Source organism: Xenopus laevis, chromosome 5S (genome assembly GCF_017654675.1).
Source record: "Xenopus laevis strain J_2021 chromosome 5S, Xenopus_laevis_v10.1, whole genome shotgun sequence".
In the NCBI taxonomy this organism is placed as follows: Eukaryota; Metazoa; Chordata; class Amphibia; order Anura; family Pipidae; genus Xenopus; species Xenopus laevis.
This window is the reverse complement of record NC_054380.1, coordinates 114,522,273-114,666,451: the sequence shown is the minus strand read 5'-3', so window position 1 is coordinate 114,666,451 and position 144,179 is coordinate 114,522,273. Positions and strand designations below refer to the sequence as shown.

The window sequence follows — 144,179 nt, the reverse complement described above, 5'->3', positions numbered from 1 at the left end:
AATGACATAATAAATACCTTGCCAGTCTAGAACATTATAAATTTTATTTATTAAATAAGCTACCAATAAGGATTAACTTTATCTTAGTTGGGATCAAGTACAAGGTACTGTTTTATTATTACAGAGAAAAAGGGAATCATTTTTAAATATTTGGATTATTTGGATAAAATGGAGTCTATGGGAGATGGCCATTCCATAATTCGGAATTTTCTGGATAACGGGTTACCGGATAACAGATCCCATACCTGTATTGGAGTTTTTTGTGTGTTTAATTTAGCTATTTGTTCAGCAGCTCTCCAGTTTGGAATTATTGCAGTTATTGCTTGCTAGGGTCCAAGTTACTGGAAAATGAATAGGAAGAGAGAAAGATCAGTAAAACAATGTTACAATGAAATTGTAGCTGACCCCCATGTGAAAGCTGGTAGATAGGTAAGCCTTCTGGTTCACCTTTATTCTTCTCGTATTCCTTAGTGGGTAAAATGAAGCAACATGTGTGGAAGCGTTTAAACAATTTTAATAAACAGCTAAGATTACACTCACAAAAGTTTCTTCTTTAAAAGCGCATCTGTCTGGTGATCCGAGTCCTTTAGCGTCTTTTTTATTCTCGGGTCTCTGGCTGCTGCTTCCACACCCCTGTGTCACCCAGGGTGTTCTTTTAAGGGTGGAGGAGAGCCCTTTTTGATTGCCGGAGTGGGGAGATACTATTCGTTTTAGAGGATTAATCATTTATATCCAATTGTAACAGAACATGGTCAGGCAAGGCTTAAAACCTCCCAGAAATTACCAGTGATATGTCGGCTTCCTTGCAGCATATTTGTGAGGCTCGCTGGCAAGTCTGGTGAGGCCTAAGTGGCTTTTTCACTGAATAACTGGCATTACACTCCATTTTACTTTTTTTCTGTTGATGATTGTCTTTCATATTTCAAAATTATACTTTTGCACCCCAATTGTTCTGGCTCCAGTGTGATTTTTTTTTTGGGGGGGGGTGTAAATAACCTAACCTGTGATGTTGCTAATGACATCTATAGAAATAAGTCAAATCAACTGGACTTGCGGTGTTTTTTTTCCCTTGAAGACGTTTCACCAGTCATCCAACTGGCTTTCTCAATTCAGAATAACTTGTAAATCTTCCTTCGAGAATATATATCCGCTGGAATGTTGCTCCAATCAGCAAAATCTGTTTATCATAATCCACAATGATGTCATTTAATTAGGTGTTGATTGTATTAGAAAGATTGGAGCTTTGATGTGTTATTAAACCTTCCAGGGAGAGGTGCCAAAACAGCATTGTATGTGGCAGACAATAGATGTCGCACTTTGTGGGTGAATTTGACCTATTTCATTTCACAAAAAATTTGCCGCTAATTTGTCGCTAATTTTTTTTTTGACTCACATCGCCATACAAATCTATGGGCGTCATTTCCGTGGCGAAACAAGGCACAAAAAAATCGCCATCCCTTCTCCCCACCTCTATTCAGGCTTGGTTTTTAAGTTTTTACATATATGGCTTCTTTAACTCCTCTTTTAAACCAGTCGCTCTCCCGGTCTAGAATCTGGACTTGGCAGTCTTCAAACGTGTATCCTTTTTCTGATAAAACTTATTATGATTACGTTAAACAGATTATGCTGATTGGAGCAACATTCCAGAGGATATATATTCTCGAAGGAAGATTTACATTGAGAAAGCCAGTTGGATGATTGGTGAAACGTCTTCAAAAGAAAAAAACACAGCAGTTGATTTGACTTATTTCTATAGATATACCATGACCTGGATGAATGAGAATCTTCACAAACATGTCGTTAATGATGTTTAAAGCTGATAGACTTGGACTATGCTACATATGGCTGAAAACACAAAGAGAAACCCTGCGTAAGATCAGTGACATACAAACCTGCAAGTGTGTCACATATACAGTAATTATAAACTACAGTACTAAAATATCCCCAGAAACTAAACATGCACAAACTGTACACATACACACATTTTATTAAGTAAACACTCAGTATTTATTGTTATACTGTATCTGCTTCAAACTGGTTCTTCAAACTATACAATACATTAATTTATATCTGTAAGGAGACATTGCCAAGAACTGACCTTCACTTGTGCAGCAGTAATTAAAGTAGATCTATCCTGCATCACTAGTTCCACTACTGATACACACGACTCTCACTATCATTTAATTTATAATGCTCTTCTTTTGGACTGACCACAGGTAGAAATGGTGCAAGTGATGCTCCCCAAATACACAGAACAAACAATGACATAAGGTTGCAGCACCGTTTACAAGTGTCTGATCACTTTCAGCAAACACATACAGGTTTGACATCCTGGCTTTACAGTATCAACTTTTTACATCTTTAATAGAAAAACAAATATTTCCACTTTAAAAAAAATAATTTTAGAAAAGGAGAACGTTTCGTTACAAGCATGCTCTATTTGTCAGCCAATGGGTTACGCATAAGCCTTGGAAGCCACCGATGTTTCTTTTCTCTCCTTGAACTGTTTGAAATCACTGTCTGGATCATTATAGTTGTACTTATAGGCTCTACAAAGACAACAAATAACCGTTACCTTCAATATACACATTTACATGTGCTTCTTCAATGAGTTTCACATTCATGACATTTATAGAGAATAGTGTACCCCCTATTGGAAAGCATAATGATATTAGAATTCACAGAGGAGTTCCATGATTCATAAAGGCACCTGCAGACGGATCACCCTATGTATTGGACCAAATTGTACTTTTGTGGTCTTTATTATGGACATTATGCAGGCAGTGCTTTTCTTACATGCCCTCCAGTGTGCTGGTGCAGCAAGGAAAAGGGAGTCCTGGATTTATAACATCACTGATGTGTAAAGTACATTTGCACATAAAGCACTGCATGCTGCACCCTGGGTTACATGCTTTCTGTATTGCGTTTTCACATGAATGCTTTTTATACCTAGAGTGCTTCAGCTCTCTGTGAGACCCATAAACTGGAACCTGCTGCTATCCAGGTTGAAAACTACACTATAGAGCCACAGATCTTAAAAGAGAAGGAAAGGCAGAATCACTAGTGATGCCAATATATTAGGCCTGGGGTTCTCTTCTAGTGGCACTGCACCATCATCTTCTTTCCCAGGAGCCCCTTGCAGCTTGTTTAGGGATGTGCAAAATCAGAACTTTAAGAAAAAAAAGAATCCAAATTTTTACTCTACTTTGCATTCACAGAAGCCAGGCCCAGAACAATAAAAGATGTTGGAATGGCTCGCGCTAGATTACTACCTGCGCTAAGGTCAGTGATTATAAACACTAGGGGGCAGATTCTCTAAAGAGCGAGGTGACTAACGCTAGCGAAAATTCTGCAGCGTGGCGTCATTTTGGAACTTCGCCGATTCAATAACGTGCCCAGGCGTCACCTCGCTAGGTTCCGTCATTCGCCAGACTTGCCTTCGCCAGCTCAGACCTGGTGAAGTGCAATGGAGTACATAGGACGTCCTCAATTTTTAGTGCAATATCCCAAAAAACGCTGGCGTCTTTTCCTTCTTTCAGAGTGATTGCCTGCAAAGCTCCCCCATACGTTTTCTAACATATGGAACATAAACTATACACTGGACTCATGTGTAGGGCATTGTGACAACTCTAATTTATTTATTACGGTTTCCTGGACTTGTGTAATGAAATGTATTTGCTGCAACATATACGTCCATGTAACAAACTATAATTTCCCGCCGTATGCAAATTAGGCAACGCTAGCGCATCTTCGATTTGATTGCCAAAGTAACGCTAGCAAAAATTCGCCAGCGTTTGTCGCCCTGGACGCAACTTCACACTTTAGGAAATTGGCATTGTCCTAGCGAATCTACGCCTGGCAAAGTGTTGTGATGGCTGTGAAGCCGTCGCTGGCGACCGGTTAGGGAATTTGTCCCTAGGGGTTACCTAACAAATAAGCACATGCCCTCATAATTAACCTTTTTCATTGTTCTTAATACTAGGCATTTCAATGACCTGTGTAGTCATTGTATTAAAGACAGGGGCCTATGTATGCTGTATAAGCAATCTGTATGCTAGGTACCTAATAAATATATATATATATATATATATATATATATATATATATATATATATATATACACACACACATACACTTATACTGTATGTCCCTCTTCACCAATTTGAGTCAGCATTGGTAATTAGTGCCAATCCGCAATATATTACTTAGCAGGCACCCACAAATAAGTCTGGAGAAAATGCATTGTGGGTAAAGAAAATGACAATTTCGCATTTCACTAGCATTTATAACTGAGCCCTTGTGTGATGGAAACTTAAATTTCACTTCTGCCCATGTATTGGGCCTACTATCTATATGTTCTATGAGAATGTTATAAAGAGAAGTCTAGGGACCCTAGACCAGACTTGGGACCATATAAAGTCCACAGTGGTCCATTCCACACTGACAATCAAGCATTTAAGCAAATGATAGAATAACACATCCTACACAGCATCCCTTTATTTGAACAGCCGTTACACCCATAATCATTTACCCTGTTTTGGCTGCTGGTTTCTTTTTCTTGAATGAACAGCACAGGAAGGATCCACCGAGTACGGCAAGCAGAGATCCAGCCCATCCAATGTAAAGTGCAGATCCAAGCTCATACCTGAAATTGCAAAGACAGGCATCTCATATTCTCATTGCTACGAAGCACAAAGGCCACTGCATGTACAGGGTAACAAAGGTAAATTAGATGTGACCTACAACCACTGAATTGGGAGAAGAGGTTCCATGAACAATAAGCCTTTGATACAATACTATTTGCCACCTCGGCAGGACTGAGTACACAGAGCAGACATTGTCCATCCATCATCACATGGCCACAAGCACTGGCTATTATACACCTTAGGTCATACTGTGATTTCAGCCAAACGCCTAGCACATATAATAAACAGATCTTTGTTTTATAAGTTTCTTACATGAAAAATCAGCTGTTTATTGAGCAGCTTTGGCTTCCAACAGCCGGGTATTAACATAACACCTTACATACGCCAATTGCATCATCATAGCAGACTCTGTACTTCATTGTGCAACGTGTGCCCTACACATATAGCCCTGACACAAATTTAAATGCAGCATACTAAATACATGCATGAAACACAAGTGGTGATGCATGTAAAGGGCTCCTGTCACCCAATAGGTGCACTCGAACTGGGAAAAAAACTGTAATGGGAAAAAAAATTTTTTTTCAAAAAGCTTAAGTTAATAGTGCTGCTCCAGCAGAATTCTGCACTGAAATCCATTTCTCAAAAGAGCAAACTGATTTTTTTTTATATTTAATTTTAAAATCTGACATGGGGCTAGACATATTGTCAGTTTCCCAGCTGACCCCAGTCATGTAACTTGTGCTGTGATAAACTTCAGTCACTCTTTACTGCTGTACTGCAAGTTGCAGTGATATCACCCCCCTCCCTTTCTCCCCAGCAGCCTAACAACAGAACAATGGGAAGGTAACCAGATAGCAAATCCCTAACACAAGATAACAGCTGCCTGGTAGATCTAAGAACAGCATTCAATTATAAAATCCAGGTCTCACTGTGACACATTCAGTTACATTGAGTAGGAGAAACAACAGCCTGCCAGAAAGCAGTTTCATCCTAAAGTGCCGGCTCTTTCTGAAATCACATGACCAGGCAAAATGATATGAGATGGCTGCCTACACTCTAATACTATTATAACTAAAAAAATACACTTGCTGGTTCAGGAATGACATTTTATATTGTAGAGTGAATTATTTGCAGTGTAAACAGTGTAATTTAGAAATAAAAACTACATCATAAAAATCATGACAGAATCCCTTTAAGGGTTGGGCATTGACTTTAAACACTGATACTGTACATTGTGCCAGAGCAAAGATCTGGTGCTGAATTTAGTGAACAACACTGTCAGGCACAAGGGAGCCCTGTTCTTTTCGACTGTCATAATTCGACATACTAGCATCTTTGCATTCTATTCAACAGTTTTGTGACCACAGTCTTCTGAGATCCAATCCGAAACCCACTGGTTATGTATATGTATATTTTTATTTATATAACGCTACTTATGTACACAGCACAGTAGAGCAGAACAGCAACAGGGAGTCATTCAAATAATAAATAAAAATCAATGTAATGTGCAGTTGTAGTAAAGATTAAGAGCTAAGTGTCAATTAGACAAAAGGAAGGAGGTTCCTGGTTTATACTGCTACAGCCTACACCCCAAATCCAATTGACCAACCAAAGCACTGGGAACTGGTGGCAATTCCACTGTGATGCAGTTATGCCACTGATGTTAAATTAATGGATTACATGTATGGTTGCCACTTGGCCGTATTTGTTTGGCACAGCTGGTAACCACCAGCTGGGGGTTAGGACCGGAATTAAGAATTTACCAGCAATGTAATAGCCAGTATATTTATAATGCCCTGTAAATCTTCCCTTCCCTGACCCTCTCCACCAGAGGTCCCCAACCTTTTTCTTCCGCGATGTAAAAAGAGCTGGGGAGCAACACAAGCATCAAACATGTTCGTGGCTTATAAATAAGGGCTGCGATTGGCTATTTCGTAGCACCTATGTGGACTGGCAGCCTATGGGAGGTTGTGTTTGGCAGTACTTCTGGTTTAACTCTTGCCTCCAAGCCTTGAATTCAAAAATAAGCCCCTCCATTGAGGCCACTGGGAGCAACATTCCAGGGGTTGGGGAGCAACATGTTGCTCACGAGCTACTGGTTGGGGATCACTGTCTCCACTGACAAATAATCTCTTATATGGTTAGACCCACCAATTCCCTGCTCATTTCCCTGCCCATCCACTCTACCCTGTTACCTGCCCAGTCATGTTATCACCCCACCCCATGTTACATGACCGCCAACTCTTCAACCCGAAGGCTAGTTTTATTCCTGCAAAAAGCTGGCAGCCCTTATTACATGGTAGCCTGGCAAAATGTGGAATGGTGTCTCAGAAAGCATGGTCATCCCTTGAGCCAAATTAATTGGCCATAGTGTTAAAAGAACAAAAGCAACATTTTACACCATAGGACCTCCCTCTGCAGGGACCCACAAACTCTCCTGGAAAAAGGCAGCTCAGTAAATGTAATTCTGTCACATAGGTTCTACTCCCTGGCTCTCTCTTACTGGTTGCTGACCAGGACCATGGCCACTGGAAACCAGATCAGGAGTGTGGATGGAGCAGTTGGGAGTGGGACCTCTGCATGTCTTAAAGAAAGTCTAGACTAATAAAACAGCATCATTTAGTATTTGCTATTTTGTAGGCATATGGCCTGGCAGTTAGAAACTGAATTTTCCTGGAGTGATGAGCATGAAGTCAGGCCAGAGAGCAACCATCACTGACAGTTTGTTTAAAGCATCTCCGATCATGAGATAAACAAAATGTCAATCTGCTGGAAAAGCAGCCAGAAATGTTGATAACTGATCTGCTTGAGAGGGGTGGGGGTCGACCTGATCCATATCCCATTGAGACATTTAGAGGGAGCACATGGAAAGAGAAAGAAAGACCTAGTCCTACAACCTGGGGTAAGCAGATTCTATGCGAGTTTTCAGTACAACAGATTTCTTGTGATTCGTTCCTACAAAACCCTGGAAGAAGACCAAAGAGTGTCAAGTGCGGATAATGGGCAAAGTCAAAGAAAGCTGCTGTGGACCAGATAATTATTTAGATGTTTTTTTCCAATGTCATGCTTCTCCAGGTAATAAAAATGACCTGTGTCTTCTAATGTCCAAAGGAGACCCATTTAAATTCAACCCTCTCAGTTACACAAATGTAAAATTCAAGTGCACAACAATACATTAGCTCCAGCAATAATTCTCATTTTCAAACACTAACTTACTTTGTCCCAAGATACAGAGGATTAAAGAACTGTGCGGTGATCATGGCTGCGTACCACGAGACTGCCACTAAACATAAAAGTCCTGTGTGTAGAAATAAAGTCAGAGAGCAGTGGGTCAGAAAAGTGATCCAGTCATAACAAGCAAACAGCTGGGTGATCTAATAGGATCAGATCAGCAGATGAAGACCTACTAGTATCATAGTCTACTATTTGCTCTTTCCTAACACTTTACTTTGTGTTATGTGCTGCCACTTTCTACTGCTTCAAATTTCGGGTTACAATTTGGTGGTTTTTAAGAGGGTGTTATGCTCACAAGAAGCATGACCTTGGTCCCATTGCATGAAATACCTCAAGGGCTCTGTACAAGAAAGATATTTTAATCTACACTTGGATCTTGAGAGATCAATGCAAATACAAATACATAGTCTGCCCTAAAGATAGATTTGGATTTCTTAATCCACTCGTTATTGTTCATATCAGCTATAACTGAGTGCTTATGGGTCTATAAGTAGTCACTGTATGTGGGTGATCTGGAACTGGGTGCTGATGTGTCTATAGGTGGCCATGGACGTAACAATTATGATCTTTCTTGGAAAAGATCTTTCCAAGAAAGATTGTTTCAATACACACATGTAGAGCTGAATCATCAGATATACAGTACAGGTAGACACAATAAAATTCTACCTATACCTGACGATTCAGCACTAACAATGGACGATGTTTGGGTGCCTTCAAAGGCACCCGATCAAAATTTTCCATCAAGCCCGATCAACGAGTCGATATCCAAGTCTTCTGACGATATTGGTCAGCTCTTTTCAAAAATTTGTTTTGTACGATATTATCTGTGCGTCTATGGCCACCTTAAGTGAATGTTTACTAGTCTGACAGTGGAGCCTTTGCAGCTCTAAATAAATGGGCTCCGTTGTGCAAGATATATATATATATATATATAGTATTTTAGGCAAAATCCAGTGTAAATGAATGCGATCCGTGGAGGCCTATTTATTAGAGGTGAAATTTTTGTTTCTGGAACTATATTACACTATCCCTCTAAAACTATGAATGCCATGGAATTTATTAAAAGTTCAGATTATAAAAAGTATGAACTGGAAAAAATGCTGAACAATGAACTAAATTATATGAAAACCACTAAAACATCAAGTGTCTCAGACAATTACTAGTGACGAAAAAAAGTAGAAAACCATTGAGAGTTGATCTGGAATTGATTAAAATTGGTCCAATTGGATCAGCTCAGCTCCCATTGACTTATATGGGACATCTTTTACTTGGTACAGTTTTGTATTAGAGGTTTTCATGGTTTTACACTTAAATTTTGAGAGTTGTAGAGAAAAACAAAAAGACCAATTTTTTAGAGATAAAATACGATTGGTAAAAAAAAATTTTAGTAAATCGTCCCCTTATTGGAGGAGCCTGTATCTTTGATTTGCAGTTGGAATGGCCATAAGGAAGTAATGCAGTACCTGCTAAAATGAAGAGGAGTCCTCCACCGAGGGCAATCTTCCCTTTCTTGTGCTCATCACTGGTTCCAAATTTGGTGCACTTCAGGCCAAACAATGACAGTATACAGGACAGTAGCCCCAGAATGAGTGAAATGATCATCAAAGCTCGGCAAACTTGGATGTGAACTGCATGGGAGACAGAGACGCAGAGCATAAGAACTGGCACTTTATCCGGCTGGGCACACTGGTCTGGAAAGCTTGGCGCGGCAGTGCAAAGGCAGTGAATTGCAGCAGGCCATAAAGCAAAGTATGGTTGCACATATCACCTGTGTCATTGAGCATTTTCTAGAAACACACTGGGCAGTAGTACTCTTCCTTTATCAGTGCTCACTTTATTACAGGTATGGGATACGTTATTCAGAAACCCATTATCCAGAAAGCTGTCTCCAATAGACTCCATTTTTTTTTCCAACTGATCCAAATTTTTAAAAATAAATTGTTTAATTTTTTTTTATAATTATAAAACAGAATCCAAACTATTTATTAATTAATCCTTATTGGAAGCAAAACCAGCCTATTGGAGTTATTTCATGTTTATGTGATTTTCTAGTAGACTTAAGGTATGAAGATCCAAATTGAGGAAAGATCCATTATCCGGAAACCCCCAGGTCCCGAGCATTCTGGATAATGGGTCCCATACCTGCATTTCTTTGTAGTTGAGTGACAGGAGACGCAGAGCAGCTTTTTTTGTTCTGCAGCATGTAAAGGAAATTTTTTTCCAAAAGTACATTTTCTCCCATAAGAACAACCATATACAGTGTGTACTGCACAAGAATACCATCAATCTTCATCTAGGTTCTGCTGTTTAATAAGCTATAGACATTTTTTGCAACATAGTAAAGCCCATTATTTCCATGAAGAATACTACAACATCCCTCTTAGGCTTATACACAGTTAGTTGCAATACTAGGTTCAAAAATGGGCAAAAAATGGTGCCAAGCAAAAAGCTATTCACAAACCTCTTTGTGCCTGTATGTGTCCAGAACCTACTTGCAGGCCTGGGCCTAGACACATTTTTAGGGGCAACATGCTTTCCAGTCACATAGTTCACACCCAGAGACACCTGGAGCAGGGAGCAGAGGAGCCAACTGAAACGATGAGATTGCATGCGTGTGTTGGGGCGAGGAGCACAGGAGCTAGCCGGCGAGGGCCCATCATTTGGAAAGTTGCACCTACTTTGTAGTATATGGTGATTATCACAAGATCTAAGACACACAGGTGAGTAACAGAAAGCCCATCTGCCTTGAAAAGTTATGTTTTTGGTGCAGGGTAATTTAAAATATATTGCATTATATATAACCCCTTTTTTTGACTGATTTACTCTCGGTAATACATTGGACAAATAATAAATTGGACAAATACAGTTGCAAATAGCAACCAATCAGTAATTAATTTTTAAAACATTTATTTTCTATTGACAACTTAACTTGTGCAAGTTCACCCTAGAATGTCTTAAAGGGCATGTAAAGGCAAAAAAATAAAGTCCCATTTTTACTTTCTTTAATGAAAAAGAAACCTATCTCCGATATACTTTAATTAAAAAATGTGTACCGTTTTTATAAGAAACCTGACTGTATGCAGTGAAATTCTCCCTTCATTTACTGCTGTGGATAGGAATTGTCAGATGGTCCCTAACTGCTGAGCAGGGAAACAATCATACTTATGAACAGCGGGGGAGCCCCCGCCTTACTTCCCAGCCATGCAGAACTCAAGCAGCTTTGTTTATGACGATCCCTAAGCAGCCCAGACCACACTGAGCATGTGCACAGTCTTAGTCTTGCAAAGATGTTTAACAAAGTTACAAGATGGTGACCCCCTGTAGCCAACGTTGAAAGCATAAATTATTTGTTTGATTAGGCTTGTGGTGCAGTAAGTTCATGTTTATATTTAGTATACACAATACAGCATTTCTAGCCTTATTCTATTTTAGACTTTACATGCCCTTTAAAGGGGTTGTTCACCTTTGAGATAACTGTCAAGTATGGTACCCCAAACCCAGAACAAACCCCAAGGCCCCTGCCTCAGCTCACACTTTTGTCTACAGCTTTCGCCTTTGAGGGAGAAGCCCTCTGCTACTCAGATGCCACCAGGTCTTAAAGTAAGAGGACCAGGGAGAAAGTTCTGGGCAAGAGAACCGTAACATATACAGGAGGAATGGGGAACAGAGAGTGAAGTTGTGGAACAGGCAGTGCCAGTACCAAACAGAATCAGGAGCCAGGAGCGTAGTCATGATAAACAGGCATGAACAGTACTAGTCAGACAGTGCAGTACAGAATCAGGATGAAGGGTCAGTAACATGGTACAAAGTCAGGATTAAGAAGAGTGGTCAAACAGGCAAGGGTCATTTCAGGCAGCTATACAGCAAGGTCAAAACAAAGGTCAGGAACAGATAATCAGACAAGAATCACACCCAGGAAATAGACCTACGTTGGGCAATGAGTATGTGCAGTGTAGGGGGTTTAATAGCCATCCTAATGGCTTACACAGATCACCTGTGGTCATATGGACAACCCTTACGCCAGGCAAAGTTGCATTATGGCGAAGGGACGTAACTACGTTAATTCACTAACTTGCGCATTTGACTGAACGTTACCTCTTGTGCCAGACTTGCCTTCGCCACCTCAGACCAGGCGAAGTGCAATAGAGTAGATAGGGCTTGCTTCAAAAAAAGTTGAAATTTCCCCAAAAAGTCCCAAAAAACGCTGGCGTCTTTAACTTTTTTAAAGGTGATAGGCTGAAATAGATCGTAATTTCTTTGGGGGGTACCCTCCTTCCCCCCTACATTTCCTAACATATGGCACCTAAACTATACAGTGGGCACATGAATAGGGCAAAATAACAACTCTATTTTATTTTATGAAGCTTTCCCAGGCTTGTGTAGTGTAATGCTACATATACGTCCATTGTACTTTAACTTGGTGCTGTATGCAAATTAGGCATCGCTATCGTAACTTAGCTTTGTTTGACGAAGTAACACTAGCGCAACTTTGCTACCTTTCGCCTCCCTGAGTGCAACTTCGGATTTTAGTGAATTACCGGCGTCCTGGCGAAACTTCGCCTGGCGAAGTGCGGCGAAGCCAACGCTGGTGCAACTTTGATGGTAAATAAATTTGCTCCAGAGTGTGTAGCTGAGAGTGCATGGGGATCTGGCTGGTAGCACATTGGCTCAACAGTTACTACTGCTACCCTGCAGCACTCGGGCCCTGAGTGCATTTTTTTACATGTGTGGCTTTCCTCTGGATTGTGCTCTGGCTTCCAACCTCAGCCTGAATTCTAATTAAAGGGATACTGTCATGGGAAAATTTTATTTTCCAAAATGAATCAGTTAATAGTGCTGCTCCAGCAGAATTCTGCACTGAAATCCATTTCTCAAAAGAGCAAATAGATTTTTTTATATTCAATCAAATCTGACATGGGGCAAGACATTTTGTCAATTTCCCAGCTGCCCCTGGTCATGTGACTTGTGCCTGCACTTTAGGAGAGAAATGCTTTCTGGCAGGCTGCTGTTTTTCCTTCTCAATGTAACTGAATGTGTCTCAGTGGGACATGGGTTTTTACTATTGAGTGTTGTGCTGAGATCTACCAGGCGTTATCTTGTGTTAGGGAGCTGTTATCTGGTTACCTTCCCATTGTTCTTTTGTGTGGCTGCTGGGGGGGAGGGAGGGGGGTGATATCACTCCAACTTGCAGTACAGCAGTAAAGAGTGATTGAAGTTTATCAGAGCACAAGTCACATGACTTGGGGCAGCTGGGAAATTGACAATATGTCTAGCCCAATGTCAGATTTCAAAATTTAATATAAAAAAATCTGTTTGCTCTTTTGAGAAATGGATTTCAGTGCAGAATTCTGCTGGAACAGCACTATTAACTGATTCATTTTGAAAAAAACATTTTTTCCCATGACAATATCCCTTTAAGTTATCCCTAGCACAGGCTAATATGATGGAGTACTTGTAAGCTCCACTGGGGCAGGGAATGATGTCAAGTGGGAGCAATTTCTGTAAAGCATTGTGATCGCTTCTCGGCCTTTTGGCTAAGATCAAGTGTAGTACCTTTGGAACCACTTGGTCCTCTGGCTGGCAAGACCAAAGAGGAGTATCTGTTCTAATGATCCTATCTGAAGAACGGAGAAACCATTGGTCCTCTGGACTAGGCTGACAAGCAGAAGCTTGATGAAAGCTGGGTCGCTGTGCTCCCATGAGGGTGGCCCCTGACTTGCATTTTGAGTCAGGGGAGATGCACATGCACCCATGCTTAATCAAAGCTTCACTTCCTTTGCCCTTGCCATTAGGTGGGCGGGAAGTCTTTTCTTTTTCTGGCTGCCAACCAGAGCCTTGCAAAAGGCAACCAATGGCCTTGCACCGCCCACTCCAGCACCCTTTTTGTGTCTGGTTTGAGCACCCTGGATGGGGTCACGGTCTTTTGGCTGGACTCGCAGGCCATGACACGCCCTGGGGGAAGCTTCGGCAGAACCCAGGGTAGACGGGACTCCCCCTAGCTTCGGCGAAGGGGAGTCCAAACGTCCCCAAACCCCCTTCGGGGGGGCGGGGTGGTGGGCCCTCCCTAGCTTCGGCGAAGGGGGACCCACCCGTTCGAGCTGTTGGGCAACGGAGCCCATGCCTTCGGGTAGGACTCGGAAGGATGATTCAATATCATTGTGTAAACATACTGGCACCATTTCATTAAAAGGGTAAGTAAAGATACAAGGAAAGTATTGTATAGTCAGAGACACTACAATTTGTGATGCACTAGGAAAGTATTGTATAGTCAGAGACACTACAATTTGTGATGCACTAGCCTATCTGTGAATTCATTTTACTGAAATGACTCCCAAACAAGTGAATGCTGTTACTTTTGGACACACTCAAAGCAAATTAACTTTAGACAGCAGCCCTGTTTAAATTACCAAATGAATACACTTCCTTAGCCTGTACAGTTAGGGGGTTTTTTTTTTTTAAAGTCCGAATGCCAAAAACTTGAAAAATTCAGGTTTTTTTTACTATTAAATCCAAAATTTTAGTGGATTTATTTATTATACCTCAAGAATGCAAAAAGTCAGAATCCGAAATCTCAGACCTGCCAAGCTTATATAAAATTCAATGGGAGAGTTTCAGTGGTTTATGCGGGAAAAAGCCAGAAAGAATTGAGTGATTCAGGAAAACCCTCAGAAAAAGTTGTATGATTACGGTTTTCACTCGATTTTATCAAGTTTTTCCCAGTTTTGATTAAATCTTGTTTTTTTTATTAATAAATAAGGTCAAATCTGGGATTTTAGTTTGGTCTGACTTTTGTATTTTGATAGGGCAGTGGCACACGCTGTTACTGGGGGAGATTAGTCACCCAGCGACAAATCGCCTCTTTTTCGGGTGACTAATCTCCCCTTGAAACCTTCCCACCGGCTAGAATATAAATTGCAGGCAAGATGGCAGTCGGAGTGCTTCATTTTCCAAAGTTGACCAAAGTTGTCTCACGAGGAAACTTCGGGCGACTTCGGAAAGCAGAAGCGACCCAAGTGCCATCCCACCGGTGATTTACATTCTAGCTGACGGGAAGGCATTTAGGGGAGATTAGTCGCCCGAAGAAGTGCCCAACATTAATTTCTAATCAGCTGCTATTGGTGACTTCACACTACTGGTGTGCCTATATTAATACATTGTAAGCGATCCTCTTTGACAATTTCTTCTCACTTAACTATCATTATCATCATTAATTTGTATAGTGCCAGGAAGTTACACCGCACTTTATATTCATTTATAACAAACAGGTGTCTTACAATACTAGAGTTGCAGAAAAAAATAGGAACAGAGGCCCCGGTATATTCAAATGTGAGTGTGAGTGCACTATGTTCTAGATTACTATACTATATGACAAGGTTCCATAAAACTCTAGGGAGAAAAATTGAGCAGAGATAAGCAAAATGGCAACTTCTAATCATATGCAAAGATATGATTAAAGCACAGGATAATGTATGCTCTAATGCCTAATCATCTGTACAATAATCTGTTTAATTCAGAATAAATAATCTTTCAATTAGCACAGATGTCAGTATTTCCGAATGAATTGTTTGAGTAGAAACCAGGCTCCGACATCTGTGTGTATGAACATCAAAAAGACTGTGTACATTTTTACATTTTCTGCACAAATGTAAATTAGCATTCTGTGCAGGATTCAGCCAAATCCATAGTGAAACTGTTTCCAGGAATCAGAAAAAGCATTCCAGTTGGTGTTTGTTCCATGGTGGCCCAAAGCCCCCCAAGGGACGTCTATGGCCTTCAGCCTTGATTAATATGAGGTTCCTCTGGAATCAGGCCCAGATTTGCGGCAAGGCCGCATAGGCCCGGGCCTAGGGCGGCAAAAAATAGGGGCGGCATGCCGCCCAGCCGCATTATGGGGACATGTGCGTCCCCATTCAATTACACCAGCTGCTGCGTTTTTTCGCCGGCGCGCTGGGAAGGGGAGGTGTAAGCGGGCGCTAGGACCACGCGGCTGCCTGGTCGGACTGCGCGGCCTAGGGGCGGCCGGCAATGAAATCCGGCGCTGTCTGGAACACATACAGTTGGACATCACTGTCTTAGTCAATCAAACGGCTACCATCAGACTGTATGGAGCTACTGACGGATCCATTAGAAGTGTGATTAAAACACACTTTAATTAAAGCAACCTCATGCTCTTAAATTATTAAATCCATCAAGTCTTATGGTGGTGGACGTACCTGGTAATGACAACATGGAATCAAATTTCTTGCAGTTGCTCACACCAGTGCTGTCGGCTGCACAACTTTTCCATAGGTTCTCATACACAATAGATGTGGTGATCACACTGCCGTGTACAGTAGAGGTTTTCCAATGGTCGCTTGACAACGTAACTCCAGTTATTAAATTCCCCACCAAGCTCATTAAAAACCCAACGATCTCCAGAGCTCCGGCCATTGTCAGGGGTGGGTTATTTTACGGAAGAAAATTAAGTCGAATCAAACTGAGCCTGAGAATTCTTCCAGTACAGAGAAATTACTTCCCATCATGGATTTCCTTGTTAGATAAAAACCTTCCACCTTTGCTCTTTGCTCAGAGACACCACTGAGATGATAAGGATTTCCATATATATCACTGTACTTGAGACTTGAGTAATAGCCAGATGAGAATATCCACGTACTATATCACTATATCATTTTCACTTTGTTGCTTTGTAAAAAATATCACAAAGTTGTTTTTGGGTCAGAACTGCACCACACAGGGCGTTTTGGGGAGATTTGGTCACACGCGGCAGTTCGTTTTCCGAAGTTGCCTCACGAGGAAACTTCGGAAAACGAATCGCCGTGTGTGATTAGTGTCGGCGTTTTTTCATTTTAAGCCGACGCAGAGTCAGGGAAGGCGTTTGGGGAGATTGGTCGCCGCAAAAACGAGTCGATTAGTCGCCAGGCGACCAAATCTCCCCAAAACGCCCAGTGTGGACTTACCCTTAAACAGGGAAGTGATGTACTTTGCAGAACCATTATTTTATAAATATATAAAAACGTAACCAGGAAAAGGTCAGTGATGGTATCTAGGGAGCCAAGCCCAGAGGCTGGGCCTCTCAGAATGGAATTGCTGAGTTTATGTGTGATAGTATGATGGAGAGATAAGCAGGACTCTCATTTATACAAAGCAACAGACTAGCATCAAAGTCAGAGTTCTGTATGTCTAAAAAAAACCACACATTCAATTTATGTATTGATCAAGAACTGGTTTGTGGTTCTGGTTGACGCAGCTCTGACTGCAGAAGATCTGAATATAAAAAGTATGAAATAAAAAAAATGCTGAATAATACAAATATCTCTAAAAGCTCTAAAAACACTTACAAAATCTGAAAACCTCAAAAATTCTTCGTGGTTAAAAAAAAAGTCCAATAGGATCATTGCAGTTCCCATTGACTACTGTTACTTGTATTAACGTTTTTTTGTGGTTTTAGAGAAACTGAATAAAAACCAGGAGTAAAAATAAGATTTGTGAAAAAAAAATAGAAATCTGAATTTTACCCCAAAATCTGCTACTGCTCCAAGATATGGAATTTCATTTGGAAAGAGTTGAAGAAGTTTCCTAATGGATGGAATTACAGAGGTAAGGTACAGCAGTGAACAATGGATCTGAGAAGATGAGACACAAATGAAGAGATATAATACTAAAGTAATGTAATTAAAGGGGCAGTTCACCTTTTAGTTCGTTTTTAGTATGATGTAGAGAGTGAGATTTTGAAACTATTTGCAGATGGTTTTCACTTTCTATTATTTGTGCTTTCTGTGTTATTTAGCTTTTTATTCAGCAGCTCTCCAGTTTGCGATTTCAGCAGTCTGGTTGCTAGGGTCATAAATTACCTTAGCAACCATGCATGGATTTACATAAAAGACTGGGATATAAATATGGGAGGGTCTGAATAGAAAGATGAGTTATTAATAGTAGCAATAACAATACATGTGTAGCCTTACGGAGCATTTGGTTTTAGATGGGGTCAATGACCACTATTTGAAAGCTGGAAAGAATCAGAAGAAAAAGGCAAATAATTAAAAAACTATAACAAATAAATAATAAAGACCGAATTAAAAAGTTGTTTAGAATTGGCCAATCTATAACATACTAAAAATTAATTTAAAGGTTTAGTAACCCATAGCAACCAATCTTTCAAACAGGCTAATAAATACGACCTGCTGATGGGATGCTTTAATTTTCTTGACCACTAGCAAATTTGCACCTTGTTTTACTTTTATCTCTGTAATGGGATAGGCCAGAGACATAGGAGAGATAGGCAGACCTTGTCTATATTGCAATAGAATAAGTATAAATATAATTACAAAGTTAAAGAAAAGAGCCATAGATAACCCAAGAAGCTTGCTGAACCAAAACAGTTAATAAGCATGCATGTCATCTATAGTAATGAGCACATTTTTCACCAGACATGTATTTGGGGCAAATTTCTGCATTTTGCCATCTGCGAATGTTTTTGTGAAACTCTGCCAAAGATCCACCTTGAAAAAAGTCACCGAAACAAAATTGTCACAGAGACAAAACATTTTCCGTAAAAAAAATGCCCATTGACTTTTATGCATTTGGACAGAAAAGTTGCCACACAGAAGTGAAGAAAAAATTGTTGTGCGCATAAAAAATTTTTTGACGCCCATTGACTTTGATGCGTTTCACATTTCGCAACTTTTGTTTTACAGTCTCTCTACAGAATCGGGACAGAATCGCTCATCGCTAGTCATCTTTAATAACCGTAAACTCAAAAATTCGAAAAAAAAGGACCTATCGAAATTTATTAATTTTTTAAAACAGGTGAATAGGATCGAGCTGCAAATTCGAATCAAACTTGAATCAAATTTGATCGAATTCAATTCGAGTTTTTTCACACCAAAAAAAAATATATTTTTTTCAAAGTCCAGCAAATGGCTCCTAAATGGTTGTAGGAGGTTCGCCATAGGCTAAAACACAAATTCGGCAGGTTTTAGATGGCAGATAGTCTAATTTGATTTCTTAAAGTGACAGTACATGAAAAATTTCGAAATTCTATTTTTTTTTAATTCAAATCAAATTTGGACTATTCCCCAGTCGAATTACACTAAAATAAACTCAAAATTCTAATTCGAAAATCCAAATAAATCGATAAATCTGCCCCTTTGTATGCAAACAATGAAAGGAATTTATGCTTGAAAAAAAAATCTAACAAATACTCTGTGTGCTTGCCCAGAGAGTCTTATGGCATGCATGGGAGAAGGAATGATAATGTCAGTGAGTCACTTTACTTGAAAATATATTTCCCCCCTAGTGATTATGGATTTCCTTCTCCTTTAAAGGGCATGTAAAGGCAAAAAAAAATAAAGTCCCATTTTTACTTTCTTTATTGAAAAAGAAACCTATCTCCAATATACTTTAATTAAAAAATGTGTACCGTTTTTATAAGAAACCTGACTGTATGCAGTGAAATTCTCCCTTCATTTACTGCTGTGGATAGGAATTGTCAGATGGTCCCTAACTGCTGAGCAGGGAAACAATCATACTTATGAACAGCAGGGGGAGCCCCCGCCTTACTTCCCAGCCATGCAGAACTCAAGCAGCTATGTTTATGACGATCCCTAAGCAGCCCAGACCACACTGAGCATGTGCACAGTCTTAGTCTTGCAAAGATGTTTAACAAAGTTACAAGATGGTGACCCCCTGTAGCCAACTTTGAAAGCATAAGTTATTTGTTTGATTAGGCTTGTGGTGCAGCAAGTTCATGTTTATATTTGGTATACAAAATACAGCATTTCTAGCTTTATTCTATTTTAGATTTTACATGCCCTTTAAGCACTGGATGGATAAGTTACTGTCACACGTGCAGTATATAGAAGCAAAGAATGGTCACCAAAGAAGAAAGGTGAGGGTATTTGGGAGCCCCTTAGCTGCTCTTTGGAGTTATACATTTTTTTAAAAAAATGGATGTAAGGGAATGGGTCTTCTGAAAGAATTGTTTTGGTAACCGGTGAGAGGAGCCCCAAAGAAATATTTATATAGAAATTAGATATCACCCTGTCGGCACTGTCCTCAGTGGAATCCTCGAGGGTTATCCTGGTGGGCACATATAGTGACGTGTTTAGCAATTGTGATGATCCCTGCACCACCATAATATATCAGGATTTTGTTTTTGTTCTCATCCCCTTTTGAATTGGTACTGATATAAATATTCATACATTTATAGAAATTCACCCCAAATATGCTTTAATTCCAGATCATAAAAGTTCACAGATCACAAACTGAGTTATGTTACAGAATGTTGGTGGCTGGTGTGATAACTAAAGTGCACACGCTATCTCCCATCACTCATCAACCGCACAGAAACCATTAATGTTTGACAGAACAGTGATATTTATTAGAACTCAGCTAATCCCAAAGCAAACATTCAGTCATGTGACTCAGGCAACTTCGAAACTGGCCAAAGGTTATACACGACCCGGCAATTCATTCTGTGCTCCGCCAAAGTGCCAATGTCTGTGTGTCTTGTGCCAGGAATACTTTTATTTCATATTGCTTATTTTTTTGCTAAATAAATAAACTAGAACCATCCTGGTGAACCCCAGCAGTGTCTCCCACTATTTCACACGCTTATTTAGGAACTAGGGGGCGAAGAGACAGGTGTGTTAAAATGAGGGAGATAACAGTGAGGCATCAGAGAAGGATGGGTGAAAGGTATAAGAAAACAGGTTACATGACATTTGCTGACAATTTCGTATAAGAAATTAGCTATTTCTACAGTTCCATTGGGGGAGAGCGATAGATATATCAATTCATTGCTAACATTTTCTTATTATAATGTCTGTTTTCATACAATGGACAGGCCCTCTCTCCCGATTTAGATATAATCACTAGCAATACTTTCATAGTCCAGTTTGCTTAACAAATGAGCAAAATAAAAAGCAGCATAGGGCAGTACCCCCCAGAATATACATAACATGCCAGCTTGGCATAATTGTTCCATTTTTATTGCATTTTGAGTACCCAGTGCTATTAACTAGGCTTATATAAAGAGCTATATCATAATGTACCCCCTGTTGTAAAACATAAGGATATTAGAAGCCACCAAGCAGTTTCATGGCCATATAATGGCACTAGGCTGAAGTTTCAGTAGTTTTAGTGAGAAACAAATGACATTACTAAAAACCAATGACAGGTATGGGACCTGTTATCCAGAATGCTGAGGATCTATCAGATAAGGTTTTTTATTTTTTAGTAATTTGGATCGCAATACCTTGCCTACTAAAAGATTGAAACATTAAAAAACCCAAATATTGTTGTTTTACCTCCAGTAAGGATTGATTAAATCTTTGTTAGGATCAAGTACAAGGTACTGTTTTATTATTACAGAGAAAAGGGTAATCATAATGACCAAAGGTATCAAAAGTCACCATATAGCAGCACAAGGATACAGGCAGGTAGTTTAATACAAGGAGCACACTACAGCACTAATACAGTGCCCCTATATAGAGTACAGTGCTGTTGCTGTAGGTGCCTGGGTGAATTCAGGTGAAAAGTCTGGATACTGTACATGCGTGCTCTCCAGAGTGTTCAGTTAGTGTAGGTGGCTGATAAACAGATTAGATAATGCTGAATCGATAATTGGTAGGCTGAATGGATATCACTGCTAGAATGCTATAACTTTACTGGTACACAGACTGCCCTTTGCTTGTTCAGTGCTATTAGACAGCTGTATATAGTTTGTCCAGTAGACAGACAATAGCTGGTGGCCTTATTTGGTATTAGGGAGATTGGAGTCAGTAATAATCTGGTACAGTGCAATGGGATGAATGGTAGGCAGATTGCATATTGCTGGTGCAGGTATATGACCTGTTATCCAGAATGCTCGGGACCTGGGGTTTTTCCAGTTAACGGATCTTTCAGTAATTTGGATCTTCATGCCTTAAGTCTACTTGAAAATCATGCAAGCATTAAATAAACCCAATAGGTTGGTTTTGCTTCCAATGCATATCTTAGTTGGGAACAAGTATTTTTTGACTATTACAGAGAAAAGGGGAATTATTTTGAAATCATTTGGATTATTTGGATAAAATGGAGTCTATGGGAAATGGACTTCCCGTAATTCAGAGCTTTTTGGATAATGGGTTTTTAGATAATGGATCCCATACCTGTACACTGAAATTGTGTGGCTGGCTCTTTGTTTGCTGATGCAGTGCCTTTATATAGCTGTATATTTCTGGTCCATTATGTTGAAGTAGACAGGCTCGTAGACAGTCAATAGGAAAAAGAGGGTCACATTTAATACAGGGGCGTAACTACAGATCTGCTTTGGGTTTAGTTCAATAATCCGAATATTTTGTGGTTTTCAATCATCAAATCCTATAAAAGTTGCAGGTTTCAGGTGTCAATTCCTAAAATGTCACAGATCCAAAAAAAATTGTACGATTCAGATTTTTTCACGATTTTATCATTTTTTTCCCTACACAAGAAATTTTCGTAAAAATGTATTGATAAATAGAGGGTAAAAGACCATGTAGATTTGAGTGGATTCAGAGTGGTTTCCAGAAAATAGTGAGAACTTTTCAAATTTTGATGAATAACCCTCTTGTTGTCATATGCACAAGTGAATGTAGCGTCTGATGCTTTGCGCATGCAAATCTTTTTTCTTGACTCCATTGCGATTCTTTGGTAGGCTTTCTAAATGGTTTGGAAGGCAAATATTTATGCCCCTGATGAAGTCTGAATCAAGACAAACAAGTTGAGCTATTGATCTGGACTGTATCAGCTGATATGTTGATTGTATCACTGAAATCTGTAAGTGCAACACTTTTTTATCATTCATTTTATACTGGGAGCCCCTCTCTTTCCTTTTGATTGTCCGCAGAATCTATTGGTCTGACCAGCTGTACTGAGGAAGCAGCACCCTAGATTGGCAACACTACTTTGGATTCAACCATTGAATAACTATACTAAAGATTTTGCTGACAATTTCTGCTTTAGCACCCTTTTTTGGATTATCTTTTTAGGCTTGTAGACAAGCTGTATAGGGCTGACAGGGCGTCATTAGAAGTCTGGTAGGCAGACAGCACAGATGGCTTAAATACACCTTTATCTTGTTGGTACACTTCCAATAGATAGTAAGTTGGCAGATAATTAAACAGACATGTGAGAAGCTGGATAGGTAAAGGAAGAGTACGGAAGGTGAGGTCATTAGGCCTCCAGTGAGAAGATTTTGGAAAGATTTTGGAAGTTAGTCACTTACTGACCAGACTGAACATGGAGGAGAACTAACGTTAGCGAAAAATCACCAGCGTGACGTAATTTCGGAACTTCGCCGATTTACTAACAGTCGCTGGCGTAACTTCGCTAGCGAAGGAGATAGACTCTAGCGGTACTTCCCACCATAACGCCAGACAAAGTTGCGCTCTGGCGAATGGACGTAACTACACAAATTCGCTAAGATTGAGATTTGTCTGAACGTTACCTCTTGCACCAGACTTGCATTTGCCACCTCAGACCAGGTGAAGTGCAGTAGAGTAGGACTTGGTCAAAACATTTTTGAATTTTTTTCTAAGTCCCAAAAAACGCTAGTGGCTTTTACTTTTTACAGGCTGATAGGCTGAAAAAGATCGTAAATTTTTTTTGGGGTACCTGGCTTCCCCCATACATTTCCTAACATCTGGCACCTAAACTATACACTGGGCTCATGTGTAGGGCAATATAACAACTTTATTTTATTTTATTAAGGTTCCCTGGCCTTGTGTAGTGCAATGTATTTGCTTCAACATATACCTGTACAATTATTCAACTTTCACTTCCCACCGTAGGCATCGGATTCGCTAGCTTAACTTCGAACTGCTGATCGTATTATCGCTAGTGCAACTTCGCAAGCGTCCGGTACCCTGGACACAACTTGCTGGTGCAATTTCGGAGGTAAGTAAATTTGCCCCCTAGTGCCATACTAATCTCACACAGACCTGCCTACCTTAACCTGTCTAAAACACTTTTAAAACATTACAATTTCCAACATTCAAAACACATAACAGGCATTTTCACATTTACACCTTCATGCACTTTTCACATGACATCATTTTCATCCACCTTTCACATTGGTTTTCTGGGCCTCATAGGCCTGTGTCTCCATTTCAGCAGAGTTTGAAACAGGGAGCCGGTGAAGTGGAGAGAGGCATATGAGGTTCAGCAAGCTGGTGGTTAAACAGATTAGGTGAAAGCATCAATTGTCAGGTCCAAGCAAAGTCTTACAGGAGACCTGTCACCTTCACTTAAAAAGCTCTGTGATAGAAGCCGTTTGCAAATTAAACATGGAACCCAAGTTCTTTTTTTCATTAAAGCATCCATACCTCATCTGTTATAAAGGTGTTTAAATATCTGAGCTGTCAATCAAATATTACCTGCCTTGTCTCTATGGCAGCCAATTACTTTCACTTTCCATTCAGCACTTTTTGCATGTCACTGCTCTCCCCACATTGCCCCTCCCTCGTAACACTTTATAATTGTGTAGGGCACTGTGTATGGGCTTCAGGTCCCCCACTGTGGTGCATACACAACTTAATTACATTGTACACAACATGGCCGCTGCCTGCATGCTGTAATCGTGTAATTCCAAGACTGAAGGAAACAAAATGTAAATAACAAATGTAATGTAAGAATATTTGATTTAGCTCAACTAAAATGATATAAACTGATTTGGAATTATTTCTTAGAGTGACAGGTCCCCTTTAACAGAAAGTACATTTTGAAGGAGGATGCCAGGACACAATCGGAAACTTTGATAACCAAGAACCTGCTTGGAGTCTTTAAAGTGGAAGTAAAGTGTAAAATAGAATAAGCCTAGAAATGCTGTATTTTTTATACTAAACATAAACAATCAACTTACTGCACCCCAAGCCTAATCAAACAAATGATTTATGCTTTCAAAGTTGGCCACAGGGGGTCATCATCTTGTAACTTTGTTAAACATCTTTGCAAGACCAAGACTCTAGGCTGCTTAGGGATCGTCATAAATGATAAAAATCAGTCAAATAATATCTGCCAGAAGCCGATACAGCAAGAATGATTAATAATCAGAACATTCAGACTGCACTGGGTCCTGTGTTATCATGTAATCTAATGTAGATTTATAGTTTTTGTATTGTTTAATACAAACTTTCTCCAACTCTGCAGAACCAGTGGCTGCAGAAAAATAATCCTCCAAATAGAATCCCAGTTTATCTGTTTAAAGGGGATGCAAAGGCAAAAATAAAATCCAATACAACTCTCTACACAGTCGCCGACTGTTCTACAGGGAAACAAACAAAGCTGCTTGAGTTCTGCACGCTGGGAATTGTTTCTCTGCAGAGCAGTTGGGGACCGTCTGACAATTCCTATCCACAGCAGTCAGAGAAAGTAAATGAAGGGAGAATTTCACTGCATACAGTCAGGTTTCTTATAAAAGCGATACGCCTTTTTTTAATTAAAGTATATCGGAGATAGGTTTCTTTTTCATTAAAGAAATTAAAAATGGGGTTTTATTTTTTTGCCTTTACATGCCCTTTAAACAGCCGATGCGGTAAAGGAACGAAAACACAACATTGACATACACAAACGCATGCTGGGAGTGGGTTCCCATATCAAATAGTACACCGAAGATCAAGTATGAGTTTGGTACAGTGTCTCTGCTCCTTGGCAGCATGGATATCATTGTTAACCTTGGTTAAAGTAGGGCCACCATAATTTTCACCCTTTATGGAAGTAGCTACACAGGAATGGCAAACACCATAACCTCTGTGACACAAACAATTTGCTCTCCTAGAGAAACCATCGTTCATATATCAAATATGCATTAGTGTTCTGCTACTGCCGCTATTTGTCTACTGTTATAAATCACTGATGGATGACCTAGTTCCTAATACAGTAATGTTCCATTTATCATAGACCCTTCACTGATAAAGACGGGAAGGAATCGTCTATTTGATTCCATTATGGAACAGGAACCAATGTATTCATCATGCCTGCAATGTTACTATATTCAGATGAGACAATTGGGGCTATTAGCCAGTGTTACTCTGTGTTAGCTGAGCACTCCCGTGTGGGTACCCATACTTTTCTCTTTACCCAGCTGCTAGGGAAGACAGATGGACAACAACTGCCAGATGTGGCCCTGAAAAAGATTTTTATGGCCCCTAAGGGTGAGGTCACACGTGTAGTTTTTACGTTGCGTTTTTATGTACAGCCAGGCATAAATATGCACAAAATGAAGCCCTATTGAAAATAATGGAATACGCACTATAGCAATTCCCACAGGGCGCTTGCGAGTCAACATCCGCCACCAGACGCCAGTATTTGCGTTTTTTAGCAGAAATGCCAATAGGCCAAGGAAACACCATAAAATATTGAACTGTATGGGATCTGCAGTTTTGGAAATACACTTTGCTGAAATACGCTGCGTATTTTCAAAATGGTGGCCAAACTCTTGCGAGATGGATTTCGCATATACGTTTTTACAGCGTTGTATGCTGGTGACATAATGATGTTGCCTATTGACAAGCAGTATGGCTACATTCTGCATGTAAAGTGTTCTCCTCTTGCAAAATTCAAAAATAAGTTAAGGCATTCCTCTACCAGGAGGTATGAAACCATGTGGTCTGTATGCCTTATATCTTTTTAACATGATTTTTGAATAAAGATATTTTAATATAATATAGAGTTTGGGATAACTTTTTTAGTTTTGGATGCTCTTTGTAAAGGACAAGGAAACCCCAAAAAATCCAACCTAACATCCAACTATCAGTATATAGTTCGCACCTGCTCATCACCAACTGTGTTAAAAACGGATCCATATTCATAACCAAGCTTTTTATATTGGACCACAAAACTTGCTCCATGGCTTGAATTATTTGGCTGCTAATAAATGAGAATTATTCTAATCTGGGCTATATTCTAGCAATCCCAATTGCCTTTAAAAAAAAATCCTAACTTTGCATTAATTGTTGTACACAGCTACCCTGTATGATAATAATGCTATATTAGGTCTTTTTATAGTTTCATCAGATATTTTTGATAATGTAACCTGTCCTCAGCAACCCAACTCTCCTCATTGGTGCCCCCTGCTATTCCAGACAGAACTTTCACGATGGCCAAAGTCCCATAGCCCTCTCTTCTACTATCCAGTTTCCTATCACTTCGTCCCTAACTGACAGAGAATCTACCGGAAGGCTAGTTCCACTTACTCCTGGTTGGGGCTCTTAACTGCCCTTACTATCTTTTCCTAACTGTATTGTACACCTAGTGCACACTATAACAGAACTTTCCTAACTCAGGCTAAGCCTACTACTTACTTCAGGGCTGGGCTCTTCTTTCCTCTAGCAGGTGTTCTTCACTGGATCACCCCCACCTACCAACTGCCACACCCGTGGTTTCATGCCCCAATTTATACTGTTTTTCCTCCCATTAGTGGACAGATTATAAATTACATTATTACATAACTAATAAGACATCATTACATAACTAATAAGAACCCCTGTCAATACACTTTTAAAACATTACAATTTTTAACATTCAAAACCCATATATACATATAACAGGCATTTCCACATTTCCACTTTTCACACAAAATATTTTTTATCCACCTTACAAGTTATTTAGCTTTCTATTCATCAGCTCTCCAGTTTGCAGTTTCAGAAATCTGGTTACCAGGGTCCACATTCCCCTACCAACTATGCACTGATTTCAATAAAAGACTGGAATATGAATAGGAGAGGGTCTGAATAAAAGATGAGTAATAAAAAGTAACAATAATAATACATTTGCAGCCGTACAGAGAATGTGTTATTTAGATGGGGAGAGTGACCCCCCATTTGAAAGCTGGAGAGTCAGAAGAAGGCAAATAATTAAAAAAAAAATGAAGACCTAGTGAAAAGTTGCTTAGAATTAGCCTCATTTATTAAGAATCGTATTCTTTAGAATTTGTGTGCTCCTCTAAGCACAAAAATGAGCTTTTACCAGATCACCTATGCCATTTTATACAGGAGCACGACATACCTGTACTGATTGAATCGATGCAGCAATCTGAATCACATTTGTGCTCATGAGCTGGAAATCAGAGAGTCAGCAAGTCCTATACACATGTCCTGGACCCTAAGGAGGAGAATTTGGTGGTCGGTCAGCACAAACTCATGGCCTCAGGACAAGGAGAAAGGCCAGCAATGCATGTTTCTGCCATGCCAATAAGCTCAATGTGTAGTAAAAAGAATTGCCTGCATTTCTAGGTAGGACCCAGAGCTTCTCATTTTGAGAACCTACAGTTCCATCACATGACTATACAGTGGATACTTCCTTTACAACAACTGTACTGCCACATCAACAAACAACACAAACGGCTGCTATTAGAGACATCTGATCCATCAGTCTCCGGGTAGTTTTACTGTATTTAGTATTGCATTAACCAAGTATTAGTAGTTACTAAGTCCCTCACTAGGTGCCAAAAATGTACCAATTTACAGTTGCAAGCCTCCAGTGCACTTTCCTTCCAATACTCAAAGAAGGATCATCACTTGCTATAGTACCTTGGTCGGCTGTCCTTATGTGGAGCATAGATGGTTTTACAGATTTAAATCTGCCTTCAGCTACTGTTACCATGTAACTGGTAAAGAAATCTTGCTGCTGTAAAGCTACTTTATAAAAAGTTGTTTTTATACAGGAAAACAGCAACACATAAGTGATATTAGCAGTAAATAAATGGCACTTAATCAGAGGGAGACACATTATGTGCACATTTGCAAAATTAAATGTGCACTTTAGAGCAGTTCTAGAAGTAAAACTCCCAAATGGTTAAGATTAATTGGTACAATATTCTGGCAGTCTCACAGCAGTGCAGTGTCGGGAGCTGCTTTATTTTCATATTCTCCAAAACCTACATCGAAATGTGCAACAGGAGGACCCCCAACAATTCAGGGCAACAAAGTTACCCCTAGATCTTTTCTGTGGTCTGCCATATTTGGAAAACTATGGGGCAAATTTATCAAATTTTTTTTATTCGATTAAGGAGTTATTCAAATTCGATTCAAGTTTTATAAAAAATTTCGAATTCGATTTTTGAGATTTATCATATTCTGGCAATTTAAGAACTCAAATTTCACTATTCGCCACCTAAAACCCGCCGAATTGCTGTTTAAGTCAATGGGAGAGGTCCAGGTATCAATTTGGAGTTGTTTGCAGCCTTCCTGACATTCAAGGTGTTTTCGAAGAAAAAAACTCGAATCGATTTTTTAAAATTCAAATTGAATTTGATTCCAATTTGATTCGAGTTTTCGGGTCGATTCCATTCATCCAAGTTTGTGTTTAAAATATTTTATTTGATTTTCATATTAAACAAATGAAATCAAAATGACAACAAATGTTATGCAGATGAAGAAAATATGTTGCAAAGGAGACAATGGCATGATAGTATCAAAACTATATCATTCATGAAAAATAACAAAAAACGAACTAAAAATTAACTAAGCCAGTGGATGCACAAGTAATAAAAGAAAGAAAAAGCCCATTTATCATCTGGAGTGTCAGATAGGTCATCTAACTATTGAAGAAAGCGCATTATTTGATCGCCAGTATTGGAGTTACAGATTTCAAAATAAGGAGACCAAACCAGCCTAAAAGAATCTTTGGAAATACTACCTTTAGTTTTAGTTATTAAGGCTTCTTGCCAACTAAGCTGATTCATATAAGATATGATGTCCGATAATGAGGGGGGTTCCTTTTGTAACCAGAAATTAAATAAAGCTTTCCTAGAAGCAGCTAGAAAAAAGGAAGTCAATAATTTACTCTCATGGGAGATAATATTTGATTTAGGATTTGCAGAAAGCATATTAATATCTAGATGCAGTAAAGCAATACACGGAGATAGTTTAATTTTTATCTTCAGTCTAGAATTCAAAAAATTAGTAACTTCCCTCCAAAAAAGGTTAATTTTTGGACAGGACCATAAATAATGAAAAATTGACACATTAGTCTCGTCACATTTAGGACAAAATGATATAGGACTATTAGAGGTACTTTTAGCAAACATTTTCCCATATCCTAAATGAATAAGCTTAAAGTGTTGTATTCTCCAACTCTCTGCCAAAATTAATTTATTATAAGTATTAATAGATTTCACCAAATCTGAGGGAGACACTTGACATTGTAAAAACTCAGTCCATTTAATGGACGATTTAGATAATGGATGTGAGTCTGTACCATAAATATTCCAAAATTTTTTAGATAAAGAGTTAATTGAAATCAAACAGGGGAGTTCCAAAAATTCTGCCAAATCATCTGCTAGCTTGTGGTCAGCTAAAATCAAATTGTTTTTATCATGCAGTAGAGAAAGACCGCATTGACAAGCTAAGTAATAATATCTATCAGATTCATTAAGCTTGTACTCATTTTTGAGTTTTGACCAAGACAGTAAAGTTTTCTTATGTGGATCAAATAAGTCTTTAACTAAGACTAGTAAATTTCTCTTAGCAGAAAATAGAAAGGAATCAGACTTTTGATAATCTGAGGGTTTAAGTAAGAGCTTTGCTGGCATGAAAGGGGTTTCTGTATAACTATACCCATGTTGAGAGAATAAATGTTTCCACACAAAAATAGAATCACGATAAAGAGGATTCCTTTTAAAGTCACAAGGAACATTTCCCCATTTGCTATGTTAAACAGATAAAATATCAAAGAAGGGTTCTTGAAAGATCTCGATGTCAGGGTTTGTAAATTTATTGCCTTGAGAGATCCACTCAATACAGTATCTAGTGAGGGCTGATAAATTAAAAGCTCTAAAGTTAGGAAGATTTAACCCTCCTAGTTTAACTGGAGCTCTTAATTTATGAAGTGCAATTTTTGCCTTTTTACCATTCCAAATAAATTTCTTAATATCAAAATGTTTTATAAGCAAGGGGAGATTAATTAATGGATATATTAACTTGGGAAATATCAAAGATTTAAAAAAAGAGTGCTCGTCCCTTTATATTAAGGGGAGAATTAGCCCATTTTTCACACATGGAAAAAACCTTTTGACAGGCTGGAGTGATATTCAAAGAATATAAATTATTTAGATCTGATGAAATTATTAATCCTAAATATTTGATCTGATTCTTTGGGTTTTTAAGTTGGAATTTCTTAAGTAAAGATTTAGAAAAAGAACCATAAATATTCATTACTTCCGATTTCTCAACATTAATTTTATAACCAGAGAAGGACTGAAAGTCTCGGAATAAATCAAAAACAACCTTAAGTGAGGACTCAGGATTTTTTAAAATTAGTAATAAGTCGTCGGCAAAGGCTAATACCTTGAGATGTCTTTTATTAATGGTAATTCCCGAAATTGACTTGGATTGATCAAGGAAACGAATTAGCGGTTCTAGAGCAATATTAAATAAAAGGGGCGACAAAGGACAGCCCTGTCTTGTCCCTTTAAATATTTCAAAAGGTGGCGACCTAGCTCCCCCCAAAATTATTTGTGTTCTGGGATTTTTGTAAAGATATTTGATATATTGGAAAAAGGGGCCTGTGATACCAAATTTCTTAAGGCAAACAAAAAGGTGATCCCAGGTAATATTATCAAACGCCTTTTCAGCATCAATATTAAAAATAGAACTGGGGATTTTATGTTTTTTGGCGAAGTATAAGATATGGATCAGAGCCCTAATATTCTTTACTCCTGACCTATTCTTAATAAAACCATTTTGGGCCTCGGATATTATAGAGGGAAGAATTAAAGAAAGCCTATCGGCAAGGACCTTGGATAGTATCTTGATATCTTGATTTAACAAGGAAATAGGCCTATAGGAGGAGGGAAGGGATAAGTCTTTGTCTTTTTTTGGGATAACTCTAAGATTTGATATTTCACTAGAAGGTAGGCTCTTTCCAAAGAATAATATATCATTGAATAGGTTTGTTAAAAAGGGTGAGATTTTATCTTTCATAATTTTGTAGAAAGAAGGAGTTAGGCCATCAGGGCCCATCCAAGTTTGTAAAATTCTATTTTATTAATACATTTCGATTGGTCGAATTTCGGATTTATGGGAGTTTAGGGGAGTTTTTAAAAACTCACATGAATTCTAAATTCGACCTTTGATAAATGTGCCTCCCCAAGTCACTGTTCGTAACTACACCCTTCAGTTGTCACAGTCTGTACCTATTTTATAAGGATGGCCTGATGCTCCAATAACATTTCTAATGTCCTGATCTGGGGGGAGTATTAGTAGTGCCTACCTTGTTCCTGAATACTGAAGATTTAAAGGGATTGTTCAGTATAAAAATAAAAACTGTGCAAAATAAAAAATATTTCTAATATAGTTAGTTAGCCAAAAATGTAATGTATAAAGGCTGCAGTGACTGGTGGTCTAACATAATAGCCAGAACACTTTTTCCTGCTTTTCAGCTCTCTTGGTTTCCTTTCCACTGAATGGTTACAGTGAAAAGTTGCAACCCTACAGTAGGGATGCACTGAATCCAGGATTCGGTTTGAGATTCGGCCTTTTTCAGCAGGATTCAGGTTCGGCCGAATCCTTCTGCCCGGCCAAACCTACAGTAATCTGCAAATGCAAATTAGGGGCAGGGAGGGAATCGCGTGACTTTTGTCACAAAACAAGGAAGTAAAAAATGTTTTCCCCTTCCCACCCCTAATTTGTATATGCAAATTAGGATTCGGTTTGGCATTCGGCTGAATCTTTCCTGGGGATTCAGGGGTTTGGCCGAATCCAAAATAGTGGGTTCGGTGCATCCCTAGTTACCTAGTTACCACTGAACCAATCAGTGACTTGGGGGGGGGGACATGGGTCATAACTGTTGCTTTTGAATCTGAGCTGAATGCTAAGGATCAATTGCAAACTCACTGAACAGTTATGTCCCATGTGGCCCCCCTTAAAGTCCCTGACTAACTCAGAGTTAGAGAGCTGCAAAGCAGGAAGTTGGGTTCTGTTAGATTAGACATCCGTTCACGCCAGCCTTTATACATTAAATTTTTGGCTAACTAACTATATTAGAAACATTTTTTAATTTGCTCATTCTATTTACCCAGTACACTGTACTGTTTTAACACATGTATTTACAGCAGAAGGGAGTTAGAATATGACGTTCACACTATACATTATGGAGGAATCGAACAGTAATAGTTGCATGTATAATGAGACGCACACAGCTTGGGTTAACTAAAGGGATTTGGGTTTAATTCACTTTGGCCTAGCTTTGCAATAGCTATGCATGCAGGAAAATACAATACAGATCTGCATGCACACATAACAAATACATAGTTACAGTTTCTCTCTTACACACCGTTATTTACAAAAGAAAATAAGGAGAAGGAGTGCAGGTAATTATAAGACATGTTGCATTTCATCTCTCAGTGAGGATGCCTGAGCCTTGGGATCCTCCATCTGGCAGGTGACACTAGACTGATTACAGTTTACTGGCTACAGTCGGTATAAAATCCAAGGATTGCTCAGTCAGAACATTTCATTGTGCCACTTTCACATCATCATTTCAAGGGCTGCTCATCCTCCATAGTTAATGAGGCCATGTGTTTGTTAGTGAGGAAGTCGAATAAAGGAATATTACAAATGGTTTGGTGGATATTTGATACTATGATCTCTTGTGGAGCTCTTGATAACAAAATAAAATGTGAATTTAAAAAAAAAAAGCTTCTAGAATTATTGAGTTGACCAGGGTTGCCAGGTCTAATTTTCAAAACCAGCCAATGTCCGCTACAAAACCAGCCCAAAACTAGCCAAAAGGCACCTCATAAGCAGCCCAAAAATAGCAAAATATGTGCAGTGAAAAGAAGTCTAAAAAATAAACAAATATATGAAAATATGCCTTTTTTCAAGTTTTTTCATTAAGCAAAATGGAACAGATTTGCCCATCATCAGGGGTGTAACTACAGAGGGGGGTATAAGGACCCCATAAATACAATTTAAATAAATATTGCTAAGACATTTTGCTGGCCAGCATATTTTCGCCCCAAAATTGTCTGAAATTGAGGAAAGTCACCGGAAAATGTGTGAATGTGACGGGAGACTGGGGTATAGAGCCTAAAATATGGTAACTCCGATTTCTACACAAGCTAGTCCCATTGCATGCTGGGTATTGTAGTCTTACCTTAATCTTTGCAGTTGGCAAACTGTTAAACAAAAACTACATTGCCCAACATGCATTGGGAGACTAGACACATTAGGGCAAGAAAAAACTTTGGCTAGTTTCCAAAGTACAAACCAGCCAAAGTCCCAAAAAGTAGCCCAAATCCATACCTTGGCTAGTTTGTACTTTCAAAAGCCTCCTGGGCTTTAAATTAGTAGCCCAATTTAGATGGGAAAACCGCCAAACTGGAAACCCTGGAGCTGACCCATAATAGAAAAATAAATAAGCGACTTCAAAATATTTGTAAGAGGATGACTTACCTATTGTGGGAGGTCATCTGATAGGCCACCGCTAAAGCATCCGTAAGGACATCACTAACAATAGTGATGGGCGAATTTGCGGCGTTTTGCTTTGCCGGAAAATTCACGAATTTCACGCTAAATTTTTTCAGGCAAATTTTCGCGGGCGTTTCGCAAATTTATTCGCTGGCGGCGAATCGCGCAAATTCCCTGCGAATTCGAGAAAAGGTGAATACATTCGCCCATCACTACTAACAAAATGTACGGAAGCCTAAAAAAAAACAAACGGAAATACCAATAGGTTATTATAATAGACAAGAGGAATGATACAGACCTCTAGTCTCCAAAAAATGATCTTGAAAAACGCATATGGGTGTCCAGCAGTACAACGTTTTGCACAGTTCAGTTGTCAATCTCAACAGGGAAGTACTGAATGCACAGATTAAAAAAAATGTCTCATCATCTTCTATTGAGTTTTCAAAAAGCAACTTCAGAAGAGGTTGGTTTGGGGCTGGAATGAAGGATAGGTCTTCAGTCCTGTTGCACCAGCTCACTTGATGTCTGATCATGTGACTAAATTGGTAGATTGTAGATGTGCTACAACCTGTATGTGTGCGGAGGACTGTGCGTTGCTTTAAAGGGAAGGAGAACGTTTTGAAGGGTCCAGCTGCACGACTTGTATATATAACTCTGGGTTCACTTTACTCATATCTTCCCTACGCCTTAATGTATATACAGTTGTGCTCAGAATCATAGCAGTGTCTTTAAAAAACAAAAATGAATAAAGCGCAAAATCCTTATAATAGCTTTTATTTCCATACACACAAATGCATTGGGAACACTGCACATTATATTATAAATCAAAACATGAAGAAAATCATCAAATTGGTGTTATTCCTCTACAGAATGTGAAGAAAAGGGAATATGAAGCTGTTCCAAAAAATAGCAGTCTGCATTCTTCTTTCCAAACTCAAACATTCACTGTATGAACTGAAAAATGTTTCAAGCTTTTGCTTTCCTTTGAATCACTGAACTAATATTTAGTTGTATAATCAGTGTTTCTGAGAACTGCTGCACATCTGTGTTACATGGAGTCCACCAACTTCTGTGACCTGTTACATTCCACAATTCTTCTGCATTTCTTGCTTTTGCCCCAGAAACAGCATTTTTAAGTCACCCCACAAGTTTTCTATTGGATTAAGGTCTGGGCATTGGGCTGGTCACTCCATAACATCAATCTTGTTGGTCTGGAATCAAAATGTTGCTCATTTACTGGTGTGTTTGGGGTCGTGCCTCTTTGGCATGAGACAACATGACCTCTTCAAGTATTTTGATGTAGTCAAACTGATCCATGATCCATGGTGTGTGATAAATAGGCCCAACACCATAGTATGAGAAACATCCCCATATCATGATGCTTGTGCCACCATGTTTCACTGTCTTCACTCTGTACTGAAGCTTGAATTCAGTGTTTGGGGGTCGTCTGACAAACTGTCTGGGGCCCTTAGATCTAAAAAGATCAATCTTGCTTTCACCAGTCCACAAAATGTTGCGCCGTTTCTCTTTAGGCCACTCAATGTGTTCTTTGGCAAATTGTAAGCTCTTCAGCACGTCTTTTTTTCAATAGTGGGACTTTGTGGGGGTTTCTTGCCAATAGCAAGGTAGTTTTCCATTTTCTTCTGTGTCTTTCAGGTTTTGGTTCAATTTCCAAAACCCACCAGCACTCCCTGGCCTCTCAGATTAAAGCTGGTCCGGTGCACAGTCGAAAGGGGCACGCCCCCGAAACGTAACGTTGCATTAAACACGCAGGGCTTTGCCCGCATGCATGGAGTCCTGAGTGCCGGTTTTTCTCTGTTAGTGTTTCAGGTTTTGGTTGCCATTTTAAAGCATTTGAGATCATTTTAGCTGAGCAGCCTATAGTTATCTGCACTTATTTATATGTTTTTCCATCTCCAATCAACTTTTTAATCAAAGTACATTTTTCTGGAACGAGCCATTTTACTCAGATTTTCAGAGAGAAATGCACTTTAACCAGAAGAACAACATTTGCTCCTTTCTTCCTTAAATAAGGGCTGCAATTGACACCTGTTTTATCACAGAATGAATGAGCTCACTAATTGAACTCCAAACTGCTATTATTTGGAACAAGCGATTATTATTTTGATCACTGCTATTACTTGGAACAAGCCTCAGTTAAAGATTCAATTACACAGAATCAGCAGCATGTCACGACTGTTGGGTCTGTTGTTATTACTTTATTACACCTACTAGTAAATTATTTGCCACATTGAAATTTAATTTCTACCAAAAACAGTGATTTATCAGGTTAGTGATATCTGACTGCTATGATTCTGAACACAACTGTATTTACCAACTGTGGCAATGGCACCTGCTCAGTAAATAAGAAGAAGGATTGATACAGGTGCCAGAAAACACTGCATCTGTTTGCACACTTTTAATGGAGATGAGGGGAGCTAAAATCATACAGTACGTGTCCTGCCACCTAGTGGTGAGAGCTACACATCTTGGTTTCCAGTTTTCCATAAGGGAAACATTCCACATTATTTATATACCGGTATGCAAAAAATAAAACACACTTACTCTTAACATCATTTCTTCAACAGCAGAAGAATAAATATTTTCTTGCACTTCTACTGTTTGTAATGAAATGCCAATCTATAAACAGACAAAACAATGGATAAAATACTTGCTTATACCAGGGATTTCCTTCACTTGGATATTAAGAGTGCATATATCAGAAAATCACCTTGATGTTCTACCAACTCCCATTAACTAACTTCACTAATACAACTATGAAGATGTTGTTAAGCTAGAGCTCTCTGGGAGTTACAGTGCAGTGACATGATGGACAGCCTTGATTTTGAATATTAAAAGATAAGATAACAGAGTATCCAAGACAACCAAAGACCAACACACCAGTCTGTATATGCAGAAAGGATGTTACTCTCTCAGTTACCTCTGCTTTAAAAAGGTGGATGGAAGGTATTTCCCCAGGACAAGAATGGGATCATCACATCTATGTAGAGAAGCAAATTTGATTCTGTGGATGCAGAGGCCACTGAATTAGGCCTTGTACAATGTCCCCTCTAAGCTGTGCCCTTGTGCACTCACACATATATTTTGAGGCCAGCACATACAACATTTTGTATTAATTCTGACGTGACCACATATTATAGAATGAGCTCACAAAATAATTATTTTCCATACATAGCTGAGAAGGAATTATAGGGAACATTGACCTTACCTCCTATGCTTTATCTTTGATGAACTCACAAGCAGGATTGTTAACCATGTACTTCTTTACACCTTTCTCTGCCTCGCTCTCTTTCTTAATGGGCAGTCTCTGTTTTTCATTGGCACTCAGCACATCTACCTCCTCATCCGGCGCAATTTCTATTTTATACATTTTCTCTAGTTCCTCCATTTTTTGCAAGAGAATGTCAGGATTAGAGTAGGAGGTCTGTAAAGCTAAAAAAAAGAAGCCCCAATTCTTTAATCGATATGCTTATAAGCTTATATATAACAATTTAGACATATTATTATTGGTCAAAGTGCAGAAAAGGCTGAATACAATGAATGAAAATCCTCCATATAAATGTACCTGCCTCATTGTCTATACGAGGCAGCATATCTTCCATGGATTCCTTGTCACTATCCATACTTTGAGGCAGGGTGTATCCTTGTATGCGGCACCAGTGGACAATCTGTTTGGTTTGTAGCGGAGTTGTGTTACTGAACTTTGGCTGCTTTTTGATGATAAATAAATGGTTGAGCTAACAATACTAAGAATAAGCAGGAGGATAACATATAGACTTCAAGGTCAAACAGGTTCAACTCCCAGCACATATCTTGACACACACTTGATAAAGGGCATAGCCCGAAACATGTTGTGTAACTCTGCTTCCCAATAAAGAATATTGCAGCCAAGCTTGCTGCCCTGGATTTGTTCCACAACTAATTGCATTACTGATACATTGATTTGGGATATCGTACACAGGATAACCCGTGGAATTAAACCAACAAGGACTTTTGGTGAGCCACACTTATTCCCTTATTTGCATCAACTCCCAGCACTCTTAAAGGAACAGTAACACCAAAAAAAATGAAAGTATTTTCAAAGAATGAAAATATAATGTACTGTTACCCTGCACTGGTAAAACTGGGGTCTTTGCTTCAGAAACTCTACTATAGTTTACATAAACAAGCTGCTGTGTAGCCCTGGGAGCAGCCATTCAAGCACTGTTCTGTTCTGTTACTGTTCCTTTAAAGGGGTTGTTCACCTTTGAGATAACGTTTAGTATGATATAGAGATAGTGATATTCTGAGACAATTTGCAATTGGTTTTAATTTTTTACTATTGAAGGTTTTTGGGTTATTCAGATTTTTATTCAGCAGCTCTTCAATTTGCATTTTAAGCAATCTGGTAACTAGGGTCCAAATGACCCCAGCAACCAGGCATTGATTTGAATAAAAGACTGGCATATGAATAGGAGAGGCCTGAATAGAAGGATCAGTAATAAAAAGTAACAATAACAATACATTTGTAACCTTTCAGAGCATTTTTTTAGAAGGGAGTCAGTGACGGCCATTTGAAAGCTGCAAAGTGTCAGAAGAAAAAGGCAAATAATTCTAAAACTATAAAAAAAAAATAATGAAAACCATCTGAAAAGTTGCTTAGAATCGGCTGTTCCATAACATAATAAAAGTTACCTTAGAGGTGAACCACCCCTTTAATAGCCTTCAGCTGTTAGAAGGAAGCTGGGAATTGCAGTTTAGCAATATCTGGAGCACCACTGGTTGACTATTCCCCTACATAGTTTACTGTGTTGACAGTGAATCGTATTATTGCTGGTAGTAGTTATTTGAAGATTATAAAGCGCAGCACTTTACAGCAGTGGCGGAACTACCGGGGGAGCAGGGGGTGTGAGCGGGCCAGGGCTCACACCCCCTCAGGCCCCCCCGGCAACTGAAAATGCAGGCCGTACAGAGGTGGGCGGGGCCCGGCTGCGCGTCATGCACCAGGGCCCGCCCTCCTCTAGTTATGCTACTGCTTTACAGGCAATGTTTAATTATTCCTATGACTCTCTGCCCTAAAGGAGCTTACAATCAAATATCCGAAGCACAAACACACCAAAGCACAAAGCACTAATCTTGTGGAGGCAATACACACAGTGAAGCATACATCAGCATTGTTAGTGTTCATAAATATATTGCTATATTGATACTAAAAGGCTAAGGAGAATCCCCAGAGACAGGCAATATTGTAGGCCTAGCATACATAGATATTTACAAATTTACTCACTAAACACATAGCTTTACAGGGGAATCTGTAACCTCTTAGTCATGAGATAAGATCTGTTAACATTGCACAAAATATGGCTGCCCAAGTGCTCTGTATATGTATTTGCGCAATGTCATAATTCATTAGTATTCGAATAGAAGCTCCGCTCGCACTCCCTGGCCTACGTGTTGATTGCCCGGAGCACGGTGACGAAGGGATCGGCACCCTCCATCTGCAAGTAGGTAAGAAATCACTGGCACTCAAAGGGCAGGTGCAAGCAGGGACAGTCCCATCTGTTTTATTAGCAGAAAATGTGACGTTTCTGGGTCAGGCCCCTTTATCAGGGCCTGACCCCGAAACGTCGCATTTTCTGCTAATAAAACGCAAGGGACTGTCCCTGCTTGCACCTGCCATTTGAGTTCCAGTGATTTCTTACATAATTCATTTGTATCCTGCCCATGAGTATGTGGTATATCAGATAACCAGCACACTTTCATTGAAAAGCACTGGCATACAGTCATAAGGCCCAGACACATAAAAGTTGATTTTCTAGTGCAGGAAATTGGAGCAGATTCTCTACTATCTTAATTCTTTCCATCAAGCAGCCTCCAAGCTCTGGCAGCATGCAGAAGAATTAAGATGGCAGACTCACAATAGGAAACAGAGTTATTGTCAACAAGCAAGTGTTACCTCAGATGCTCTTCTCTTTCCAATGTTCCAGCTGTAATAGTGTTCAACTGACGTTGCACAAAATGCGTGACCATCTTCACAGTAGGTAGAACAAAATAGTATCATTTGTGTTAACTGAACTAAAAATCCAGTTTTTTTTTATGGCAACCTATTTGTTGCAAGCACTTCAACCTTTAAGTTAACTTTTAGTATGTTATAGGATGTCTAATTCTAAGCAACTTTTAAATTGGCCACCACTTCTTTTTTTATAGCTTGAATTGTTTGCGTTCTTCTTATTCTTTCCGGCTTTCAAATGGAGGCTACTCACCCCCTAAAAAACAAATGCTCTGTAAGGCTACACATTTATTTTTATTGCTACTTTTTATTACTCATCTTTCTAGTCAGACCTTCCCATATTCATATTCCAGTCTCTTGTTCAAATCAATGCATGGTTGCTAGGGTAACATGGACTCTAGCAACCCGATTGCTCAAACTGCAAACTGAAGAGCTGCTGAATAAAAACCTAAATAATTTAAAAACTACAAATAATAAATGAAAACCAATTACAATTTGTCTCAGAATATAACACTCTACAACATACTAAGTGTATATATATAAAGGTGAACAAGCCCCTTTAACAGTGTTTGCTTTTTACAGTGCCAACTAAAAAGCTGTAAAATGTCATACAATTATTTCATGGACTTATTGTACATTGGGAACCATGTGTTTTTTGCACAGATTTTTAGGGGTGGTCCAATTAAATAGACACTTTTTAACAAGTTTGTATAGTGGATATACATCATTTATCTACAACATATTTTTGTTGTGATAGGAAGGAGGAGTCAGGCATACGATAAAGCCCAAAGGCTACAAGGAACCACCGGTGCAAGTCCACACAGCAATGTTTTGTGGCATAACCAGAAAAAGAAACACAAGCTGGTTACCATTAGAAGCAAGCCTGCACAGGTCTATGCATTCATCATCACTATAGCTACATTGTTTTAGTTCTCACTTTCTGCCATCATCTGTTTAGTGACCCTAATCTTGCAAATTCAATTTCGAGAGCTACGTGGTAGCAGTGTATTTTTACCCTTACTTTTCTCAGCTAGAAGAAAGACCTTCTTTAGAATTGCAGTTAAAAGCTGCTTCAAGTTCTGCAGATCTTCAGTCCTCCAATAAAGCCAATAAATAAAGTCAGATACTGTCCCATGACAACTGTGTCCTATAGTCGGTGCTGTTCTTGTTGAAGAACTGCTGAATTGAGCTGAATTGGCAGGTACTTGACGTGAGCAATCCTAGCCATGACCTGCTGTGGTATAGTTTTGTTTGTTGCACTCACTTGGGTTATAGAGGTGCTGGACCTATCCACTGCCTGTGGAAAAGGGGAACATGGGAATAAACAAAGTCAAAGGTACATGTGAAGCTATAGCAAATTTTAAAGGAAATTCTGCACACCAGAAAGACAACTGTAAAAGTGTAATCCCAGTCCAAACCAAAAAAATTAATAAGGAACAATAAAACATGGGAAATATCTTAAAGATGAAAGCCAAATGTAATGATCAGTAGTTATTTAGAAAGTAATGTTGCGTAGCACAGTTTTATGTTCCAGTATTGCATGTACTAAGCAGGCTGCACAGTTATGGGAAAAGTATAAATATATTATAATTCTTAGAAGAAACAGCTGCACCCCAGTGGTACATGAGAGGGAAAGTGTCAGTTCCCTTGTTAATTGCTGTTGGGCCAAATCTGTTTTTTCTTTGCCATATTGTAATTATAGAACTTGTTTTGACACAGCAACGCTGTTAAACAGGAGGCCCGTGCACTGGTGAGGTTTCTGAAAATATTCTGAGAGCATCATTGATTTTGAATGATTTGACAGCAAAGTAAAAAGGATAATGTACATGATAAAATTATGAAACAGAAATGCAAGATTAATGAAAGAGTAAAGATCAAACCCTAGACTACCAACTGGAATAATTTCCAAAGTGATAAAGCACATTGGAACCAAACAGGGCATAAAGCATTGGCCTGTTGTATGTTGACGGTTAATGCTTCAATGCGTCCTGTCTGACTGTCATAGACAGTCACATGCTCAGCTTGTTGTCAGTACTTGTTGTGCAGGAACATTAGCAAAAATAGGTGGTAAGGAGGATGCACTGAAGGCTGTAATGACTCCGCCTGCAACCCTTAGCAAAGTAGTACCAGCTTCTGGGTCTGAGATTGTACCGATGTTACTGTACCGTCAGTAATTTTTGCAACTGTTCTTGATGCACTGTAGGTCTAACAGGAAAACACAAAAAAATATAACCATTCACTGGGGGTCATTTATAAAGTTCACGCAGCACATATTTAATTGCAAATGGTTATATGGCCCATGTTATTTCCTGAAAGATAAAATATTGCACTGCTGTGCCCGTCTTTCCAGGTATAAATTTTCGCAAATGGCTCGCAAGTGAGACGGGTGTGTGCGTGATTGCGCCCAATTTGCGAGGTTGTTGTGAGCGAAAATAGCGTTGACAGTAACTTAAATTCTCCGCCACCAAAGTTGTGGCGTAATTCAAACGCTGAGTGTGCACATAATATTCGCAATTTGCGATTTTTGCGATATTTAAAAAGCTCTTATAGACATTTGCAGTGTGAACATTTTTTTTCACAATTCTGTTTGCACACTCTTATTCAGCTTTATAAATGTAACCCTTTGATATATATATATCATATATTCACTGTGCGAACCAATCTGCCCTGCGCAAAGTTTATAAATGAGCCCCACTATCTGTATTTTCTTACCCTCATTTAAAAATGCTACTCAGCCAGCAAACTGTGCTCTGCCCCAAACGCTTGCTTTCATCTACTCACATAATAATCCTGAACAATAACACTTAGAGCTGGATCTTAACCCAAAAGCTAGTCCCATGACGTTCCATTTCTCCTTCACAGTCCAACTCAGACCTCTAGCCAAAAAGACCTCTAGCCAAAAAAATGCCCTAACATTTAAGATTAGCTTCCTTTCCATCCAAACTATAGAACACCTATGGGGACTCAAAGGATGGGTGATGACCATGAGAAATAGGTTGAATGCTTACGTCTTGGACACCCTTGGGAACATAGATGGAGATATTTTTTTTGGTATTCAAGGTTAAGTAATTTTTGAATTACATATAGGTGCTAATGCTAAACAAATGCAATGCCATTATGTGAGGGACATAAATATAGTTTAAAAACAACTGTTGCCTTTTGATAAACCTTACTAGGGATGTAGCGAACGTCGGAAAAAATGTTCGCGAACATATTCGCGAACTTGCGTCAAAAATGCGAACGGTTCGCGAACGTCGCGAACCCCATAGACTTCAATGGGAAGGCGAATTTTAAAAGCTAGAAAAGACATTTCTGGCCAGAAAAATGATTTTAAAGTTGTTTAAAGGGTGCAACGACCTGGACAGTGGCATGCCAGAGGGGGATCAAGGGCAAAAATGTATCTGAAAAATACATTGTTGACACAGCGCTGCGTTTTGTGCTGTAAAGGGCAGAAATCACACTACGTCACTCAGGTGATGTTTCTTGACACGGAATGTGAAAAAGCTCACACAGCTAGGTGGCACTTGGTTAAAGACTGGGCAAACAATGCCTGCAAGGGCAACGTATACAGTAGTGGATACGGAATATATTATTGCTGCTGTAAAAACATCACTCAGGTGATGTTTACGGACACGGAATTATTATTGTTATTTAGACAGAATGTGAAAAAGCTCACACAGCTAGGTGGCACTTGCATACCTCCCAACTGTCCCTCTTTTGACCACTCAACCCCCTGTCCCTCTTTTGTACTGGAAAGTCCCTCTTTTCTCTGCACTGAACAGCCAGAAAAAAAAACAGTTTCTAACTTAATTAGCTTTTGGCAGAGAGCTCAGAACAGCTAACAGGTGCAAATAAGATACTTTGTAACAATTTTGACTCTGGTTGGTGCTGGTAGTGGTGAACTACTAGGAGGAGCAGCACACCAGTCCCACTCCCCAACACAGCTAGACTAATAGCACTGGGCTCTTACAGTAGCAAAGTAAAAAAACAAAAAAGAAAATAAAAGCAGTCCTTACAAGGACTATTGGGTTACAGGCAGCAGTCAGCAGATGAGAGATCAGCAGCAGGACAGCTGCCCACAGCAGCTACATACAGAGCACTGCAGTAGAAGGTAGATTACTAGTCAGCAAAGCTAACTAACCTAAACTCACTGTCCCTCAAATCCCTGCAGAGTTCTGTCCCTACAATACAGAGCAGTATCAAGTAGATTACTAGCCAGCAAAGTTACTATCAACTGTCCCTCAAATCACTAAACAGCTCTCTCCCTACACTAGCTCTTCCAAGCACACACAGGCAGAATGAAAAAACGCTGCAGGGCTTCAGTTTATATATGGAAGGGGAGTGGTCCAGGGGGTGTGGGGGTGGTCCAGGAGGGAGAGCTTCCTGATTGGCTGCCATGTATCTGCTGGTCTGGGGTGAGAGTTAAAAAATAAGCGCCAGCTAAGGCGAACCCAATTGGCGAACGTCGCGCGACGTTCGCGAACATTCGGCGGACGCGAACGGTCGATGTTCGCGCGAATTAGTTCGCGGGCGAACAGTCCGCGACATCCCTAAACCTTACCCATGCAATGTTTCTGTAGATAATTATCCTAAATAGGTTATTTATCTACATATCCCACCTATATATAAAAAAAACATAAAAAGAGTCCAAGAGGTTTAGCTAGTAGTCTTACAAAGATAAGGGATACTTTTAAAGATAAGTATTATTTTATATTATGTTGTAGTCTTAAATTGAGAATTTTGTATCTCCAAATGTCCATAAATTAATATAAATGTATGGTGGTGTATATTTTAAAGGATAACTAAATCCTAAACATGAATATGGCTAAAAATGGCAGATTTTATATTCCATATTTGCTGCACAGCCTAAAGGTTCAACATCTCTATAACAGCAATGAACCAGGCCTTCAGAGTTTCGCACAGACGCTTGGATTTTTGCACATGCTCAATGTGCTCTGTGCAACTTTTGAGAAGCTAAGCTTAGGGGTTGTCACAAATCATCAACCAAAAAATGTGGTTGGCCTATCATAGAACGCTAATTAAATTAGCTTCTCAGCTGCCATGTAATGTGAATCTGAATGAATTAATATTCAGCCTTTTCTTTAGGACTTTTATATTGTCAGTTAAAGGGATTGTTCACCTTCCAAACACTTTTTGAGTTCAGTAGTTTTCAGATTGTTCCCCAGAAATAAAGAATTTTTTAAAATTACTTTCCATTATTTATTTTTTCTGTTTTTCCAAAATCTAAGTTTAAAGTTGAATGTTCGTGTCTTTGGTGTTTCAGTCTGGCAGACAGGTGGTGTCGAAGGCCCCCGCCTCTGTTCAGGGATGGTTTCTCCACCTTGACAGGAATCGCCTCTTTCACGCCAGTTCAAACCAGTGGTCTTCTTTATCCAAGATTTGTACCTTGATATCTTCAAAGGATAAAGAGGACCGCTGGTTTGAACGAGGCGTGAAATAGACGATTCATATCAAGGTGGAGAAACCATCCCTGAACAGAGGCGGGGGCCTTCGATGGGGGAGGGGTTTTGCGGCGAAAGGGATTCCTTCTCCTTTAAAGGAGAACTAAAGCTTACGTAGGCTAGAAATGTTGTACATTATGTTTTGGGTTTCTGTACCAGCCCAAGGAAACCAAAGCCTTTTAGCAGGGAATATATGTGCCTCCAAAGATGCCCCAGTAGCACCCCATCTTCTTTTCTGATGATTCACTGCACATGTTTTGTGCTGCTGTCATTATTGAGCTTAGAAACCAACTCAAAATATAAAGTTCATATCGAATATATCACAATATAAGGCTGATTAGTACTAAATACAGATAATTACTCATGGCAGCTCAGAAACCAGTACAATCAGCATCAGAAATTAATAATCAGCCCTGTAGCATCAGCTTATATTAGAGGCCAACCTCATTTTCTGCTTGATAATTAGCGATGACCCCTATGTTCAGTTTCTCAACAGCTGCTCAGAGCCCACTGAGCATGTGAGTGTCCCAGGCACTTTCCAATACAAGATGGTGACCCCCTGTGACAAGTTTGAAGTCCTGGATCATTGCTGCTATTGACAAGCTGAAACTTTAGGCTGGTGCAATAAGTTCAGTATATAAAATATGGCATTTTTAGCCATATTCATTTTTAGGGTTTAGTTGTCTTTTAAGAGAAGCACAAGGAGATCACATCCTGCTCCTATAAAAAGTACAGTAGATGTAACTTGTGGCTTTGACACATTTTGTGAGGACTGGGCTACCACATTACCATTTCCACTGCTCACAACAGCTTTATCCACTCCATGTGCAACTATCTGCTTTGATCCCACTGCTTTGACTATAGAGGAGCTGGATTTAGCCACCACTAATCATCACAGATGAGTTATTGGCTGCCTGGACTGTGGATCCAACTGGAATACCAACAACCTGAAAAGGAAAAACATCAACACACATTTACAGTATACTTTATGGAATCCAGTTTTCATACTCAAACTCAAAGTCCTGTCCATACTGCAATCAAATGATAGACGATTCTATGAATTGTCCTATGGGGAGGTGGTTTTGGATCCCCACCAACACCCCTCTTGTCAGGAGGGGTAATAATGAGCAAGTATCAAAAATTCTAATAGGGCTAAATTGGATATATACATTTCATGGATTCCTGCTATGATCTGATTAGGTCTAATTTACTCCCTCATGCCGTCTATAACTACAGCCTTTGAGAGAACAAATGGTTATGTTGGTTGTGTTACCTTAGAACCTTCAGGTGTGGCCAAATTCTCACTGCAGCCATGTGATTGCCTTTCATGATCTGCTGGAGTGGAGGCTGAGATGTGGAAGGGACTTCTTGCAGCTGCTGAGATGGTTCAGTGGGCTGTTGCTCTATAATCACCTGAAAAAAATATTTATCTGTATTTAACCTTTTCTATTATCCTATTATCGAATCTCTTTTCTAATCAGAGCAGAGCAACACCAGAACAGTTCTTGATTTTCCTTCTTAACACATTCTCCCAGATTGTCAGAAAACTGACCAGCAGATTTAAAAAACGTACCTATGAAGTACACAACTGCAAGTTTTGCCGGTTCAGTTTGCTGCTTCAAACCATGATACCTAACTGGTATATTTCCCCCTCATAAATACATTACCTTGGTAAAAGCTCCAAGTCCTCCTTGGGCTCTGTGCCTTGGGTTGACTACCTATTGGATACAGAGGAGGCATGGCAGCAAACATAGAATCCTGCTGCTGAAAGAGAAGGCAAAACAGATGATGTTTAACTAAATAACTAGAGTAGGGATCTCAGCCTGTGATTTGCCAGCATCTTTGGATACCCAGGGCTTGTTATGAAACATAAAAGTTATAGCTCAGAAACAGATAAAAAAAGAATTTAAGAACTAAAGAAGTTTTTTATGAAACTGAAACAAAGAGCCCAGTCGGCAACCAACACTGATATGGTTCTTGGTGGAGTGCCCACACATATATGTGATCATTTACCTTCATATTCTGTGGTGTCAAACTGGTTCCATGAAGCTTTGGGACAGGAGACTTTGCCCCAGAAGTACCTTGAGATGTACTGGAGTGTTTGATGGTGGGGATTCCTGTGGAGTACAAATAATTATCGAGTAAACACTCATGTAAAAGTGTATAAAAAGAACAGAGGCGCCAAAAGAATAAAAGGATATAAACGAGTTTAAAAACCAAAACTTGGTAATCAGAGGAGGCAGTAGTGGACTTACCTCCTCCAAGCAGACACAAAACGACTGTAATTAAGCAGTCAAAATTTATTAACGAACTCCAATCAGTGCAACGTGTTTCACGGGCTCAGACCTGCTTCTTCAGGCAATAAACATAGGAGTTACAGCTGTTAATTTCAGAGACCAAAGTGACAAATAGTATGCTGTATGCTTATTCATCAAAACAAAAGCTTTTTTAGTATTACAAAAATATGTATGGTAGTCATTATTCTGGGATAAAGGTATGGTGCAGGGATTGGTTAGCTATTAAAAAAATGGGGGGGGGGGGGTTTGGGATATACTATCCTATACTATAGTATTGAACCTTTTGCCTTAACCCCGCCCCCCTATGATGCACTTCCTGTTTGTAAGATGCTGGTTCCCCTTCAAACTCTCACTATAAAAGACACTCAGGCGTCCTTCGCCGGCACAGAGGCGCTAAGTGTGTATACTACTGCCAGATGGTGAGTCTTGTTATTTATTACCACACACCACTCTATGCCTTCTCTGTTTTGTTAGTTATGACTTTATATTAACTTTGCAGCCCCACTACGTTTTTGCTCACTGCACTTCCTTTTTACCCTATTTACTGCACTTCACCTGTATAATTGTTGTATCCTCTAATACCTATCAACCTTTACTTTGGTATATCCCAAAACCCCCCCATTTTTTTAATAGCTAACCAATCCCTGCACCATACCTTTATCCCAGAATAATGACCATACATATTTTTGTAATACTAAAAAACTACCCTTTTTCTATCTACAGAGAGCGACTTCTTAATCCTGAGTGGGGTCAGGACAATCTCCCCACCTGCCTTTACAGTGGTTGCCTATTGGTAACCTTGGTTTGTGAGTATATGTTATCTACTCTTATTTCATTATCCCTTACCAATACATATTACACTATTGGGGCTCTTTGTGTTCCTTTTGTTTATTTCTTTGCAAACTCATGTAAAAGTACACTGTTACTCAATTATGTAAAGGAATAATACTCTTACCATACAGTACTTGTGTACAGTTAACTGCCATTATAGTAGAGCCAAAAGGTTACATTTGTACTCATGCTGTGTTATAATCTACCTTTTGAATGGTATGTCCAATACCACCAGCTTTTCCATAAACAGTGCAAGAAACATTTAAACCCCCTCTGTAAACAGACCTTTTTAAAGCATGAAAAATAGTCTATAAAAGGAACCGAATGAAATGACCTGTACCAGAGACAATCTTGCAGCTCATGGTTATTGGCTGGAATGACTTTCCAGGGGACTTTGCTAAGGAGGCAGCCTGACCCTGTGGGACAATCGTACAGGTGGCAGTGATGGGCTGGAAAGCAGTGCTCCCAGGAATCCCAAAGGACAATCTCTGTGCCACTTTGGTCGGGGTGCATTCAAGTGATGATGGCTGAGGGTAATATGAAGGCTCAGAGGCCACAGTAGATCCTATAATATAAAACAAAATGAAAAACAAGGGGAAGTAAAAATGACTGTATATAACCTTTGATAACGTTATTTTTACAGTTGCTTCTGTCCACTGCAGCTGTGCAGTGAATGAACAGACCTCCAATTCATTTCTATGGCACACTGTCCAAGTCTGATTGGATGTAAACATTAAAACTACATTGTAATTGATTCAGAGTAAAAATCCTGTAAGACTACAGCACCATCTTGTGTCCATTAGGGAAACTGCACCACATTTAGGCTTAGCTACTCTTTCCCACCTGTCTGTATGCTGCTTTCCTTTATCGTTATACAAAGCTAATATGGGCTTTTTTGAACTGTAGACAATTGATCTTGGACTAATATAGTACATGAACTATACTCATATATATACACTTTTCTAGGATTTATGAACTATCTGTACTTCACAGTCATATTCTAACTACAATTGTTTTAGTTATGTGCACATACAGTAGCAATACATCAGATAGTATTATCTATGTTTGTACAACAGAATATAGAACCACAACTTTTTTTGTTAGCTAAACAATTACTTGACATAGGGCTTTGTTTGGCTGTAAACATTGTATATTGGCTGCGTCTGCGGCACCTTACAAAATGGAAATCAGTTGTTGAGAGAAAGAATGCATTGTCTTTTGCTCAAAAATAAATCATAATCACACACCTTTATCTGATGATTTATGTGCTGCTTTGTATTTTTTTTTTTTGCATTAAAAAAATGATTGCGGGTCACCTCAGTACTGGTCACCATGAAGTCTCTATTCCATGCATATGACGTTAAATATAATCCAGTGATCCTACAATAAAAGTTAATATTTCATAACCTCTGTGGGCTGGTTTACTAAGTATTAACAGGTCCCAAAACAGACCAACATTTACCAAAATATCTTATATGTTGTAAAAGTTATTATATTATTCTTCAATCCTGCATATGCTTGCATAAGGAGGAAAACAGGATTATGACAATTTTAATTATATAAAGGGAAAATTATATAACTTAACAATTCCCTAGCACCCATGTTGAATTATTAACACATCATGAAATAAAATTAAGTATAGACAGAGTTATGAGGGTGGACAATATTTTGCCCAGGTGCTCAATAAACAGTCCTTATCTACTAGAAAGAAGACCAGCAACACCAGGACTTTTCTTTCAAATTATATATTGAATTTATAGCTGCTGTTTTTTTTAATACACATATTATTTTGTGCTTCTGCCTTGTAAAGTACAGTAACAAAAGACTGGTTTAGCATGCACCTCTTTGGGATTTATATAATATAGGAAACAGTTTGTAAGTTGCCCTTTTAACCACAACGAACAACATGAAAACAGAAAAAACACATGAATGAACAAATTAGGGATGCACCGAATCCAGGGTTCAGTTTGGGATTCAGCCAGGATTCTGCCTTTTTCAACAGGATTCGGCCGAATCCTTCTGCCCGGCCGAACTGAATCGGAATCCTCATTTGCATATGCAAATTATGGGCAGGGAGGGAAATTGTGTGACTTTTTAGAAGTAAAAAAGTTTCCCCCTTCTTATCCCTAATTTGCATATGCAAATTAGGATTTGGTTCGCTATTCGGCTGAATCTTTTGTGAAAGAGTTTCAGCGCCAAGACTCTGCAGCCAAGGGCAGAGATGAGGCATTGGTCTGCTTCTTCACCCCCCCCCCCCACAATTTTTTTGTGCATTTACCAGAGATATATTTTCCCCAATTTCTCAAAAAAAAAATTGTGGAGGTGGCTCCCGAAGTAATGCCATGAACACAAGCATACACACTATAAAGACAGGGGAATGAACAGACTGATTATGCTTTATCTGAAAACCCAACATACAGAAGGCTTCACATTACAGGAAAATTACAGTAAGGCCATCTTCCACATAGTTCCTTTAATATCAAATATTTCTTTATTTTCTTTTACTGTGTAATAATAAAACAGTAGATTTTACTTGATGGTAAGTTAAATGAATCCATATTGTCGGCAAAACAATCCTATTGGGTGCATTAGATATTTAAGTGTTTTAGCAGCTTTACGCCCCCCTATAAATTGCAGACTAACTCAGAGTTAGAGAGCTGGAAACAGGAAGTTTCTATGTTAGACATATGCTCACTCCAGCCTTTATACATAACATTTTTGGCTAACTAACTATATTAGAAACATTTTTTTATTTTGCACAGCCTATCTATTTACCTAGTTTTTGTTTTTACATTGTACAGTTCCTTTATGCCAGTGTAAAAGGAAAAAAGCTTGCATAAATGTAATACCTGCAATGACTTGGATATTAAAAGGTATGATATTTGTGCCAATGTTTTTCCCTGTGATCTACTGGCTACCATGCTAACATTCTGCACTGTGTGTGATAATCCTACCAAAGTATAGTTTGAGGGCAACGGTAGATATCATTGGAGGTTTACCCACAGGTCGGGAAGGTTCGGACAGACCTTGGATCGCCTTTTGCGGGTCGCTGGTGGGTTGGAGTTGAGCTCTTCTGCCTGCGACCTTACACTGCCGACTGCCAGTTTTATAGGCACACAACTGCCCCCCCCTGAAGAAAGCTGGGTGCGGGTCAGGGTTTTCTCGACCCATACATCACTACTTACGAGGTCATATAGCAATCAACTGGAGTTTTCCTAGACAAAATTTCAACAGTTTATTCGAGTTTTTAAAGTTGTTTTGAGCTTGCAAACTCTTTTGAAATTTTATATTTTCAGATTTAAAAAATAATAATAATAATAATAATGTAACATTCATGTTTTTTTTAAAAAAAATGCTAAATAAGGCCCTAAACACATAAATGTGATGCCTAATTAAACATGGCAGTCCAACAGTGTTATTATACAGAATTATACAGAAAAAAGTTGACAGAATAAAAAAACCATAATCTAAAACACCAAATACTGTATGTGACAGCTGGTGACACTGTATTAATTTTCTATAAGGGGCAGATTTATCAAGGGTCGAATATCGAAGTAAAAATACTTTGAAATTCGACCATCGAATTTAAATAATTCGAATATCTGAAAAAAATACCGGCCTTCCTATATATTTATCTATTTTTCCCTATTAATAACATTGGGATCAACCATCCAGTAAAAAACCAGCATATGGCCTTGATCTATGTTTTATATTTATCCATGCAGCATGTTCAATCCTTGCTGGGTTATTAATGATTGTAATGGCCTATATACCTCAACAAGGGCAACCTGGTTAGTGCCAAAAATATTAATGCAAAGTACTACAGAAAAGCAAAAAAACAAAACACGGGACTTTGCGAACAGGGTAGTCATGGATTTCACAACTTCTGTGACATCCTGATCTAGGGCAGAGACACACGCTGCTATCTCGGGATGCAGCAATGCAGTAAGTAGTTTATATTCACTTCAAATGTATAGACTATTATATAAAGCAATATCACCTGCCACTTCAATAGAGCAAATGTAAAATGCCACCTATAGAATGAATATTGAGGGCTTGGATAGTAAATTGGTAGCAGGGATCACGCCCAATCCCTCCTAGGTGTAAGCAGTATGTATGTAGGTATGTATATTTTTATTTGTAAAGCGCTCCTTGAGGGCAAAGCACTGTACAACAAAACAATAAATTAGTAGTAACAAACAAGGGGTCATTGGAATAAAAAGTAACAATAAGTGCATTATTAGAAATACAATTCACATAAATATAAAAAACATAATTACAATACAGATTAAGTGCTCAGTGTCAAGGAAAGAAAAGGCTAGAGGACACTACCCCGTAGGGCTTACAGTCTAAATGGGAGGGTAACATACAGACACAATTCAGAGGGGTATTAAGGTGCTGTGGGTTACAGTTTGTTACACTGTTCTATAAGTGCCAGTTCAGGTGTTATCCAGGTGCTCCCAGAGGTAGTCTTTGAGTTTTGTTTTGAAAACATTGAGGGAGGATTCTCTCCTGAGAGATTCAGGAATGGCATTCCAAATATAAGGAGTCGCAAGAGAGAAGGGTTTGATACGGGAAACAGCAGTAGTAGTGGGGGGTACAACCAAGCGGTTGCTCTGAGAGGAGCGGAGGTTTCGGGCAGGAACATATAGAGAGACAAGAGATGAGATGTAGTTAGGTGCAGAGGAATGAAGGGCTTTGAAGGTTATGAGGAGGAGTTTATAAGTTATTCTTTGTTTTATAGGAAGCCATGATAAGGACTTGAGCAGCGGGGGGCCTGTACCCTTTTGGATGAGAGGAGGATAATTCTTGCAGCAGTGTTTAATACAGACTGTACAGTGGAGAGATGGGAGTTAGGGAGGCCAGTAGGGTAAAAGTTGCAGTTCAGAAACAGCTTAAGGGCCACAGGTTGGACATGTCTTGATACTGTATGTGCACAAAGCACAGGTGCCAGGGATTCATTTTTAGGATTACTGCATTAAAGGCTGGAGGTATGTGTGTGTTTATTGAATGAAGGCAGAGCAGGCTAGAGAGTACCGAGAACACTTGCCCCAATACATGTAAAGGTGCAGCCTAAATACACACCGCCCAGCACTTCCGCTTTTAGCGGAACACTTCCAGTTTGCTTAACACACAGCCTGCAGCCCCAGATCCGCTTTAAATGTCCCGCAACGTCGTTTAAATGCCCTACTCCTCGGCTCCTGCCGGTCAGTGAACCCAGACGTCACAAGTCTCTACTCGCGAGAGGACGACGTCACGATCGCACGTGTATAAATATTATGACTCGGCTGCACGTAGCCGCCTTGACCGGAGTGTAGAGCGATGACGTAGAATTATGGTTGTGCCCAAGCTTAAGGGGTGAACGTGCTGGCAATAAAGGGTAAAAAAAGACAGTTTCATGTTGGTTAACAATTGTACCTGCTGATGCATGTTCATGTCCGAATATCTGATCAAAATGAAATAATTAACTGTTTTCTCTTCTCACCTGGGTGGGCAAATACATAGAGGCCCAAACAGCCCCCCCCCCAACAGGCCACTTAAAAGTAACTCTAGTCTATAGAATCTCACAGCAGCCCCCCCCCCTCTGCTATTTGCCAGAATCTAATTCCACATTTAGGGGCAAATTTATCAAAGGTCGAGGTGAATTTTCGAATGAAAAAAAATGCAAATTTCAAGCTATTTTTCGTGTACTTCGACTAGGGAATAGTCTAAATTCAAATTGAATTTGAAAAAAATAAAAAAATTTGAATATTGAAATCTATCATGTACTGTCTCTTTAAAAATTCGACTTCGACCATTCACCATCTAAAACCTGCTGAATTGCTGTTTTAGCCTATGGGGGACCTCCTAGAACCTATTTGGAGTCAATTGGTGGATTTTGAAAAATCTAAGGTTTTTTTTTTTTGGAAAAACTTTTAATCAAATTCGACCGAATAAGGACCTATTCGATCGAAAACAGACCTATTTAAAGGAAAACTATACCCCCCAAACAATGTAGGTCTCTATAAAAAGATATTGCATAAAACAGCTCATATGTAAAATCCTGCTTCAAGTAAATAAACCATTTTCATAATAATATACTTTTCTAGTAGTATGTGCCATTGGGTAATCATAAATAGAAAATTGCCATTTTAAAAAATAAGGGCCGTCCCCTGGGATCATAGGATTCACTGTACTGTATGTTAGGTCACATGAGCCAATTAACAGACAGAGTTGTGTCTTTTGCTTCCACACTTCTTCCTGTTACAGTTAAACTTGAAGTATTACTGGTCAGGTGATCTCTGAGGCAGCACACAGACCATCACAAAATGGTGGCTCAAGGCAAGAGATGTAAAAGGGCAATATTTACTTAAATATATATTCCTGTTTGGTAAGATTCTTTAATATGCGACTTAATATGATATGAACTATCTGTTGCTTAAGTGTTCATTTTGGGGGTATAGTTTTCCTTTAACCAAAAAAACTTAGACTTAACTTCGGTTGGTCTTTTTGAATTTGAATTTCAAATATTTTTCAATTCGAAATTCGACCCTTGAAAATCCTTAGGGGCAGATTTATCAAAGGTCGAAGTGTAAATTCAAAGTAAAACACACCCATTTTTGTGACCAAACCCCCTAATTACCATGTCCATTTTACAAAATTTGGAAGGATATGAAAGTTTGAACACATTTCTGTGGTTTTTATGTGTTATTTTATTACAGTTTTGCTAATGAAGGCGAATTGCCCTTTAAGAAGTAAGTCTTAGTTCTCCCATTTTCTATGGGAAAGCTGCTTTGTTCCCAGAGTGACAGAAAGTTTAAAAGAAAAGATTTATCCAAAAAGAAACAATGAGGTGGATACAGGACAAGAGAGGGGGGGTGGGGTAAGGTGCATCAATATATATCATAATATTATAGATATTTCTATACAAATATAGGCAGAGGGTTATTACAGACAGAGAGGTGAGTGTGGGGGTAACTCACACTCACCTCTCTGACACGAAGACCCGGAAGGTGGCAGCCGTGAACTGCGATCCCTGAATCTGCACCAAGAGGTAAGTAAAAAGTTAGGGGTATTTCCCCGGGGGGGCAGCTAGGCTGGGAGGGAGGAGGGTCTACTTAGGGTAGGGGGGTAGGGTTTTTTTAGTAAACAGTTGATTTCTCCTTTAAGTCTTAACTGTAGTTACCAAATTGTTATTTTATAAAGCTTCCCAGCCCAGACTCCCAGGTGTAGCCTGTGATACCCCCCATATAACAGGCGATTCTGTAAAGGAGAAATCAACCTGTGGGGAAATAAAACCCTTACGCCCACCCCAGGTAGACCCCCCTCCCTCCTCCCCCAGGCTAACTACCCCCCTGGGGAAATGCCCCATACTCCATACTTACCCCTTGGCGCAGATTCTTCCAGCAAAGTTCCACGCGTCCATCTTCCGGCTCCTCTGTAAGCTGACTGGGAGATCGGTAATTCTGCACATGCGCAGTTGGAGCAGTTTGCCGGTTTGTGACAAATGCGCATGCGCGGAATTACACGGAAATAGCTGATCTCCCAGTCAGCGCACCGAGGATGCAGAAGATGGATGCGTGCAACTTCGCTGAAAGAATCTTGCCGAGGGGTAAGTATAGAGTATGGGGCATTTCCCCAGGGGGTAGTTAGCCTGGGGGGATGGGGTCTACCTGGGGTGGGGGTACGAGTTTTTTCCCCATAGGTTGAATTCTCCTTTAAAGTGGACCTGTCATCCAGACACAAAAATCTGTATAATAAAAGTCCTTTTCAAATTAAACATGAAATCCAATTTCTATTTTTAATTAAAGCATTCATAGCTGTTGTAAACTCAATTAAAAATCTCAGCTGTCAATCAAATATTGTCTGCCCCTCCTCTATGCCTAGGCATAGAGGCGGGGCAGACAATTGCTTTCACTTTCCATTCAGCACTTCCTAGATGTCACTGCTCTCCACACATTCCCCTGTTCTCTTCACCATTTAATTGTGTAGCCAGGGCATGGGGATGGACATCAGGTCCCCCATTCTGGTGCACAAACAAGATTCTGAGATGATGCAAGGCTTGTCTTAATAACAGTGTCCACAAAATGGCTGCTGCCTGCTTGCTATAATTATGAATTCCCAGACTAAAGGAAACTAGATTCAAATAATTTATATAGTTTAATTAAAGTTCATTTTGCTTGATTAATGTAATAAAATAGGATTTTGAATAATTTTATTGGGTGACGGGTCCCCTTTAAGGAAGTTTCAGTTGGCTTCATAATCCTATTGCTTCACGGTGGGGCAGTTTGTTCTGGCTGAAGAAGATTAACAGGAATGTTTGGAGTACTGATAAAAAATAAGAAGGTGACACAATTTAACTAGGGGTGCAACAAATCCAGGATTCGGTTCGGTATTCAGGCTTTTTCAGCAGGATTTGGCCGAATCCTTCAGCCCGTCTGAACCAGATCCAAATCTTAATTTGCATATGCAAATTAGGGCCGGGGAGGGAAATCTCATGACTTTTTGTCATAAAACAAGGAAGTAAAAAATGTTTTCCCCTCCCCACCCATAATTTAGCCAAGGATTCGGGTGTTCGGCCGAATCCAAAAAGTGGTGCATCCCTAAATTTAACCAGATCTAAACAGAGCAAAAATAAAAAAAACGAATAAATCACAAAATGATGTTTTGTAAATTGTTTCAAATCTTTATTGATATCATTCACTCAATGTACATAAATACCATATAACCATAACAGAACATATTGTGCCTGTACACCAGGAAGAATCCCTCCCTAACACACCCTACAGACAGAGCTCTTATCTGAGAATATCAAACCAGATTTATACAGATAGTAATGGCAACACACAGTCCAGACAGAGAATGGCTGCCTCTATACTCAGTAACAATAATCACACTTTATTGCACAAGCTGGTCACAACCTACAGCTGTTGCTTTTCTTAAACCCCCTTCAGTCAGGGAACCGTAGTCTTGCCAATGAGTACTACAGTGTAGTCTGTTCCTCCATATGGCCATAAATCTTAATTTCTGAATATATTTATTACAGATTCAGGTGATGAATTTCCTATGAAATATATTCCCTTTTTTAATATGCTTACCATGGTATGCTGTGTATGTCTATTATAATATTAAGTATCCAAACTGCGGCTAAAGTATTTCAAGGAATACAAGGTGGAATATCCTGCATTTTTTCTATAAATCCCCCTAAAGTCTGTACAGGGAATGGTTCATTTAGAGAAACACACGTGCCAGACATGGAGAGGCCCATTTATCAAAAGACGAATTCTTTTTTAAACTCGAATAAATTAAAAAATATTTGAAATCCGATTGAGAGGTTATTTAAGGATAATATCGAATACGTAAAACTCGAACGAATATTACCGACCCGAAAACTCGAATTTTAATTGAATTTGACTAACCTGAATCGGGTTTATTCTCCGTAAAAAAAAACTAGAATGTCAGGAAGGCTTAACATCTTCAAATTGGTCACTGGACCTCTGCCATTGATTTATACTGTACATGAACTTGGCAGGTTTTAGGTGGAGAATAGTTGAATTTGAATTATTCCCAGGGTATAGGTTTGATAAATCTCAAATCGAGTTTGAATTATTCACAATTCAAATTTGAGAGTTTTGACCTAAAACATATTGTTTCGGAGGGTCTCATACAGGTATAGGATCTGTTATCCAGAATGCTTGGGACCTGGCGCTTTCCAGATAAGGGATATTTCCGTAATTTGGATCTTTATACCTTAAAACTTTTAGAATATTATGCAAACATTAAATAAACCTAGTTTTGCTTCCAGTAGGGATTAATTATTAAGGTAATGTTTAACTATTATAGAGAAAGGGAAATCATTTTTAAAAATATGGATAAAGTAGAGTCTATGGGAGCTTTCTGGATAACAGGTTTCCAGATAACGGATCCCATAGCTGTATTAACAAATGCATTGCATAATTAAGTGACCAGAATATCAGAACCATTAAAGGGATACTGTCATGGGAAAAAATAGTTAATAGTGCTCCAGCAGAATTCTGCACTGAAATCCATTTCTCAAAAGAGAAAACAGATTTTTTTATATTCAATTTTGAAATCTGACATGGGGCAAGACATATTGTCAATTTCCCAGCTGCCCCAAGTCATGTGACTTGTGCTCTGATAAACTTCAATCACTCTTTACTGCTGTACTGCAAGTTGGAGTGATATCACCCCCCTCCCTTTTCCTCCCCAGCAGCCAAACAAAAGAACAATGGGAAGGTAACCAGATAACAGCTCCCTAACACAAGATAACAGCTGCCTGGTAGATCTAAGAACAGCACTCAATAGTAAAAACCCATGTCCCACTGAGACACATTCAGTTACATTGAGAAGAAAAAACAGCAGCCTGCCAAAAAGCATTTCTCTCCTAAAGTGCACGCACAAGTTACATGACCAGGGGCAGCTGGGAAATTGACAAAATGTCTAGCCCCATGTCAGATTTCAAAACTGAATATAAAAAAATCTGTTTGCTCTTTTGAGAAATGGATTTCAGTGCAGAATTCTGCTGGAGCAGCACTATTAACTGATTCATTTTGAAAAAAAATTTTTTTCCCATGACAGTATCCCTTTAAAATATTTAGATAAAATTATCCTCCGAGCCACTGTAGAAAACCACAATCATTTATATATGTCTATCCAATCATTTCTATATTATGAGTTTATAAATGAGCAGGTCATGTTATACGGTCACTGCCAAATGTATCAGGAATAAGGGCACCTTCATCTGCCTTTAAATTACAACTGTTGGCTGCCAGTGTAATCAGCAGCTGTATTTTTAATAACAGCAGGAAAATGGGCCTTATACACATATACACAAATTAAAATAGCTGGGGGTTGCTGAAATTCTAGCTAAGAATTTGGGGCTTTCAGTTTCCTCACTTTTAAGTTAACTTTTAGTTTGTTATAGAATGCCAATTCTAAGCAACTTTTCAATTGGTCTTCATAATTTATTTCAATTTTTTTTTATAATTTGCCTTCTTCTTCTGACTTTTCACCTTACAAATAGGGATCACTGACCCTATCTAAAAACAAAAAATGTATTGTCATTAGGGATGCACGGAATCCAGGATTCGGCCGTTTTCAGCAGGATTCGGTGTTGGCCGAATACTTCTGCCCAGTCAAACCAAATCTGAGTCCTAATTTGCATATGCAAATTAGGGATGGGGAGGGAAATTGTGTGAATTTTTGTCAGAAAACAAGGAAGTAAAAAATGGTTTCCCCTTCCCACCCCTAATTTGCATATGCATATGCAAATTAGGGGTCGGATTTGGTTCGGTATTCGGCCGAATCTTTAGCAAAGGATTCGGGGGTTCGACTGAATCCAAAATAGTGTATTCAGTGCATCCCTAATTTCCTTGCTACTTTTTGTTACTTCTTTTTAGACTCTCCCCTGTCTCCAACCAGACAGGTGAGATTAAAAAGTTACATAACTCAAAAACCACAAATAATAAAAAAAATGAAAACCAATTGCCAATTGTCTCAGAATATCACTCTCAACAGCATAGTAAAGGTTATCTCAAAGGGGAACAACTCCTTTAAGAGCTTTGCTTCCTGGATTGAGTCACAATGCAACATAATAACTTCTCCTATAGTACTTAGATTGTTAGCAAACTTCTGTTTGACAAGAGGAATAAACTCTTAAATGGTGATGTGCAACCAGTATCTTTATAGATGTTGTTAGACTACAACTCCCACTCATGTCACTCATGCATTTTCAGTATACAGTGCACTATGTGGCTTTACCCTGTCGGTGACAGTGTTGCACCAACATGTAAAGTGCACTAAAGCCAGCTACAGTTCCAAGATGTTAATTCAAGCATTCACATATCCAATTTGTAGCACTTTGGCTGTTGCTTTGTGATATTTCTTGGGGGTGTTAAAAATTGAGTGATTTACAGCTGCAAGGTTACATCACAGATATGCCAGGGATAGTTGGCTCGGTATAGATACAGTATGCTACAAACAAATAAACATTTACATTAATTCTTTTTTCAACTTTTCAGGAAATTAGCAGTTTTTTACACGTCAAATAAACCAAATTTGAAACAATGGCGCCACCTGCTGTTTATTTTGGCCAACCAGCCAGTAAAATAATTTAGTGAGAAAAGGAGAAAGCCTTGTGATGTTGCTTTGCTCAAAAAAGAAACTATTGTGAACAGACTAGAGTCGTCTAATCTAATGTTTCTCTGCTCAGTTCTAGAAGAATAAAGTCAAAAGACATTTCTCTTCTCACTAACTTATCTGCTTACTATGGCTATCAAGGAATGGATTGCTCTGGAAAGCTTATGGACACATTCCCCAAAGGAAGAAACTTTTGCTAAACAGTGCATTATACAGCTGGCAAGTGGCTTTGTGCCTTGGTCCTCTCAGATAGCTGTGCTGTTATCCTAAAGCTGCCATACACAATGAATGTTTGGCCAGACCTTTGCTTGATTTAGTGTCACATAGGAGACCCATACAGAATCACTCCCAAAAGACAACATCCATAATCCAACGTGGTATTAGAGTAGGGGAATTGGATTGTTAAAAAAAACAGGGGGTCAGTTAAGAGTGTCCATGTTGGCGGCCAATATTATTTGCATCAACACACTGGGCCATATACCAGCACACATAAATATATATATATATTATATATATATATTTATATATATATATATAAAGTATTTTATTGTTAATGCCCAAAATTGAGTGAGCTATGGTTTTCCCTCTGGCAAACTGTGGCAAACTCTATCTAGTATAGGTCAATCTAAAAACAACTGGACTTGCTGAGTAATCAATGAAGACGTTTCACTACTCATCCGAGCAGCTGCTTCGGTTCAACTGACTGGTGTGGGAAATTCTCGGCATATAAACTCTTCCACTAATCCATTTACAATAGCATGTGAGATATATATATATATATAGAAAGTCCTTGGTTATCCACACTCCACTGTTTTTTAATTAACTTAATAAAATTATGGTATATATATATATATATATATATATATATATATATATATATATATATATATATATATATATATATATATAGTAATAAGTCCAAGCATAATTTTATTAATTTAATTAAAAAACAGGTCTGTGTAATTAATAAAATTATGGTTTTAAAGTAAAACCTGTGGAAAGGTTCCCAGTGTGCACTCATTCTGCTTGGACTTAATATTGATTACGTTTACATTGATTGCATTTATTTGAGTAACAGCTGGGTGATTTGCTAAATACAGTGGAGTGCAGATAACCAAGGACTTTAAATATATATATATATATATATATATATATATATATATATTTCTGTCTTGAGAAAGGTCCAGACTGGACCGAAACGTTGACAAATAAACTTCACTTTGCTTGATCTCATTATGAAGTCCTGGAGTGCGTCATTCCTTGGAACACGACTATCTGCACTATATATGACAGCACCCAGGCAGTAAAACTCTGCTGGATTGGAGTGCACCACAGCCTGAACTATATATATATATATATATATATATATATATATATATATATATATATATATATATATATATATATATATATATATATATATTTTATATATATATATATATATATATTCAAAGAGTGAAAATAGAGTTTGCCACAGTTTGCCAGAGGGGAAACCATAGCTCTCTCTATTTTGCTCACTAAAAATAAAATACTTAGAAGAGACGAGAGAGATAAGGATTTTCATTATTTTGTGTAGCTTTGTGTCCAGGGACATATCCAGTGCCTGTGTATCCACAATCTCTGTCGGAGAAGAAAACACTTGTTTTTAAGAGGCGGAGAGGAAAATAAGCATTCTAATTAAGGATTGTCTGGTTTTGGCGCTGAACAATAATTTTAGCAGCCATTGTCTTCATTAGGTGGTCCATTTCCTTTCCATAACAAGGCAATTCTAATTCTGCATTTATATTTAGAAACATATGGTAAGCAGAGCATTTACCAGTCATACGTCAGTTTTGACCTTCCCCATCGTTATAGGATCAGGGTGTAATCCAGTGTTATCTTTAGTAGATATCTGGAACTCTAACCCATACGTTAAGTTATGTCACATGAAGGGTTACCATATCAGCCTTCCTATATTTTTATTTTTTTCCCTATAATAATATTGACATTAATTTTACTGGCTAGGCCATAACATACCAGCCTGGTGGCAACCTTAGTCACATGTAGTGTTTCTCCACTGGCAGAGAAATGCCCAGTACCACTCTGCCATGCCTATTGTCATGAATACAAACACTACTACATAACTATTGAGGAAGCAGACCCCATGGTCACAGGCGAGGCCCAAGCCACAGGCTCTACTTCCTCTATAGCTGGAGATATATCCCTCCTCCCTGGCTACTATCCAGGAAACAAGGGGAAGAAGCAGGCAAGTAGGGAGGAAGTTAGGAGCTGTGTTTTAGATTTAAACTAGGCCCCTCCGAACATTTTTTTGCACATTGTAGTTATACCACTGAATGGAAACCACCTTTCTCCAATTAAAACAGATGTGTTTTGGCCAATAGTCCATGTTGGAGTGTTTTCATGCAAAAAAAAATGCAAGCTATAATTAATTCCAATGACGGGCGTTATGGCATTAAGTATTTTTTTCACTTGCTAAATACTCTGGAAAAGAAATGGCAGCTATGATAAAAGCCTTTTTCTCTTATCTCCTGCCTAGTTTAGGCCTATAGCATAGGGCTCACGTTGATGATAACGAATGAGCTCTCAACAATGGGCACTGAAGTGGGTCATCATTCCCAATGAGACATGAGAACTGCGAGTAGACATCCACCTATGGCTGATTTTAACTTGTCTGATCGTCCAAGCGACCGATCTCCGCCGGACGAAAAATGCCGGGACTCTCCACACATGGTCCAAAAATCGTACGAATCCGAATCAGATCTTTGAGGTTTCACTGTATTTGGCAATACAGTGAAACCTCAATTTGAAGTACACTGATTTTAAGTTTTCCCGCATTTTACATTTTTTATTTGTGGTTCCACGAATTTATAATGCATTTCAATGGGTGCAGTTCCCTGATTTTTAAGTAATGTTTTCCTGGATTTTGCATCAAAATTTTGTCCTGATGTACTAAAAATCAGCTTTTTTTCCTTTATGAATGTTATTATTTGAGAAATAAAGAGGTTTAAAATACTAACCAGATGTATATTTTGCCATGGTTCTGTCGGTAAATGATCAATTCCAATTAGTCTGCCCCTTAAGCTGGCCATAGACGCAAAGATCTGATTCGGATTCGTACGATTTTTGGACCATGTGTGGAGAGTCCCGGCATTTTTCGTCCGGCAGAGATCGGTCGCTTGGACGATCAGACAAGTTAAAAGATTTCTGTCGGTTGTCAATAATTTCTCTGCGTGTATTGGCGATCGTATGATTTTCAGAGGGAGACTGTCACTAGCTTTTGTCGGACATAACTTTTGTACGATTGGGGCAGAACATCGGCTCATCTGTTCTTTTCTACTTTATTTGATCAGAATGGTTAGTGGCAGGTCAGGAGATGTGGAAGTCCGAGCGTACATTGATTGGTACAATCGGATCATTGCGTCTGTGGCCAGCTTTATACAGTCCTGCACTAATCACTTATTGTTTTAGGTTGTGTATGTGACAGAGAGTCTTGCACATGTCCCCCATAGTGTTACATTAACCCTGCAATGTTTAACCCTTGTTAATAACACAGTAAATATTATATCTCAAAGTAAAACGGACTCCTGTGCTTATATCCTTTCAGTACTTGAAGAAAAAGATACTTTAACAGATTTCCCTGATTTTACATCTTCCCGGATTTACATCATTTTTTCCTGGTCCCCTGAAAAACGTCAACTGTATGTTTTATTCAGAAAAGGTTATATGAATGACTAGGTTGGCCACCACAGCATATCTTATGAGTTATTCAGATCGAATTAGAAGCAACGTATCAGTTCTGGGGCTGGAGGCAGGCAGGGGAGGTAAAGAAACTTACATTTAAGGGTCACTAGGTATAGGGCAGTGTCGGACTGGGATGCCAGGGGCCCACCAGAAAACCTTAGAGCGTGGGCCCATTACAAAACCAAAGACTGTGGGCCCACTTTCCAAATTATTATACCTACTCTCTAACTCATCCTCTTTATTCTCATAGTCTTTTATATCTACTTACTATAATCTATTCTTCCATTAATAAGTATTTTTTTCCCATAAAGAAATAGGGAATGACCATGAAATAGGCCAAATGTTTAGAAGCAAGGGGGCCCACTGACACTGACACCTGGGTTTTCCTGGTATCCCGGTGGGCCAGTCCGACACTGGTATAGGGAACGCATGCGGCACAGTTTTGCAGTTATTTAAATGACACAAATCAATGAAGACTTTGCATGTCCTGTTTGCTGTGAGTGCTGGCTGCTGTTTTCCAGGAGGATAGAGCTTGTTAGCTGGGCTTTGTGCATAGATACTCTGCAGTCAAATTTGCTTGACAGACTCTGTCCCCCAGGAAAACAACACCAACCCCACTACATGCAAATCTTCTGCCAACAGCTGGAAAAGGCTTTAACCCTTTTACTCTCAGAAATGCAAAGCTATATCTGTCCCAAGTGCAGGAATCTTGATCTGGCACTCAGGGTAAAGAGTAGCATTTTGGGGCACAAATGCTTCAGCAATAACTTTGATAAATAACCTGCTAAGGGTCACTATGGGAGTTATTTATCAAAATCTAAAATGTTCTCACTATTTTCTGAAAACCACTACAACCAAATCCTCACAGACTTTTCCCCTATCAAAATTTTTCACAAAAATTTCTTGTGCAGGAAAAGACTCGATAAAATTGTGAAAAAATCTTGAACGTACGACTTTTTTCAGTTTATCGAAATCTTCCGATGATAATAAGAAACCCAGTGCAGATCAGAATGTCTTTCAATTGTAAACGGGACATCTGCCACTGACTTCTACATGAACTCAACAGGTCTGAGTTGGAGTTCTGTTTTATTTGGATCCAGCATCAGGGTTTAATAAATCACAAAAAAAATTCAAGTTTTTTTTTTCTATGAAAAAATTGTGTTTTCTCCTTTAAAAGTCCCACCAGAAAAAAACTTTAACTTTAATAAATAACCCCCATAATGTTTGCAGCTACCTGTGACACTGAGAAGGTTTTTTTTATCAAAGGTCGAATTTCAAAGTTAAATGAACTTTTTTTTTTTTAACTCTTATAAATTCAAATGTACTCATAACTCGAAATGGGAGGTTATTTATGAAAACACTAACATTAGATCAAATAGGAACGACCTGAAAATTGGAATCTAAATCGAAGTTTTCGCCCGAAAAAAACGAGCGTCAGGAAGTCTATTTACATCTTCAAATGGTTCAACGGATCTCTGCCATTGACTTTTACATGAACTCGGCAGGTTTTGAATATTTGAATTAGAACTGTTTCTATGTTTGAGGTGTGATTCGAATTCAAATTTGAGTTGGTGGTTTTAAATTAAAAATTGTTTTGACCAAAAAAAAAAAATTTGAAAATTCTAATTTACCATCCGAACCTTAGTAAATCTGCCCCTTAGTGTCATTTTAGTAGTGATGCTACAAATAGATGAAAGGCCTGGGAACCCTTGATCTAAATTACATTGCCAAAAACAAACTTTAGTGAATCGTGTCTCTTGTCACAAAGTTTTGCTGAACTACAGCTCCCAGTATCATTGAGTATCCAAAACTGTAGTGTTACTGTCTAATCGTCAGCAACAGAGATTTTATGTCATTAGTATCAAACAATAAGTTATTATCTGTAGTTTTGATGGAGCCCACCACACTAAGGGGCAGATTTATCAAAGGTCGAGGTGAATTTTCGAACTGAAAAAATTCAAATTTCGAGCCATTTTTGTGTACTTCGACTAGGGAATAGTCCAAATTTGATTCGAATTTGCAAACAAATTCAAATATCGAAATTTATCATGTACTGCCTCTTTAAAAATTCGACTTCTAACATTAGCCATCTAAAACCTGCCAAATTGCTGTTTTAGCCTATGGGGGACCGCCTAGAACCTATTTGGAGTCAATTGGTGGACCTTGAAAAATTGAAGTTTTTTTGGGGAAAAACTTAGAATCAAATTTGATCGAATTGGCTATTCCTTCGATTCGAATTCGCCCAAATACGGACCTATTCGATCACAAAATGGACCTATTCGACCCAAAACATTTCGCTAGGTCTTTTTGAATTCGAATTTTGAATTTTTTTCAATTTGAAAATTATTAATGTGAATTATTAATGAAAAAACGACCCAGAGAAGTGCAGGATAAATGCTTAAAGAACACCGCCTGAACAACGCACACTATAAAGTAGACATTTAAAAACAACACATTTTCCTGAACACATTTTAAAAATGATTCAAAGTTTGTTTGTGTTTATTTGTGGTCCTAAAATCATTCTATTCAAACAATGTGGCTACTACAGCAGGCTACCAGCAACCCTTTAGCAGGTGCTGAACTATTATTCCCAGCATCCCAACAAGCTGCCAAGCTGTCCATCACTACAATTGCAAAGTGTATCTCTATAAACTACAGTAGCAGCAGTAACCCACAGTGACCAATCAGCAGGTAGCATTAGTTGGTCTGCTGTTTCAAAGCAACATCTAATTGGCTGATGGGTTTTGAAAACTGCAGCAAAATCTGTGTTACATGTTGTACATGTTATACCGGTCTAGCTATTAGTTCTGGTATTAAGGCTGTATAGGCCTTTAAATAAACAGTATTTCCGAGAATGCAAAGTTCACTGGCCCAGGTATCCACTGAGCACCCAGATGGAAACTGTCAATAAATTATGGAGGACGTATATGGGCCAGTATTGTATGCTCTGCAACCAATAAGCCCACGCACAGACCAGGTGCCACACTCTGTATTGGCACCTTTGTATTATTTCAACTGTTTGTGCATAGAGCAAGAGCTACAACTCCCATCTGCCAAAGCACCAAACCCTGCCCAATATGGCTAATATTGTACAATAATATCTGTTCATTTATGGCCACTCAAGTTAAAGCTACTCCTACCTGGTTAAAATCTGATTAATCTAGGTTAGCGGTCCCCAACCTTTTTTGCCCCAGGGACCGGCGTAAAGCCCTAATTTTTTTCAAGGACCGGGGGAGGGGGGCCTCAACTGCACGCGGCGCTTAAATTCCGTGTGTGTCAAATTTGGACCTGGCTCGGTGGCCCAGTTCAAGTATGTCCGTGGCCCGGTGGTTAGGGACCCCTGATTTAGGTAAGAGCTCAGGACTCTGCACATAGAATTCTTCTATTGGAACTCTGCACCAAACTGTAGATCCAGACTCCTTTTCATTCTGTTTTAGAATTTTGTTTTGTGCCATAAACATGTCTACATAATAAATCAGCCGCATATTTCTAGAAAACCGGTTATTTTCATGGAAGTAAATCTTTACTCTGACTTTGCAGGGATTTTGTTTTTAATATGTGAGACAGATATACGGGGGGATGAAAACGTATTACATCCAGAAGGCTGACCATATGTATAGGCAACAATACAGTGCCTTCCCCATACACAATAAAAAATGAAAGAATTCTGCATCTGCTCAGTGTCAGACTGAAATACTTTGGGCCCACCGAGGAACTGGTGCTCTAGAGCCTGCCTTGCAGTTTGCCAGAGAAGAACTTCACAGCTCCCAGTGAGGAACTGTCCAGCCACTCTTAAATAGATATGCCCCTCTATGTATTATACCAGCATAGGGGTTTTAAAAGGGTGGTTCAACGTTCAGTTATCTCTTAGTATGTTACTCAATGATTAATTCTAGCCAACTTTTCAATTGACTTTATTTTTGAATTATTTGCCTTCTTCTTCTTCTGACTCTTTCCAGCTTTCAAATGGGGGTCACTGACCCTGCCTAAAAACAAATGCACTGTAAGGATACAAATTGTATTGTTACTTTTTATCACTCATATATTCAGGCCTTCTCCTATTCATATTCCAGTCTCTTGTTCAAATCAATGCACAGTTGATATGGTATTTTGGACCCTAACAACCAGATTGCTGACATTGAAAACTGGGGAGCTGCTGAAGAAAAAGCTAAATAACTCAAAAAACACAAATAATAAAAAATGAAAACCAATGGCAAAGTTATTTAAAGGTGAACAACCCCTTTAAGGAGTGTATATGCCATTCTCAGCACCCATACTGGAGGAAAGAAGATATTAACCTACACCACACAATAAAAAAATACAAATAACATTAAAAATGCTTATATAAAAGAGTTAAAGAAAATTATATTACAGATATCAAACAAGTCTTTCTCCACCTCTCAAATGCTATCCAGAACTGGTGAGTCTATGGGCTTTGTGGCCAATCCAAAGGAGCGGAAACAATGTTATCCAACCCAACCTCACCCAAAATGATCCAGGTAATAATGGTTCACATTTTGAAGGCTTTTTCGTTGAATCTGTGGATTGTTACACAGCCGTGGTAGGAAACAGGCCTGGGCATAGCAGCTACCCCAGTGATGATGCTGGTAGCAGGATCATAGCACAAGATGGTGTCCGTGGCTTCTCCATTCTCACCTCTTCCTCCCAGTATGAAGATTTTGCCATTGCAAACAGACATGCCGCAATTCTCCTGCAATAAAATCCTCAGTGTCAATATGGTACTTCTGAATAAGCAGCTTCAGCTAAATATATTGCTCCCCCAAGGGTCAGGCTATATAGTACCAAGTCACCATCTAAAATTGCACCAAGGGGAAATAACTTGTGATGGCCGAATCGGACCTGTTTCGATTTTCCAAAAATTCGTGAAAGGCGACAAATTAGTCTATGGGAGGCACTTTTTTCTCATATGTGCCAAAAAAATATTTTCACGCACCAACATTTTCTTTTCACCTATTGAAGTCTATGGGCATCGCTGCGAAAGATTTCACTCATCACTATAAATAACTTTGCAAACATTAGTAAGGGAGTGAATTCCAGTCTTGCTAAAACTCAGTGATAAAAACTCCTGGTTCCTTTCCTTCTTCAGTCTATCATGAAGCCCTACCTGCCCTATTTATTGCAGGTCCAATTTTAGTGGTTTTAGAGCTTTTTTAAACCACGGCTAAACTCACTTTCTCTAAAACTTCTAATGCCATGTAATTTATTAAAAAAAAATCGAACAAAAAAAAAAGCACTAATGAAAAAAATGCTGGACAATGCACTTAAAAATCTGAATACCTTGAAAACCTCTAAATATTTGAGTTTTTCGGACTATCCCAAAAATCTCTAAAAGTCCAAACTGATTAAAAATGGTCCAACAGAAAAAGCGCAGCTCGCTTTGACCTCTATAGGACCTCGACAACTTTTACTTCTCATATTTTTGTTTTAGAGGTTTTCATGGTTCGTACACTTGATAAATGTCAAATTTTTAGAGCTTTTAAAGGAGAACTAAACCACAATGAATGTGGCTAAAATGCCATATTTTTTAATGTATTTCACCAGAGAACAGCACAGAAATGTAACTTGTCTCTACAATGATCTGGATAAATATTAAGGAATCCAAAGTTTTGCTGTACCGTCACCACTCTTTAATACTAGACAAAGTGCAACTGCACAAAATAACATGCTTTAGCTATAAAGTTGGTTAGAGCCCTTTTTACTAGAAAGAATGCACAGGTTGTGATCTGCACAACTCTATGGGCTACAAGGGGGGGGAGTATTTAATGTAAAAAATGCAAGACAGGGTTGATGGTTCCAAACAAAAGCGAGATTACGGAGTCTCACGGCTCAGCATAGTTAGGAAAATTACAGGCACAAAAGTAATACAGCCCAGGACAATAAAATCTGAGCCAGTTGCAATACAATACTATGGGAAAGAGAAGTGAAATGTAACTTTTACATGTAGGTGTAAAATTCTTAGGGATGCACCGAATCCATTCGGTATTCGGCCTTTTTCAGATGGTTTCGGATTCGGCCGAATCCTTGTGCCTGTCCGAACCGAATGCGAATCTTAATTTGCATATGCAAATTGTGGGCAGGGCAGGATTTCACATGACCCTTCGTCACATATGCAAATTAGGATTCGGTTCGATATATGGCCGAATCTTCCAGGAAGGATTCGGCTAAATCCAAAATATTGGATTCGGTGCAACCCTAAAAATCTGAATCCTAATGTGTAATAGTAAAGATAATCAGAGTTTATATTTTTTATATAAGAAAAAAGAATTTAGGAGGGGTTGAACTTTATGGACTTTTTTCAACCCAATCTAACTATGTAGTTTCCCTACTTCATTTCTTACATCTTTTTATCGTGGCACTATTGAGAGTGTTTTATGTTGTAATATTAGTCTGGTTTGGAATTATCTCTGTTACTGAACACAAGTCCTTGCAGAGGATAGTAAGGACAGTAGAGAGAATTATAAGAAATCCCCTCTTGCCTATTTCACAACCTTATAGAAAGCAGGTCATTCGACGAGCAAATAGTAAAGTGGAGGACATTTTTCATTCATCTCATTTATTGTTCTCTTTAATATATTACAACAATTTTTAAATGAGAAAACGGGCCAGATTGCATTGAAATTTGAAATCTTAAATGCACAAGCCACTTAATTATCTGAGCATAGATTATACAATGGAATATGTCTATAGATCTTCATAGATGATGTTTATTAGCACAATATGCACATGTCGCTTTAGATAAAGTGAATACAGATTATAGAATGGAGAAAAAGTATGTTGGCTAGGGTTGCCAGCTTTCTCTTTGCCCAACTCCGGGCAGGGGGTGGGTTGAAAGGCAGGGCGGGTGACGTAGGAGGCGGAAGCGGTAACATGGAGGTGGTGCTCATGACATCAGGTGCGGGACTTGTGACGTGGCCACCAGTGATTGGCTGATGTCATTTACTTTAATGTCCTGTCCAAATTTCCTAATTTGGAAATCCATACAGGCAGTTTTCACCTAAACAGCCCTTCCAAAAACCGGGGGCGGAAACCCTACTGTTGTGACAAATAGGAATAATTCACTTGAGCATAGGTTATAGAATGTGACCCCTTTTAATGTAATAATTTACAGTGAATAAAAGGCGGTTATACCGCCATAGAAATATTGGCCTAACTGTAACCCTAAATATTGCACAATTGCTTATAGCTACTGTAAGTAGACATTTTGATATGAATAAAATGTTTAAGACCATACACTGCCTTCATACTTTTATTTGTTATAATCTTTAATTTGATTCTTGTTCTTACTAACATATTTTACTTTTCTGTAAATACCATTCTAATATGCCTTAAAATAATGAGCAACCTGGTAAGGGAGGATACCCACCTGGATGTGCTCAAGACTTCCCGGGTTATTTATCAAAATCCAACTTTGCCTGATTTTTTAAATGAATAAAAATCCACGTTTTGATCTTATTTATTATTTTTTTTTTTTTTTAAACTGTGTTTTTTATTTGTAAGTACATGAAAAAGAAAGTGGTACATTTCCAGTCTGAGACAATATCAAATGCATGACATGAGTTCCAAGGAGCACAGATCAGGGTCAATCCATATAACATCATTGTTCAGTATTAACAGTCATTGCAATACAGTGATCTAGACAACATATAGCCTATTCGTATCCAGGAAAATCCCAAGGGGGGGGGGCATCTAAGGAAATCCCATTGCCCTCATATGAGGTAGGTATACATCTCAGCTCAACTCCGTTACAACTGTACACATGGCATCATTGAGTGTCCTGCAACTCCCGATAGTAGCTGCTCCACAAAAACCAATCCTCCTCAGACTCCAACACCTTATCATGCGCCAAAGCTGTTAGATGTTCCATTCTCCTAACATGTTCTATCCTATTAATTAATTCCCACAAAGATGGGGGTGAAGAATCTTTCCATTTAGCGGCTATGGAGCAACGGGTTGCTGTCAATATGCAGTTCAGAATTCTCTGTATCCTCCTCCCGACCCCCCAAACTGGATGACCTAGTAAATGGGTCAAGGGATCGTTTGGAAGGTCCAAACATGTAGCCTTTCGAATGACTGTCTTGACTGTGGACCATAATGGGGATATCCTAGGACAGGACCAGAATATATGGACAAGAGCTGCCGGGGCCTCCCCACATCTCCAACAATTGGGCGATGACCCTGGAAAGATCTTTTGCAGGAGTGCTGGGGTATGATACCAACCAAACATTACTTTATAAATATTCTCTTTTATGTGGATACATATGGAAGACTTTGCAGCATTTGTCCAGATATGGGCCCATTGGTCCATAGATATGGTCATGTTCAGCTCTTTTTCCCATTTCTGCATGTAAGAATGAGGGCGCTCCCCTATGGGACAAGAATTCAGGATTTCATACAATTGAGATATATGGCCCGCTCTTTCTCCAATTCTAACACCCAATTTCTCAAAGATAGTCAATTCTGGCAATCTCATAGACGGACAGAGCGACCGGACATAATGTCTCAGCTGAAAATACATATAGTCTTGAAAACCTACTAGATTATAACCATCTATCAGTTGTTGTTTGTCCAGAAAAGTTTTAGTTCGCAAATCGAACAGATGTACTATCTGAAAAGCCGGGGGGGCCTTCCAGATATGAATAAAATGTGTTTCCTGTCCCAAGGGGAACGCCGCATTATAGAGGAAAGGAGTGAGGGGGGTAGGCCTAGTTTCGGGGCACAATCGAGCCTTACATTTGGACCAGATATTGAGGGTAAATTGAATCGAGCGTGGAGCTACTTGCCCCAGTGCCCCATGACCACGGGTCCATAAAAATGTACTCGGGTGAATAGGAGATAGAGACAGTTTCTCTATTTCCATCCATTTAGTATAAGCCAGTTTGGAGGACCACTGTAAAGTCTGTCGTACATGAGTGGCTAGATAATATGTATAAAAATCAGGGATGGCTAGCCCTCCCTGCGTCCTCTGTCTCTGTAAAACTTGTCGGCGTATTCGCTGTCTTTTCCCTCCCCAGATATAGCTATAGCAGTGATTTTGAAAGCTCTGTAGTGCTGGTCTAGGGACTGCTACTGGGAGGGTCTCGAAATAATAAAGCAGCCGAGGAAGGGCAGTCATTTTCAATGTAGCTATTTTGCCAAACCAAGATAAATTGAGCTTACTCCACCTATCAATATCCTTTGATAAAGCGCTCCAGAGGGCTACATAGTTTGCTCTATAGAGGGTGTCATATCTGGTGGTAAGATGTATACCCAAATACTTGAGACTGTCCGTTCGCCAGCGATAATTAAAATTGAGCTTCAACAATTTTAAGGTGGCAGGGGCCAGATTTAATGGCAGCACTTCAGTCTTTTCATTATTAATCTTATATCCTGAGTATTGGCTGTAAATATCAATTTCCCGGTGCAAATTAGGTAGGGAGGTGAGGGGGCGTACCAACATGAACAGGACATCATCTGCATAAAGGCAAATTTTGAACGACCTTCCCCCCAGGGAGATCCCATGGATATCTGGATGATTCCGTATCCTGCTTGCTAATGGTTCTATGCTAAGGACGAATAACAGTGGCGACAGAGGGCACCCCTGCCTGGTTCCGTTATGAATTGAAAAGGCATCTGAGAGGAGCCCTGCCGATTTAACCTGTGCCAACGGTTGGGAATATAATCCCCGAATTGCCTCTACAAAAGGCCCTTGAAAACCCATCACCTCTAAAGTAGAAAAGATCTTATTTATTATTTAAAAAGCTTGATTTAATCGGTTTGGGTAAAAACTTGATGAAATCAATCGAACACCCGAATCATACCATTTTTTCCCGAATCACTTGATTTTTTTTAGAGCTTTTTCCCCGAAAAGGCCAGAATTTTTCGGAATTTTGCCTGAAAAGGCCAGATTTTTGGACTAATTCCAGCGCAGACCACAGAAACTTCAAATTAGGATAGGGACCTCTGCCACTGACTTATACACAACCTCGGCAGGTCTGAGATTTCGGATTGAGGTGTTTTGCAGAATCAGGCTTTAATAAATCTTGAAAAAATCAAGTTTTGCCCCAAAAAGCCAGACTGGAGTTTAGTAAATAACCCCCTTCATGTTAAACAGAATTCTCTTGGAATACTGTATGCTTTTTAATTTAACACGTGATTATATGGATGTATAAATACAGTAGCAACAAAACAATGAGAGGTATAGGGCACACTGAAAGCCATGCCAGGTCAGACCAAAAAAAGTTAAGAATACTTTATTGAACAATCATCGAGATCAGACAAGATCGGGCCATCCCTTTACTTGGTGAATTTTTACTAGCAGGATTATTTATGCTAACCATTTATTTTTTGGGAGTATAAATATAGTACCCCATGCAGTATATCATCATTATGGGGCACATTTACTAAGTTTCGAATATCAAGGGTTAATTAACCCTCGATATTCGACCATAGAAGTCGAAGGATTTACCGCGATTTGTTTAGATGGAACGATCAAAGGAAAAATTGTTCGATCGAACGATTAAATCCTTCAAATCAAATGATTCAAAGGATTTTAATCCATCGACCGAACGATTTTACTTCGATCAGAAATTGCTAGGAAAGCGTATGGGGACCTTCCCCATAGGCTAACATTGGTGCTCGATTTTTCGTACGAATGAAAGATTTTTATTGTGACTAATCTGAAGGAGAACAGATTTTAATAGCGGCAAAGGGAGTGAACTGCAGAACCTCTGGACTTTATTTTTTGCAGCTAACATTGGTGCTCGGTAGGTTTTAGGTGGTGAATTAGGTGGTCGAAGTGTTTTTAAAGAGACAGTACTTCGACTATCGAATGGTCAAATAGTTGAACGATTTTTAGTTTGAATCATTCGATTCGAAGTTGTAGACGAAGGTCAAAGTCGCCAATTCGATGGTTGAAGTAGCCAAAAAAATACTTTGAAATTCAAAGTATTTTTCATTCTAATCCTTCACTCGAGCTAAGTAAATGTGTCCCTATGTGTAACACTGCTTTATTATGAGGATATACACAAAAACCTTTCAATAAAAAATATTGTTATTAAAAAAAAGGGCAGTTATGCATCTCTAAGTAATTCTGGAAACATTTGTAATTACTGTGAAGTATTGGCATGTACTTTATTATTAAGATGTTTTACATTGTAATTATAGCACATTTTTATCTTATTTTACACCTTGAGAAGCTTAAGTGAGATGTAATTTCAATACGCTCTAAGACGTGTATCGCTGTATTGACAATAAAGTTTCCTTGAATCCTTAAGTATATTTGTGTTTCTTGTGCAATAAAAGCAAACACAACCCTGCCCTGCCAGTCCAAACCACAAGGGAAGTTGTTTCTAAAGATAATGATAGGAATGGTATGGAGAAACTTAATAACTGTTAAACAGCATGCAACTATTACACAACATTATGTTACTTAATCATTAGAGGTATATGAGGTCACAGAATCTTTAAACTTAATTTGTGCCTGGAGCAGTCCGTTTATATGTTTTAGGGGTCTTTCACACGACACACTTTTGAAGTGCACAGAAGTCTGTACTTTATTATATTGAAACCTGTAGGAGTGTATGGAAAGTTGGCTAGTATTAACAGTGTATAAAGGGATCCTTTGTAAAGGGTTTTGAAAGGTTATTTTGCTGCCATTGGGCTAGCAACATACACTAAACTGTGCTAAACAATATGCTCCTATTAGCACCCCATTTTCTTTTCTGCTGAATCTCTGTGCTGCTGTAAGTTAGCTGAACTTAAGGAACAACTCAATATATTGTCTATACAGCATATAATAATTAATTCATTAATTACAAGACACCTCAGACATCAGCACCAATAGCATCAGATTGTAATATCCAGCCCTGAAGCATCATCTTATATTACAGGTAAACTTCACTTTCTGTTGGATGATTTGTGCAAACCCCTACGCTTAGCTTCTCAACAGCTACTCAAAGCCCACTAAGTATGTGCAGTGTCACTGCCACTTCAAAATAAAATCAGTTGTGCCATGCCATACTTTAACCAAACTGAAACTCCCCATAACTAATGTTCAATTTGTAGTCCAACACTTCAAAGGTAAAGAGTACCTTGAGCTGAAAAAGGCAAAACATGACATCACTGGTTACCTGTCTGATGAATGTGTTCTGAACATGGATCCAATAATCCTCTACCGGGTCATAGCAGTAAATTGCTTTGGTCAGCCCTCCAGCAACATAGATGAGGTTATTTAAGGACACTGCTGTAATGCATCTCTTTGCTATAGGAATGGAAGCTCGTAGCAGCCAGATATTATTGTCTGGATCATAGCACTGAACCTAGGGACAAAAAATAATTAGACATCCATGTGGTACTAAAAGGATAAGAAAAGCCAAAATTTATGTTTTTATTATTTTTTATTATTATTGGTTATTTTCCTGCAAATCACACTTACTTACACACCGTAGATGGAGCTTACTAGGAAAAAAAAAAGATCTCCGTCCGGCCCGGGGAGAACAGTTCCGCTCCGGTATTCTAAATTGTAGTGTCCTGTCTGAGGGGATGGAAATTACTGAAGAAAAAGAAGTAGCCGGATGCCATCCCGTTGCATCCCGCCCCAATTCCAGCACTGCTAACACTTGCCCACAAAGTGATATTTAATTATGTATACATTCTTAATTATAACCAAGTCCACGTACCTTGTCTGAGCAGGTGTTGTCATCAGGTCCTCCACCAATCACAAACAGTTTACCAACACAACTTGCCACTGCTGGGGAACTCACTGCTTCTTTTAGTGGAGTCACATCTGTCCATCGATTAGAGAAAGAATCATAACTTTCCACACTGCTCAGCCTGTTCTGCCCATCGTAACCTCCCACAACGTACACCTGGAAAAATATAAGACATTTTAAACTGAATATTATCATGTATAGCTACAATAGCTGGTCCATAGTAACTTAATGATAGGGCAAATGGAAGTGGAAGGAGGTATTTGGTGCTCATTCAGTTAAAGAATATGTGCCAGTACCATCTACAGTATATATATATACCATTTAGATAAAATATCTGGGCTACTATTTAATTTCTTTAGAAAATATTTGCCCCTCATGCCCAAAAAGCTTTATGCAACATATGCTGATCATTTGGGACTCAATTAAAAGGGCGGACAACTTGATGGCTCCCCATAAACCAGCTACCCCTGGGCAACCCAGAATTTCCACCAGGTCTGGAAACTCCTCCCTTTAAGTGGTGGCATTAGAACCACATTAATCATTTTAAAGATTTATACCAATTGACAGGCAGAATGACTTAGGAAAGGTTTGAGCAAAAATATCACTCCCCTGGTAGTAAAATATCACTTTTTACAACTGCAACATTACTTACACTCAGTCTGTTAACAATCAACCTTTGGGATTGGCAACTCAAACTTTGTGTATCTTACTCTCACTCACAAGTACAGATTTCTTTATTATATTGGAGCCTATGCGCTCAAACAGATATGATCCCTCCTTCTTATATAAAGTCTGGGGGTGGGAGTTAAATCAAACATTAGATTTGAAGGCCTGGGAGGGAATCTGGGAAAGAACAAATAAATGTTCCATTAACCTAGGACAAGTAGAAACTTCCTATAAAGTACTAACCCACTTGTATCTGACTCATACGTTTACACAGAATGTTTCCATTCCAAACTTTTTTGTGTTTCAGAAATTGTGGTGGGGAAGGAACCACGGGCCACATATGTCCTCTTGTACAAAGGTTTTAGTCAAGAATGTGTGGCATTATTGATTCCATTAATAATATTCATGTTAGAAAAGATCCCTGGAAAGCTTTGTTCAATCAACAGATTCCTAATATTAGTAGCAAGTCCACAAAATGAATCATGTTTATATTTACTGCAGCAAAGCAGATAATTGCCAATCCTGGTGTACCCCTTACCTCTCAATTTCTAAACTAAAGGCACGTATAACATCTATAACGATAAACGAGAAATTAACCTCTGTCCTATCTGGTACCCATAACAAATTTCTCCAAATTTGGGAACCTCAAACTCCTCGAGCTACCACATTGGAATTAGACCTGTCCACTCTTACACTGTAAGTTCAAATGTGACCACTATGTTACTGTGATAATTGCCTTGATTCACCTCAAATAATCAGTTTTGTGCTTGGAAAAAGCTGTACTCTTATCAGGGCAAACTTAACTTGTGCCTTTAATCGATGCTCCCATAAGTAAATAAGGATACCTCGATGATCCTAAAAATCTGTGTGTGATTATTTATGAAGATCTGTATCTGTCTCATATAGCTATCTTTACAGTACAAAAGAAAGAGTCTGGCAATATGTTAAGTTAGAATGAAGAGTTTATTGTAAGCATTATTTTGTTTATGATTGACATTTAGAAATACACCGGTCTCATTATCACTGTTTCTATAATTATATCCTATATAATGACCATTGTATGTTGTGAAATAATTTGTAACAGTGCACAACAATTGTATTGATCATATGGAAAAAAAATCAAAGCCTCAATAAAAATAAATAAATAAATAAATATTTGCCACAAAACAGATGAGGTTCTTTTTTATGCTATTGAAAAGAGCTTTGGTTTTGTTTGGCTGTGTGGGAAAAAAACAAAATAAGCAAACATAACTGTTTTGTAAATTTGCTTTATATTTATGAACTCTGAACAGAAGATTTCGGGGGTCATTGTTCTCTCTCTAACCCTTTAAGTTTTCTAACATTTAAGTTTTCTTTTTTCATGACAATATTATTAAGAATATGGCTCCCTTAAAAGGACTGTATGGATTAATATACTTTACTGGGACCCTCATCACTAGTCAGACATTGCAATCTCGTAATTAGCTTTGTTTGACCTTCCCCCCCTAGTCATCAGTGGTTTCTTGCTATGAAATGTAGGTCAAGATTCCATATAATTAATCTAGTTTCAAGTTGTACCCAGAACTGAGAAAGCCCATGCTCTTAAACAGAAACTGGTTGTATCGCATACATTGCTCAATACTCACCTTTACATGACTTGCTTATTCAGATTGAAATTCATTTGTTTTCCTAAGCCTACTTTGTTTTCAGGCTATCTTGCAACAATCTTCCTTATCATCTCTCATATATGACTTGTGTCAGAAAATGTTCTTATGCAAAAAAACTTACCTTGCCAAGCAGAACAGCCATTTTGTGACGCCATCTCCCCTTATTTAGAGAAGCAACTCTAATCCAAATATTCAGCTGAGAGTTGTAAATCCAGACATCACGACTGTTGATTCTGCCACCTGAATACAGAAGAAAATCTTCAAAATGAAGTAGGTCAAGAATGTAGACAAGAAGTCCTCTACACTCAATATAAGCTACTAACCCCCCCCCCCCCTTAAACAAAAAAATCCATATATTGCAATATATTTAATTTGGCTATGTCAAAGTTACTCATAGTCTGGCCAGTCCTACAGTCACTTTCATCTGATTCATTAAGAATTCTACTGCTTCATTATAGATATTTCCGAAGGGATATGTTTTACCTGCAACCTTGCATCAAAAGAATAAAAAGTCAAGGGTTCTTCAGACTATGTCCATGTATAATAATGAACTAGTCTTCATTTGCATCAACCTGAGAAAGCCAATGGAAAGGCTCAATTTTGTGAAGCAATGAGTTCTATTTATAAACCACTAGAGTAGCATCTACTCTGATAAAGGAATTGCCTATTTTAAGACCTGCAAAAATTCTACTCTACTTGACTAAGTCAGAGAGATATCAAAGTTATTTTCAACGGAGTAAAGTAAATGTAAAAGTATTATTCTAGTGGCATCCCATTATTTCAAAAGCATTTTGAAGAATAGGAAAAGATCAGTATTTTGCAAAAAAGATCTTCATTCTACCACAGGAAGAAAAAAAAACTTTGCAATGTCTGATTCCAAATGAATTTCAGCAATGTTTTGGTAGAAGCAGATTCCTTATTATAAGGGTGATATTATAAGGGTGAAGTGGGAAAAATCAAAGCTGTATGAACAGACTGACAGAAGAGATTAAATAAATAGGGTTATGCCTCTCAGGCTGTAAAGTTTAATGATTCTATAACAGCCCACATTACCTGACACAAGAATATCATTTCTGAGGGCGCACACGGCATATTCTGACTTAGTAAATTCTGGTAGTTTGGCGAGTGACTTCCACTCTCCTGTGACGGGATCATAACATTCGGTATAAGGAAGATTAAATCCCCCAACTCGCTCACACCCTCCTACCACCACAATCACCTCAGAGTATCCTGTGGATCTAAGAGAAAAAAAACAATTATATTAAAAGAGCTATTTTGTTGTATATGCTGTGGTAGAGTGACCACAGAAAATGGTAAAAAGGCATGCTTTCCCTTTAATTTCTCCCCAGTAGGAGAGGTAAGTGCCAGGAATGGTGATAATAAACAGAGAAGAGTTTCTCTGTTTAAATACTTTGGTAGCCAGATCTTGGAAGCTGAAGGGTTCTGGAAGGAACAGACAAGCCAGGTATTTCAATCCAGTAGTCAAGCTCATCATGTATTGGAGCTCACTTTCTACAGGAAGGCTATCCTGTGGAAAAGTATTTAATCTAATGAAACTGTTCAGAAGTTCTCTCTGAGCAGGGCACATAATAGGAAGGTTAGCTGTCTGTGTGAGGAACTCCCAGAGGGGCTGGGGGGGCTGCCTGTCACTGCAAGGAGCAGAGGAAGCCTATGACCAAGAGACAGGTCTGTCTGACTGAGACATTAAAGGAACAGTAACACCAAAAAATGAAAGTGCTTTAAAGTAATGAAAATATCGTGTAGTGTTGTCCTGTACTGGTAAAACTGATCTGTTTGCTTTAGAAACACTACTATAGTTCATATAAACAAGCTGCTGTGGAGCAATGGCGGAAATTGCAAAACGGCTATATGGCACAGGTTAACTAATGGATAACAGATAACACCATTGGACAGACGGCTTATTTGCTATCTGCTGTGTAACTTGAGCCTTTTCTCATTTGAATGGCTGCCCACATTGCTACACAGCAGCTTATTTGTATAAACAATAGTAGTGTTTCTTAAGCAAATACAGCAGTTTAACCATTGCAGGGCAACACTGCATTATATTTTCATTACTTTAAAACAATTTTATTTTTTGACATTACTGTTCCTTTAAGGAAAAACCAGGAGGCTGAGCAATCCCCCAAAAGGAAGTATTTTGACTACAGGGGTGACCCCAACATATGTGTTTTTGCTGGTAGTCCACAAGGGGCCCAGTTTAGTGAGGGAACTCATCAAATGCGTTAAGGTAGTGCCCAGTGGGCAGGATTTCTTTTTGTATCCTGAAATGGTCAAATGGGCAAATAAACTGCCTTAATGGGGTTCACCTTTAAGGTCACTTTTATAGAACGGCCAATTCGAAGCAACTTTTCAATTGGTTTTCATTATACATTTTTTATACTTTTATCGTTTTTTGTCTTTTTCTTCTGACTCTTTGCAGCTTTCAAATGGGCATGACTGTCCCCTTCTAAAAAAAACAAATGCTCTGTAAGATCATTTAGTGTATGTAAGTGTCTATATTCTAAATTAAGCAATACGTATTGTGCAATACCAGTTAATAATAAAGGTTGTGCAATACCATCAGTGTTTACTGATTTTGTACTTTCTTACCTCTAGGGAGTTTGATTTTACCATTAGAATTGGCAGAAAAAGAACACAGTGAGAGAAAAAGCTCTCTGGGCTAGAGCCATGGTGGTAAAGGATAGATACTAACAAAGAATTAAACATTAGTGATGGGCGAAAAATTCGCAAAACAGCGCCGGTGTCTCGTTTTTGACGACGGCATCCGTTTTTTCAAAAAAAAAATTTGACGCCGGCCAATTTTTGCCGCGAATTTTCGCAGGCGTTTCGCGAATTTATTCGCTGGCGGCGAATCACGCCTGGCGAATAAATTCGCCCATCACTATTAAACATATGTATTTTAGCAAAAGGATTCCCTGAAGTCAGGTACATTTATTAAAATAAATTATTTAGTGAAATAATTCTCTTTCTGACCATTATACTAGGATAATAACATAAACAAAATATACACTGGATAACAGAAGCCACACTACAGGTATTACCCGTATCAACAAGCACTTGCTTTAAGGCAATGTAAATGGGTTTATGATATAAAAGACAAAATGGATTAATAGTAATGGATCAAAACTACAAAAAAAAAAAACAAGGAATCACCTTACTAAACATAGTAAGCCATAGCCCCATAATTTATACTAACCAATCAGATGTTTTGCTTTTATTGTTAGTCCAGTAAAACTAAGGGACATATTCACTAACACGCGGAGTTGCGCTAGCGTAGGCTTCGCCACGCTTCGCCAGGCGAAGGTTTGCCAGGGCGCCGCTAATTCACTAAAATCCGAAGTTGCGCTCAGGGAGGCGAAAGGTATCGAAGTTGCACTAGCGTTAATTCGTCAAATAAAGCGCAGTTACGCTAGCGATGCCTAATTTGCATACGGCGCCAAGTTAAAGTACAATGGACGTATATGTAGCAGCAAATACATTACACTCCACAAGCCTGGGAAAGCTTCATAAAATAAAATAGAGGTGTTATTTTGCCCTACACATGTGCCCACTGTATAGTTTAGGTGCCATATGTTAGGAAATGTAGGGGGGAAGGAGGGTACCCCAAAAAAATTTACAATCTTTTTCAGCCTATAACCCTTAAAAAAGGAAAAGACTCCAGCGTTTTTTGTGACTTAGAAAAAATTTAAACTTTTTTTGAAGCAAGCCCTATCTACTCTATTGCACTTCGCCTGGTCTGAGGTGGCGAAGGCAAGTCTGGCGCAAGAGGTAACATTCAGTAAAATGTACAAGTTAGTGAATTAGCGTAGTTACGTCCCATCGCCACAGCGCAACTTTGCCTGGCGTAAGAGTGCAAAGTAGAGCTAGAGTAGGTCCACTTCGCTAGCGAATTTACGCCAGCACCCATTAGTAAATCGGTGAAGTAACGAAATGAAGTCACGCTGGCGAATTTGCGCTAGCGTTAGCCGCTTCGCACTTTAGTGAATTCGCCCCTAAAAGTGCATGTTGGATGCTACCAATTACAGAGTCAGGGCTAAGCTGAATTAGGAGAAAGAAGAGACTTTATACATTTATACATACACAAATACACACTGAACAGTGCTGAAAGATTATAACCTGCGAGGCCTTGTCCTTGGGGACATCATCTCATTTCCAAGGATGTGATACCTTCTGGCTTCATGAAGCAGTTGGTAACATTCTGGTGCATTCTGAATAATCTGATCAACCTCCACAGTCTGCACAAAGTAGTTAGGATGCAGCAAAGGGAGTCGGACGTGGGTTAGAAGTTCTTGAAGCATGGGCCTTCTGACATCTACATGATGATAAACCCAACGCATGACGGCTTCAAATACCATCTCCTCCTTGCTGACAACAAGCTCGTCAGTGCAAATATAATCAATGAGCTCGGCTTTTCCCAGCTCCAGAAATTCCTCATGCTGAACAACATCTTCAAAGGCCTGTTGAGCAAAACTTTTACATTTGGTGAAGAGGGTTTTGAGAGAGTGAGTGTCTGCAAAATGTTGGATACCCAGGCAATTGCATGGATCCAGCTGCTCTTCCAAGAACTTGGCACAGGCATCCCGTAATACACTGATCTGAAACAAGCTGGAAGTTTCAAATATATACTGGACGTTCTCAGTTGTGATTTTCACTCTGCCTGTGTATACATACTGCAAAAAACAGTCCATGGCCTCGGCGAAAATCCCATTGATCTCTACCAGCATCTCACGACTTTCTCTGTGATCATTGCAAAACATGGCCCTGAAGTAGCTACTGCAGGCAGAAAGGATGGCTCTGTGACATGGGAACTCCCTGCCCTCTACACAGATAATGACATCAGTAAACAGGCGATTTTCTCGAAACTCATTAAAGACCTGCAAGATGCTCTCAGAGTGAGAAGAGCCAGAATTGAAGTCAAACACCTCATGACCAGTAAGTGGTTTCTGTTCCATCTCAAACACCTTACGCTTTGCTGGGGATTCACGTACCCCACCCTCCTCTCTGTTTATTCTTCGTCCTAAGATGAGAACCATTGTTCAATTGTAGGTCTACGTGGTAGCTGTGCAAGTCTTCAGCCTATACCTACAAAACAAAAAAACTCCACAAATTAGAGTGCACACCATATTACCCACCACAACAGATTCAGAAATGCTCTTAATTTAACTTAAGGAGAAGCAATGACCTTATGGAGAAGGAAAAAGAACATATTGACATCCACCCATGGTGGTTTCCAGGATAAAAGAGAATAGTATTATTATTACATATTTATAAAGCGCCAACATATTCCACAGTGCTGTAAATGGTTGCACTGAATATAAAGTGCCCTATTGAACACACAAAATCATTTTTAATAAAAATGGAAATATCACAAAATAGATTTTATGTAAAAAATGTTTTCGAGTTAATATATTCTGTGAACACGCGATTCATTTTGTACGTACAAACAATGTTTGTCTCTACTATAGCTCAAAAGTGTGACTGTTTTCTGAAAGTGTATTACAGTGTGCCAGAACCACAGGTATGGAAACTATTATATGAGACATTTGGGACCTGGTGTTAGATAAGGGGTATTACTTTTATTTGAGCACCATTCCTAGGCTACTAAAAACATGAACTTTATTACCTTATAATTAGGTAACATTTTGCCTAACTCCATTTTTAACAGCTACCCCATCCATCAGAGCTGTGATTTCATCTGCACTTAATAGGACATGTGCTGGCAGAATCTTCTGGCTGGGTTTCCTACTTGCTGTATGTCTAGGGCAGATTGCAGCATGTTACCCCGGTGCGTGCAAACCTGCAGGCTGAATTATAGTCACTGGCTGGTGATTCAGAGCCAAAATCAGTTAAAGGGGAGCTGTCATTATTTTGTAAAGATCTGAATCCTTATATAACCCCCAATCTACCTGCCTCACCCCTTTCTGCATATTTTTCACATAGGAAAGGCTTTTCAGATGTGACGCTTTATTAATATAAAATTTGTTGGCAGTTAGATGTGTCTGGACACCTTTAGTTCAAACGTGCACACCCGGGCCCTATGGAATGCACAAACGTGCACACCCGGGTGCTAGGAAGTCGGCACTTCCTCAACACAGCAGGAACAAAGAAAACAGGTACCGGCACACAGGGTGAATTCAAGTAGGGGACTAGCCCCTTACGTGTTTATTAGTCAACACAACGTTTCGGGGGCAGTTTGAGGTATTACATTAACGTCATCTGAATACGTTCAGTTCAGTATATATATATATATATACACACACACACACACACACACACACACACACACACACACACACAGTCATATGAAAAGTTTAGGAACCCCTCTCAGCCTGCATAATAATTTACTCCACTTTCAACAAAAAAGATAACAGTGGTGTGTCTTTCATTTCCCAGGAGCATCTGAGTACTGGGGTTTTCTGAACAAAGATTTTTAGTGAAGCAGTATTCAGTTGTATGAAATTAAATCAAAGGTCAAAAACCAAAATTTGGGTACCCTTGTAATTTTGCTAATTTGAATGCATGTAACTGCTCATTACTGTTTACTGGTAACACCAAATTAGCTCATTAAGCCTTGAACTTCATAGGCAGGTGTGTCCAATCATGAGAAAAGGTATTTAAGGTGGCCAATTGCAAGTTGTGCTTCTGTTTGACTCTCCTCTGAAGAGTGACAGCATGGGATCATCAAAGCAACTCTCAAAAGATCTGAGAACAAAGATTATACAGTATCATGGTTTAGGGGAAGGCTACAAAAAGCTATCTCAGAGGTTTAAACTGTCAGTTTCAACTGTAAGGAATGTAATCAGGAAATGGAAGGCCACAGGCACTATAAAACCCAGGTCTGGCAGGCCAAGAAAAATACAGGAGCACCATATGTGGAGGATTGTGAGGATGGTTACAGACACTCCAAAGATCACCTCCAAAGACCTGCAAGAACATCTTACTGCAGATGGTTTGTCTGTACATCGTTCTAAAATTCAGCGCAATTTTCACAAAGAACATCTGTATGGCAGGGTGATGAGAAAGAAACCCTTTCTGCACTCACGCCACAAACAGAGTCGCTTGTTGTATGCAAAAGCTCATTTAGACAAGCCACAGTCATTTTGGAACAAAGTGCTTTGGACTGATTTGACTGACAAAAATGTAGTTATTTGGTCATAACAAAAAGCGTTTTGAACGGCGGAAGAAGAACACTGCATTCCAAGAAAAACACCTGCTACCTACTGTCAAATTTGGTGGAGGTTCCATCATGTTGTGAGGCTGTGTGGCTAGTTCAGGGACTAGGGGCCTTGTTTAAGTCGAGGGTCAAATATCAACAAATTCTTCAGGATAATGTTCAAGCATCAATCACAAAGTTGAAGTTATGCAGGGGTTGGATATTCCAACAAGACAATGACCCTAAACACACTTCGAAATCTATCGACATTTATGCAGAGGGAGAAATACAATTTTCTGGAATGGCCGTCACAGTCCCCCGACTTGAATATCATGGAAAATCTATGGGATGATTTGAAGCAGGGTGTCCATGCTCGGCAGCCATCAAATTTAACTGAACTGGAGAGATTTTGTATGGACGAATGGTAAAAAATACCACCATCCAGAATCCAGACACTCATCAAAGGCTATAGGAGGCGTCTAGAGGCTGTTACATTTGCAAAAGGAGGCTCAACTAAGTATTGATGTAATATCTCTGTTGGGGTGCCAAAATGTATGCACCTGTCTACTTTGGTTATGATGCATATTGCATATTTTCTGTTAATCCAATAAACGTTATGTCACTGCTGAAATACTACTGTTTCCATAAGGCATGTTATATAGTAAAAGGAAGTTTCTACTTTGTAAGCTCAGCCAATGATAAACAAAACTCCAAAGAATTAAGAGGGGTTCCCAAACTTTTTCATATGTGTGTGTATATATACACACACACACACAGACGGAAGATTAGCACACTGTGTTAATTGTGAATATATGCTCTTTTATTTCACATGATGTAGCATCTTATCTGTTTTGGTCACACATGGGGACCTTTCTCAAGGATATTGTGCATTATTAGTGTTACAATTTAAATACTTAAATAACAATAAATATTGTTTATATATATGATCTGCATTGAATGCACAGAGTGCCCGTATCATGCTATGCATACAATCATCTATCATAATCACTGTTTGCATCAATATGTTAGGATTAGTTTCTACTTATGGAAAAACGCATTTGCATTCTTGATAAATTAGCATATTTTTAACATTCCACAGTGACGGAATTACGTCTGACAAAAACACACGAATGTGTGAATAGGAATACTAACCCAAAACATAAGGTAATTGTGGCAAATTCTTTGTTCTGGTAAAAGAACTGTAGTAAATATAACCAAGTGAATTATTTTTAATATACAAATATTATTTATTATTTGAATTTGCAAATTAGGCTTCAGATTCAGGTTTGTATTTGGTTGAAGCTTTTGCGGAATATTCAGTATTTAACTGAATCCGAAATGATGGATTTGGTGTATCCCTATTCTGTAGCTTAGTTTTTGACAAGGAAAATGTGTTCAGTGGTAAAAAAAAAAAAAAAGTCCTACAGCATTATTGGAGCTGGGCTTTGAAAGAAAACAGCAACATTGGATTTGAAATGAGAAGACAAAACATTCAGCCAATTCAAATCTGTCATGATAGATTTTGTTTGTTCTGTTTTGTTTATAAGCCTACTCAATAGCACAGAACGAACTCCATTGTTAAAACACCTCCTGCAAAATAGACTCTTGCCTCGCCAGGTCTTACACCCTCCAACAACTTTTAGATCTTTTAATACAAATTCTATTTGTTCAGTCAATAAAAGAAGTAATTAACCCATATGGTTCCAGAACATGCTCTACTTGCGCTGTTCCAAAATGTAGGCATGCCGTCTCACAGCCACAGCAGGAAGGGTGAAATTATTTTTTGGGGTGGTTAGCAGAAGGCTTTCCATTGAAGAATTATAATTATATACAGTATGTAGCACCCTTAATGTTACTTGCTTCGGAGGCAGCTTGATCTCTTTTTGGCTCCTGTACTGATGCTTGGAGAGCGGTTAAGAACCAACACCTGGTGGGGGGACAAGGGTCCGCACCAGGGGTAGGCAACAGAAGGGGTACATGTACTTGTACCTGGTGGCCAGGGCCCTCCTACAAATTAAAAAAAAAACATTGTTGACCTGGGGACCCTCCTACAAGTTAAAAAAAAAAAAACAATTGGTGGTCAGGTTCCCCCCTTTAAATTCTGACAGACCTGGGTGACTGTCCCTCCCTGCTCCTGATGTCATCTTCTGCCCTCTTGTTTAGATTCTGACAAGGTCAAAGCTGGTGACCCTATACAGAAGCTGAGAATGGAAGTTTCTATGACCTGCTGCTGGTAGCATATCTAAGTTAAATGAGAGAGATAATAAGTATTTGAAAAAACATAAGTGTATGTCTTTGCAGGTATAGTAAATGATGCCGTATTTTTAGTTTATGATAAAGAGGCACCAAATTTTCATTTTTTACTCAAAATTAACTTTACTACAAATCACTGCTTAGCTTAGCAATATTTTTTATTTAGTAAACTTATTATATGAACATGGTCAGTGGCCATATTATCTTAAAATGATGATGTCGTACAAAGACGTCTGTGGAAGGCCTCGACCAGACTGGGGGGGCATAAACGCCACATCCAGCTAAAACTGTTTCTGCTAGCCTCACAATCTTTCTCCATTTTGATTCCCAGGATGACTAGCCTTAGGCAACTGGGGTAATTTTAAATATGGAAAGCATACATCCCAACTATCCCGTTTTCTGTGGGACAGTCCTGATTTTGGAAACTCAGCCCACAGTCCCAGGTTTCTTATTGCAATGTCCGGAGTTTCTCTTTGATCTCCTATACTGACGTAGAGTCGTGCAGCAGGTCGGGTACCAAAAAGCGGGTACCCTGCGGAATGAGGGTGGGCTTTTCAGGTGCCGGTATAGATGCGGGCCTACGTGGTCGCATGTCTGCGTGACACAGGTCGGGTTCCGTGTCTCTTCCTGCTGCAGCTCTCTCCCTGCAGCTTTCCCTCCACTCATCTCCCCCTGCCATCTGACTTCCGGCACAGCTCTCTATTGGCCACGGTTGATGGTCACTTCCGGTTTGCAGCAGCATCACATCCGGTTTGATGGTGGTTTGCGGGTCAGGTTGTGGATTAGGCAGGTCCGGGTCAGGTAGTCTTTCAAAGAGGGTAAATATGCGGGTTGCGGTTCGAGTTGTGGGCTGCGTGTTCGGGTCGGGGTCTTAGAAGTTGGTTCCGTGCAGGACTCTATCCTGACGGCAGAAAAAGATACCGTTTCTGAAACTTAATTAAAATAAGAGAATTTTTGGCAGAGAGTCCAGAATGCTAAGCAGCTGTACTTTGATACATTTGTAACAATTAAATACAAGCAAAGAAACAATTGTAACAATTTAAGACAAGCTGGTCAAAGCGGTCATAACGCACAAAACATGGCCCTAAAACTCTCAGAAATATGTTCAAACTTTCATAACCTGCCAAATTTTGTCAAATGGGCCGCGTAACACACAGCTGATGTTTTTGTCACTCTTTACATTTTTCAAATGTTGGGAGGTATGGGAAAGGCATATAATTTACTGAAATCAAAACTATCTCACCCCAAAACTAATGACCAATTTTAACGTATCTATATTAAGGGGGTTATTTATTAAAGGAGAAGGAAAGGCTTGCAGCACTTGGGGGTGCAAATGTTAGGCACCCCCAAGTGATTGTAATTACTTACCTGAAACCCCGGGCAGGTGCTCCTAACAGCAGAAAACTGCACCGGCCCGGGGTTCTACCAGTGAGCACAGGGCGGACGCCCCAAGGCCCACTGCTATTCGTCACCCCTGACCCCTCTTTAATCATGCAAATTTTCATTTTTGGGACCAGAGCAATGGGGATTGGCGCATGGGAAATTTAAAAAACTATAGTATCTCCTACACATCCCTAGTGTTCTTGAACAAATGTGGGTGTGGTTGGGCAGCATGCTGCCTCCTAAAATCCTGCCGCCATAGGCCCGGACCTTGGTGGCCTTTCCACAAATTCGGGCCTGAGTGAGCACCACTTCCCATGCTAACAGCCTATATTCCAGTGGTTTCAAGGGAGCAATGACTGATAATAACATACAAGGATATTTTAGGCATGCGAAACAGCAAATCAGAGAGGGCAATAAGTGATGTTTCTATTAAGATGTAGAGAAGTAAAAGGTTAATTAAGGGTTAAAAGAGTAATTATAAACATTAAAAAGGTCCTCCACCCAAAAACACTTTGCTTGTTTTTTTATTCTTTTCCATAATGAAAGATGAATATAATTGCTATTAAAAACAGAGCCAGAGAACAGAAAGGGATGAAAAAAAGCTGCATATACGTTTTCATATAACAGCAAAAACTTGTGGTTAATGCTTTGTCCTCCTCCAAACACTCAAGGATGAAAGTGAAAGTACTACCATTTTCCAACATCCTGGTTCTTCAGCACAGCAAATAAAATGACCCATTTCTTTATGTTTGAATCCTCCTTATAAATAAATTTGAAGCACTGGCTACAGCTGGGTAATGGGATTGGCTTGTCACTTCATATATTATTACGCAAAATCTATTTCCTCCCAACAAAAGGAAATATACCAATACTGTCATAACTAGTACAATTTTATAATAAGGAAGGTTTCTAGTCATTTGTCTCCTTGTTTGGCTGACACTGCTCAGGTTATAGTATTAACTACTGAAGGCTATGGTGCAGACTTAATGAGTTCCTGTTGAATTCAGCGCTTACGGTTTTAGTCTGTTTAAGAACAAACGTTTGTTTCCTGATTTGTTGTAGACAAAAAGGCAAATAATTATACAGACAATTATTGATAATTATAGATGTCTGTTTTTTCTCTGAAGTAGACTCATGTGCGAAGTGACTTGGTAAAAATGCCCACACACGGCCAACTTGGTCACACTTGATAAATGCCGGAAGCTACGGGCTTGTTAGAAGTCCAAAATGATGACCAGTAAATATCTGGAAATATTCTTCACATATTGACTAGGCAGGTGGATCTTTCTGTTGGCCAGAGTTCCACAACTGCCTTGGATGTGGACCAAGTGTGAGTGTGCAAAGGCCCCATGAGATCCAGTCTTTAAGCCTGAGGGTCAACCAGTAGAAAGTTTTGCTTGTAAATTTATTGAGCATATAATGTAATGTTTCCTGTACTAGGCAAAGGCACTGCTAGCAAGAACTATTGGAAATTTCTCTTGATCAGTGTCCATTTTCAATTCTCATGTTATACCGGTTTTCTCTTGCCTACAGAATAAAGGCTTGCAGCCCTTTTTGGCGTGTAGATTCCTGCACTGATGCAGGCTGGATTTCCCTGATCACTATACATCCAAACCAGTTTAAATGAGATAATTAACTTTAATCTGCTGTTGTCCTCTTTCCGAAACTCAAGATTATTCACTTATGAGCTCAAGGCATTTCAGGTGTGACACTCTGTATGTTTTAGCCCTGTTATCAAACATTTGACTGGTAGCCTGATTTTGGGAACTCTAGTAATGTCAGTTAGATTAATGTCATTAGACTGTAAGCTCTATGGGGCAGGGACCACCTGGTCACTGTGTCTCGTTCCACATAACACAAGCTCTATGTCATTTTATGAGCGCAGTGTACTGTGTATATTTATTGTATTTATATTGTACTTTTTTATATTGTAACTTTATTTATATTGTACTTTTTTATATTGTATCTTAATTTTTTATTGTACTTTTATGCATTGTACAGCACTGTGGCTACCTTACAGCACTTTGCAAATAAAGTTATACATACATACATCTATATTTAGGGACTAAAGGATACTCATATAACCAGCAAATATAGTGCAACAGCAGAATATTGTATTGTATACAGGGTCGGACTGGGGGGGTCGTGGCCCACCGGGACTGCTGTCCCAGGGCCCCCCGCTCCCCTACTGTGTCACGCCGAGCCGGTCGGAACGCATGCGCAGCCGGCGCCACTCGGCGCCGGAAAAAAAAATTCTTGGTCAATCCCAATATTGGAAGAATGGTACTGGCCCGGCGGGGGCCCATGAGGGTCGGGGCCCACCGGGTTTTTTCCCGGTGTCCCGCCGGGCCAGTCCGACACTGATCGTATAGTACAATATTTTATAGCAACAAGAACTAGGAGGGTAAAAAAGTGAATGCCTCTTCTGTCTTCAAAAACAATTAGTAATAAAGAAAATCTGAGGAGGCCTGTTTAATTAATGTATGATTTGTAATACCATGCTAAATTATATCATAATGCTTAAATACACTGTATACTGCGGAGGTAGAGGACATGGAGAAAGTCATTTTTAAGGAGAGGAAGCCATCTAAAACTAGAGGATATAATATCAAATTGGTTGCAAGAAAACTGAAAAACTTTGCATGTCAGTGGTGGGATATTTAAAACAAATTAAACATGACACATATACATGACATGGCATGACACAGCCTAAGTAAGACAAATAAATAAAAAACATGGACACCTCATATTTCTGCATTTTGGTGGCAAAGCCTAACAATGTTTTTGTTTATGAAGATTTGGTACAAGGACACATTTGGGTAAAATTGTCTAATGTATATTTTACTTCTTACAGTTAGGTCCATAAATATTTGGACAGAGACAACTTTTCTAATTTTGGTTCGGATGCAGTTGAACTCAGTTCAGTGGGTTGAACAAAAGGAAATGTGGGTAACGAAAGCCTTTTTTTAACACAGTCATTTCAGGGGTTCAAAAGTAATTGGACAATTGACTCAAAAGACTGGACGTCCACGGAAGACACCAGTGGTGGATGATCGCAGAATAATTTCCATGGTGAAAAGAAACCTGTTCACAACAGCCAAACAAGTGAACAACACTCTCCAGGAGGTAGGTGTATCGAAATCCAAGTCTACCATAAAAGACTGCATGAAAGTAAATACAAGGTGCAAGCCACTCATACACATCAAGAATAGAAAAGCTAGATTGGACTTTGCTAAAAAAAAAGTCTAAAAAAGCCAGCACAGTTCTGGAAAAACATTCTTTGGACAGATGAAACCAAGATCAACCTCTACCAGAATGTTGGCAAGAAAAAAGTATGGAGAAGGCGTGGAACAGCTCATGATCCAAAGCATACCACATCTCTATAAAACATGGAGGAGGCAGTGTGATGGCTTGGGTGTGCATGGCTGCCAGTGGCACTGGGACACTGGTGTTTATCCATGATGTGACACAGGACAGAAGCAGCCGAATGAATTCTGAGGTGTTCAGAGACCCTGTCTTCTCAAATCCAGCTAAATGCAGTCATATTGATTGGGAGGTGTTTCAGAATACAGATGGACAATGACCCAAAACATACAGCCAAAGCAACCCAGGAGTTTAGCAAAGCAAAGAAGTAGAATATTCTTGAATGGCCAAGTCAGTCACCTGATCTGAACCCAATTGAGCTGCATTTCACTTGTTGAAGACTAAACTTCGGACAGAAAGGCCCACAAACAAACAGAAACTGAAAGCCGCTGCAGTAAAGGCCTGGCAGAGCATTAAAATGGAGAAACCTCAGAATCTGGTGATGTCCATGAGTTCAAGACTTCAGGCTGTCATTCCCAGCAAAGGTTTTTCAACCAAGTATTTGAAATGAACATTTTATTTTCAGTTTTTTAATTTGTCCAATTACTTTTGAGTCCCAGAAATGAAGCGATTGTGTTAAAAAAAAACTTTATTTCCTCACATTGTTATGCAATCTTTTTGTTCAACCCACTGAATTAAAGCTGAACGTCTGCAGTTCAACTGCATCTGAGTTGTTTAATTTAGAATTCATTGAGGTAGAGTACAGAACCAAAATTAGAAAAAAAAGTCTCTCTCCAAATATTTATGGACCTAAGTTTATATACTGTAGCTCTTCTTTGCTTCCAATAAGGATTAATTAAATCTTAGTTTGGATCAAGTAAAAGGTACTGTTTTATTATTACAGAGAAAAAGGAAATCATTTTGAAAAACTTGGATTATTTGAAAAAAAATATATATATTATTATAACAAGATGTATTTATAAAGCTCCAACATATTCTCTGGAATCAACCTGAATTCAATAAACAAACGCTTTCCAGGAGGTGTTTGATACTGGTTGCTGCTGCTTAAACAACAAGCCCTGAGGTATATGTTTGCCTTAAGGCTAACAGCAGCTGTACTACCTGCAGCCAAACGTCTAGCTGAAAGCCTTGGCTCCAACCAAACCATGGCTCCTCTGTATTTTGTCTTGTGCTTATGCTTCCTTAGCCAAAGGCATTAACAGTCGCTTTGAAAGGCGCTGAAATATAATTATTTTAATTATAATTGTTGAACTTACCTCACAACTAGAAAGCCATAAAACTTTACTTTTCACACAATTTCACAAGAATGTCAACTTGAGGGTCTTTCTACTGTTTTTTAACTGCACTAATAGTGATCTGATATTGATGAAAAGTTGTGGCAGGATGGCCATCCCAAGTTAAACTGCTTTGATCAATTTACTTTTGGAAAGCACCCTAAATAAACTCACCCTGATGTCAGGGGGGCATTCCTTTGGCATTAAATGACAGTCCATCCATTGATTGAACCTTCTTGAGCTTAAGACATATTCTGGAATAAACGTGTTTCTCCTGAGCTCACAGCAGTGTTTACTATGGTTATCATGCTCTAGTTCTTGTGCAACCTATTCTCACTCTGGTCACTGCTAATAATACTGGACAAATAACTATATTTCCTAGCAGAACACTACAAATGAAGGTATGTACATAATGAAAATGTTTTTGTTTTCACAGTGCTTGTTAGGAATCCTTTTCCTAGAATGCCGAAATACTTGGTTATCTGGCAGTACACTGCGTACAAATACCACTGGGATCTATTTAATTGGAACCCTTACGCCTTTAAAAATAAAATACATAAACAAGCAGCCATCATGTAAGCAAAGGCAGCAGGTTCAATATGTTTTTCTGTGTACTAGAAATAAATACACAAATAATATTATTATATATGAGAATGTGCTGAATGGGGAGGGGAATGGAGAGCAGACGCCCCCTCAAAGATCCTGAAGTCTCACCAAACTGATTTCCAGCACAAAGAACACAATGATTGTGTCCTCACAGTACCTCACTTAGATCTATCTGAGCCAACTTTGGCAATACATGAAGAATCTTATTTGCAGCTGCTCAGTGGGCCTAATCTACTAAGGGGAGGAGCTAACACTGGGCACAGAACATGATTGTGAATATTCTATTGCAAGTAACAACTTTTTTGTGGCTATTACTTGCAACTGATTTTCTTTGATCATTTATGCAAAATCAGTAAGTCAAAATCTAGTTGAACTGCACCTTGTTTTTAAAGTCAGGCAGGCTAGATAGAGCCGTGACAAGCTCTAAACGTTGCTCTGCTGTTAGTGTTGCCCTGCTAGTTTTTAAGTGTGGAGTGCTGCCCATCACAGATTCTACAAGTGTTTCCAAGTGTGGAAGGACACTACCTCAATTTGGGCAGAATTTTTTGTCAGACCTTTCAAAGTTGTACTGTTTACTTGTGTTCTTAAAAAGGAACTCTGGCATGTTCCATTATGTATGAACCGTTTGTTAGTTTGTTATTCAGTGCGCTCTGGGAAAATTTTGTTACCTCTAGGCAGGGCCGGAACTAGGTGTAGGCAGAAGAGGCACGTGCCTAGGGCGCAAAGGTGGAGGGTCGCCAGGCACGTATCTCTTCCTACACCTACCCCTAGTTCCAGAAGCTGTGGCAGCAGTTTTTCTCTGCTTGTGAGTGTGCGCGTCCTCTGTGCATGTTCGCATGTCATTGGCGCAGTAGCGTCATCGGCGCATGCGCTCGTCAATACAGCAGGGGGGCGACGTAGTCGGCCAGGTTGCCTGGGGCGCCTGGCCGACTTGGCCCTGCACTGCCTCTAGGGCAGTTGCAAAAGTGTAGTTTCATACCTCCCAATTGTCCCGTTTTCTGCATGACAGTCCCGATTGTGACAGCTCAGCCTCAGTCCCTCGTTTCTTACTGAAATGTCCCGACTTTCTCTCTGATCTCCTGTACTGACTCCAGAAAAGGGTACGAAGTTTCTGAAATGTAATTAAAATAAAAGGCTTTTTGGCAGAGGGCCCAGAACATTCAGCAGCTGCACATAGATACTTGTGTAACAATTTAAGATAAGCAAAGAAACAATTGTAACTATTTGGTAGAACTGAGACTGGCAGCTTAGAGGGCAATTCACTTTCATTGGCAAAACTGTTATAACACAAAAAACATTGCACTAAAACTCCCAGAACTACAGTATAACTTACCAACGTTTCATAACCTGACAAATTTTGTAAAACGGACATGGTAAATAAGGGGTGTGGCCACAAAATTTCTTTGTCCTTCTTTTTGTTTTTTCAAATAGTGGGAGTGTCGTTTTCAGAAATGTCACTGACAGCATAGATGACTATGCAGCAAGGAAGTGCAATTAGAAGTGCCATAACCAAAAGAGGCAATCTTAATAGTGATCCAAAGAGGGGTAATTGAATAACATCCAGGGGCTGTTGAGGTGTTTACAAAAGTGATCTGTTGTGTAGCCAAGTTCTTTCGAGGCACATTTCCAATAGCATTAGAACAGAAAACAGCACACAGCACAATATACACAATCATAATCACAAAATCTATATTTAAACAGAGACAGAGCCAGAGCAGGACAAAGAGATTATAGCACATCAATCATTAACATCAAAATAATGGCTGCCGGGTACTGACTTATTCTTCATTACTGTACTAGAAAATGCTATCTATATACATTTCCCAGCAAACGAAAGAGATGAACTTTCCTAAGAATTCCCTTCTGCATCTGCATCTATTAATTGTTCAGTATATAAATAAAAACTGGGTAACTAGATAGGCTGTGCAAAATAAAATAAAAAAAGTCACTGACTAACTCAGAGTTAAAGAGCTGAAAAGCAGGGAATCATGTTCTGTTCTGTTATAAATCCAGTCACTCCAGCCTTTATAAATTACATGCATACCTCCCAACTGTCCCTTTTTCGGAGGGACAGTCCCTCCTTTGACAGCTCAACCCGCAGTCCCTCATTTGTACTGGAAAGTCCCTCTTTTCTCTGCACTGAACAGCCAGAAAAAGAAACAAAGTTTCTCACTTAAAGGAAAACTATACCCCCAAAATGAATACTTAAGCAACAGATAGTTTATATCAAATTGAATGACATATTAAAGAATTTTACCAAACTGGAATATATATTTACATAAATATTGCCCTTTTACATCTCTTGCCTTGAACCACCATTTCGTGACTCTATCTGTGCTGCCTCAGAGATCACCTGACCAGAAATACTACAACACTAACTGTAACAGGAAGAAGTGAGGAAGCAAAAGGCAGAACTCTGTCTGTTAATTGGATCATGTGACCTTACATGTGGTTTGTATGTGTGTACAGTGAATCTTACGATCTCAGGGGGCGGCCCTTATTTTTTAAAATGGCAATTTTCTATTTATGATTACCCAATGGCACATACTACTAAAAAAGTATATTATTATGATAATGGTTCATTTACATGAAGCAGGGTTTTACACATGGGCTGTTTTACTCAGTATCTTTTAATAGAGACCTACATTGTTTGGGGGGTATAGTTTTCCTTTAATTGGCTTTTAGCAGAGAGCCCAGAACAGGTAACAGGTGCAAATAAGATACTTTGTAACAATTTTGAGACACAAAAACACAGTTTAGATAAGGAGAAATATTTTCATAACCTGCCAAAATTTTGTAAAACAAACATGGTAATTAGGGGGTGTGGCCACAGAAAGGGGTGTGGTCAAAAAATTGCTGCGCTACGTGCGGGAAAAAAAATTTTGTCCCTCTTTTTACTTCCAAAATGTTGGGAGGTATGTACATGTTTTGCTAACTAACTAAAATGAAAACCAATTGCAAATTGTCTTAGAAAATCATTCTTTACATTATAAAAGTTAACCTAAAAGGTGAACAATCCCTTTAACTGCACTTGTTGTCATAAATGACCCCTAAAGTCTCATGTATATATTTTCTTCGGATTTATTGGCCGGCACTAGCCCACTGACCCTGGTTTTCTACAGCAATACAGTCAATACTGGCAGTTAGTAAGGTCTTTATTCCTTGAATTCTTCTGTAGAAAGATGGTGGCTGTAATGGTGTCAATTCAGATAACACAGATGGCAACGTGGAGGCTATGATAGGGTTTGGGAATAGCAAACTTCACTGGGATCATGGTCACACGAGTAACTTGTAGATTTTGTCAGGGTGGTTAGGCTTTTTGATTTGGCCCTTTTGACAAATTAGATGACTACAGTAGGCATATGGCTAGTATAAAGGAAAACTTCCCTTTATTAAAGGGGTGGTTCACCTTTAAGTTAAAACTTCGTATGTTATAGAATGGCTAATTCTAAGTAACCTTTCAGTTGGTCTTCATTATATATTTTTTATATTACTTTCAGAGTCTTTTGAATTATCTTCAGAGTCTTTTCAGCTTTCAAATGGCGGCCACTGACCCCATCTTAAAACAAATGCTCTGTAAAGCTAAACACATAGGGGCAGATTTATCAAGGGTCAAAGTGAATTCGAGGGAATTTTCAAAGTAAAAAAATTCTAAATTCAAAGTAATTTTTTGGATACTTCGACCATCGAATAGGCTACTACGACTTTGTCTCAAAGTAAAAATACTTTGAATATCCGACCATTCAATAATCGGAGTACTGTCTCTTTAAAAAACTTCGACTTCAATACTTCGCCAAATTAAACCTGCCGAAGTGCTATGTTAGCCTATGGGGACCTTCTAGAGCATTTTTCTAAGTTTTTTGAAGTCAAAGAAAAATCGTTCGATCGATTTTACTTAGACCGCAAAATGATCAAATAAGGTGTAACAAACTTCAAATTCGATATTCGAAGTAAAGCCATTCGATGGAATTTCGAAGTATTTATCACTTCAAAATTCGACCCTTGATAAATCTGCCCTTATTGTTATCGCTACTTTTTATTACTCCTATTTCTTTTTAGGCCCTCTCCAATTCGTATTCCAGTCTCTTATTCAAATCCATGCATGGTTGCTGGGGTAATGTGGATCCTAGCAACCTGAAATTGCAAGCTGGATAGCTGCTGAATAAAAACCACAAAAAATAAAAAATGAAAACCCATTGCAAATTGTCTTGCAATATCACCCTCTACATCATACTAAAAGGTAACTCAGAGGTTAACAACCCCTTTAAAATCTATAATAGTAAATATATTTCAATTTGATTTATATTCTGTTTTTAAGAAGTGTACAACTGCCATTAGTACATTTTTGCGTGGACAACAGAAAGACGTCAGACTGAAGTGCCAATGCTATTAATGGAAGACAACTTAAAGCATCACTAGAGGAGACAGATAGATAGGAGAAGACATGATTTTGTTGCTAGGTACTGTTCCGATTGTTCCCCAAAATCAGATTAACTGAAGCCCTCGTCTTCCTGACACTCTTTTGTACAGATTATTTTGACAGACATTGCCATGGGAGCAGTACATGTACAAAGAGAAACAAGAGGCCTAGCAACAGTTATTGGTTATTAGAGAAAGAGAATGAGCACATATTTCCCCTTCAGGGTGACTTTCTGAACTGGGCTGCCTCATTTTTTCCTCTGCAAACTCTGCACACTCCAGTTCTAAAAGCAGCCAGATCAGTTTTCCTTTTGGCAGGGCCCGAGAAGGCAACAAAGGCCAACGCAGCAGATGTAAACAACGTATGCAGAAACAAAGCCAAGTCAGACTGTGCAACACACAATGCCAGCAAAGCAAAACAGTCATCTCTAAGTACTGTACATGCTATAACTTTGAATTCTTCTCCGTCATCAAGAAATTGTATTGTGGTCTTAATGTAATATACGTTTTTTTGCAGGTTTTTTAAACTAATACATATAATTGAAGTAATGAAATCCACATATGTTTTCAAAGCAAAACACTTTGGAACTCTAGAACCTCTAGAAAAGGAAGAGCCTATTAATAACCAGAAAAAACACTGCATACCGTATCTGCATTCAAATACAAAAAGAAAAATGTTTTATTTAAGATAACTACTGTATATTACAAATATCAATGTATAAATAAGCAGAAACAGAGAGTGTCGAACTGGGATACCAGGGGCCCACAAGAAAACCATAGGCTGAGGGCCCACTTTCCAAACTATTATACCTACTCTTCCACTCAACCTCTTTATTCTCCTAGGGGCACATTTACTAAGCTCGAGTGAAGGATTTGAAGTAAAAAAACTTTGAATTTCGAAAAAATTTTTGCGTACTTCAGCCATCGACTAGGCTATTTCAACCTTCTACTACGGCTTTGAATCGAACGAAAAATCGTTCGACTATCTGACCATTCGATAGTGGAAGTACTGTCTCTTTAAAAAAAACTTCGACTACCAACTTCGCCACTTTAAACCTACTGATCATCAATGTTAGGGTATGGCCCCCCTAGTCTCTTTTCTCTACATACTATACTATACTCTATTTTTACATTATTAAAGGAGAAGGAAAGGCTAAAATTAAGTTAGCTTTATTAGAAAGGTCTATATAAATACACCAATAAACCCTCAAAGTAATGCTGCAGAGTCTCTTTCCTTCTATTGTGTACACATGGGCTTCTGTATTAGACTTCCTGTTTTCAGCTTAAACCTCCAAGGCACAGCCTTGAGCATGCTCAGTTTGCGCCTCTCCCCCTCCCTGCTGTAATCTGAGCCCATAGCTATTAGTGACAGGGAGAGACTCAGGCAGGAAGTGATGTCACACCAAGCCAATATGGCAGTTGCTATCCTAAACAAACAGAGAACAATTCAAGAGCTGTTTACTCAAGTATGGTAAAGTGTTTTGCAGAATAAATAAAGTGTTATAGCTTGCACTATTGTGGCTAATCGAATTGGCAATGAACTGCTTCAGTAGCTTTCCTTCTCCTTTAAGTCTCTTTATTCCCATAAAGAAATAGAGAAAGACCATGAAATAGGCCAAAAGGTTCGAAGCATGAGAGCCCACCGGGAGTTTTCCTGGTATCCCGATGGGCCAGTCCGACACTGGAAACAGACAAGGGCTGAGTGGGATGGAATAAACTTTACCGTAGTGAAAATAACCTACAGCAGCTCTATGTGAGCAAATACAATGGCTGCAGCTTTTTGTACCTTTAATAATCCTTAACGTCTTTGTGATGATAGTCTCTCCTTCAGGTATGTTTTTAATACTTGGAAATAGTCCATTAAGTATAACTCACCAGATAAATAAACATTCATTATAATAAAAGAAGTGGAGGTGCAAGTTTAATCCTGCCATGACAGGCTAAATCCAAAGGGACAACAAAGGCCTAACCAACACTCTCTCATGCTTTCAAGTTGGATTTAGAACTAAATAAAATTAAATAAAATTGGTTTGTTGCTTTGAAATAGCATGGCTTTAAAGTAGTAGCATGTTTATTTGGAATGGGATTCAAACGATTAGGGCATTTGATACTAAATCACACTTTACATCCATTCCTTTTCTTTACCCCTAAAGATATCTGATGCTCCCATTATTGGCCACTTCTACATGGTGCAGGACCAAAGGGGTGATTTTCTTGCCACAATCAAAGTCTCCAAAAATTACCTTGAAGGGAACACAGAGTTTTACTTAAGACATTTTCTTTTGAGCACTGCAGATGTTTCCTTAGTGACACTGTTGTTGCTAGAGGAATGCCAGCCTCTTCTGTTGGCCATAGGCCAGTGCTGGAGATGAGCCAGATAAAGAGGCAGGCAGCTATAGAAGTCAGTATTATATTCAGCCTAATGCAACAAGCCTAGCCAGGACCTCAGCTGTCACCTCTTGCATTTACCTTACATGCCCCTGGTGTGTCTCCTACTACTAAAAAGCTGTGAGATACTCTGCAAGAGAAGGTTGTTCCTCACCCTAGCAAGAGCAGATACTCTCACACGTCTACATCTTTTATTTCAAATTAAAAACCATAAGACCAAAACAGACAAACAAATGTGACCCTGGCCTTACTTGCTAGCATTGGACTAAAGGTATGATATTGCTATAGCTGGTCCTGCAAATGTTTAATTCAGCCAGTGATGGACTTTAATTTTAGAGGTAATTTAAACCTGACTTAGCAGCCTAGTCATTGCACTTTGGAACTTGTATGGGACCTGGATCCATCTACATCATGCAGTCTAACAGTAGAACAGAATTGGATAGGGGACTTTATAAAAATGATGGTTGACAATTGGCACAAAGAACTTAGAGGGTACAAATCTAAGATTACTTTGGTTTTAGTAACCAGATCTGCTGTCAACATTCACCGCTCAGGAGCCTGAAAGCATCTGATTGTTTACTCGTTCTTCTGTAAACTGTATGCCTGTTACATTAACCCTTAAATTCCTTTACAATCAAGATTGTGGAAAATGTTTGTGCATCTGCACACCATACAGCACCTGGAATTTCAATATAACAAATAGTAAATTAAAATGGGCATTAGCTCACAAACTTTCAGGTCATGTGGGCAGCCATATCCCTACACAGAAATATTTCTGTAGGAACAAGATTTAACGGACCATACAGTTGGAACAGTAGTACTGCAGTTATTTTTGTATTATTTGCATGAAACTCTAAAGATGGTAATACATGGGTCAATAAAGTTGCCAACTCGCCCCATCAGACTGACTCTGCAACTTATAGGCCAACTCATGGGGAAATTGGAACTACATGCTTAACCTATATCTATAGCCAGAAATATATGAGACAGGTCGCTATATCGTTGGCAGTCAATATTTGACTCAAGGTCCCAAAATACATGGATCTCCACATGCATGGCCAACTTGAATGAGTTCACTCGAATAACTGATTCCAGTACAAACAAAATGTAACAAAATCCTGGGATGTCTGGTGATTTTAATAGAGTGAGCTCTAGGCAAAAGGAGACCCCCTATAAGATATATTGGATCTAACTGTCAATGAATATGTATGTATGTATGTATATTTTTATTTGTATAGCGCTCCTTGAGGGCAAATCACTGTACAGCAAAACCATAAATTAGAGGTAACAAACAAGGGGTCATTGAAATAAAAAGTAACAATAAGTGCATTATTAAAAATACAATTCACGTAAATATAAAATATAATTACAAGACAGATTAAGTGCTTAGTGTCAAGGAGACAAAAGGTTGGAGGACCCTACCTCGTAGGGCTTATGGTCTAAATGGGAGGGTAACAAACAGACACAATTCGGAGTGGTATTAAAGTGCTGTAGGTTAGGGGTCCCCAACCGCCGGGCCGCAGCCCAGAACTGGGCCACGGACAGTCCTGGACTGGACCAACGAACAATTAACGCTGCACGACGAATTGGACGCCGGCGCACCAAATTGGTTCCTGGTGCGGCCAAATTGGATGCCAACCCCTCCTTACCCCCTCCGACCCCCTGCCTATACCCCCACCTATCTTGGACGTATCAGGTGAGAGGAAGGGACGGATTTTGGCAATATTGCGCAAGAAAAAGTGACAGGTTTGGACAGTGGTGTTAATATGATCAGAGAAGGAGAGAAAGAGGAGTCAGAGATTAACCCCAGACAGCGTGCTGAGTTGACAGGGTTAATGAGCATGCCATCAATAGGGATAGTAAAAAAGAATATCTGAAACCCAACTCCTGCATGAAGAGAGAATAAAGAGAAACAGATGCTGAGAGTGGGACAGTGAAGATCAACTTGATTATTTCAGAAAAGGTACAGCATTTTTAATTAATTATATTTAGAAAACTTATTTCAGTATGCTGAAGCTTATATTAAATTGTCATCACTATAGCTCCCCTTTAAAAACATAGATGCAAATGTACCTTTAAGAATAACCGACCCTACCTAGAGTTACGAAACAGTTCCCTCTGGCTGTGATGCACGCAAAGGAGAACAGAGAACATAAACAATGTGAGCCGGCTCACGTGATTCTCTATGGCAGTGTCTCCTTTCTGTGCGCAGCGGTTTTCTTCAGTACAGACGTTAGCAGGTGAGGGAGGAAAGGTGATCTGCTTCACAGTCGCATTAAGTGCCTCGCTGCAGGCGATTTGTTCCTCAACGGGAAACGAGTTTTTTGAGAGGAGCCTGACACTGACTTTCTTCCATGGAGCATATAAGTTTATGGTCAAGTGAATATAAATCAGAACAAAGAGACTTTGCAGGAATCATTTTCTTTCTTTATCTTTATTCCTTACATAGAATGTTACTGTTTCTGCCATGAGAAGACAGTTTTAGCCCCCATGTGCCACCTCCATGTGCAATACAGTGTTCAGATTGCCATTAGGGTTGCCTTCCTATATATTTATCTTTTTTCCCTATTAATAACATTGGGATCAGCCATCATTTTTACAAGCCAGGCCGGTAAATTACCGGCCAGGTGGCAACCCTAGTTGCTATCCAGACAAAAAACAAAGTGCACAGTAGCAGGAAATTTACCCACAGTTTCTTACAAAAATCAATCATCATTATTAATCATTATAATCCTTCACAAAATCCTCAACGGCAAAATCTTAACCTATTAGATTAGATTAAGTTATATTTAGAACCAGACACTCTTCAGTTGTTGAACTAGAACTCCCAGCTCCTCGTAGGTGACCATGGGTTGTGGGAGTTAAAGTTTAGCACTAATGGTGAGCGACTGGTTCTAAAACCTGAAAGTCAAGCCATTAAATCCTGCCTTTCAGTAAAGTACACGGAGCAGATTTATACATACATTCTATGATAAATAAAATGTGAGTACATACATATAAATAATGATCTACTCTAATTAATGATCTACTCACCTAGAATAGCTGCAGGCCGCCCTTTTCTCCTGGACAGTGGCTGAGAAGTGACAGTGATCCACTACAGAGAGCCAGGATCAAGTTGAATCTTAAAGCTGCAGGCCAGGACCCAATGTGATGCTAAACTTAGCCCTGCACACTCTTCTCTACTTGAAAACAAAGACAGGGGAGCACATGACTCTGCAGATCCAAAACAGATGACGTTACCTTGCAGCAGCCAATGAGCGAGCTGCTGAGGAATTTTGGGAAGTGTAGTTTTTAAGGCACTGATGTCACAAGTCACCACCTTGTTTCAGCCAGAGACTCGTTTGTGAGCGTCCATAAGCAGTATATGTGTGGTGCTACTTGTTTGTCAGCCCTGAGGCTCTGATCTTTCATAGACAGGGACAGCCCTTGTCTCGTGTTCCTTTCTGGAGGTGGGGGTTATTCTTAAAGGAATATTACACCCTTTATCAATAAATTATACGAGGCCAGCAATTAAACCATTATGTCTTCTTAGGGAGGAACTCCACGGACGATTCTAGAGCGATCCGACGCGCTGTGCAAAACCGCAGGCGTCAAATCGGATGAATAAAGTAAGTGAATGCATTGTCGGATGGTGTCGCAGCGTTGATCAGACTTGACATGACTGTCAGATGCAGATGCAGCCGGATCAACGCTGCAACACCATCCGCCGCATCCGATTTGACGCCTGCGTTTTTTTGCACAATGCGGGTGATCGCTCTAAAATAGTCCATGGAGTTCCCCCCCTTATACCTTAAGGTGGCCATAGACTCCAAGATCCGCTCGTTTGGCGACATCGCCAAACGAGCGGATCTTTCCCGATATGCCACTAAACTGCATGGCTATATCAGGGGTAATTCGAACGTTCGGCCGTATGGCTGAACGATCGAATTACGATGGGCCAAGCGGCTCCGAAGGGTCGGTCGGGTAAAAATCCAACCTTCCTGATCGATATCGTGGCCAGATATCGATCGGGAAGACCCGTCGGAAGCCCCCATACACGGGCAGATAAGCTGTCAAATCGGTCCAAACGACCGATATCTGCAGCTTTATCTGCCCGTGTATGGCCACCATTAGCCACAAGAGGTGCTGTTTCATTAAAGTCCATGAACTATTACTGATTATATTGCATACCTCCCTAATTTTGGAAATAAAAAGAGGTGCAAGCAGCGATTTCTTTTGACCATGCCCATTTCTGTGGCCACACCCCCTAATTACCAGGTTATAAAAAGTCTAAGCATATTTTTTCTTTTTTTCAGTTATTACAGTTTTGATAATGAAGGTGAATTGCCCTTTAAGCTGTGAGTCTAAGTTCTCCTGTTTATCTTGATTGTTACCATTACTTATTTGCTTATCTCAAAATTGTTACAAAAGTATCTTAGTTGCACCTTGTGGCTGTTCTGGACTCTCTGCCAAAACCCAATTAACTTTGAAACTTTGTATCTTTTTCTGGCTGTTCAGTGCAGAGAAAGTCCTGATATTTCAGTACAAATGCAGGACTGCAGGTTAAGATGTCAAAAGCAAGACTGTCCAGCTGAAAACGTGACAGTTGTGATATTGTGTCCAGGCTTAGATTCTGGGACTTAGAGGACATGGACCCCCTGAAAATGAAAGGCTGTTGGGACTCTATCCCTATATGGTGGGTGGGAGGATAAATACATCAGGAATAGTCAACCTGCCCCACATACATGTACTTTCAAAACCCACCTGGGGGCAAATTCACTAAAGCGCGAAGTGGCTAACGCTAGCACAAATTCGCCAGCATGACGTAATTTCTTTACTTCGCCGATTTACTAGCGGGTGCTGGCGTAAATTCCCTAGCGAAGTGGACCTACTCTAGTGCTACTTCGCACCCTTACGCCAGACGAAGTTGCGCTATGGCGAAGGGACGTAACTACGCTAATTCACTAACTTGCGGATTTTCATGAACGTTAACTCTTGCGCCAGACTTACCTCAGACCAGGTGAAGTGCAATAGAGTAGATAGGGCTTGCTTCAAAAAAAGTTGAAAGGGTGATAGGCTGAAAAAGATATACATTTTTTGGGGGTACCCTCCTTCCCCCCTACATTTCCTAACATATGGCACCTAAACTATACAGTGGGCACATGTATAGGGCAAAATAACAACTGTATTTTATTTTCTGAAGCTTTCCCAGGCTTGTGTAGTGTAATGTATTTGGTGCTACACATACGTCCATTGTACTTTAACTTGGCGCGCGTATGCAAATTAGGCATCGCTAGCGCAACTTCGCTTTGCTTGACGAATTAATGCTAGTGCAACTTCGCTACTGTTCGCCTCCCTGAGCGCAACTTTGCATTTTAGTGAATTTGCGTAGCACTGGCGAAACTACGCCTGGCGAAGTGTGGCGGAGTGTGGCGAAGGCATCGCTAGCGCATTTTCGCTGCTTAATGAATTTGCCCCCTGGACTTTAAATTAGTAGCCCAATTTGGCTGGAAAACTGCCAACCCGGCAACCCTGTGTTGAAGTGAACTTGAAGTGACATCATCAGAAGTGGGAAGGGCAAAAAAACATTTAAAAGTATTTAATGGAGTAAAATAAAGATCACATAAGATTAGAAATATTGGTAACACCTGCCTGAAGACCCACATATAGCCGCACCCAAAAATCTCACCAGAACTCTAGGGTTTTTGCGTTAAGCCGCAGATGCTCTACCTTTGGTACTTAGGTTTATATCAAAATGCCTTTCTTTTTAGCTTTTCCCCGACCTATTGATATAATATTGGCATCAAGCATTATTTTTAGTGGCTGCTACCACCAGCTGTGCCATTGGATTACAACTCCAGCAGCTAACAACAGCTGAATGCAGAAGGGATACTGGGAGTTGTAGTGAAACAATACTCTGAGGTGCTTGTTATGTTATGTCGCCGTGTTATGAACATGGGTCTTCCCTTGACAGGGGCATGAGCCCAGGTGAATCAATCCTGACTTGCTTATGCCTATTATATCAGCTTTTGCATGCTAGGGGATAAAAACGAATGGTAGACATACACAAGAAAAAAAATTCCACAGAGCTCTGCCAATTTATACATTTAGGGGAGCATTTGACAATGAGGATGTACAACTACATCACCCCTAAAATATATGAGCCTCAGGCCTCTATAGCGTAAATTCTGTTTTTTGGGTTTTTTTTTAAAATACTTTTAAAATACTTTCTCTTTCTGGGTCACAAGGACATTAACAGGAATATCACATATCGGGTCCCTTTGCAATGCAGGAGTTGGTGACTGCTGTATTGAGAGCAAATAATGATTGCATGCATAATAATGATTGTTGTACAGAATCCATCAAAGTGAAACAAGTACAGCAGTGGCTGAAAGACTTGACTACAGTTTGTTAGAAGAGAGAATGCGTGGCACTGTTAGATACTGTAAATCTTCCACTAATCCAGTCATATAAGGCAGTCATTATACCTTACATGATTTGTAGGTTTAAGAAATGCTAAGTGACTTTACTAGTTAGGTTACTCTTTCCAGACAGCTCTTCTTGCTATTGCTAAAACTGCAACTGCTCCTGTTAACTGGAGCCTACATCTGGACACCTACCAGGCCTCTTTGGATGCTGAAGGGTTACAAGACTGAAACCTTTACGAAGGGCCTTATTTATCAAATTCAAAATTTTTCTGAGTATTCAAATAAAAAAGGTCAGTGCAAAGTAGAATCCACGATTTGACCTTATTTATTCATTTAAAAAAAATCACGATTTAATTGGATCGGAGGACAAACTCGATAAAATCGAGTGAAAATCCAAATCATCCGATTTGTTCGGAGTTTTCCCCCCAAATTGCTCGATTTTTTTGGGCTTCTTCCAGATAAACCATCATTTTTGGGATTTTTACCCAAAATTCACTCTGAAATAAGTGGATTGTTCAGGCTAATTTCCGCACAGATCACAGAAACTTCCAAATAGGACAGGGACCTCTCCCTCAGCAGGTCTGAGATGCCGGATTTTCGGATTCAGATTTTTTCCATCCTCGGGGTATAATAAATCTCAAAAAATTAGTTTCCCCCCCTAAAAATCTGATTTTATAGTAAAAACATAACATTTTGACATTCAGACTTTAATTAATAACCCCTAAGTGATATTATCTGGCTTCACAGATAGGTGCCCCTGGGGCCAGTTCTAGGAGGGTGCAGTATAGAATCGTGGGTAAAAGGTTCTGTATTGTGCATATTATCACCTGAGCCCAACCTGGAAAGTCTGGAAGACCAGAAGAAGATAGTGGATCACCAAAAACTCCCAGTTTTTAAACCTTTCCTCGATAATTGTTGTGATGTGCCTGGAGGCTTAGTTGGTCCTATTTACATAAAGTGTCAGGTTTTACTAGTTTTAATCAGTTATTTTTATTTCCTATGGTGCTCTTATGTTAGGCTCATTAATATTGTATTTTGACTAGATTTGCCTTAGCTTTCCTCCCAATTGCTATGGATGCAGTCCTGATCTGTAGAGATTGTTGATATCCTCAATTGTTCCTGTAGTCTCTTCTGCTTCTGTTCATATCAATTCCAAAGTAGTAATTAATTAAATAAAGGAAAATCATGCATTTAACAAATATAATGTATCATTAACAGAGATGGCTCCAATCCCAATGGTTCTGTTTCAAACACCATCCTTATGCTTATGTTAGCGATGTGTGGATCAAGAAATTCCTGAGCCAACCCTAACCTGCCACCTCCCAACCCACATCCAACCCAACCTGAACCTAAATATTTTTTAGATCTGCACGACTGTTTTTAGTAATGTCAGAGATAGTCAGGGACATGATATATACAATAACAGAGGGGACAGGACTGGGCAGTGATGTCACCAATACAGGAAGTTTGACCTGCAAGCCACCAACTATTTCAACCCAACTATTACATTTCTCTAACACTGTAAGGCACTCTGGGAGATCTGTCCCTAACTTAAAGTGCGTTGGCTCCTGGAGTCTATCCAGTGCTGGTGTCCGGACGCGTGCCAGCATCAGGTCCTCGGCGCTGGCGCACTGATGCCTTCTCAACATACAGATCATAACAACTACTTAGGGCAGTGCTGTCCAACTTCTGTGTTACAGAGGGCCGAAATGTTTCTGGCCTACATGAATTGCAATGCAATGAATTGACGCTACTGTTAGCCACTTCGCCCTTTAGTAAATCTGCCCCATTGACTTATATACAACCTCGGCAGGTCTGAGATGCCGAGATGCAGTTTTTTTGGGGTTAGTGACCCCCCATTTGAAAGCTGGAAAGGAGGAAATTAAGTAAAAATAAATAATAAAAAATAAATACTGAAAAGTTGGTTAGAATTGGCCATTCTATAACATACTAAACGTTAACTTAAAGGTGAACCACCCCTTAAATCTTTCATTCTTGGCAATAATGAGTAAAGTAACTTCAACTGCAGTTACAATGAATGAGTAAAATAATTGATATTGTACAAAGCCAATAAACCCCAGACAGGCTTTGCAATAGGCTTCAGGGAAGTTCTAGTCACAGGATAGTTTTAATAAAATTCAGTCTGTATGTTGCTCTTCTGCCACTAGAGGGTACGACACACAATGGCAAATTATCCACTGTTGATGCACATATTTTTATCAAATGTAATAATTGGTGATCTGTAACACAGCAAGAGCATTCTCAATATGTGGGTAAGCAATGCAGTAACGCTTTAATGTAGAAAAAATGGGAAAAAATAGCATAAAAAATAGCATTTTTCATATTGTTTAACTCATACATAATAAGGGACACATTCACCAAGCTTGGGTGAATGAATAGAGCGAAAAAAACTCGAATTTCGAGTCGTTTTTTGTGCTCCTCGACTATCGAATTGGCGTAAATTTGCCTTAGTAGAATGATTTGAATAGATCGAGCGAAAAAACGCTGCGACTATTCGCCCATTCGATAGTCGAAGTACTGTCTCTTTTAAAAATCATTCGACTGCCTACTTCGCCAGATTAAACCTACCGAATGGCTTTAAAAGCCTATGGGGAAGTCCCATAGGCTTCTTTTCTACGTTTTTGATCGAATCATTCGATTGATCATTCGATCGAATGAAAATCCTTCGATCAAATATTCGATCGTGCGACTATTCGCCGGGCGAATATTCGCCCATTCGACTATTCGCCAGCGCGTAAATTCGCCCGAATTCCCTATTCGATTCTATTCCCCAGTCGAATTTCGAGGGATTTAACCCCTCGAAATTCGACCCTTGATACATCTGCCCCTAAATGTAGTTATGTAAGTCAGCCATGCAAATGTGCAACAATAACATCCTTTACTCTTGGGGGGTTATTTATTTATTTATTTATTAAAGTCTGAATGCCAAAAACTCGAAAAATGCGAGTTTTTTTAATATAAAATTTGAATTTTTAGTGGAAAAAACCCCCTGAATTCTTCGATATTTATTAAACACTGAGGGTGCAAAACGTCCAAAACCAAAAACCGACCATCTCAGACCTGCCGAGGTTTTATGTAAATCAATGGGAGAGGTTCCTATCCTATTTGGAATTTTCTGTTGTCTGCCCTGAAATTAGGCCGAAAATCCTGAAAATACGGATTTTGATAAAAAAAACCCTTAACCCTAATAAAATGCCCTTTGGGTTTAATCTGCTGCTGAAAGGCACTCATCTCACTGGGTAGCAGGGCCCTCTCCAGCGCACATGCTGATCTACCAGACCCGGGTTTTCCATCCAGCATCACAACATATTAACTTTCAGAAATATATTATTAAAAAGTTGGTTTATGTTTGCTTGGAGTCTAGCAGTCATGAGAAAAAAATAGCAGTAGCCAAAAATAGACCAAGAACAATGAGATATTTAAATAGCTAATTCCTTGCACAGAGACTGAAAGAGTTTAAAGAGCACAGAAGAGAAAACGCTGAAGCTGATTTGAACAATGTTCTATGTTACGTTGCTTATAATGAAATTATGATCATGTTAAAAAGGGCAATCATAGACTTGTAACCAGACCTTCATAGTGATGGGCGAATTTGCGCCGTTTCGCTTCGCCGAAAAATTCGCAAATTTCCAGCGAAATTTGGGAAACACTGAAAAATTTGCAAAACGGCGCCGGCGTCTCGTTTTTGACGCCGGCGTCCATTTTTTGACGACAATTTTTTTTAAGACAATTTTTTTAAAAAAAAAAATTTTTGTCATTATTGTTAATTAGTGACAAGAAACATTTTTCCCACAGATTTCAATGCATTCTTTGTTTTGCATATTCTCGGAGTAGCAAAACGGGTCAGATTTGCCCATCACTATTGTTATTACATTAGGACCAATGGTAATATCGACCTTGCTGTGTAAGTATCGACCTTGCTGTGAAACTTCAGCCGATTTAGGAAAGTCAAATCAACGCATATATTTTACCACCGAAAATTCACTTTATTGCCAGTAGGAGAGCATTTGGAGGATATTAGTTGGCCACAATTGCCCTAAGTGGCCCGGCATATTTATCAGGCAGGTATAGGACCAGTTACCCAGAATTCTTGGAACCTAGGGTGTCCGAAGTCCTAAGTCTACTAAAAAATAATTTAAACATTATTTAAACCCAATAGGATTGTTTTGCTTCCAATAATTATTAAATATATCCTAGTTGGGATCAAGTACAAGGTACTGTTTTATTATTACAGAGAAAATAGAGTTAGAAAATTAGTTTTAAAAATCTAATCTGTTTCATTAAAATGGAGTCTATGGGAGAGTCTATGCAGAAATACCGTATGTGATCTTTTAAAATGAATACACAACTTAATAAACAGTTATGCCTGGTGATGTCTAGTGTTTATTGTCACTGTTTTTTACACAGCACAAATAGGTCCCTATGTTGTTCCCCACTGCAAGTGCCTGTTGTCAGAATACTCTGAGCTTTACTGGGCTAGTCCAGTTTTGGTCCTTCCCAAAACTGGGAAGGACCCAGGGGTCACTATTAGACAGTGTCAGACTGGAACGTTGGAAGCTTGTCAGGACAGCTTAGACTAGATTCACACTTACATACATTATCTTCTTTTCTCTTCTTGTCCCAGTTATCTTGTCCGTAGAACCTCCCTTACTTTGTTCTCATCTCTTGTTCACTTTAACCTTATCCGTCTGTATCTCCCCTTTCCTCTTTCTTTTCTTTTCTTTTCCTTTCAATTTCTATTTTCTCCTTTTTGCTGTTTCTCTCTTACTCTTTTACAATTAGCTCTTATAGACTCTACATCGCACTGGGACTTTGTTCGATTGTCAAGTTCTTCATCAGGATGTTTGGGTGGTGGGGAATTTCCAGTGTCCATACGTTTTATCTTATCAGCTGGCATGTGGGTCTCAATTAAATGAATGATATTTTCTTGTAAAGTTTCCCATATAAAAACGTAAAAAAACCATTCAGTTGCTTGTAGCACAGTCAACCATGAGCGAGCAGTTAATGAAGGCCTATTGGCTGGCTGGTTTAGAGGGCCCTGAGCAGGTAAAGAACATCGCTTGCAACCCTTGCAGATTCACCTGTGTAAAACTAGTAATGTTTTTAGAAATATAACTGAAACTCCCTGAAACTCACTTCCTATGGATCAACATAGAGAGTATAAAAGTAAAACGAGGTCATCCAGTAGTAAAGCAGTTGGTATTTTATGAAATTAAAAAAGTCTTTATTAGGACATATATAAGCCTAACACGTTTCGTGCCTGAAGTGAGCTGGATCCTCTGGCTCAACTAGCAGTTAGGCAGGTTAAATCTAGACTTAAAAGGTTGAACATGATGGGCGTGTGTCTTTTTTCAAGCTAACGAATGTAGGGGAGAAGAGAAATCCTTCCCCTGCTTTTCTGTCTGTGACATCATTCAGCCCAGTAACAGGCTGGAGAGCGACCTGATTGGCTGGACACCGCAGTGCATCCTGGGAGGAGAGGGTGTGCCAGACTGTGAAGCTGTGTGTGTAGGCCCTGCTGGATCTGTGAGGTGTGCAGGAGTGCAGAAAGAGGCTGTCTGACCCTGCCATGCTGCTAAAGCTTCAGAGGAGGAAAGTGCCATTGGTGAGAGTGATTCTGGAGAAGAGTTATTTGTGATTCCAATGTGATCTGCCTCTGAGAGAAAGCGCTGAGTAAATCCCTTGAAGAGAGGATTTGCCACAGGAAGACAGGCCTTGTGTAATTTTGCCTGCTACGTGGGAAGCTGCTATTTTCCAAGGGAAAAGGTACTCTGGGGAAAGGTAGCGCTACCAGGGGAATAAGAGCTCTGGGGAAAGGGACATTGCAATTTGAACTGTGTGCTTTTAACCCTTCCAGACAAGTGGGACTGTGATACTATAAGAACTGTGTTTGAACAGATAGTTAAAACCTAATAGGGATTTAGGTGGTGTCCCTTATATTCCCATACAGGCGTGACTTGTGTATTAGTTACTACTTTACAGTTTATATAAAGTTAAATATTGTTATCCGCAAAGTGTGTGTTTATTATTTCCTAGGGGATTCCTCTGAGGTAAGTTCCTCAGTGCTCCCTAGGTGGAGGCACTGCGCTGTGATTCCTAGTTCCCAGTACTTTTCGACTTGCAAAAGGGACTCAGGGCCCCTGAATTGCCAAGGAAGCTATTATTTAAAGGGACAGTAACCAAAATAGCGTTACACGTACTATGTTACAGGAGTGTTCATTTCAAATAAACTACTTCTGGTTGTCCAGTCTGTACAAACATACCTATCAAAGGGATGACTATAGAGCTTGCCACAGTGTACCAGATGGAGCTCTCTGTTTACTTGTACCATATAGGATCTGTTATCTGTAAACCGGTTATCCAGAAAGCTCTGAATTACGGAAAGGCTGTCTCCCATAGACTCTGTTTTATCCAAATAATCCAAATATTTAAAAATAATTTTCTTTTTTCTCTGTAATAATAAAACAGTACTTTGTACTTGATCCAAACTAAGATATAATTCATTCCTACTGGAAGCAAAAGCAGCCTATTGGGTTTATTTATTATTTAAAAGATTTTCTAGTAGCCTTAAAGTATGAAGATCCAAATTATGAAAAGATCCTTTATCCGGGTCCCGAGCATTCTAGATAACAGGACCCATACCTGTATAGAATTTTAGGAGCATATTTGCCAAATGGTAACTTCCGGTACCTATTGTTCATTTTGGACAAAAGGGTCCCAATGTGATTAAATCCTTCAAATCGTTAGATTCGAAGGATTTTAATCCATCGATCGAACAATTTTTCTTCGACCACAAAATACTTAGAAAGCCTATGGGACCTTCCTCTGTAGGTTTTAGGTGGCGAACTAGGGGGTCGAAGTTTTTTTTAAACAGACAGTACTTCGACTATCAAATGGTCGAATAGTCAAACGATTTTTACTTTGAATCGTTTAATTCGAAGTCATAGTCGAAGGTCGAAGTAGCCAATTCGATGGTCGAAGTAGCCAAAACAAACATTCTAAATTCAACGTTTTTTTTATTCTATTCCTTCGCTCGAACTAAGTAAATGGGCCCCCTACGGTTCTTATAATACTTTACAAAAAAACATAGGGGCCCATTTACTTCGTTCGAGTGAAGGAATAGAATAAAAAAAACTTTGAATTTAGAATGTTTGTTTTGGCTACTTCGACCATCGAATTGGCTACTTCGACCTTCGAATTTCGAAATGTTTTTTTTGGCTACTTCGACCATCGAATTGGCTTCTTCGACCTTCGACTACGACTTTGAATCGAACAATTCGAACTAAAAATCGTTCGACTATTCGACCATTTGATAATCGAAGTACTGTCTCTTTAAAAAAAACTTCGACTCCCTAGTTCGCCACCTAAAACCTACCGAAGTCAATGTTAGCCTATGGGGAAGTATTTTGTGGTCGAAGAAAAATCGTTCGATCGATGGATTAAAATCCTTCATTCGAAACGATATTTCGTTCGATCGTTCGATCAAACGAATTGCGCTAAATCCTTCGACTTCGATATTCGAAGTCAAGGATTTCCATTCGGCAGTCAAATATCGAGGGTTAATTAACCCTCGATATTCGACCATAAGTAAATTTGCCCCTTATTGTTTCTTGGAAGCACTTTGCACGTTAGACAAATAAATGATTTGTTTAGCTTATAAAAATTCTGAATGCTGCAGGATAAGGAACCCCTATTGCTCATTCAGGTTACACTTGATAAATGGAACTGAAAACTGCAGTCTGTCGACTAAGAAAGTGCAAGGTTTCCTGTTTTGAGTGTGATAGTTGTAGATAACTTTTGAGCCTTGGACAGGAAATCCTCTTTTTACTTGTTAAGTGTGACCTAACGGCATCTCAAAGAGCGGAGTTACAATCATCACAACACCACACTGCTTACAACTAACAGCCATGGGAGAGTTGGTGGAGAAAAGCTCAGACGACTTTATTATTTCATTGAACAGCGAGTGCCCCAAAGAACTGGGCGAGCTCATTGAGAACTCCAGTGGTGATGACAGAAAATTTGATGACACAGGATTTACTTTGGCTCTACAGAGTGGGCTAGAAAACCTAAGGCTTGAAAACTCCCTGACAGATGTTGCCCTGTGCGTTGGTAACAAGGAGTTCCCATGTCACAGGGTGGTTCTGGCGGCAGCGAGCAATTATTTCAGGTAAGAGACGGCTGGGCCTACACTTTCAAACAATGCATTACAGAGTCATTGCAGTACAGGTTTCTAAAAATGTCTATTGGACGCAAAATGTGACTTCGGAGACAGGACAATGTTAGCCTTCTAAATGCAGATATGGGATCAGTTATCCGGAAACCTGTTATCCAGAAAGCTCAAATTACGGGAAGGCCATCTCCCATAGACTCCATTTTCATCAAGTAATTTAAATTTTAAAAACTGATTTCCTTTTTTTCTGTAATAATAAAACAGTACCTTGTACTTGATCCCAACTAACATACTGTATACTTAGGGGGTTATTCATCAAAGTATAAATTTATCTCAATATTTTCTGTTACGAACTCCGATCATTTTTTGAAAAGTAAGATTTTCTAAAACAAATCACAAGTTTTTCATGATTTTTGCATTCGGAGTTTAGTAAATAACCCCTTAATCTTTATTGGAAGCAAAGCAATCCTTTTGGGTTAAATTAATGTTTAAATGATTTTTTATTAAATTTAAGGTATGGTGATCCAAACAGAATGAAGGAATGAAGCCTTATGCAGAAAACCACAAGCATTCTGGATAATAGGTCTCATACACGTATATCCCTCCTGATACTGTCAGTGACAAGCCAGGACCTAAATAGAAAGTTGAGTAAACAAAAGCAGTAATAACAATAACTTTTTTGCCTTATAGAGCATTTGTTTTTTAGATGGGGTCCGTGACCCCCAAAAGTCAGAAGAAGAAGTAAAATAATTAAAAAAAATATAGAAAATAAAAAAATTAATAACATTTGAAAAGATGCTTTTAGAACTGGCCACTCTCTAACATACTAATGGGCAAATTTACTAAAGGGCGAAGTGACTAACACTGGCGTAAATTCGCTAGCGAAGGAGATAGACTCTAGTGCTACTTCACACTCTAATGCCAGGTGAATGGACGTAACTACGCAAATTCACTAAGATGCGGATTTTAATGAACGTTACCTCTTGCGCCAGACTTGCCTTCGCCACCTCAGACCAGGCACAGTGCAATAGAGTAGATAGGAGTTCCTCAAATTTTTTTTACATTTTTCTAAGTCCCAAAAACGCTGGCGACTTTTCAGTTTTTCAGGGTGATAGGCTGCAAAAGATCGTACATTTTTTTAGGGTACCCGGCTTCCCCCCTACATTTCCTTACATATGGCACATAAACTATACACTGGGCTCATGTGTAGGGCAATATAACAACTTTATTTTATTTTGGTTTCCCGGGCTTGTGTAATGTAATGTATTGGCTGCAACATATACGTCCATTCAACTTTTAATTCCCGCCTTATGCAAATTAACAAACGCTAGCGCAACTTCTTTTCGCATGCCGCAGTAACGCTAGCGCTAATTCGCCAGTGCTCGGCGCGCTGGACGCAATTTCGCATTTTGGTGAATTTTCACCTGGCGAAGTGTGGCGATGTGAGCGAAGCCATCACTGGCAAATATCCGGAGGTTAGTGAATTTGCCCCTAAAAGTTAACTTTTAGTATGTTTAACATGTGAACACCCCTTTAAATATGCTAGAATCATTAATCTCACAATAAACTAATCATGGGTTATATCTTAGGTTATATTCTAAAACGATGGCAGCTGTTTGGATTATTGTGAAAGATTTACAGGCCTAAATCTTATTGGCACCAATCTTGCCAATATGGCAGCAAGTAGAGAGAAGAGAATTAATGTTTACAAACCTGGATTTGCTAGGAATCATAGCAAGACACAAAATTTCAGTCTGCTTTCTTTGATTTGCACTGAATACTCCAAATGATTGTGTTATCTAAACATATCACAAGCAAGTGGCAAATCATATTGCTGCTGATTAATGCAGGCCCAGTAATATCCCTACAGCGTACAGCTGCCATGAATAAGTAGATATAGTTAAAAGGAATAACTTTAGTACGGGTATAGGATCTGTTACTTGGAATGCTTGGGGATATTTCTGTCGTTTGGATCTTTATACCTTAAATTGATTAAAAATAATTAAAAAATTAAATTAACAGATTTGTTTTGCCACCAATATGGATTTTGTGCAGCTTAGTTACCATCAAGTACTGTTTTATTATAACAGAGAAAAAGGAAATCATTTTTAAAAATGTGAATTATTAACGAGTTCTGTGGGAGATCCCCTCATGGAAGAAAGTTTCAGCTTTTGGATTTCCACATAAGGGATCCCATACCTGTAATAAGAAATGAACCTGAGAGGTGCTGTCGATGCTGGTAATATATTTAAGACAGAGACATTTTGTGCATACTGCTACTGAAAAATGCCTTACCCTTTAAACAACACAGGGATTGTTTGTCCATATATTGCAATATATTTAAGCTGGCCAATTACGTCAAAGTCATCCCATATCTGGCCAGTCCTACGCTTAATTTTCATCTGATTCATTAAGAATTCTATTGCTTCATTATACATTTTACAAAGGGACTAAGTTTTACCTGCAACTTACTAGCTGCTTTCAAAGTAAAACTCCCAAACTTGGCTGCCCTTTTATTAGACACCAGTGGGATCACCTGACTATAGTTGGAGAGTGTGGGAGCTACAACATAGAGCTGGTCACTGCTCCTGTATAACTATAACAAACAAGGGAAAGTTGTGCTCACCACTATTTTCTAAAAACCATTAGGCGGGGGTGCAATGAGGCTGTGACCACAAAATACATATAGTCAAATACAAGAGTCCTCTGCACTCAACCCATTATCAATATATTTAAGACAGAGACATTTTGTGCATACTGCTACTGAAAAATGCCTTACCCTTTGTACAACACAGGGATTGTTTGTCCATATATTGCAATATATTTAAGCTGGCCAACTACGTCAAAGTCATCCCATATGTGTTGTTTAAAGGGTAAGGCATTTTTCAGTGGCAGTATGCACAAAATGTCTCTGTCTTAAATATATTGATAATGGGTTGAGTGCAGAGGACTCTTGTATTTGACATTAGCTGGTTGTCCCATGTCCTTTACTCTCTGTTAACAATTGTCAACAATGAACTCTTCTCATAAAGGCTGTACATATTCTCAGTAAACGTATTTACCGTTGCACCCAGTGCTGTAACAAAATAATAATCAGTGTTACAAGGATACATTGCGATGTGCAATGGTTGGACCTTTCACAAACATTGCCTTCTGCCCTAAAGAAGTCTGCAAGGCATATACATATAGTTTTATCTTCCTGTTCATATATACTGTATAAACCATAGGCAGACATTCTTTCTACTGCAGCTGCTATGTGACCTGTGTAGATAAGCAGGTGAAGCAAGGAGGTACCACACAATTCAAGGGAACTGGTAACTATTATATGAGTGATAGGAGCTTCAACTGCTTTGCTTCCCCTGCTTTGTTTTGCTGAGATAAGCTCAAGGAGGGTCGGACAAGTAGGGAGAAGCCATTTGGATGCTTTTTTTCTATTTTTACTGTTTATATTTCTTTTAATTTAAAAATACATTTTGAAAAATAAAATATGTACAAGTATATCTGTCGTTACACATACATAAATTAAAGTATAGTTTACTAAGGTTTACTGACTGCACAAATTAATGATCAAAAGTATTTAGGTAGGGGTTTTTTTTACCCTTTATTTATTATTGTATATTATTATTTACAAAATATTAAATAATATTATTCTATATTGTATAGTATGATAGTTTTTTGAATTGTATGCACAGAACAAAGAGGATATACACTGCTTATAGAAATGGTATATATAGCTTTTCAGAATAAAGCATTAACATTCACTCACTCTCTTTCTATATACTGTATATAATATTATTATTATTATTATTTTATTATTAATAATATGTATTTGTAAAATGCCAGTAATTTTAATTAATGCATGTATACATTAAAGGAGAACTAAACCCCCAAACTAATGAAAACCAGCAGAGCAGAGCTCACCAGCGCCATCTTCACCGTGTAGAGAGTCTTCAGTAAGTAAGCGGTGCATCAGCGTATGCGCAGTTAACAATTTTCCAGTCCCAAACAACTGTGCATGCGCCGACAGCCACAGAAATTGCTGAAGGGACCCGAAGATTCCCAAAGTGGCTAAGATTGCGCCCGTGAGCTCCGCTGCGCTGACTCTGTATCGAGGGGTAATGAAAGAATTTACAGGTATTAACACCTGTGTTGGGGGAAACAGATAGGGGGGACTATGGAGGGTAGGGGGTAGGGGTTTTCATTAGTTTGGGGGTTTAGTTCTCCTTTAAACACACAAAAACTACCAATAACCAATACAAGAGGAAGAGAGGACTCTGCCTCTGCCTTACAATCTACTGTTCAATTTCCATATACAACAGAATGTATACAAGCAGTAAAGCTATGGGATTGCTTTTCCGGAAACCTGTTAACCAGAAAACTCCAAATTATGGAAAGGCCAACTCCTATAGAGTCCATATTAAGCAAATAATTGTACAAATTAATTCCTTTTTCCCTTTAATAATAATAAAACTGTACCTTATACTTGATCCCAACTAAACTGCACTAATCCACATTGTTGGCGATATAATCCTATATCTGTACTATATAAGTAAAAATATACATACTTAAATATAGCACCTAAAATGGCGAGTTGCTTTATAATGGATCAATTTCAAAGCTTTTGATGTACACTAAATTATGTTTATATTTTCATTTTCTCCCAGGGCCATGTTCTGTAATGACCTGAAAGAAAAATATGAAGAAAAAATAATAATTCAAGGAGTTGATTCAGAGACCATGCAGATCATCTTGGATTATACATACACAAGCAAAGTGGTGATTACAAAATTTAATGTGCAAAAAATCTTAGAAGCTGCTAGCCTTTTCCAGGTGTGTTAAAAAAATGCAATTCGTTTTTGTGGACTTAGTACTGTGAAAGTTATTGCAGGTATTGCTAGAAGTATTGGTATAGAAGTGAAGTTTACTTGCTGATTTCCAACATTCGTCTATGCATTCGTCCTTAGATTCATGAGGAAATATATACCAACTTGACAGAAGCTGCACTGTATAGTGAAGGCAGGCCAGGCAAAGGCTGTGCTGCATGTAAATTGTATATATATATAGTAAGTTAGTAAATTAGGTTGAAAAAAGACACACATCCATCAAGTTCAAACTTTTAACTCTATTTTAACCTGCCTAACTGCTAGTTGATCCAGAGGAAGGCAAAAAAAAAACCCTTTGAGCCTCAGAAGGGGAAAAAATCCTTCCTGACTCCAAAATGGCAATCGGACTAGTCCCTGGATCAACTTGTACTATGAGCTATCTCCCATATCCCTGTATTCCCTCACTTGCTAAACACCATCCAACCCCTTCTTAAAGCTATCTAATGTATCAGCCTGTACCACTGATTCAGGGAGAGAATTCCACATCTTCACAGCTCTCACTGTAAAAAAAACCCTTCCAAATATTTAGATGGAACCTCTTTTCTTCTAAACAGAATGGGTGACCTCGCGTCAGTTGGAAAGACCTACTGGTAAATAAAGCATTAGATTCCCTGGAGGCTATTAACTTCATTGCTGTGGGCACTGACTACTTGAATGTGTGAAATGTTGTTGAGCTTTCCCACAGGTTTCCTTCCTTCAGTTGTTGTTCTACTATTTTTGGAGCCCACAGTGACAGCCCTTAAAAAGAGCTCTGACTGAATATTTCTCTGAGAGTGGACAATACAAGAAATGTCATAAATTCACATGCTGCATTCATGCTGGGTGAATGTCAGTCATTCAAAGATCTTTCAGTAAAAACCCTACTTTATCTGGATACAATTCAAATTGTATGTTGTAGATGGATCACAGAATTATGCTTTGGGCAATCACTTCATCACATGCTCTTGCTTTAAAGCTGATGATCACACATTGATGATATTTGCCCCTATACTTGTACTTAGGTTGATCCTACTTCTCTTTCGCACCCCAGCTGACCCCTCCAATGGTCTCCACTGGTCTCAGTGTTGCTATATATGCTTCTAGTATCAAGTCATGGATGGTCATAATGATTTCCACCATCTCCCTTCCGTGAAACAACTCCAAGATGCTATTTTTGATGACATTCATTTGTATTTTTGATTTAGTAGCCCTTGTTCATGCCAAAATATGTATCCATCTTGTCCATGCCAAATTATTTATATTATATATTTATATGTCACACCCCATATAAACTTGGCCCTTCTTAACCTGATATCCAGAAAGTTCCAAATCTCCTATGGAGTTCATTTCAAGCAAGTGTTTCTTGTTTTTTTTAACGATTTCCTGTAATGATAAAACAGTACCTTGTATATAATAATAACAAAGTTGTATTCACAATATGACTTAGATTTTAATTGTTTTTTAGTAAATTTTCTTAATCCATGTTACTGAAACAACCCTCATCTAGAAAACAGAAGATGAAGGTCTAGAGTAGATCACAAAACGACATCTTCACCTGCTTATTATGGAAGCATCAGACTATGCAGTACAAAAAACAATAAAGGAGTTCCATAATTCTGATTTGTGGATCTTGTTAGATAAATACCCAACTAACATCTTCTCAATAATGATCAGAGATGCTGAGAGTCAGAATAAAATATATACCCTGAACTAGCAGTGAACAATTTCATAACAAAAGCTCCTGACACCATTTATTTTGAAATACATTTTGGGGGTTATTTACTAAAATCGGAATTCTGCTCATTATTTTATTAAAACAGCTTCGACCAAACTCCCATACACTGAGGACTTCAATTACAATTCTATCATTTGTATTATGTAAAACTTCAGGTTAGCCACCTAGAAGCCTTTGGATGAAAAAAGGGGTGATGATCATCCTTGAAAAAGGTCCCAACAGGGACCGAAACGTTGGATAAAGATGCAATAAAAGATTATTTATTCACACATCAAAGGGAGTGCTGGTCTATGAAACATTGGTATATATATATATATATATATATATATATATATATATACTATAACAAACAAGGGAAAGTTGTGCTCGCCACTATTTTTTAAAACCATTAGGCGGGGGTGCAATGAGGCTGTGACCACAAAATACATATAGTCAAATACAAGAGTCCTCTGCACTCAACCCATTATCAATATATTTAAGACAGCGACATTTTGTGCATACTGCTACTAAAAAATGCCTTACCCTTTAAACAAAACAGGGATTGTTTGTCCATATATTGCAATATATTTAAGCTGGCCAACTACGTCAAAGTCATCCCATATCTGGCCAGTCCTACACTCAATTTCATCTGATTCATTAAGAATTCTATTGCTTCATTATACATTTTACAAAGGGACTTGGTTTTACCTGCAACTTAACTTGCTGCTTTCAAAGTAAACCTCCCAAACTTGGCTGCCCTTTTATTAGACACCAGTGGGATCACCTGACTATAGCTGGGAAGGGTGGGAGCTACAACATGGAGCTGGTCATTGCTCCTGTATAAACTATAACAAACAAGGGAAAGTTGTGCTCACCACTATTTTTAAAACAGAGGACTCTTGTATTTGACACTATGGGGCACATTTACTTAGGGTAGAATATCGAGGGTTAATTAACCCTCGATATTCGACTGTCGAAGTAAAATCCTTCGACTTCGAATATCGAAGTCAAAGGATTTACCGCAATTCATTCGTTCGAATGATTGTAGGAAAAATCTAAAAAAAGTCCTGAGAGTGCGGATCTTTCTAAAGTGTGATGAGAGTGCAATGTAAAAGGAAGCTGTACAGAGATGCTTATAATTTTAAAGCTACACCCCCAAATAAATCATCACTATAACTTATCATCTTTGCCAGAAAAGTACAGCTTTGACTTATTCCAAAAATAATGCAATATTTATGATACGAGTGCTGAACACACGCCCCACTACTATATTAGATCAAGGCTTGTCACCCAGTAACCTATAATAACTCATTCTTAACTCGGATGCAGAGTTAGCATAAACAACAAATCTGTCCTGATAGTGAAATAGCATTTGGGCGGCTCAAGAATTACATGTTATATATTGAATATATGCGTAGGGGATAGTAAACCCAACTACAACATTTTGCGGAATGTTACTCTCAGCAACTTTCCAATACACGTTTTTAAAAGCAATATTTTGGAAGTGAATTTATGTCCTGACTGTACGTAGCACTTATATAAGGTAATGAGTCGGCCCTCCTACTCTAGACTCAATTCCCGTAGTAGTTGCTTATCTTTCATTAACACACCTGTAGAGAAGGAGTTTCACAACAGTGTGGAAGGTGTTGGAAGGAAATTGGGGCGATGGCTGGAGGCCATTGTTCCAGTGGTACATCTAGGCAGGAAAAAAAGGGGGGTCACCTCGCACACCCTGGCTCTCCGAATCTTGTAACACCTGGTGCTCGATGAAGTAGGTATTGGCAGCCTCCACAACAGACAGAGAAGTGAAGAATCACCAGCACAACAGGATATTTCTAGCAGGGAAACCCTTGCTCGTTTATTTGCGGATGCAACGTTTCGGGGTGTAACCCCTTTGTCAAACTCTTGCTTGACAAAGGGGTTACGCCCCGAAACATTGCATCCGCAAATAAACGAGCAAGGGTTTCCCTGCTAGAAATATCCTGTTGTGCCGGTGATTTTTCACATCTAGGCAGGACCATAAGGAAAGGGAACAGCAAAGGTTAGGCAGGTAGTACTTTCAGTAACAATTACAATTACATACAGAATTCATTTAATCAAAATGTATATTTAAAAGTTGCTTAGAATTGAATTTACTTGCTTAATGCAACAAAAAAAATATTTGACTTATTTGTATATTAAAGTTCATCTTTAAGTTACCCTTTAGTATGTTATAGAATGGCCAATTCAACTTTTCAGTTATTTATATTACAATTATTTGCCCTTGTCTTCTGACTCTTTCCAGCTTTCCAATGGGGTCACTGACCCCATCTATAAACAAATGTTCTGTAAGGCTACGCATTTATTGTTATTGCTATTGTTTATTACTCGGCTTTCTATTCAGGCCTCTCCTATTCATATGCCAGTATCTAATTCAAGTCAAAGCAAATTGGAGAGCTGCTGATTAAAAAGCTAAATAACACAACCACAAATAATTAAAAATGAACTCCAACTGCAGATTGTCTGAAAATATCACTCTCTACATCTTACTAAAAGTTAATTTAAAGGTGGACAACCCCTTTAATAATATCTTGTTCTCTTTTAGTTTCTAAGGATGGTGGACGCCTGTTCCAGTTTCCTTACCGAAGCCCTTCATCCAGAAAACTGTGTTGGTGTTTTGAGGCTTGCAGACGCCCACTCTTTGGAATCTCTAAAGGGGCAGGTTCAGAACTACATTATTCAGAATTTCTCCCAAGTATTGAACCAAGAGGATTTTTTGGAACTTCCTTTCGAAATCCTTTTTCATATGCTGAAGAGCGACGATCTGTATGTTACAGAGGAAGCCCAAGTGTTTGAGACTGTAATAAACTGGGTAAAATATAAGAAGTCAGAGAGACTTGACCTGCTGCCAAGAATATTGGAATGTGTCCGTTTACCCTTGTTGGATCCTTGGTATCTTGTTGGCAATGTTGAAGCCAATGAACTCATTAGACAATGCCCTGATGTATTTCCTTTAATGCAGGAGGCACGGATTTACTACATGGCTGGCAATGAGGTGAGTACACAAATGGGCAGATGGTAAGTCAAATAAATGCATTCTAAAGTGCCCATTCAGGAACAGAGAAATGGGAAGTATGGTTGAATCTACAGCTCAAACCTGTCCATGTATGGACACCTAATGTCAGGGATCAAGACAATGGAATGACCTTTAACACATTATCGTGATGCCTTAAAATTGCAGCTAGTTCTATTATGTCCACACAGTAGTGGGCCAGGCCGACCAGGAGCCCTAGGCAACCTGGCCAGTTGCAGCACTCAATGAATGGGCGTGCAACCCCATGTGTGAATAGACACTGGCCAGAGTGGAGAGAGGGGACAGGACTGGGGGTAGGAGGCAGAGAAGGTACTTGCCTGGTGCCCCCTGAGATTTGCGCCGAAGGCACGTGCCCACTCTGACTACCCCTAGTTCTGGCCCTGCTTCCGGACAATGTTGACTAGTGAAGAAGAATCGGTGTATACTGAATTAAAATGAAACAGGCCCAGTCTGGAAACTCTAGCACAGTGATCCCCAACCAGTAGCTCATGAGCAACATGCTGCTCCCCAAACCCTTGGATGTTCCTCTCAGTGGCTCAAAGCAGGTGCTTATTTTTGAATTCCAGGCTTGGAGGCAAGTTTTGGTTGTATAAAAACCAGGTGTACTGTCAAACAGAGACTCCTGTGGGCTGCTAGTCCACATAGGGGCTACCAATAGCCAATCACAGCCTTATTTGGCTCCATCCAGGAACATTTTTCATGCTTGTGTTGCTCCCTAACTCTTTTTACATCTGAATGTTGCTCACTAGTGATGGGCGAATTTGCGCCGTTTCGCTTCGCCGAAAAATTCGCGAAATTCGCGAAACGGCGCAAAATTCGCGAAACGGCGCCGGCGTCTCGTTTTTGACGCCGGCGCCCGTTTTGACGCCGGCGCCCGTTTTTTCAACGCCGGCGCCCGTTTTTTCAACGCCGGCGCCCGTTGTCGACGCCGGCGCCCGTTTTTGCCGCGAATTTTCGCGGGCGTTACGCGAATTTATTCGCTGGCGGCGAAACGCGCAAATTCGCCGCAAATTCGCGCCTGGCAAATAAATTCGCCCATCACTATTGCTCACGGGTGAAAAAGGTTGGGGATCCCTGCTGTAGCACATGCCAGAGGGGCTGCTGATTATTGCCAAAAAGACTAGTGCTTAAATTGGGCCTGTATGAGGACCAGGTACCTTTGTTTATCAGTTTCTGTGCTTTGAACTTGGGTTTGCATTGGTAAACGTGTTTTTGAAATATAAGCCTTTAATCCAGCTGTTGAACTGCCTTAGCCCATTCAGAGAGACTGCAGCAATTACATGCTTCTGTTATATATGGGTGTTCTAAATATCAGTACATTTAGTAGCAAATAGTGCAGTTTTATATTTCCAATAAGAGGTATTACAGTAATATCTGTCTAATTAACACCAGGGGATCACTGACAAGCGCAGTGAGCAAAGTGCAGTTCCGAGTGCAATATTTTCTTCAACACAGCATTTTTTTTCTAGAATTCCAGTGTCATTGCTGTTGCAAGGGGGCTTGGTGCTTGGTGCTTGGTGCAATTGTGCTGCACCTACTGCAGTAAATTTATTCAGCAAATGCAACTCAACATTTCATGCATTTTGTGACAAATCAGGCACAATTGTGTGGATGAACATCTGGGCTTGAATGGAACTGTAATACTATTTTGGGCTGTAATAGGTTTTGTCCAGCTAAATACAGTTGAGCACGGTTTACTCTGGACTCTGGACACTGGAATGGGCTATTTGGAAAGTATGAAGGGGAGGGGTAGTAGAACTGCAACTCACTTAGGCTACTATGCTTAAAGATAAAATAAGGTTCTTGCAGAAAACAAACAGAACAAGTTTATTGTCCAAGAAAAGGTTTCACAGGTTTAAATACTCACAATCCACAGAGGCATTGCAACACAAGATGTTAAGGATCAGGACAGTTCAAGCACAGACAGCACGCTGTGACACCATGTGGAGCTATTGCGCAAATGAAAATTTTATATAAACGTCAACATACTGAAATAAGAAACTTTCTAAATACAATCAATTAAATAGTCTGCATTATTTCTGAAATAATCAAGTGCAGTGTTGGACTGGGATGTCAGGGACCCACCAGAAAACTTTAGATCGTGGGCCCACTTTCCAAACTACTATTTCTCCTCTCCTCACTCAAGCTCTTTATTCTCCTAGTCTTTTATATCTAATTATATATATATTTTTGTCCCATAAAAAAAAGGGAATGACCATCAAATAGGCCAAATACTTAGACGCAAGAGGGCCCACAGACACCTGGGCCCACCGGGAGTTTTCCTGGTATCAGTCCGACACAGATCAAGTGTATCTTCCCTATTCCTCTCTCAGCATCTGTTTCTCTTCATTCTCTCTTCATGCAGCAGTTGGGTATCAGATAGTCATTGACAGTTAGATCCAATATATCTTATAGGGTGGGGCTTCCTTTCCTAGCAGATGAATTAGCGCTTGTACAAACAAAATCTAACAAAATAACTTTGGCACAAATCCTGCATATAGCAATTGTGATTGAACAGCACCACTCAATCTTTTTGGATTAAAATTGCCTTTATTGCAGACTTCTAGGCATCACAGAAGTCTTTTGGGCTATGATGCCCAGAAGTCCGATGGCTATTTAGCGAGTGAGGGAATACAGGGTTATGGAAGATAGCTCATAGTACAAGTTGATCCAGGGACTAGTCCGATTGCAATTTTGGAGTCAGGAAGGAATTTTTTCCCCCTCTCAGGGTTATGGTTTTTTTTGCCTTCCTCTGGATCAACTGGCAGTTAGGCAGGTTATATATAGACTTAAAAGGTTGAACTTGAACTTGTGTGTCTTTTTTCAACCTCACCTGTTATGTTACTATGTTACTATGCTATTGCTACTTTTTATTATCCAGTTCATGGTCCAACTTCCTATTCAAATGAATGCCTGGTCGCTAAGGTAATTTACACCTTAGCAACCAGATTGCTGAAATTGCAAACTGGAGAGCTTCTGAATAAAAAGCTAAATAACCTTAAAAAACACAAATAATAAAGAATTAAAACCAACTGCAATTTTTTTTCACAATATCACTTTCTACATTATACTAAAAAGTGAACAATCCTTTTCAGTGACTAGTGAAAACTGTAACGCCCTACTCTTATACAACATATATCTGTATACTTTATCATTTTTATTTATAAAAAAAAATTATAATTTTTCATTTTGTATTAAGCAATTTTCTGTTACAGCATAAGGGATCGGGCACTGGCAAGAAAACACATCTGTTTTTTGTTTTGGCGCTCCAAGCAGGAGTCATTGCTGTGCATAAAATAAGCTGACTATCACTATTTTATCGTCTAGGTAATTTCGGAAAGGACAAAACCGCGCATCCACGAGTTCCAATCAGAAGTGTTCATGATCATCGGGGGATGCACGAAAGATGAAAAGTTTGTCACTGAGGTGACTTGTCTTGATCCTCTGAGAAGAAGTCGCCTTGAAGTTGCCAAATTACCGGTTTCTGACCATGAAAATGAAAGTGAGAATAAAAAATGGGTTGAATTTGCATGCATCACCTTTAAAAATGAGGTATATATATCAGGTATGTATTTATTCATATTCTATAGCTTTGGCTCAAGTCACATTGTTAGATTCAACATTATAGATCTGGAATTTGCAGCAGATAATACTGATGGGCTGAGAACTACATTGTACAGCACGGAATAAATGGAGGAATCAAAAAAGAGTCGGATGGAGAGAATAATATATATGTGTAATGTTATTTTGGTAGTGGGCTATTTCTAGGATGTATGACACTGTGTTAGCACAGGTGTTGCCTGGGGATTATTCACTCTATAATACTTTTCCTGGTTGGAATACTGTGCTGCTCTTGCTAAATAACCCTGACTGATTCCTAGGCGGGGTATTTATTAAAACTCAAATTTTTCTTATTATTTTAAAAATAAAAATTAAACCTAACTCTCAACCACGATATGGCTTCATTTACTAAAAAATCAGAACGAAAATCCTACGTGTGGGAAAAGTCTCTGCAAAATCGTGTGACATATTTTCAAATTGTGTCCTGAAAAACCCAGCAGCAAACAGCCCAAAACCCTTGAAGATCACAAAGGCAAAAAACATCTTCCAACTGTAAAAAGGACATCTGCCATTGACTTTTACACGACTTTGACAGGTTTTAGCTGGAGTATTTTCGGATTTTAATTTTTAGCAGCTTTGGGGGCAAACTTACTTACCTTCGAAGTTGCAGAAGCGTTAGCTTCGCCGCACTTCGCCAGGGCACCGCTAATTCAGTAAAATCCAAAGTTTCGCTCGGGGAAGCAAGAAGTTTCGCTAGTGTTAATTCATCAAGCAAAGCGAAGCTACGCTAGCAATGCCTAATTTACATACATCGCCAAGTTAAAGTACAATGACGTACAGTATATGTAGCAGCAAATACATTACACTAAACAAGCCTGGGAAAGCTTCATAAAATAAAATAGAGTATTTATTATTCCCTATACATGTGCTCACTGTATAGTTTAGGTGCCATATGTTAGGATATGTAGGGGGGAAGGAGGGTTACCCCAAAAAAATTTAGGATCTTTTTCAGCCTATCACCCTTAAAAAAGTAAAAGACCCCAGTGTTTTTTGGGACTTGGAAAAAATTTTAACTTTTTTGAAGCAAGCCCTATCTACTCTATTGCACTTTGCCTGGTCTGAGGTGGCGAAGGCAAGTCTGGCGCAAGTTAGTGAATTTGCGTAGTTACGTCCCTTCGCCATAGCGCAACTTCGCCAGGCGTATGGATGTGAAGTAGTGCTAGAGTAGGCCCACTTCGCTAGCGAATTTACTCCAGCGCCCGTTAGTAAATCGGCGATGTAACAAAATGACGTCATGCTAGCGAATTTTCGCTAGCGTTAGCCACTTCACCCTTTAGTAAATTTGCCCCATTGAATCTGGAGGAATTTTCTTTTTTCCCCTTAAAAACTCGACCAGAAAGTTTTAAAGCTTAATAAATATGCCCCTTAAAGTGTACTATATTAGTGAGCTAGTCTAGCAGCAATAATTCCTCATTCACTTTAACAAAGGGTGAAGCCTCACCTTAGGGCTACAAACTAAAGTTTCCTTGATCTTAGGCCCTCCAGCAATTCCAGCTGCTGTCTCGGGGAGAAAAACTATGGGCTCCTCTACCTTTTTATAGACTACGAAAAAAGGAAATACCCTTAATACACCTGGGTCATTAAAGGAAATCTAACACCAAAAAATGAAAGTGTTTTAAAGTAATAAAAATATACTGCTCTGTTGCCCTGCACTGGTACAACTGGTGTGTTTGCTTCAGAAACTCTATTGTATCTTATATAAATAAGCTGCTGTGTAGCCATGGGGGCAGCCATTCAAAGCTGAAAAAGGGAGAAAAGGCACAGGATACACAGCAGATAACAGATAAGCTCTGTCTGTAGTATACAATGGGATTTTTCAGAACTTTTGTGTTATCTACTCTGTATTCTGTGCTTGAATGGCTGCCCTCATGGCTACACAGCAGCTTGTTTATATAAAGTATAGTAAAGTTTCTGAAGCAAACACACACACGTTTCTCTAGTGTAAGGCAATAATACATTATACTGTAATTACTTTAAAACACTTTCATTTTTTGGTATTATTGTTCCTTTAAGAACACATCCCTACCACAGAGCATAGTTTTCCCTCATGGAACTTCGTGTAAGGTAGGGGATGTAAAAGGAAAACTATACCCACAAAATTAATACTTAAGCAACAAATAGTTTATATCAAATTAAGTGACCTATTAATGAATCTTACCGAATATATATTTAAGTAAATATTGCCCTTTTACATCTCTTGCCTTGAAGCACCATTTCGTGATGGTCTGTGTGCTGCCTCAGAGATCACCTGTAGGGATGGGCGAATTATTTTGCCTTGTTTCGCAGCAGAAATGACGCCCATAGACTTGTATGGCGTTGTGCGAAAAAAAAAAAAAAGATGCGCGTCATAGACTTTAATGGGCGTCTGCGACATTTAGCCTGCGGCAAATTTTTGTCGAAACGAAAATTCGCCCATCCCTAAACACCTGACCAGAAATACTACTACTACAGGGGCAGATTTTATCAAGGGTTGAATTGAAAATTCAAATTTTTTAATAAATTGGTTGTTTTTTTTTCCGAATTTTGAGTTTATGGGAGTTTTTATAAGCTCCCATAAACTCTAAATTAGACCTCTGATAAATATGCCCCCAACTGTAACAGGAAGAAGTGTGGGAAGCGAAAGAAATAACTCTGTCTGTTAATTGGCTCATGTGACCTAACATGTATAGTTTGTTTAGTTTGTTTGTTTGTACCGCGAATTATAGGATCCCAGGGGACGGCCCTTATTTTTTAAAATGCCAATTTTCTATTTATGATTACCCAATGGCACATACTACTAGAAAAGTATATTATTATGAAAATGGTTTATTTACATGAAGCAGGGTTTTACATATGAGTTGTTTATGCAATATATTTGTTCAGGGGGCATATTTTATGCATATCTCTACATACTCTATATATATATACTGTACATCTTAATTAATAATGATTGTCCCTTCAACCCAGTCCGACCCTGAGTGGACCAAAAAATAATGCTCTATTATTATTTTCCACCAAAATAATTACTGATTTTGTAAATGGAATTTATCTCACATTTTTGAATTTGCAGTGTTAATTTGAAGCATGGGTTTAAGCTTGACATTTTCCTGTGCAGCCAAAGAAGAAAATTCATTTTTAATCCTTTCTGTAAAAATAAAACCTGTAATGTTTATTTCAGGGGGTAAAGATACCCAGCAGGAAGTCTGGAAATATAATTCTTCCATTAACAAATGGATACAAATAGAATATTTAAACGTGGGCAGATGGAGGCATAAGATGGCCGCACTTTGTGGAAAAGTATATGCCATTGGAGGATTTGATGGCAGTCAGAGAATTTACAGTGTGGAAGTTTATGACCCATTCCACAATGGATGGACAGAGGTAAGTATATAAAAACTGATATACGGGTATATATCTAAGTGTAAGGAAGAGTCCAATATGTCCAAGATTTAAAGTGGTTTAAATTTAGACACATTTATTTAAAACTATACACATCTTGACATCTACTTTTAACTTTAACAAATAGAGATTCAATTTAGCATTTATCCCAGGACATAAATGATAAAACCTTGCAAATGTCTTGCAGTTACATTACATTAAAAAGCACAGAACATGCACAAAATGGAATAACTAGCACCATGTAAACGTATCCCTTTTAAGAAACTTAATGGTTATTATTCCAGTTGTAATTTAAAGTGTGTGGATTATTTATGGAATTGCCCACCATTCTTGTATGCTTGGTGGAGGCCATCATGACTGTTATAAAAGAGAGGATTCAACTGTTATTAGTATATCTGAAGATTAAAAGGCTTTTCATTATCAATATTGGTGTTTATTTTTTCTACCTGAGTGGTTTGGATACATTGCTGTCTTCTGAGGGCCGCGGTATCTCTACCTGTTCATCTCACAAAAAACTGTAATATTCACTTGTGTCACCCTGATGTAAAAAAGTTATTAACATTTAAACATGGCAATGTCATGGAAAGCCAATATTCTGCTCTATACAGCAATGTGGTTGGTTCCTTTTAGACACTAACCAAAAGAAAGTCAAGTTCCATTGGTTTTATAGCAAATGTAAGACAGGGGTGGATAAATATTGTAGAGGCAAAATAGAAATGAAAACATCAGCATAAAGCCTATTTTCTATTTTGAGCTGAGCAGAAGTATAATTATGAGGAGCAGTACTGAATAAGCTGATGGTTAAAATTCAGTGTTGGAGTTTTTGCCTTGTTTGCCTATATACTATGACCATTCCCTATTGTTGTATTAGAAGAATTGGAAGGGAGGATAGATAATGTGATGTAAGGGCAGTGGCTGTTGCCTCGGGAGGAAACTTTGGACGAGCTCGCAATATATATATATATATATATATATATATATATATATATATATATATATATATATATATATATGTTCCATATGTAGCAATTGAACTGTTGAGAAGATGGGCCATAAAAGAAGAATTAGTTTAAATATGGTGTTTATGTTCTGTTCTATGCAGGTAGCTCCATTACTCATCAGTGTAAGTTCTTTTGCTGCCGCATCCTACCAGAAGAAGCTCTATGTCATTGGTGGTGGGCCAAATGGCAAGTTGGCTACAGATAAAACTCAGTGCTATGATCCAGAGACCGATAAATGGTGCTTAAAATCACCAATGCCTGTAGAAGCCAAATGCATCAACGCCGTGAGCTTCAATGATCACATCTATGTTGTTGGTACGTGCACTGCTCTTTACTGGTTCATTTCATGTAATTCAAAACTTTACTTTTGGATATTGTATGATACCCTTTTATATTTATTTAAGTTGATTAAATATATATCATAAGTGTACTTTCTGTAATCACATTAAACTTGGCTAGCGTATTCGATTCTGTACAGGGCCGGATTTCCTGCATGGGTGCTCCTAGGCCGTGCGATCCTTGCACCTGCCCGCCCACATTCCCCTCCCCCTGTGAACGCACAGGTCCTCAGTGCTCCTCAGAGAGTGGCTGGGCGGCATGCTGCCCCTAATATTTTGGCGCCCTAGACCTGGGCCTTTGTGGCCTTGCTACATATTCGAGCCTGATTCTGTATTCTCATAATAAATTACCTTTTTCTTATTTTTAATTGGAGAAAAAAAATATCAGCAGTTAAGTCATATTCTTTGCCACTGTATTTTTGTAAACATAGAATTATGTTGTCTTTTTTCAAAAAAACTGGCTCTTAAACATGAGGGGGAATGTAATTTAAAAAAGTGTTATTTAAAATGTTGTTTTTGCAAATGTGTTGCGCTACTCGCAATGTAAAATCATTCGCTGGCGAAGATTACATTGCTAAAAAAAAGTTATCGTTAACACCTGCTCTGGAGTTTTGTTAAATATTTTGTCGCAAAATACGCTTTGCGATTGTAAAATTGTATTACATCCACTGCAAATGTTCACAGAAGCCATTTGGTCACCAAATTTGTGAGGAAGTAATTGAGGTCTGTCATTGGTCAAAAAGGACACAAACATGGTCGCTAACATTCACAATGGTATTTGTGAATTTTTATTATTATATATACAGGTATGGGATCCATTATCCGGAAACCCCTTATCCAGAAAGTTTTGAATTACGGAATGGCTGTCTCCAATAGACTCCATTATAATGAAATAATCCAAATGTTTAAAAATGATTTCCTTTTCTCTGTAATAATAAATCAGTACCTGGTACTTGATCCAAACTAAGATATAATTAATCCTTATTGGAGACAAAACCAGTCCATTGGGTTCATTTAATGTTTATATGATTTTCTAGTAGACTTTAGGTATGAAGATCCAAATTATGGAAAGATCCATTATCCGGAAAACTCCAGGTCCTGAGCATTCTGGATGATGGGTCCCATACCTGTATTATATTATTTTTATTATATTCCCCCATTGATTTCCAGATTTTTATTCAATTTTGATCTGATAGAAGTTCTCCAAGAAGAGAATAAAACTAGATATATGTTTAGATTTACCTAAGAAACCATGTGGAGGGGTGAAAACTTCTATTCAGATGGCACTCTTGCAGGAAAGACAAATAGCCCCTACAGTAGAAGTTATATATTCTCCTAGGCAACAACACATACAGCATGAAACAGAAATTTGTTAGGTAAAGGCTAAGTGAGGGCAATGTGCTCGCTCCAGCATGGGATAGTTGTTCAGCCCTAGGACACAGGGGTGCTAGAGTTCACGAAAGTCAGTCTTCAGTTGCCTTTGGAGAAGTCCTGCTACCTTTTATACTGTAGCAGATTTTCTGGTATAGCCCTTGGATATACCACTACACCATGCCTGGGAGTAAATACTAGGAGGGTTCTCATATTGCAATACTATGATTGGATCCACATAAAGTTAACATTATGCCTTTATTTTTTTGTCTTTTAGGGGGAGCCATGAAAGCGTTGTACTCGTATAGCCCTCTTGAAGATACCTGGTGTTTAGTAACAAAGTTTACCCATGAAAGGGCAAGCTGTGGGATAGCTGCATGCTGCAATAAAATATTCATTACCGGGGGTCGAGATGAAAAGAATGAGGTCATTGCAACTGTTTTGTGTTGGAATGCAGAGACTGAAAAACTGACTGAAGAGTGTGTTCTTCCAAGAGGTGTCTCACATCACAGCAGTGTAACAATAAGAAAGTCCTACACGCATATTCGTAGGGTAATACCAGGAGCTGTTTCTGTCTGACCAGAAAGCAGAAGAATTCTGTTGGACTCTTGTACTGGAGACTCGTCCTTTTTGCAATATACTGTAATCAATGCACCCTTCCTCTTTACTTTACAGAGGTACAGCTAATCTGTGCTCTTTTTCAATGTAAAGAGGGAACAGCAGATTATCGAAACAGTTATCAATTTGTACATATTATATATGTAACCCATTTCAACATAACCTGTACATTTTTGCTGAGTAGAGTACTGAAAATCAAAGGTTCTTAGAGGACCTTCACAGTGGGAAATTGTCCCTAATAATAAGTATTTCAGTTGCAGATCCATTTGACCAACCATGTTGTACCAAATCACTTTCTGGGTCTCAAGTCATGCCCCTCTTTGAACTCTTACATATTTAAAGAACAATAGAATGCTGTGGGAGGTGACCAGGAAGGTTGTAACAGCAAGCTTTAATGATGAAACCTGCAGACCAAACCAGTGAAGGTCTACAGTAAGGACCATATGTGATCCATACAGTATCCTATTTCTTTCATGAAAATATCATGCATTATTAAAACATTAAAACATTTCTTCCTTTTCTTCAAGAAGACAAAGGTCTTCTTTATGCTGCTAAAAGCCTTTACCCTCTACTCTTATGGGAAGGCTTGCCACTAAGTGAATGAACTTTGTGGGATTTTATTCCATTCATACATAAAATGTTGGGCAATCAGGCCTGGCTCACATCAGTGTTTCAGTTCATCTCACTGGTATTTATTTGGGCAGATTCAGGGATCTGTGCAGGCCAATCAAGTTTTTTCACTACCATCTTTGATAAACAATTCTAACTGTGCTGTCCTGTGGATTTCCAGAAAGTCATTGATAGTGGAAGAATAAACCTGAAAGAGATTTTTGAACTGAAATTTTTCACCAGGCATTTATTAGTGGCAAAACGTTTAATTTTATTTAATATTTTGCGTGGGAAAAGTCACTGTGAAAAACACCCATTGACTTCAATGTATTTTTGCCAAAATTGAATGAGAAAACGCCCATTGACTTTCCGTGGTGTTGCAAATTTTTCAGCAAATTTGGTCACCGCTAATTATTATGCATTTATTATTTAATATTTAAAAACTCTGCATTGTTAGGATTTTTTTTGTCTAGCAGCAGACTGATAGATGTGTTTTTAAGTAAATTGTCTTAAATCAATGGGTTTATATTTTGTGCAATAAAGTATGTGATCTCATTTATAATATGTGATATCTATTTGTGTTTGTGTTTGTTGTGACTAATTCACCTATAAGCCCATTATGACAAGAACATAGGTAAATACATTTGGATCTATTGATAATTGATTATTGATTGTAAGCTCTCCAAACGAGTGGATCTGTTATGTTTGGCCAACTGTTGCTTGTGTGTATCCATGAAAGTGGCCATTCAGAAAAGTTGTCAGGATGCAATAGTTTTAGATAAACAGGGCTCTTAAGCACCATTCCCATTAGAAATGTATTCTTATGGTTAGTGTAGAGACCTGAGTATCTGCTGTTAGTAAATACAATAACATTTTGTGCGTGTTAGTTATCAGTATATAGATGTGAACATAACAGACAGAGAGTTATTGATTATGGGTTTTGTTTAGATAAATCTGACACCATCTATATATTCATTGTAACCAGTAGTATTTTACCAAGGAAGTCGAGATTATGTAAATATTTTCATAGTTATGCTACACATGTCACATTATACACACACACATTGATGCTTAAGGGCAAATTTACTACGATTCTTAGTTGCGCCAGGCGTAACTTCGCCGCACTTCGCCAGGCGTAGTTTCATCAGCGCTTCGCAAATTCACTAAAATCCGAAGTTGCACTCAGGGGTAGCGTAAGGTTGAGAAGTTGCGCTAGCGTTGATTCGCTAAGCGAAGCGAAGTTACGCTAGCGATGGTTAATTTGCATACGGCGCCAAATTCAAATTTCAATAGAGGAATATGTAGCAGCACTACAAATGGCTGGGAAACCTTCAAAACATCAAATAAAATTTTTATTTTGCCCTACACTTGTGCCCACTGTATAGTTAAGTTGCCATGAGTTAGAAAATGTAGGGGGGAAGGAGGGGAGCCCCAAAAAATTTTTTGATCTTTTTCAGCCTATCACCCATAATATAGAAAAAACGCCAGCGTTTTTTGGGACTTAGAAAAAATGTTAACTTTTTTTGAAGAAATCCCTATCTACTCTATTGCGCTTCGCCTGGTCTGAGGTGGTGAAGGAAGTCTAGCGTAATAGGTAGCGTTCAGAACAATGCGCGCGTTAGTGAATTTGCGTATTTACATCCGTTGCACAAATTTGCCAGGCATAAGGGTGCAAAGTTACGCTAGCGAAGTTACGCCAGCGTCCGTTAGTGAATTTGCGAAGTAACGAAAATGGCCAACGCATAGTGAATTTGCCCCTAAGTCTATAGCCATTAGTGATGGGTGAATTTGGGGCGTTTCTCCGAAAAATTTGCGAATTTCGCTGGAAATTTGCAAAACGGCGAAAAATGTGCGAAACAGCGTCTAAACGGTCCGTTTTTGACGCCGGCAAATTTTTGCGGTTGTTTCGCGAATTTATTCGCCGGCGGCGGATCGCCGATATTCATCGCAAATTCGTGTCTGGCAAATAAATTCGCCCATCACTAATAGCCATATGTTGGTCTGACCCTTTGCCCATAAAGCCTGTAGGCACAGCCATATACTTACAAGTGCACAGGCACATCTGCTCTTGAAGGCTGCTGGTTAGTGTATATACTGTGGATGTTGATGACAGCAGTGCAGTAGCAGAATCAACTGCAGATGGATGTTCATGAAGTTGAAACATGGAAGGTAAAACCTGCAAACCTACAAAGTAGCCTTTGTTCATCAACATGGAATTAATCCAAGGTGGGGGAGTGGGCATCTTACATTTAATGAAAACATGGAATTTGACAACTGAATGGAAGCAACATGCCCATCCAGTCACACCGTTAACTATCTTTACATGTTCATTCCAAGTAGTGACCAGCATTATAGTTTGAGTTTTAACTCCTTACTGTTGCTTCCTGTTCTAGCCACAATTCACCGTTTTGAAGAATCTATATTCTGGCTTTTTGATCTAAGCCATGGACCATTTTTGTCCTCCCCTCCACGCACGTACATTGCTAATTGTTTTTTAGATGAAAGACCACACAATTAAGAACACTCAGTGCAAGTAGCGGATAAAAGACATGGTGAATCACAAGTGAAGTAACCAAGGAAAATGTCCCTCTGGTACTGTATGGATAAAGCTGAAAGAGTCAACAAACCGTTATCTACTGATAACCAATTCATTACATACTGAAAAACAGGAGTGGGGGGAACACTGACTGCTAATAAGCCCCATGCTCCATGGAAAAAAATATTATTTTCAAAGGATTAAGGCAAGATTTGATTCATATTCTATGTATGCTTTGAAAAATTGATACTTTTAAAGATGTAGTGGTAAGTTTAAAACTCTATATTTTTGGTGAGACTCCTATTGTTAAACCTGACAGTACGAGGCCAATAGTTCAACCTTATTTGCTATAGCAGTTATTTAAGAATATTCTAGGATAATCCTTTGTGTGAGAAACGGAAAAATCCAGATAAAGAGGAGCAAAGCTCAGCACTGTATTACACCAACAGCCTTATTAATGCAGTGTAATACGATGTAATGATTATGCTTCTTGTGTATGTTTCTTATCAGAGCTTAAATTTAATCTCATAGCAAAATCCTTATTCCCACTCAGAAGAACAGTTTTTGCTTCAAATGCTAATTAAATATAACTTGCGTTACAGCCAAACTGAATTGTTTAATAATGGATAGGTTCTATCTAGATAAAGGTTCCTTCTCTTTACAAAGTGTGGTCAATTTATTTCTCCTACGTAATATATATTTTGCTAAGTACAGATACACACTGCTAACAGTCTTTGTTAATTAAAACATTTTTATTTTCACTGATGAAATGTTTATGGTTTGAGGACCACTATATTTTGATTATATTTTGATTATTTTTGCTGGCTTAGTGTTGCTTAAACCCAACAAAAATACAACTTTTATACTGTTCGGGGCACATTTACTAAGGGTCGAAGTGAATTTTCGAATTTGAAAACTTTGAATTTCAAACTATTTTTTGGGTACTTCGACCATCAAATAGGCCTAAATTCAACTTCGATTCAAAGTAAAAAAAAGTTTGACTTCGAAAATCAAAGTACTGTCTCTTTAAAAAAGTTCGGCTTCGACATTTCGCCTCCTTAAACCTGCCGAATTGCTATGTTAGCCAATGGGGACCTCCTAGAAGCTATAGCCAACATTTAGCTAAGTTTTTAGAAGTCGAAGTAAAATCGATCGATTAAATCATTCGATTCGAAGGATTTCATCGTACGATCGAACGATTTTACTTCGACCATATATGGCCAAATTTGATAAAAAAAACCTTTGACTTCGAATATCGAAGTAATGCAATTCGATGGTCGAATTTCGAAGTTTTTTACACTTTGAAATTTGACCCTTGATAAATCATTAGTATATTTTGAAATTTTGTCCCTGCAACTTTTTACCCATGATTGTCAGCCATAAATGTTATTATCACAGGGGGAAAACTGCAGAAGCAAAAGAAGCAAGAAAACGAAAGAACTTGCATATAATAAATCATTTGTATTATCCTAAGAAAAGGTCCAACCCAAGCTTAATACAAGATGTTCATTAGAAGAAATGGATGTGAAAGAAAATACTCCAAACAAATTCTGGGTTGTTGCAGTGTTATTAATCTAACTACAATGACCAAAAAATGATTTCACTATCAATTTAAAAAGATACTGACACCAGAAATTAAACTTTTTTTTACATCTATCATAATATTGTCTTTGAAAGCTACTTATAACTTTGCAATAAAGTATTCAACATGACCTATGGGTAACTTTTAAAATACTTTCATGTTTTAAAATGTAGTTTTTTAGTGTCAGTATCACTCTTAGTAACATTTCAACAGAGTTCTGTATTTGTTCCTTTGGCCAGTTATGATATACTTGATACTGTAGTTTGCTGAGTATAAAACATTAGGAACCAGCACTCAAGCCAATGCAAACAGGGGACAAGCCACTTGTGTTATTTGGTCAAACAAAAAAAAAAACAATGTTTTGGGGGAGTGCCCTTTCATCAAGTTTCGGGGGCATGCCCCTGAAATGTTGTTGGTTTTTTTGTTTGACCAAGTAAACACAATGGGCTTGTTGTGAGGGCCCTGTGCACCAGGTGATATTGCAATTTAGAGGCCGGGTGTGAGCATATATGACACTTGGGCAAAAACTTCTGGATTCTGAAGCAAACCCTGCAGCTAGCCATCTCCCCTCCCCCCCCCCCGGCTTTGACTATCTCCTCCTGCTGCTTTGTCAGTGCAGTGCTGGGTACGCAAGGCCAGAGTAAGAGAAGGGAGCATAGGTTTTTTTCAGTGCTAGTTCCTGCCCCCACCATTGCACCCTAAGCATGTGCCTCTGCCTCCTTCCTCCCCCCTTTTCAGCAGGTGGTTGGAACAGGTGGAAATGAGTGAATGAAAGTAGTCGCAGCTTCTCTTCTTACTTCCTGTTAGAGTTAAGCCAATTAAACGTTAGAGGATCAACTCCTGTCTGTTCAAAATAAAAAAAAACACACACATACATAATAGTGAAACAGAAGAAGAGGAATGATGAGAATAAAGAGAAGAGAAGAAGAAGAGTGAGCCCAGTTGGCCTGTTTAGGCCCCTCTAGGGGGGCATTAGGTAGGTGCGGGTATCTGTATACACCTTGGGGTTTGACACTCCAACCATGGCCTCAATTTCCTTCAATTTTATCAGGGCTTCTTTGTGCAATATATACCAGTTTTTGCTTAGCCAAGGACTCATTATCTAATTTTTTCCAGAACCTCAGTGAGGGAGGTGATACTGACTTCCATTGTAATAATATCACTTTCTTAACAAAGTTTTTCATATTTGCGCATCGGTAGTGTTCCAGCGATCCCCAGAAGATATAGGCTGGGAGAGAGGATACTGGGTAGTTCTTACGTGCGTTCTATAAATGCCAACACTTCCCTCCAAAAGCTCTGTATCCGGGGGCAATCCCAGAATACATGATAATAGGTACCTATATCATTATAACATTTAGGACATATATCTGATGCTCCCTGGTAGATTTTAGCTAACTTATGTGGGGTAAGGTACACTCTATGGAGGAATTTAATTTGGATGTATCTGTTTTTAACAGATATTGTGAGCCAGGGAATAATAAATATATTTACTCTTGTATTCCTTTGTTAATTGTTGTGTTCTTTCACAATTTAAGGCTTCTCACATAGGCATATGCAGACTGGAGATCCAACAAGGAACCCACCTTTCCTTCTATATTTAGCGTTCCTAAGGACCGAAATGTTTTAAAAGTGAAATGTCAAATGAGTATGACTGATGGGTATGTGAATTGCTCAGTAAATTGGCACTGTTGGTCCCCAGGTTCACCTTTTAACACAACCGCAGACAATGATTTTGTGGATGACGTGCTGCAGTGTGTTCCCCCATCCTTCTCAGAATTTTGGGTTTTCTTAATTCTTTAATTCTAAAGAAGGACAAACTAAGAGACAAGATACCTTCTTCTTGCCAATGTGATGGTCTCAGACCTCAAATTTTTCCTATTCAATACAATCATATCCACATGCAATGCCATTCACTAGTATCTTCATAAGATTACTTGTTTCACAATGATTGTTTTTACATTTGCAGCCTATTGCAGCTGCGTACTAACCTTCACTGCTATAGTGATAGACACTTACATAGTCATTTGTTTCCTTCTTCATTACTATTCTTTGTTGTCATTGCCAAGAACATGGAAAGTGCTGTTGGCCATTTGGATATTTTCAATGTTATTTTTTTTGGCCACTAAAGCTTTTTACATGCACCCACTGGAAAAAAAAATGTGTCTGATGCTGTATTATGGGCTAATGTCAAGAGAAATAACCTAGTCACTGTTGTTTGTATATTTGCATTGTTTTTTTTCTGATAATCTG

At 38.9% G+C, this 144,179-nt stretch overlaps 3 protein-coding genes and 2 pseudogenes across 4 annotated transcripts; 2 read left to right on the top strand and 3 right to left on the bottom strand.

Moving 5' to 3' along the window:
* Window positions 1–1,995: 1,995 nt before the first annotated feature.
* On the bottom strand, window positions 1,996–16,429 carry LOC108717590 (claudin-15). The gene is made up of 5 exons (XM_018264806.2): window positions 16,094–16,429; window positions 9,344–9,508; window positions 7,863–7,944; window positions 4,532–4,645; window positions 1,996–2,549 (listed from the first exon to the last, which is right to left on the bottom strand). Exons 1-5 carry the CDS (start codon window positions 16,308–16,310, stop codon window positions 2,456–2,458), a joined length of 672 nt encoding a protein of 223 aa, XP_018120295.1. The 5' UTR covers window positions 16,311–16,429; the 3' UTR covers window positions 1,996–2,455.
* Window positions 13,395–13,519, top strand: LOC121394394 (annotated as a pseudogene).
* Window positions 16,430–46,936: 30,507 nt separating the features above from the next.
* Window positions 46,937–51,363, bottom strand: LOC108717472 (annotated as a pseudogene).
* Window positions 51,364–68,948: 17,585 nt separating this feature from the next.
* Window positions 68,949–105,974, bottom strand: LOC108718179 (kelch-like protein 24). 2 transcript variants are annotated; one of them, XM_018265852.2, is made up of 8 exons: window positions 105,662–105,974; window positions 96,801–96,932; window positions 83,945–84,910; window positions 80,861–81,045; window positions 79,929–80,047; window positions 77,463–77,651; window positions 76,914–77,102; window positions 68,949–69,496 (listed from the first exon to the last, which is right to left on the bottom strand). In XM_018265852.2, the coding sequence occupies exons 3-8, from the start codon at window positions 84,859–84,861 to the stop codon at window positions 69,296–69,298; spliced, it is 1,800 nt and encodes a 599-aa protein (XP_018121341.1). In that variant the 5' UTR covers window positions 84,862–84,910; window positions 96,801–96,932; window positions 105,662–105,974; the 3' UTR covers window positions 68,949–69,295. The 2 variants fall into 2 exon arrangements, with proteins under 2 accessions (XP_018121341.1, XP_018121340.1); XM_018265851.2 differs by lacking the exon at window positions 96,801–96,932 and having other exon boundaries at window positions 105,662–105,973.
* Window positions 105,975–116,882: 10,908 nt separating this feature from the next.
* Window positions 116,883–138,114, top strand: klhl6.S (kelch like family member 6 S homeolog). The gene is made up of 7 exons (XM_018265850.2): window positions 116,883–117,223; window positions 121,891–122,056; window positions 126,387–126,836; window positions 130,203–130,440; window positions 133,654–133,856; window positions 134,977–135,190; window positions 136,862–138,114. The coding sequence occupies exons 1-7, from the start codon at window positions 116,964–116,966 to the stop codon at window positions 137,161–137,163; spliced, it is 1,833 nt and encodes a 610-aa protein (XP_018121339.1). The 5' UTR covers window positions 116,883–116,963; the 3' UTR covers window positions 137,164–138,114.
* Window positions 138,115–144,179: the final 6,065 nt, after the last annotated feature.

Excerpts from the sequence above, each read along its gene's own strand:
- LOC108717590 (XM_018264806.2), bottom strand. The coding sequence starts at position 16,310 with ATGGCCGGAGCTCTGGAGATCGTTGGGTTTTTAATGAGCTTGGTGGGG. Across the intron at positions 9,509-16,093 it reads TTCCATGTTGTCATTACCAG|TTCACATCCAAGTTTGCCGA; the intron begins GTACGTCCACCA and ends TCTCCCATGCAG. Across the intron at positions 4,646-7,862 it reads CCTCTGTATCTTGGGACAAA|GTATGAGCTTGGATCTGCAC; the intron begins GTAAGTTAGTGT and ends TTGCAATTTCAG.
- LOC108718179 (XM_018265852.2), bottom strand. The coding sequence starts at position 84,861 with ATGGTTCTCATCTTAGGACGAAGAATAAACAGAGAGGAGGGTGGGGTA. Across the intron at positions 80,048-80,860 it reads AAATGATATTCTTGTGTCAG|GTGGCAGAATCAACAGTCGT; the intron begins GTAATGTGGGCT and ends TTCTGTATTCAG. Across the intron at positions 77,652-79,928 it reads TGGCTGTTCTGCTTGGCAAG|GTGTACGTTGTGGGAGGTTA; the intron begins GTAAGTTTTTTT and ends ATATTTTTCCAG.
- klhl6.S (XM_018265850.2), top strand. The coding sequence starts at position 116,964 with ATGGGAGAGTTGGTGGAGAAAAGCTCAGACGACTTTATTATTTCATTG. Across the intron at positions 122,057-126,386 it reads AAGCTGCTAGCCTTTTCCAG|TTTCTAAGGATGGTGGACGC; the intron begins GTGTGTTAAAAA and ends GTTCTCTTTTAG. Across the intron at positions 126,837-130,202 it reads ACTACATGGCTGGCAATGAG|GTAATTTCGGAAAGGACAAA; the intron begins GTGAGTACACAA and ends TTTATCGTCTAG.